Source organism: Carcharodon carcharias, chromosome 33 (assembly GCF_017639515.1).
Source record: "Carcharodon carcharias isolate sCarCar2 chromosome 33, sCarCar2.pri, whole genome shotgun sequence".
Classification (NCBI taxonomy): Eukaryota; Metazoa; Chordata; class Chondrichthyes; order Lamniformes; family Lamnidae; genus Carcharodon; species Carcharodon carcharias.
In genome coordinates, this window is record NC_054499.1 from 12,434,676 (window position 1) to 12,569,642 (window position 134,967).

General features: G+C 46.2%; 2 protein-coding genes across 3 annotated transcripts; both read right to left on the reverse strand.

Moving 5' to 3' along the window:
- Positions 1-429: 429 nt before the first annotated feature.
- On the reverse strand, positions 430-77,961 carry LOC121272246 (chloride channel protein ClC-Kb-like). Its single transcript, XM_041178775.1, has 23 exons — positions 77,736-77,961; positions 73,488-73,616; positions 52,605-52,733; positions 49,172-49,311; positions 47,218-47,295; positions 45,608-45,686; positions 39,091-39,216; positions 36,499-36,583; positions 35,741-35,842; positions 32,739-32,823; positions 27,702-27,881; positions 23,626-23,695; positions 22,518-22,628; positions 19,229-19,442; positions 17,305-17,438; positions 14,415-14,551; positions 13,549-13,582; positions 11,182-11,246; positions 10,643-10,711; positions 9,379-9,417; positions 6,630-6,734; positions 2,527-2,613; positions 430-549 (listed from the first exon to the last, which is right to left on the reverse strand). The coding sequence occupies exons 1-23, from the start codon at positions 77,959-77,961 to the stop codon at positions 430-432; spliced, it is 2,544 nt and encodes an 847-aa protein (XP_041034709.1).
- Positions 77,962-92,965: 15,004 nt separating this feature from the next.
- Positions 92,966-94,597, reverse strand: pop7 (POP7 homolog, ribonuclease P/MRP subunit). 2 transcript variants are annotated; one of them, XM_041178958.1, is made up of 2 exons: positions 94,478-94,597; positions 92,966-93,443 (listed from the first exon to the last, which is right to left on the reverse strand). In XM_041178958.1, the coding sequence occupies exons 1-2, from the start codon at positions 94,590-94,592 to the stop codon at positions 93,025-93,027; spliced, it is 534 nt and encodes a 177-aa protein (XP_041034892.1). In that variant the 5' UTR covers positions 94,593-94,597; the 3' UTR covers positions 92,966-93,024. The 2 variants fall into 2 exon arrangements, with proteins under 2 accessions (XP_041034892.1, XP_041034893.1); XM_041178959.1 differs by lacking the exon at positions 94,478-94,597 and adding an exon at positions 94,235-94,438.
- Positions 94,598-134,967: the final 40,370 nt, after the last annotated feature.

Consider the following 134,967-nt stretch of genomic DNA (forward strand, 5'->3'; position numbering starts at 1 on the left):
GTGCTACAACAACAACTTGCATCTCCCTAGCATCTCTAACAGAGAGAAAAAACCACTTGCAGGCACTTAACATTCAGACTCGGAGGGCTCAAGGCACTGCTGTCAGGTGTGGAGTGAAGGGAAGGGAGGGTACTCCAAAGGCCAGAGATGGAGGAATGGAGAGTTCAGGGGGAGAGGGTTTGGGGGAGGGTGAAATTGTCCAACTGGAAGAGAAGAGACAGAAGGCAAACGGTTTGGATCAAGAGCACAGGAGAATGAAGCTATCCAAAGCTGAGCTGCAGATCCATTACAACATGGTTGTCTCGGGCTTTTTGACGGTTGCTCCGGTCAATGAGAGGGTGCAGTGATGCTCCAGCAGTGTACAGACAAAGGCTCGGCTGTGAGGGAGATTCCAGTAACCGATAATATCCGAATTCCTCCCCCCTCCCCTCAGTTGTCCTTGGCACCGTCGTTCTGGATCAGAGTGATGTTCTGAGGCAGGTCCTCCTCCTTTGCCGGACTCCCTCGGGTGGAGGTTCCCTTCACACAATTCTCAACCGCTGCCTTCAGCTGCAGAGGAAATAGAAGGCAGTCAGAGCAAGTAGTAGCGCTGCCAGAGGCAGGGCTTAAGAGCTTATAATGGTGGCTGGGTGAAACGTGAACAAGTTTGGGCTGTATTTGGAGAAAGGCTATTCAATTGATAATGGAAAAACACTCTGGTATAGTAATGGTGGCGACAGATCTGTCACTGTATAAAACTAGGTACTGTACTGGTGGGGACGGGTCTGTCACTGTATAACACTGGGGTACAGTACTGGTGGGGACAGGTCTGTCACTGTATAACACTGGGGTACAGTACTGGTGGGGACAGGTCTGTCACTGTATAACACTGGGGTACAGTACTGGTGGGGACGGGTCTGTCAGTGTATAACACTGGGATACAGTACTGGTGGGGACAGGTCTGTCACTGTATAACACTGGGGTACAGTACTGGTGGGGACAGGTCTGTCACTGTATAACACTGGGGTACAGTACTGGTGGGGACAGGTCTGTCACTGTATAACACAGGGGTACAGTACTGGTGGGGACAGGTCTGTCACTGTATAACACTGGGGTACAGTACTGGTGGGGACAGGTCTGTCACTGTATAACACTGGGGTACAGTACTGGTGGGGACAGGCCTGTCACTATATACCACTGGGGTACAGTACTGGTGGGGACAGGTCTGTCACTGTATTACACTGGGGTACAGTACTGGTGGGTATGGATCTGTCAGTGGAGTGACAGTATTTTAAACTGATGTACTCAAATGTAGACAAATTACACATCACACAGCAGACAGGGTGATTTAGTTCAGTGGATTTGTTAACTATGACGTATAGGGACATGGAGAGAAAGTCATTCAAAGGCCATTTGACTTTTCACACCTCCTGTACTTTGGCGTCATAGTCTGGTACTATTAGGCTAAAGTAGCTTCCAGGACTGACATTGATTGTTTGATCTGCTGGTCAGGTACAGGATGTGGTGATCCCAGACAGTGTGGCAGAGATGCCTAAATGCATCTCCCCGCAGGTGGGTCCCTGCCCGCAGTGTGCTGGCAGAGGGCAACAGCATAGTCCGGGGAGTGGTCACTTTCGTGGCATATAAGTTAAACTGGCCGCAACGTCACAGTTACATCCAGCTCCAGCTTTGGTTCCCTTGAAAATTTTTGTGTGAGTTTTCATCCTAATCAAGACCCCTGCGCTCCCCTCGCCAACATCCCCCCTCCCCCCACCCCAATCCCCCACCCCCCCTCCCCCCACCAAACTCCCACGAGCTCTTAAGCATACATTCACTGAACTGGTGTAAATACAGAGTAAAGCTCTCTCTAATCTGCTCAGTAGAATTGACTTAGTCCCAACCCTAAAATGCTAAGCATTGTCCACATTAGATATTCCTTTAGTGGTCTTTCTTCATCGTTTCAGGCTCCACTCAGGAACAATTCTGACTTCGCACCTTTACACTCAGCAGGGATTTGACTAAAAGGACAGCATTCTATGTGATTGCAGGTCTCTGTTGTAGCTCAGTGGCCTGCACATACACCCTTGAGTCAGAAGCCTGTGGGTTTGAGTCCCACTCCACAGCCTTGAGTACAAAACTCAGGCTGACTCTCCCAGTGCCAGTACTGAGGGGAGTGCTGCACCGTCGGAGGTGCCGTCTTTCAGACGAGATGTTAAATCGTCCCCGTCTGCCCTGTCAGGTGGTCGTAAGAAGACCCATGGCCGCTATTTCAAAGAAGAGCAAGGGGGTGGCCACCTGTTTATTTCTCAGCCAGCATCGGTCATGGATGATCAGGTCTGTGGGATCTTGCTGTGCGCAAATTGCCTGCCGAGTTTCCTACATTGCAGCAGTGACCGCTTCAGAAGTACTTCACTAGCTGTAAAGTGCTTTGTGTTAGGCGCTAGATAAACGCAGAGTCCTCCGCTTTCTTTAACCTGTACGGTTTGAAGCAGCACCTCTGGCAAAGTCACTGGCCGATGCAGGGCGCAAACTGCAGCATTCCCATACCTCTTTCAGAGCAACTACACCAACAAGTCTTCCTGTGGAGGTCACGTAGGCAATCCGCAGTCCAAGGAGATTGAAGAGGTCGTAGCACTGTAATTAAAGAAGTGCTTTTATTTTTATTTATTTTTAAGAAGAGTGGGGCTTATTCAGACTCTGGTCGTGGCATGAATTGAGACTTGGCTGGCTGCCCCTGGGACTATTCCAATGCTCTCCTGGCCCATCTCCCACCTTCCACCCGACATCAGCTTCAATTCATCCAAACCTCTGCTGCCAGGTCCTAACTCCCGTTCACCCATCACCCCTTCCCTGAATGACATTGGCTCCTGGTCTGGCAACACCTCAATTTTAAAATTCTCATCCTTGTTTTCAAATCCCTCCATGTTCCTCCCTCCGTAACCAACTCCAACCCCAAAACCCTCTGCAATCTCTGCGCCAGCCTCCTGAGCATCCCCTGATACCCATCACTCCACCATTGGCGGCCGTGCCTTCAGCTGCTCTTAGCTCTGGAATTCCCTCTCTAAGCCTCTCTGCCTCTCCCTCTCCTCCTTTAAGATGCTCCTTAAAGCCAAAGTCTTTTGGCCATCTGTCCCAGCATCTCTCCGTGGCTGGGTGTCTGATTTTTGCCTGTTAACGCTCGTGAGGCGCCCTGAGGATGTTCTTACTGCATTAAAGGCGCTATATAAATGCAAGCTGTTGTCCCCGTAGGTTAATGTGTGATGTATCCTGACAGCCGCACACCCATCACCTTCTTCCACTAATCGCAGTGACGTTCTGTCCTCGACTGAAAAAGACTCGTACATGGGCTCAACTGTAAGCAGCTATGTTGAGGACCTCCCCAACAGAGAGGGCAGTACAACTAAATGTTCAGATCTGACAATATACGATAGGTGAGAGAGCATTGGTCAGCCAATGCACATGAGTTTGGGCAAGCTACCTACGAATAGCTGCTGCATCACTGGAGATGCTGTTCCCCTTTTTAATTAAAATGATAAGGAGGTACCAAGGTTGACCCAGTCTCAGGAAATGAAAAGCACCAAAGAAAGAGTGGGGCCCCCCTTCTTACTAAAACAAAACAGAAACAAAGGAAATATATCATTCAATCAATATGATTTTCCCTAGCTACTGAATCTCTGAGATGCACCATAAGACCAGAAGACGTAGGAGCAGAAGTAGGCCATTCGGCCCATCAGGTCTGCTCCACCATTCAATGAGATCATGGCTGATCTGATAATCAGCTCGACCTCTCTCTGATAAATCCTCAACTTCCTGCTTTTTCTTTTTTTTTATTCGTCCACGGGATGTGGGCTTCGCTGGCTGGGCCAGCATTTATTGCCCGTCCCTTGTTGCCCTTGAGAAGATGGTGGTGAGCTGCCTTCTTGAACCGCTGCAGTCCATAACCCTTGATTCCCTCACTGATTAAAACCCACATGTCGTGGATCAAGTGCACCAACGGGCATGATCAGAGCAAGGAAGAGAGACGGGCAGCCAGAACTACCTGCTTCACCACGTGGGGGCCCACTTTGACCAGGCCTGAGAACAGACTCACAAGGGAGTCCATCCGATTTAACCACCCATGTGCAACCTCCCCATTCCCCCTCACCTCCACACCGAGCGGCTACAGATCAGGAGCTGAAGTGCAACTGAAGTGGAGCCAAACACTGAGGACCAGCCCCCTTCTAAACAGTAGCCGCAACCTCTCACACCGCTCAATGTAAAACACAAACACGTTTAGGGTGCACAAAAGGCACAGGCAGGCCAGGAACCCATGAAGTGATTTAAAAGCCTATTTGATGGTTTGCGATCAGTCTCCCAGACTCCTGGCCATTTGTGGAGGAGCTGACAGCCCACAGGACCACGTCTAGTTGGCACACTCAGATGTTTTGGCCAATGGTGGTTTGATCCTGGGGATACGAGGGTTGTCTTAGGAGTTGAAATGGAGGAGAGAGTGGGTTTGGAAGATGCTGTCTAAGGAGCCTTGGTGAGTTCCTGCAGTGCATCTTGTAGATGGTACACACACTGCTGCTACTGTGGGTCGGTGGTGGAGGGAGTGAATGTTTGTGGATGGGGTGCCAATCAAGCGGGCTGCTTTGTCCTGGACGGTGTCGAGCTGCTTGAATGTTGTGGGAGCTGCACTCATCCAGACAAGTGGAATTTGTTCCATCACACTCCTGACTTGTGCTTTGTAGATGGTGGACAAGCTTTGGGGAGTCAAGAGGTCAGTTACTTCTCACAGGATTCCTAGCCTCTGACCTGCTCTTGTAGCCACAGTATTTATATGGCTAGTCCAGTTCAGTTTCTGGTCAATGGTAACCCCCAGGATGTTGATAATGGGGGAATTCAGTGATGGTAATACCATTGAATGTCAAGGAGCGATGGTTATATTCTCTCTTGTTGGAGATGGTCATTGACTGGCACTTGTGTGGCATGAATGTTACTTGCCATTTGTCAGCCCAAGCCTGGATATTGTCCAGGTCTTGCTGCATTTGGATATGGGCTGCTCCAGTATTTGAGGAGTTGCGAATGCTGCTGAACATTGTGCAATCATCAGTGAACATCCCCACTTCTGATGGAAGGAAGGTCATTGATGAAGCAGCTGGAGATGGCTGGGCTGAGGACACTACCCTGAGGAACTCCCGCAGTGATGTCCTGCAGCTGAGATATCTGACCTCCAACGACCACAACCATCTTCCTTTCTGCTAGATATGACTCCAACCAGTGCAGAGTTTTCCCCCCGATTCCCATTGACTCCAGTTTTACTAGGGCTCCTTGATGCCACACTCAGTCAAACGCTGCCTTGATGTCAAGGGCAATCACTCTTACCTCACCTCGGGAGTTCAGCTCTTTTGTCCATGTTTGAACCCAAGGCTGTAATGAGGTCAGGAGCTGAGTGGTCCTGGCAAAACCCAAACTGGGTGTCAGTGAGCAAGTTATCACTAAGCAAGTGCCGCTTGATAGCACTGTTGATAAGGCCTTCCATTACTTTACTGATGATGGAGAGTAGACTGATGGGGTGGCAATTAGCCAGGTTGGACTTGTCCTGCTTTTTGTGTACAGGACATACCATACAATTTTCCACATAACCGGGTAGATGCCAGTGTTGTAGCTGTATTGGAACAGCTTGGCTAGGGGTGCAGCAAGTTCTGGAACACAAGTCTTCAGTACTATTGCCGGAATATTGTCAGGGCCCATAGCCTTTGCAGTATCCAGTGCCTTCAGCCATTTCTTGACATCACGTGGAGTGAATCGAATTGGCTGAAGACTGGCATCTGTGATGCCAGAGGAGGCCGAGATGAATCATTCACTAGGCACATCTGGCTGAAGATTGTAGCAAATGCTTCAGCCTTATCTTTTGCATGGATGGGCTGGGCTCCTCCATCATTGAGGATGGGGACATTTGTGGAGCCTCCTCCTCCAGAAGGAGGACATTTAAGAGTCAACCACATTGCTGTGGGTCTGGAGTCACATGTAGGCCAGACCAGGTAAGGACAGCAGATTTCCTTCCCTAAAGGACATTAGTGAACCAGATGGGTTTTTACAGCAACTGGCAATGGTTTCATGGACATCATTATACTTTCAATTCCAGATTTTTTATTGAATTCAAATTTCACCACCTGCTGTGGTGACATTTGAATCCAGGTGCCCAGAGCATCACCCTGGGTATCTGGAGTACTAGTCCAGTGATAATACCACTACACCACCTCCGTTGAATGTTTTAAGTTATTACATATAACGATATCGGACGCGGAAGGAAAGGGCAGCTTGGCTAGCAGTGAAAATTCATCCAGTGGGGAATCTGTTCATTTCCCAATTGGCAGTGGGAAGGCTGTGCACTCAGGATGGATGTGTTGGGTGACCAATGGTAGGAGAGTGGGGGGGGGGTGGGGCAGTTGGGCATGGGTGGGTCACATGACGATACCTCCGGGAACGTGGCTAACTGGAGTTGGCATCCCGATATTCAATACGAGCTGAGAATCTAAGCTGGGACTGCGTTGACTCAGTTCCACTTTTTGCAGTGATCCCGCTCACTCAGCCAGGCAGGGAACCATAACGTCGGATGAGCAGTAGACAGTTCAATGCCTCTATTAGGACAAGGCCAAAAGCTTTACCTCATACAGTGTTTCCTTTTCCACTAGTCTGAATGGGGCTGGGTCAATCACACACTCATCCAGGTTAAGCACCTGCTGAAGCTGAGCATACTCCCAATCCTCAACCTGCAGTAAGAAAAATAAAGAAATAAATAAATCCTTTGTCTGGAGTCTCCAATCTGCACTGAAGGGACAGGGTGATTATGCCTCACTGCACCAGCTGGAGCAATTTTCAAAAAACATTATTTGTGTGAATTTTAGACTCATCAGTGTCAATGCTGAAGGTTGGAACCGTTCCTATTTTACACAACCCGCAGTTTAGATGCAGTTTAGAGTAAAGGCACCACTACACTGTCCCCATCAAACACTCCCAGGACAGGTACAGCACAGGGTAAGATACAGAGTAAAGGCACCACTACACTGTCCCCATCAAACACTCCCAGGACAGGTACAGCACGGGGTTAGATACAGAGTAAAGCTCCCTCCACACTGTCCCCATCAAACACTCCCAGGACAGGTACAGCACGGGGTTAGATACAGAGTAAAACTCCCTCTACACTGTCCCCATCACACACTCCCAGGACAGGTACAGCACGGGGTTAGATACAGAGTAAAGCTCCCTCCACACTGTCCCCATCAAACACTCTCAGGACAGGTACAGCACGGGGTTAGATACAGAGTAAAGCTCCCTCTACACTGTCCCCATCAAACACTCCCAGGACAGGTACAGCACGGGGTTAGATGCAGAGTAAAGCTCCCTCTACACTGTCCCCATCAAACACTCCCAGGACAGGTACAGCACGGGGTTAGATACAGAGTAAAGCTCCCTCTACACTGTCCCCATCAAACACTCCCAGGACAGATACAGCACGGGGTTAGATACAGAGTAAAACTCCCTCTACACTGTCCCCATCAAACACTCCCAGGACAGGTACAGCACGGGGTTAGATACAGAGTAAAGCTCCCTCTACACTGTCCCCATCACACACTCCCAGGACAGGTACAGCACGGGGTTAGATACAGAGTAAAGCTCCCTCCACACTGTCCCCATCAAACACTCCCAGGACAGGTACAGCATGGGGTTAGTACAGCACGAGGTTAGATACAGAGTAAAGATCCCTCTACACTGTCCCCCATCAAACACTCCCAGGACAGGTACAGCACGGGGTTAGTACAGCACAGGGTTAGATACAGAGTAAAGATCCCTCCACACTGTCCCCATCAAACACTCCCAGGACAGGTACAGCACGGGGTTAGATACAGAGTAAAGCTCCCTCTACACTGTCTCCATCAAACACTTCCAGGACATGTACAGCATTGGGTTAATGTTAAAACTGAGATTGATAGATTTTTGTTGAGTAAGGGGGTTAAGGCTTATGGAACCAAGGTGGGTAAAAGAATCTAAGATACCGACCAACTATGATCTAATTGAATAGCGGAATGAGCTTGAAGGGCTGAATGGCCTCCTCCTGTTCCTGTGACACAGCTGAGGTGGGATATTGGATTGGGCAGATCATCAATGCAGGCTCCAAGGCCATGAGAAGGTCTTCCCACCCAGCTGTCATTAACTTTACCAACTCCTCACGGGTAGGGCAGAGATGGATGAGCCTGCTGTCTTCTCAAGGGTAAGACAATGTGTAGTGTTAACGTCAATGGACTAGTAATCCAGAGGCCCAGACTAATGCTTTGGAGACATGGGTTCAAATCCCACCACAGCAGCTGGTAGAATTTAAATTCAATCAATAAATCTGGAATATAAAGCTAGTCTCAGTAATGGTGACCATGACAACTACCATCGATGTTGTAAAAATGCATCTGTTTCACTAATGCCCTTTAGGGAAAGGAAATCTGCCATCCTCACCTGGTCTGGCCTACATGTGACTCCAGACCCACAGCAATGTGGTGGACTCTAAGCGCCCTCTAATATGGCTGAGCAAGTCATTCAGTTCAAGGGTAATTAGGGATGGGCAACACCCATATCCCATGAAAAAATAAAACCAAGTTGTGCGTTGTTAGTTTCCAGTGATGTACTTGGGAGTCCCTCAGCTTTAGCTCTCATTCACCTATGCATAATTTCTCTTTAGTTTAGCTGAATAAAGAGTGTCCTATTATGGACAGTGTCTGCTACATGCTATGCAAACAGAATCTCTCCCAATTCACAGTATTTGGTGACTGGTAACACACACTGACAGAATTCCACATGGAGCAGAGGCCTGGGTCTAATTCTACGTCCTGTTGTTGCAGGATGCTAAGGTGCTGACATTGGTTCAGTGCCTCTCTGTACGACTTCTGGTGACTTCTGTTGAGTGTCAGCCTTGTCTTGGTCACTCTGTGTCCTCTGGAGGTCGTGGGTTCAAATCTAATCCCTGGGCTTGAGCACACACATCCTGACTGCCATTCCACTGCTGGACTGGGGGAGTGCTGCATTGTTGGAACCACCCCCTTTCCAGGAGTCCTTGAACTGTGGCCCTGCCGGTCTGGTCGTGTGGACATAAAGGATCCATTTGGCTCAACTGGAAGAAGAGCAGGACAGTTCGCCCACTGTCTCGGCCAATATTCCTCCCTCAACCAACACCACCCAAAGGACAAATTAGCTGGTCATTTATCGCATTCAATCTTTGTGAGATCTTGCTATATCTGTCAATAGCTGTCAAATTAGCCCCAACGACAAAAAAATGAATAGGCTGTGAAGTGCTTTGGGATGTTCTGAAGACATGAAAGGTACATAAAAGCTAGTTCTTTCTTTACAACTGATAAGAAACACCATTACCTCCCACGTGGTCATCATGTCGAAGACTTCCTCTCCATCCTGGAACAGAAGTCAAATCAAGAGTGTTTATTGGGACAATGAGTACCTTTTATTCGTTGAATGTGAGGTTTAGGACGATGTGCAGCATTCCTCACCTCTGCTTTGCTTGATTTGGTCAGACACATTGATGGAACCAAAACAGAATCCCCTATTTTCCCTATGGCCAACTGGTCACCCTGGGAACCTCCTTAGATTTTTAAAAAAATTCTTTCATGGGACGTGGGGTTCACTGGCTGGGCCAGCATTTATTGCCCATGCCTAATTGCCCTCGAGAAGGTGGTGGTGAACCACCTCCTTGAACCGCTGCAGTCCATGTGGTGTAGGTACACCCACAGTGCTGTTAGAGAGGTTGTTCCAGGATTTTGACCTAGCAACAGTGATGGAACGGCCGATGTAGTTCCAAGTCAGCATGGTATATGACTTGGAGAGGAATTTGCAGATGGTGGTGTTCCCATGTGTCTGCTGCCCTTGAACTTCTGGTGGTACAGGTTGCAGATTTGGAAGGTGCTGTTGAAGGAGCCTTGTCGAGTTCCTGCAATGCATCTTGTAGCTGGTACACACTGCTGACACTGTGTGTCGGTGGTGGAGGGAGTGAATATTTGTTGATGGGGTGCCAATCAAGCGGGCTGCTTTGTCCTGGGATGTTGTCAGGCTTTTTAAGTGTTGTGAGAGCTGCATTCATCCAGGCAAGTGGGGAGTATTCCATCATACTCCTGACTTGTGCCTTGTAAATGATGGACAGGCTCTGGGAAGTCAGGAGGTGAGTTACTCACCGCAGGATTCCCAGCCTCTGACCTGCTCTTGTGGCCTACAGTATTTATATGGCTGGTCCAGTTCAGTTTCTGGTCACTGGTAACCCTCAGGATGTTCACAGAGGGGGAGTCAGTGATGGTAATGCCAGGTAATGCCAATGAATGTCAAGATGGTTAGATTCTCTCTTCTTGGAGATGGTCATTGCCCGGCACTTGTGTGATGGTCATGGTGGCACATCTTTACTAAACCCTTGTGCCATGCCCCAACCCTGTCAAACTCCACTGGCTCCAGCCAAGGTATCAACGGGCAGTGCAAAAATTCTCTACCAGCCCCCCTCTGTCCGTAACTCAATGGGCGGTGCTCCTCCCCAACCTCCCAGAAAATGAAATGTCCCATCAGACGGAAATTAAAACTCCTTCTTTCCTGAACTGCAGTCGGAACGTCAAGTTTAAGTAACATCGGCCGTCATTACCAGGGTGTAACAACGAAATCGCTTCTGCTTGTTTGATTTTGATGGGCGACTTTCTTGAACCACCTTGGCCTGTCAAGGAGAAAAGACACCACATGAGAAAGTTTTTTCTCTTCCTCCTCTCCTTTGTAGTTTTTGCACTTTGTTCCTTTTCACCTCTTATAAAATGTCCCAACTCAGAGGGATAGTGGGCAAGCTAGTTACATCTCTCGGCAACATCAAGGTGTAACCAGCCTCCTCAGAGTGGGAGCACCTCAGGGGAGGAGGGTGGTGGCGACTCGTCCTCCAGGTTCCTTCCTCGTCTCCCTCAGAGGCTGTCCCATCCTTATAACCCAATCGAGCCTGGATAGCCAATCAGCAGAAGGTCTGCATTCGACTTTACTGAGGGGCCACCAGCTCTCAGGGGCAAGGGCAAGGCAATAACAGCCACAGAAAGTCGCTCCCCTAGCAACCTAGACTGTCCATTGAGAAGGTTTAGCGGGAATGAGTTAGTGATAAAGTGCACCCTTTCATTAACACAGGAGAAGTACCTGGCGCCCTACCTCTTCATTTTCAATATAGATGTTGTCTTCTCTGTGGAACTGTTGGGTTTCAGGAGGGCGGGAGTCTGAAATAAAATCCCAAGAACAAGAGGTGAGAAGGTTTTGCAATCATTTCGTACTGTGTTTCAGTTCTGGTCTCCAAGGCACAAGGGGAGCATTCAAGCCCCAAAGGCAGTCCCCAGAATGATATTTGGGCAACAGGGGTTAAGTTATGAGGACAGGTTGCACAGCCTAGGCATGTATTCCCTCCAGGGTAGAAGATTAATGAGTGATCTAATTGAGGTGTTAAAGGATGATTAAAGGATTTTACAGGGTAGGGAGAGAGAGAAATTATTTCCTCCTTTTGAGAAAGTACAGAGCAAGGGGGCAGAACTTAAAATTCAAGCCAGGCCGTTCAGGGGTGATGTCTCTTCACACAAAGTGGGGGTGGGAATCTTGAATTCTCTCCCCCAAGCATGTAGATACTGGGGGTCAATTGAAATGGTTATTTCAAGCAAAGTAGGAAAGTGGAGTTAAAATACAGATCAGCCATGAGCTAATTGCATGGCAGAACAGGCTTGAGGGGTTGAATGGCTTCCTCCTGACCCTGTGTTTCTATTACAAAGTTCTGGGAACAGGGGCAATTGTGACCAGTTTCTACAGCGGAACAGGCAACGATGAAGAACTTGCTAAGTGGGATGTGACGTGCCCAGGTTAGTGTCCTATAGACTTGGCTCTACATTACCTGGACCATGAATCTAGTGTTGTGATCTGTGAGGAGGAGAGTGTAGAATTTCAAAAGGTTACAGAAAGTGGGTGGAGTGGAGCAGCAAGTGGCAGATGAAATTTAATGCCGAGAAATGTGAAGTGATTCATTTTGGTAGGAAGAAAGGGTACAATTCTAAAGGGGGTGCAGGAGCAGAGGGACCTGGATGTACATGTGCATAAGTCATTGAAGGTGGAAGGACAGGTTGAAAGGGCAGTTAATAAAGCATACAGCATCCTGGGTTTTACTAATAGGGGTATAGAATAGAAGAGCAAGAAGGTTATGTTAAACTTGTATAAAACACTGGTTTCTCCTCAACTGGAGTATTGCATCCAGTTCTGGGCACCACGCTTTAGGAAGGATGTGAAGGATGTTAGAGAGAGTGCAGAAAAAATTCACAAGAACGGTTCCAGGGATGAGGAACTTTAGTAACATGGATAGACTGGAGAAGTTGCTGACCTAGCCAGCAATGCCCACATCCCATGAACAAATAAAACGGTTTACTAGACTAATACCAGGAATGATGGGTTGTCTTAGAAAGGCTGGACAGGCTAGGCTTGTGTCCACTGGAACTTATAAAACTAAGAGATGACTTAATTGAAACATATAAGATCCTGAGGGGTCTTGACAAGGTGGATGTGGAGAGGATGTTTCCTCTTGTGGGCGAATCAAGAGTTGGGGGTCACAGTTTAAAAATAAGAGGTCGCTCATATAAGACAGAGTTGAGGAAAAGTTTTTTCTCTCAGAGAGTTGAGAGTCTTTGGAACTCTCTTCCTCAAAAGGCGGTCAAAGCAGAGTCTTTGAATATTTTTAAGGCAGAGCTAGATAGATTCTTTATTAACAAGGGGGTGAAAGGTTATCGGGAGTAGGCAGGAATGTGGAGTTGAGGTTACATTCAGATCAGCTGTGATCTTATTGAATGGTGGAGCAGGCTTGATGGGCCGAGTGGCCTACCCCTGCTCTTAATTCGTAAAAAAAAAATGTGCACACATTTGCACACAGATATATTCATTTTATTCATTCATGGGATGTAGCTATCATTGGCAAGGCCAGCATTTGTTGCCCATTCCTAATTGCCCTTGCGAAGGTGGTGATGAGCTGCCTTCTTGAATACAATTGAGTGGGTTCTAGGCCATTTTAGTCAGCAAACATATTGTTGTGGGTTTAGTAAGCAGGTAGGAATGTCAGATTTCTTTCCCTAAAGGGCATTAGTGAACCAGATGGGTCTTTACATTCACCCTGTAGTCTCATGGTCATCATTACTGGCAGCTTTTTAAAAAAATTCCAGATTTATTAACTAACTGAATTTAAATTCTCCCAATGCACTGGTGGGGGTTTGAACTCATGACTCTCACCTATTAGGTTCAGGCCTCCGGATTACTAGTCTAGTAACCACTATACTACCCTGTAAATGTAGGCAGTCACATACACAAATACAGACAGACCTATACACACAGGCACAAAAGCATGCACAGAACCTAAAATAAAAACTGCTTATACATACAGATGCAGATACAAAATTACTTGTCCGCACAAGTTCGCGGACACAACTGCACATGCACGCACACAGAATGGGTTCACGGGTACGCATGTCCACACAAACACAGATGTATGTTACTCACCGTCAGAACCAATTCTATCGGAACATGAGTTATTCTGAATTAAAGAAAACATTAGCATAAACGTGAGTTGCTTTAGATATAGCTCTGTGACCGACACAAATACTCTTCTGAAACCCACAGGTATATTTTGATATATTTTAAACGAGACTTGTGAAATGTCCAGCTGCTTATGAACAATAAAATAAATTTGGCGTTTCACCTTCTTTAACTCAGAATTTGTTTTGCCTCACAAGTTTATTTATTTTTTTAGCCAAACCCACGAAGCCACCCCCACTCCCCCCACCTCCCCAACCAACAAAATATTTTTATAGTTAGTCGCTATTGTGGTAGCATTAGGATAGGCAATGAGTGCCTTTGTCTTCTGATAGCCCAATCATCACATCAAGTTTACCGTTGCCCATGTGCTCCAAGCACTGCCAAGAGTTGGTGTAATGATGGGAGCTGGGGCCTGGGATTATCTCTACTCCACTCCAGTAAACACCAATGCTCTAACTTGATTGGGTGTTCCTGAATGGGGAACTCATCAACACACCCCCACATATTTTGGTGGTGGTGGTGGTGGTGGTGGTGGAGGGGTGGGGGGCCCTTAATGTTATTCCTGCCATTATCTTCCCTCTGGGCTTAGATAAGTGAGTTGAATCCCTGTTGAAAGGGCATACACTCTCTGTAACAATCCAACCGGAACATTACCCTGTGCAGATCCCTCAATACTTTGACTCGGAGACTCTTTCGACACAATGGTGAGTCCATGAATGGAGTGGCATTTCTGAGACAATGGCCATTCTTGTTTCCCCTTTCATTTTGGAAAGAAAAGCAAGACTCTCTCCATCCCTCCCCCCACCCCCTCCCAAGCCTCCATTATTCACCTCATGATCTGATAAAGCCTCTGCGGGTTGCCTCGATTGTTCCAGAATGTACCGCAGCCTCCTCTCTGGGCTCAGTTGCTCTGCGAGGAGTTTGGCGAGATTTTTACGTTTGATGGATCCCAGCAGAACCTTGGACTCTATAAGGCCAAAGAAAGTTTTACATGATGTCCGTGACAATCTTTTATTAATTGTAATTCCATCCCCGCCCTAGTGATATTTTTTAAGGATTTGCTTGGGGTTTTATGGTTACATTCCCATCCTTTCTGCTTGTCAAGGAACTATCATAAATTTCCTAATATTATTGTGGGATATTTTAAAGCAGGCTTATGTATGTGTGTGTATAATTCTATGTGTGGGGTTAATTTAATTAAACTAAAGATGGTTAGACTGCAAGATTTAAATTATCAGAGAAGTGAGGTGTAAAACAGGCATTTGAAATGGAGATGAGTAAAGCTAGGATGAGGCCAGCAGATACAATGTGAATGAAATTTGCGTCTTTTAGATAAGTAGAGGAGTGTTTGATTTTCAAAGGGACAAGGAAAATGTTTGCAACTGGCAAGATTAATAAGGCATTGATTTTTCCCAAAAGTGCTGGCCATAATGAGAACCTGAAAGGTTTTTATATTCTGTGAAAAGTAACTTCTAAAGACAAGTGGAAACAATGGGATTGAAAGGCGACTATGTGAAACAGACTTGGGAAAAAAGCTTCTAGCCACCCTGCAGAAGTTTGCTGTTTCAGTAACCAAAGTTGTGTTGAAAGCCTTTGAAAGTCCATTGACCAGTGGGTGTTTGTGCTAAAATTGCTGGATGATTTTATAAATTTGGAATCTATTTGGACTGTTGCCTTAAAGAGGGTGTGTACTTAGGATTCTAGTTAAGTAGAAATTTTGGGAACTGTTATAACTGTGTCACTGTAATCTTGTGTCTGTTTGTTTGTTCTTCTTTTGTTAATAAATGTCTTAATTTAACCTTTAAAATCTCTAAAGTTGGTAGCGGACTCATTACTTTTGACTTTAATGCACCAGCCTTCTCGTAATAAATACAAATTGCAAAATTGTTGTGATAGTGTGGCCAAGTTTCCTTTGTGGATTTGGTTATCTTGGCATATACCACCTGCCATTATTAAAACACATTCTTGAAGATGTCAGCCTCAGCTGGAGTGGTGTTCTGCAAACATGGATGCTTTTTGATGTCTCACCCTCACTGGGAAAAGGTTAAGTTAACCGATTGATTACTGTTGAAGTGTGAGGCAGTTGAACAGTTCCCTTGTAATTTAAAGCTGCCTTAGGGGTAGCTACCATCACATAGGATTACATAAATAGGCTATATGACACATTCAGCTCATCTCATCTATTCTGGTATTTATGCTCCACATGAGCCTCCTCTGACCCCTCTTCATCTCACCCTTTCACCATATCCTTCTATTCCTCTCTAACTCATGTATTTATCCAGCTTCCTCTTAACTGCATCCATACCATATTTACCTCAACCACACCCTGTGGTAGCGAATTCCACGTTCTTACCATTCCCTGGATAAAGAAGTTTCTCCTGAATTCCCTATTGGATTTCTTGGAGACTATCTTATATTGATGGCCTTTAGTTATACTCTCCCCCATAAGAGGAAACATTCTCTTTGTGTCCACTCGGTCAAAACCTTTCATCATTTTAAAGACTCCCTCAGCCTTCCTAAATGTGACATCTTGACTGGCTTCAACAAGACTAAATAGACCCTAAGGGGCTTCAGTGTGCTGTATTTCTAAAGATTAATTTGTGGGATGTGGGCATCGTATTTATTGCCCATCCCTAATTGCCCATGGAGAAGGAGGTGGTGAGCCACCTTCTTGAACCGCTACAGTCCCTGTGGTGTAAGTACACCCACAGTGCTGTTAGGGAGGGAGTTCCAGGATTTTGACCCAGCGACAATGAAGCAATGGTGATATATTTCCAAGGCAAGATGGTGAGTAGCTTGGAGGGGAATTTCCAGGTGGTGATATTCCCATTTATCTGCTGCCCTTGTCCTTCTAGATGGTAGTGGTTGTGGGTTTGGAAGGTGCTGCCTAAGGGGTCTTGGTGAGTTGCTGCAGTGCATCTTGTAGATGATACACGCTGCTGCCACTGTGCGTCGGTGCTGGAGGGGGTGAATGTTTGTGGACGGGGTGCCAGTGACGTGACACTATTAGATTAGTGTATCCACTTTATATTGAATTAGTATGTGAGTATGTTTACCTAACACTTTGGGTCAAGTAAAATTACTACATCCCATCTTCAAACATGCCTGGGCCGTACCATTGAGCTCTGTTCATTGTCCTTTCTACATGAGTAGCCATGCCTATCAGGCAAGGCCTTCACTGTCCCACCTTCTGGATATATTTCACAGCCAGCACCATTCATGCTTCCAATGTCCTTCCCCGCACCCAGCTTATCTGACACAAGAACAGAAGAAATAGGAGCAGGAGTAGACCACTCGGCCCATCGAGCCTGCTCCAGTTTTCAAAACGATCGTGGCTAATCTTCAATTCCACTTCCCTGCCCATTCCCCATATGCATTAATTCTCTGAGGGACCAAAAATCATGTCTATCCCAGCCTTAAATGACACCATACCCAGCTAGGATTAGGAGGAAGCCCTTCAAGGCCCTTTAATCTGATTATTACTGATCTGTATTTTAACTCTATTTACCTACCTTGGTTCCAAAACCATTAATAACCTTGCCTAACCTAAATCTATAACCACATTTTTGAAATTTTCTGACTGTCATTGAGACCACAATATTCAGACGCTGACTTTATCACAACGGACTCTGTCAACTGTGACAGAATCTGTTTGATATGTATATGAAGTCATTGTACAAAGAATACCTTGTCTTTACAGACAGAATTATACAGAGGTACCTGTTGAGTCAACCAGGGGAAACTGTTTCAGCTCTGTGTTCTTCAGTAGGTTTCGGATGTCTTTATATTTCAAATCCTTTGCCAGATACTTCAGGTCGGTCACCATAAAGTCCTCCGCATAGATATCATGGGCGCTGGAATTAGAAGCCTGGCAATCAGCAGGGAATCCTGTCATCCACAAACTGTGACCTGACTTGTGATCTCTTTCTTTTGTCAGCTCTGCTCCCGAAGAACTGGCTTTCACGATGTTACAGTTCTACCCTTCGCTACATCGGCCAAGTGGTCATTTACCAACTCAGATCAGCAGGGTTCAGCTATTTGACTGTAAGGTGTATCACAACCAAATCTGAGAATGTCTTCTTTGATCATCTACAGGCAGGTGTAGACACTGCACATGCGCGTACATGCACACGCATATATGCACACACATATTTGTGTACTTGCCTTTAGAGGCACAGGCTCAGGTGAAGAATATTCCTTCACACTCCTGCCTTGTGCCTTCTTGGTGGTTCAGATACTTTAGGGGTCAGTTCTAGATAGTGTTTATGTGGCTGGCACAGTCGGGTTTCTGACCAACAACTATTTCCCCAGGATGTTGATTGTGGCAATTTGGTGATGGCGATGCTATGGGAAGTCATGGTGAGGTGGTGGTTAGACATTCTCTTGTTGGAGATGGTCATTGCCTGGCACTTGGGTAGTGCAATTGTTACATGTCACTTATCAGCTCAAGGCTGAATGGTGTCCACGTCTTGTGGATGGGCTCATGGACTTCATCATCTGAAAAATCTAGGGTTATTCTCCATGGAGCAAAGCAAGTTGCAGGGAGATTTGATAGAGGTGTACGAGATGATGACAGGTTTAGAAAAGATAGACAAAGAAAAGCTGTTCCCATTACCTGATGATACAAGGTCTTGGGGGATACGGATTTAAGATTTCGGGCAAAAGCTGCCAGGGGAATGTGAGGAAGAACATTTTTATCCAGTGAGTGATGATGACCTGGAACTCGCTGCCCACAAGGGTGGTGGAAAGCAGACACAACGGATGATTTCAAAAATAAATTGGATGGGCACTTGCAGGGCTCTGAGGATAGAGTAGGGGGTCGGCAATGGGACTGAGTGCGTTGCTCTACAGAGACAACACGGACTCGATAGGCCAAATGGCCTCCTTCTGTGCCATAATGACTCTATGAATTGTGAATGGTGCTGAACATCGTGCAATTATCAGTGAACATCCCCATTTCTGACAACAATGGTGGAGGGAAGGTCACTGAGGAAGTAGCTGAGGATGGCACCGGCCTCGGACACCACCCTGAGGAACTCCTGCAGTGATGACCTGAGCTGATTCACCTCCAAGCAGTCACCATCATCTCCCTTTTTGCCAGCTATGACTCCAGCCAGTAGCGAGATCCCTAGGAACACGTGCGCCACACCCCCCCATGACCCAACCCGACTGCCCCTGAGAGACCTGCATTTACACAGTGTCTTTCAAAACCTCAGGAAGTCCAAAACTGTGTTACAGCCAAGGAAGTATTTTTGAAGCGTCTAGTCGCTGTTATAATGTAGCAAAGATGGCAGCCAACAGCAAACTCCCACAATCAGAAATGTGATAATGAGCAGATCATGTGTTTAAGTGATGCTAAGTGAAGCATAAATATTTGTTTTCTTGGTTGAGAAGCTGGAGGTAACTGTCCAGCTCATCTTCCAAAACAGCCATGTTCATCTGAGGGTCTCAATTTAATGTTTAACCCACAAGGTGGCACCTCTGACAGAGCAATGTTAGAGTGTCAGCCTAGATTATGCACTCAAGTGGGGCTTGAACCCTTCAAGAGTCTGACTCAGAGGTGAGAGTGCTGCCCACGGAGCCCCCAGCTCAGCCTGACGAACACTCAAAAGCATGGACCCAGTACATTCATTCTTTCCCTTACCCACTTTTCCCCACTGTCAGCTTAGGCAGGTAGGGCAGCTTCTTCACAATGACGATCCCATCGAAGAAGGACGGCTGGGATCGTTGGCTGATCACGTTGGCAACCAACACAGCAATGAGGACTGGCAGGATGTGGGACATTTGCCCCGTCAGCTCGAAAACCAGCACTGCAGTGGAGATGGTGTGGGTGACTGCCCCAGAATAGGCTGCAGCCCCTATGGAGAGAGAGAGAGAATACAAGCATGGTAAGGGAGGGGCTCGGTCGAGACTGGAAACTGGACCTGTGGTAACCCACGAGTCCCTCTGTTCACGTGTTCTTTAATGAACTGTGGAACAATTATCCCACTTGAGTATTGCTGAAAACAGAGACATGTTGTTGAATCTTTTCATCTTTCACTCATCAGGGCAGATGCAAGAATGCCAAATTTCAAAGAGACCAAAAATTTAAACTTCATGAGAAGAGGGTGATGATTGGTTGGCAAGCTGATTGATTAGTCGAGATGTTGCCATGGAGAAAGCACCAGGGAACTATTGTTCCCCCATGTTTTTGTTTAATTCAAAAAAGGTGCAATGCCTATACATGTTCCTTTTGTCTGCAGAGGACAGGTCCCTGTATATCAACATATGTAACTTCTAGCAAGTGTAAGTGAGTCACTTTGTGAACCCAACTAATTATTTACAACATTTAATATACTTTGATAGGAGTTTTAACACTGCTACGCTGCTGAAAGTCAAAGGGGAGGGGCAGAAATGAGGCTGTGAAAGTGGGGGTTCACAGAACTGTGGACATGGTAAAAGGTTTTAAAGGGTTTTGCGGCTGTCAGAGATTAAAGGCAATCAGATCTTGAAAATTCTGGCTCTGAAGGAATAGTTGGAAGGACATTGGGAATCTGGCAAACAGATTTTTTTCCATTTTTGGTTCAGGGACTTTGACCTGATGGGATAGATGTTCAAATTTTCACCTGGTGGTGTGTTGGCCCATGTGCTTTTAGGAACATTCCTACATTTTATGTTCAGGTGGTGGCCCTTTATGAACTAGGTTTCTCTAGAAGATGATTTCTTGTAAAAAAAAGCAGCTTGCTTTCAGTAATTGAGCATGTGACCAAGCTGCCTGGGAGGTAAACAATAATAATGCAAAAGGGTCAACAAAAAATTAATTATAGGAGGAGTAGATTCCTAGGTGTGGTTCTGTTTCAACATGTTTAGTTTTAATTTATTATGAGCTGGATTCAGGGAACACCTCTTTCCAGCAGAATTTGGTTGAAATTCTGTTTGCTGGCTAAAAGGGTTTAAAACCCTTGATAACTGAAGGACTCTACTAACAGTGAGTTGGATTTCTGGTATAGCCAAGCTGAGAAGTGATAGAGAGAGAGAGTTCTGGATACAAGGCTCCAAAATTAAAGAAAATTAGAACCAAGAGAACTCTGACCTGAGGTGGCTATGCTTAAGATGCTAGCAATGCTTGTGTTGAACTGGGAGTCTACAACCATTGGATGATTGCAGAAGATTCAAAGGAACAACCTTGCTGAAAGAAAGAGAAGCAGTCAAGAAATCTCAGCCCTTATATGAATCTTTGAAACAGTACTCAGACCAAGTGGTTAATCTTCCAATTTCTGCTAAGTATTTGACTTGAGTTTTGGGGGATATGAGTCAAATGGGTGTAAAGGGAAATTTGAGTTTAAGAAGTTCGGTTTAGAATATAAGTAAATGTATTCATTGTACTTTTCATATCTTCAACACAACTGACCATGTAAGATAGAGTATAGTTGTAAGTATCCATGTAAGATTATTTTGTTTTAAACAGTGAATTAAACACCAGGGTTTTTGGATTCCCAAAACAAAGTTACTGGTCACGACCAAGATCATAATGGTGTGGATAGGTCACAAGTTATGGACATTTAATTTCATTCACTTCACTGCAGAAGATAATCAAGATGGTTTCTATAATGGGTGTCCAATGTACAAAGCCAGTTTAACTGCTGATGGCAAACTGAAGACCTACCGTAATATGTGAGCTGCTGACATAGTGGTAATGTCACTTAAGTAGTAACCCAGAGGCCCAGGCTAGTGTTCTGGGTATACAGGTTAAAATGCCATCTGCTGGAATTTGAATTCGATCAATAAATCTGGAATATAAAACTAGTCTCAATAGTGATGACCATGACAACTATCATTGATTGTCATAAAACCCCATCTAGTTCACTCACGTCCTTTAGGGTAGGAAATCTGCCATCCTTACCTGGTCTGACCTACGTATGACTCTCGACCCACAGCAAAGCAATGTTTCATATAAGGGCTGAGATTTCTTAACTGCCCTCTGAATTGGCCCAGCAAGCCACTCAGTTCAGTTCAAGGGCCTTGCCATCAATGCCCATATCCCATCCGAAAGAATTAAAAATAGTCTTGGGGGCTGCAGCAAGAGGGATTGGGAAAGAGGGTCATAATCATGCCATGGTATCTTCTATGTCTGCCTGAGAGGGGCTTCTGGTTAACACCCTACCTGAAAGACAGCACCTCCTTCAGTACAGCAATGGAAGAGTCAGCCATAATTATGTGCTTGAGGATCCACAACCCTGTGTCCCACAGTGACTGTACTAGCCGTCAGCTATCTAACACTTTTGGGAAGCCGAATGATGTGGAATTTTTTTCCCCATCTTGACACAGTAGAGGAGAAGTTTTGAGGTGAGGTCCTGTCTGTGTGGGCCTCAAAACAGTGGCAACAACCTTATATACAGATAAAACACTATTAAGCTAATAAAAGTTCCGACTGGGGGATGGTCAAATAAAATCTGACACCAAGCTACATAAGGAGATATTAGAATAGGCCACCAAACATTTGATCAAAAGAGTAGATTTTAAGGACCATCTGAAAGAAGAGAGAGGGATAGAGAGGCAGAGGGGTGTAGGGAGGCTGGGGGAGGTTAAAAAGATAGAGGGTGGGGTGGGTGGGGGTGGGGGGGTGGGCGGGGGTGGGGAGGGTCATGGAGGGATTGAAAAATGAGGATGAGAATTTTAAAAGGGAGGCATTGCTTGACCAGGAGCCGAGGTAGGTCAGTGAGCAGAGGGGTGAATGGGACTTGGTGCGAGTTAGGGTACAGATGGTGGAGTTTTGGATGAGCTCATATTTATGGAGAAGGAGGAAGAGTGTCAGTATCATTGATACTCATGACCTCCCTTCCCCTTCTTGAATTATTCATCATTTGTGACATCAGCCCAAGGTCACCGAAGTAGGTTATAGCTCCTCCTACTGCTTGGCAGAGGAAAATACATAATAAAATGTGCCCAGTCACCTGCCAATGCATATCCAGAAGGAGTAATTTTGATGTGAATTCCCTCCGAAATGATTCCTTCTGGAAAGATCTTGGCCATTATCTCTCCATACAGCCGTCCGAGTCCAGCACCTGTGCAAAGAGTTTTTGAAACTTTGCTGCTTAAATGAAAATCTGAGCCATTCAAACACTCCGAGGGCAGCTAAAGCACGGGGTTAGATTTAGAGAAAAGCTCCCTCTACACTGTCCCCATCAAACACTCCCAGGACAGGTACAGCACAGGGTTAAATACAGAGTAAAGCTCCCTCTACACTGTCCCCATCAAACAATCCCGGGACAGATACAGCACAGGGTTAAATACAGAGTAAACCTCCCTCTACACTGTCCCCATCAAACACTCCCAGGACAGGTACAGCACGGGGTTAGATACAGAGTAAAGCTCCCTCTACTATGTCCCCATCAAACACTCCCAGGACAGGTACAGCACAGGGTTAAATACAGAATAAAGCTCCCTCTACACTGTCCCCATCAAACACTCCCAGGGCAACTATCGCACGGGGTTAGATACAGAGTAAAGCTCCCTCTACACTGTCCCCATCAAACAATCCCAGGACAGATACAGCACAGGGTTAAATACAGAGTAAAGCTCCCTCTACACTGTTCCCATCAAACACTCCCAGGACAGGTACAGCACGGGGTTAGATACAGAGTAAAGCTCCCTCTACACTGTCCCCATCAAACACTCCCAGGACAACTACAGCACGGGGTTAGATACAGAGTAAAGCTCCCTCTACACTGTCCCCATCAAACACTCCCAGGGCAAGTACAGCATAGTGTTAGATACAGAATTAAGCTTTTTCTATATCTTCAGAAAGCAATCAGAAAATTTACTTTAGGAATCTTGATATCTCTAAATTCTATAATTGCACAAAATTCTGACCAGTGGTTTTAGCCCGTTCTAGCATTGTGATTTCAGATTGACACGAGGGTATTGTGTGCTAAATCCTGTAACTAATTTACTGTGATCTGGGTTAACTGTTTGAGCTGGGCTAAACTACCACATCTAGTTGAACCTGCTAGAGCCTGCTTATTGTTCGCATGGGGGAAAGCGTATTGAAATCATGCTTACCATAAACAAAAACAGGCAGAAAGTAACCTGCAGGAACGACCATCGTCGTGGCCAACAGCAGCATGAAGAACTAAAGGTAAAAAGAGACAAGAACAATCAGGACACAAAGCTTCGCTTTCCCCAGGAGGTGTCAGCCCTGGCTCTCTCAGCTCTGAGTCAGAAAACTGTGGGCTCAAGACCCACTCCAGATACTTGCATACATACTTTTGGCTGACTTGCCTGCTGAGGTAGTGCTTCATTGTCAGAGGTGCTGTTTCTTTTGGGTGAATCGGTAGACCTGCCCTCTCAGGTGGATGTAAAAGAACCAATGGAAAGCTGGGAAGTTCTGCCCAGCATCCTGGCTAAGATTTATCCCTTGATCATTGGTAACTCGTCTGGATTTCCTACTCATTTAGACTCATAGAGCCGGGTTTTCACGGAGCCCAGTCGGAGACCTTTAAAAATGACGGGCAGGACCTAGATTTGTAAGTCCTGCCCCCATTTCTGACAGATCTAATTTTTGCCAGCAGGGGCAAAGAGGCGGGGCATGAATCACACAGGTGGGAAATCCGAACTCAACAGGGCCATTTGAAATCAGTGCTGTGTTCAAACAGAGCCCATTTAACTCTTCCAAGGCCTTTAACCTCAGTGAGGGAGTCACGAATTTATGGAGTAGATGTAAACACTTGTGAAGGGCAGATAAGATCTGCTTAAGTGTCATGGCCTCAAGTGTCTTTAAATCCCCAGAGCTTTAAACATAAAAAAGTCGAAGCCATCAGTTAGAGTAAAAAAAAAACCCTGTGCTTGATTGACAGGTTATCTGGTGTAGGTTAGAAAAAAGACATTACAATCCAAAGGATTGTTACTACAGCTTAAGTCATGCTGAATGCTTGGCTGAGTTTCAAAAGCAAAAAACCCCACTTAAGTCAGTGGTACTGGTCGGGTGGTGGGGGGATGGGTGCTGAGTCCATATTTTGGTAAACGGATTATTAAATAATTAGCTGCATTTGATGTGTTTACTGAATTGAAATTTGTTTTTATAATTGATTGAGGGGATTTAAAATCTTTAACTGGGTTTCATGAATGGGAGTTTTGTTTAGTATCAAGTGTTCATACGTGAGACTTATCTTAGATTGTCAGAAGTTTAATGTTTTTTACCACTCCACGTGGCTCTTGAGGTCTTTCCATCGTGGATATTGAGTGAGTGGCTATGGAAGTGACATTGGGGGTATGAGGTGGCACAGAAGTATGAGATAGCATGGACGTGGCATGGAGGGGCATGAGTTGGCATGCAGGAACATGAGGGGCGGATGAGGGTGAGAGGCTGTGGGGCGTGAGGGCTAGAGGGCCTTACAGATTCTAAAACAACTGGGACAAAGTCCCAGAGAACCGAGACAGGCCTTCTAACCAGCCTGCCTCAGCACTCATCTGCCTCCACACCCCCACACCCCCCAGCCCCCGTGGCTGTCTATGACCTGCTTCCGTGGTCGGCAGCCCCAACTCAATCTCGCCCCTGCCACCTAGAGCGAAAATTGGGTGTAACGGAACACTTTAAACTGAGGTGGGTCTGATGAGTTGGGAATTTTCCCAACTCAAGCTACCTACCACAGTAGTGAAAATCCATCCATCTAGTCCTTACAGCACAGGAGGAGGCCAATCAGCCCAATGCTGGCCCTTTGTCGAGCAATCCAATCAGTCCCATTCCCCTGTTCTATCCACATAGCCCTGTAAGTTCATTTCCCTCAAGTGCCCATCCAATTTCCCTTGACATCGTTCATCGTCTCCAATTCCACTATCCTTGTGGGTAGTAAGTTCCGGATATTACCACTTGCTGCATAAACATCTTCTTCCCCACATATTCCCTGTATCTCTTGCCCAAAACTTTAAATCTATGTCCCTCTTGTCTTTGTCCCATCAACTAATGGGAACAATTTTTCCTTGTCTACCTTATCTAATCATGTCATAATCTTGTACACCTCGATCAGACCTCCCTTCAATCTCCTTTGCTCCAAGGAGAACAACCCCAGTTTCTCCAACCTAACCTTGTAGCTGAAATCCCTCATCCCTGGAGCCATTCTGGTAAATCTCCTCTGCACCCTCTCAAGGACTCACACCCTTCCTAAAGTGCGGTGACCAGAACTGGACACAGTACTCTAGTTGTGGCCTAACAAGAGCTTTCTAAGGTAGCATGTAATGCACAAAATATTCTTCTGCTGCCGAAGGGGTCAGAGTTTAATTGCTGTTTGGTGACTTCAACTTCTATGTTTCAGCAAGGTTTGCAAAAATGACCATCCCGACTCAGACGATGAGCAAGGTTGCAGGCAGCTTTAAAAGAGAAACCTATTCTAAACTAAAAACAAAATCTGGCGAATGCTGGAAATCTGAAATAAAAACAGGAATTTCTGAATGTACTTAGCAGTTCTGGTAACATCTGTGGAGAGAGAGAAACAGTGTTAACATTTTGAGTCAAATATGACACTTTTTTTCAGAATCCCTGAAGAAAAAGGTTCTGAAGAAGAGTCATATCCAACGCGAAATGTTAACTCTGGTTATTTCGGCACAGAAGCTGCCAGACCCGCTGAGGTCTATTCTAAACCCTCGCAAGTCACTAGTTGGGCCTCAGCTGGAGTACTGCGTTCAATACAGTTTAGAAAGGAGCTCAAGGCCTTGGAGAGGGTGAAGGGGAGATTTGCGAGATTGGTACCAGAGCTGAGAGACTTCAGTTAATGTGGAGAGTTTGGAGAAGCTGGGATTGTTCTCCTTAGAGCAGGGAAGGTTAAGGAGCAATTTAATAGAACTGTTTAGAATAACGTGGGCTGTGACAGAGTAGACATGGAGAAACTGTTTCTAGTGGCAGGAAGGTCACTAAATAGAGGACACAGGTTCAAAATAATTGCCAAAAAGGCAATGTGGTGTGGTGGGGAGGATGAGGACAACTTTTTTTAATACAGTGAGTTGTTGTGACCTGGAATCTGCTGTCTGAAAGGGCGGTGGAAGCAGATTCAATAGGAACTTTCAAAAGAGAATTGGAAAAATACTTGAAGGGGAAAAAACCCTGCAGGGCTAATGGGGGAAGAGCAGGGGCAGTGGGACTAATTAGATTGATCTATCAAAAAGCTGGCACAGGCATGATGGGCTGAATAGCCTCCTTCTCTGATGTGACTTTCTATGACTATAACCTAGATGCAGGAGACAGAGTGTTTCATCAGAATTAGGGTCAAAGCCATGGCTGTGCTTGTCATAGAATGCTTAAACCAACATAGAACCTATTTATACTTTGAAGGCTTCTGAGAAAAAAATATTTGTGTCAAGCTCCCCTTAGGCTTAATGCCAATTCCCCGCCCGATCACTGTGGGAGCACCTTCACCACAAGGGCAGCTAGCGATTCAACAAGAATGCCAACTATCTCCATCTTAGGGCAACCAGGGTTTGGCAAAGAATAACAGCCTTGCCAGAATCACACATATCCTTGGAGCATTGCGTGCAGTTTTGGTCTCCATATTTAAGAAAGGATATGATTGCCTTGAAGGCAGTAAAGTGAAGGTTCATTAGATTGGTTCCTGGGGTGAGAGGGTAGTCCTATGATGAGAGGCTGAGTAAATTGGTTCTATATTCTCTTGAGTTTAGAAGAATTAGAGGCGATCTCATTGAAACATACAAGATTCTGAAGGGGTTTGATAGGGTGGACACTAAGAGGTTGTTTCCCCCTGGCTAGGGAATCTAGAACATGGGGACAAAGTCTAAGGATAAGGGGGTGATCATTTAGGACTAAGGTGCAGAGAATTTTCTTCACTAAAATGGTTGTGAACCGTTAGAATTTTCTACCCCAGAGGGTTGTGGATGCTCCATCGCTGAATACATTTAAGTTTTGGGTAGGTGGATTTTTGGTCTGTAGGGGAATCAAGGGGTATGGGGAGCGGGATTTGAGGTAGCAGATCAGCCATGATCATATTGAATGGCAGAGCAGGCTTGATGGGCTGAATGATCTACTGTTCCTATTTCTAATGTTCTCAATACAGAAAGGTTCCTTAGCTCCTCACTCAGCTTCAATGGTCCTTCTTTCCGACCTGCATTTTTCTTAAACTAGAAGTGATTACCTTCAGTATTATAAAGAAAGTCAACATTTCCAAAGACGAAAGTCTCATATGGGTCCACTGAAGCCAGTTAGCATTGTAGGTTGGGGCAGGGGGCTGTCTGGTCTTGTTCTCCAGCATCTGTTCGTCGGAGCCCCAGGTACGGTTATCAAAGAATGTTTCCAGGTGTTCCTTCATGGAGAGCTGTGACAAAAGGATTTGTGCTTAAAACAGAGATGACTTCAGCCATACCCACATTTCAACAGAATCTACCTGTCTCTATAATATAATAGAGATCCTACAACAAGCATACTCCCAATCAACTTTTCCCCGTTGTAAATTCCTACATCCACTCTTACAATGGAAAGTGCCTATGTAAACTTGTCACACTGTAATTACACCTCCCCACCCAACCCAATTGGGGGAGCTGCAGCACCACTACTGGCCCAATGGTTTAAGTAAGCATCACAAGTTCATCAAGGCAGTTCCCATTGTAAATGAGGACATAAACATTTATAAAGGGAATACAGAGAAGACAGAATGTCTGATGATAGAATGGGGACTGAATTACGTATGCAGGCCCTGGTCCACTGCCCCATAACTCCTCTCCATCCGGAGACTGGGGCATTTCCTCGGACTGTCTCTCCCTCCACCGAAACTTTGCTAGAAGGCAATTCCAGCAAATTAACGACAGCCCATAGGAGCAGTTCCAAGGAAATTTCAATCTTTAACTTCCCACGTACATTGTTATAGAAGATCTATGAGTCTGCGTTAAAGTTTGGATTGAGATAATCCCACTGCAAGTGTCAAAAATATATATAATTTAAAAAATTAATTTAACAAAGCAAGAAACACTGTAACAACTTGCTGAGCTCAATTGCAGGTGTGCCCACATGAGTTTTCTGCACTCCAGATTAACTGTGAGAAATCGCTTGGAAGATGAGTTAGTGCTTCAGAGCGAGGGAGAACCCCTATGAAAATTCTACTACAAGGTATTACTGCTATTTTGTCTCTTTTTCCATTAAATGATTGAGGAAAATCTTTTCAGTTTTTTTGTTTCCTAAATAGGCTCTTTGGCTCGGATTTTCACAGAGTCATAGAGACTCCGCGCCTTATCCAAAATAGCACAGGGAATCTGGATCCAGATGTCCCTCCCCCGTTTCCAACAGATGCTACTTTCGGCTTTGGGGAAAGGGAGAGGGATGTGATTCACACATTGGATTGGCCTGAATCCAGCAAGATCCAGCAAGGTCATTTGAACTCAGTGTGGAGTTCAAATAGACCATATTTTCGCTGCAGCGAGGTCCATTTCCTGCACAGTGTGACTTACAATTTTTAAGAGTAGGCATTATAATGCTCATAACAGGCAGGTCAGGTCTGTGGATCTGACAAGAAGTAAAGTCACTCAAATTTCCTGTCCTTTAAATTTTGAAAAAAAACACAGCCTGCTGTTTTCTCCAGGTCTCTGGGTTGGAAAAAAAATCAATGCTTGCAGGTTCAACAGTTTGTTGACATAACCCTAAGGGCTACCATTATAATATTATTACTGCTTGACTGCTTCCAAAACCAATCATGATCACAGTGGAGGGTGGGTGGGTGTGGGGGTGGGGGGGTAGGGGGGTGGGTAAGGGATTAGCTGTCTTTGATGTGGGGCCATTGATACAAATGTTTGTTCTTATAAGGGATTAAATATTTAAGGGGATTTAAATGTACTGAATGGGCTTTTATCAATGAGAGTGTTGCTTTTTATATAGTAAAGTCTGTAATAGATACTTAGAACTTTATTTTTTTTCCTCTCAGCATCCTGAGGTCTGCCCATGATAGATACTGGGCAAGTTGGCATGGAGGGTATAACAGCAAAAGGCTGTGAGTGGGCGTATGAATTAGCATTAAGTTGGCATGCGGTGATAAGGAGCCATGGGAATGAGTGGGAGTCATGTGTTGGCATGAGTTGGCTCAAAGTTGGCTAAGGGTCATGGGGATGAGTGGGGGTATAGGTTGGTATGGAGGTTATGGGGGCCATTGAGAGTGGTTAGAGGGCATGGGTTCACATAGAGGATTTGAGGTGTCATTGGGGGTGGATGTGTGCATGGGTTGGCATGGATGGGGCCTGGGCAGTGAGCGGGGGAGCAAGGGGATGTGAGGGATGAGGGATAATGGGCCTAATGTTTAACAACACAACAGGGACGAAGTCCCAGAGAAGCGAGGCGGGCACTTTGGCCAGCCCGCTTTGGCTGCCTCTGAATGTTTCCGGGGTCAGCACGCTGGACTCCAGCACGCACCAGAGCCCCTGAAATGAAAGTCCAGTCAGTCGGGGCACTGTTCCCCAAGATGGGTGGAGCGAGCCGGAAAATTTCCTGACCTGCGCGCCTGTTTCAGGAGTGAAAATCAGAAACTTAATTTACAACAAGGACCCAGTAAGCTCACTCAATCCCTCGGTTGGTGACTGACAACACATAGTTACAGGAAATTGCTCAGCTGGAACATTAGGTGGCTCTGTACTTGGCGGTTATGTTCCTCTGTTTGCTAATGTTACTGGAAAAATGGGAAAAAACTGAAAACATTTTTTTAAAAATTGGCATCGCCACCATACTCCTCACAGTCCATCTTGTTGTAAGTGAGGAAGAGTCTGGCCTAGAAATTAGTCTGCACTCCTTTTTGGCACTGTGTTACCTGGGATTGACAGCCCAAGGAGGTTGTACCATAGGACCCCTTCTGACTGCCCTGCCCCAATCAAACTGCCTTTCCCCTTCCTCATCTTTTAGTTAGAGTCATAGAGTTATTTGTGGCACAGAAGAAGGCCACTTGGTCCATCGAGTCCATGCTGGCTCTATGCAGAGCAATCCAGTCAGTCTCATTGTCCCGCTGGAATCCCATAGTCCTGCGGGTTTATTTTTTTTAAGTACCTATACAATTTCCTTCTGAAATAATTGAGTGTTTCCACTTCCACCACCCTCGTGGGCAGTGACTTCAGGTCATTACCATTGGCTGCATAAAACATTTCCTCCTCACATTCCCCCGGCATCTACAAGGCACAAGTCAGGAGTGTGATGGAATACTCCCACTTGCCTGGATGAGTGCAGCTCCCACAACATTCAAGAAGCTCGACTCCATCCAGGACATAGCAACCCGCTTGATTGACACCACATCCACAAACATTCACTCCCTCCACCACCGACACACAGTAGCAGCAGTGTGTACCATCTACAAGATGCACTGCAGGAATTCACCAAGGCTCCTTCGACAGCACCGTCCAAACCCACGACCACTACCATCTGGAAGGACAAGGGCATCAGACACATGGGAACACCACCACCTGGAAGTTCCCCTCCAAGCCACTCACTGAACTGACTTGGAAATATATTGCTGTTCCTTCACTGTCGCTGGGTCAAAATCTTGGAACTCCCTTCCTAACAGCACTGAGGGTGTACTGAGTGGATCAAAAAGGCAGCTTGTCACCATCTTCTCAAGGGCAATTAGGGATGGGCAATAAATGCTGGCCCAGCCAGCGAAGCTACATCCCGTGAATGAAACAAGTTTTCCTTGTCTACCTTATCAAAGCCTGTCATTATCTTGCACACTTCTATCAAATTTGCCCCAATCTCCTTTGCTCTGAGAGAACATCCCCAGCTTTTCCAATATAACTTTGTAACCAAAATCCCCCCTCTCTGGATGCAGTCTGGGAGAATTTCTTCTGTATCTTCTCCAGGACCCTCATATCCTTCCTAAGGTGTTGCAACCAGAACTGGATGCAATATTCCAGTTGGAGCCTAACCAGAGCTTTATAAAGGTTCATCCCTGCTGTTGTAGTCAATGCCTCTACTTATGAAGTCCAAGTTCTCATATGCTCTGCTAACTATTTTCTCAGTATGTCCTTCCACCTTCAAAGATCGATGCACTCGCACCCCAAGGTTCATTTGTTTCTGCACAACACTTCTTAGAGCTGTGCCATTAAGGCTACATTGCCTCTCACCAGCCCTTCTGCCAAAATCCATAAATTCATCACCTCACACTTCTCTGTATTAAATTACATATGCCATTGCCTGCCTATTATGCTAGCCTATCTATGTCATGTTTCAGGCAATTTGCATTATCCTCACAGTTTGCCACTTCTCCTTGGTATCATCGACAAATTTTACTGCAGGGTGACCAAAACTGGAACCTGATCTTTCGAAAACAAAGCAAGCTAGGAAAAGTGGTGGGGTAGCTCTGTTAATTAAGGATGTCATTAGTATAGTTCCTTAGACAGCACCTTCCAAACCCACAACCATGACCATCTGGAAGGGCAAGGGCAGCAGACATATGAGAACACCACCATCTGGTTCAATACTCATGGTGCTAATAAACAAAACCATTCAAAGAATACGAAAACTGCACACATTTTCTTCCAAATGCTTCTGTGACTCATCTCCTGGGTTGTTCAAGGAGATTAATATTTAATTCTCGAAGACAGCAGAGCAAACAGAGAAGTCTGACAGTCCCTTTTTTATATTCTATGATGGGAATGCTGGCAAGGCCAGCATTTGTCACCCATCCCTATTGCCCTTGAACTGAGTGGCTTGCTCGGCCATGTCAGAGGGGCAGTTAAGAGTCAACCACATTGTTCTGGGTCTGGAGTCACGTGTAGGCCAGACCAGGTGAGGAAGGCAGATTTCCTTCCCTAAAGGACATTAGTGAACCAGATGGGGTTTTTAATATAAACCAATGATAGCTCCATGGCCACCAATACCGAGACTGGCTTTCAATTCCAGATTTGATTAATTGAATTTGAATTCCACAAACTGCTGTGGTGGGATCTGAACCCATACCCCTAGAGCATTAACCAGCATCATTGAATTACTAGTCCAGTGATATTATCACTACACCATCACCTCCCTACACCTCCCCCAAATCCTGTGTGTGACTGGCCTGTACCGAGAGGAGCGAGGATTGATGGAAAATTGGTCCTGGGGCAGACTTGGGGATAAACCTGCATGACGTTATGGCATCTGGATTCAAACTTGGTTAATGTTTCTATCTGACACTAGGTTCTGATATTACATTCTTATATTCATTACTCACCCTTGAACCGATGTACTGGCCCACTCCATGAGGAAAGGTTACACTTGCCAGTACAAGAGCCACGAATCCGGCAAACAGAATCTTACTGCAGAAATAAAAATACTGTTTTTTCACTTAAGACATTAAGCATTTCACATTCATCTGGGTAAGCGGATGAGGGTGTAGCTGTAAAGTCTCATCCAAAAGGTGACACCTCCACAAGAACATAAAACATAGGAGTAGGAGTCAACCATTCAACCCTCCGAACCTGCTCCACCATTCAGTAAGATCATGGCTGATCTTCTACCTCAACTTCACTTTCTTGTCTCATTCCCATATCCTGAGAATCACCTTCATGTCCAAAAATCTATTGATCTATGTCTTGAATAAACTCATCAGCCGAGGATCCACAGCTCTCAGGAGTATGGAATTCCAAAAATTCGCAATCCTCTGAGTGGGCCACACTTTAGGGAGGGTGTGAAGGTTCTTGAGAGGGTGCGGAGGAGATTTACCAGAATGGTTCCAGGGATGAGGGATTTTAGCTATGAGGTTGGGTTGGAGAAGCCGGGGCTGTTCCCCTTGGAGCAAAGGAGGTTGAGAGGTGATTTGATCGAGGTGTACAAGGATTTAACAGGTTTGGATAAGGTAGACAAAGAAAAGCTGTTCCCATTAGCTGATGGTACAAGGAATGGAGAACACACATTTAAGGTTTTAGACGGGAGATATAGGGAGGGATGTGAGGAAGAATCTTTGTGTGCAACAAGTGGTGATGACCTGGAACTTGCTGCTTACGAGGGTGGTGGAAGTGGAGACAATGAATGATTCCAAAAAGAAATTGGATGGACGCTTGAGGGAAATAAACTTGCAAGAATTCATCTGCTTCTCTACTGTTTAATCAAGCCTACCTGTGTCCTCAGGGTGAGATTGTCTGCTTAATACCAAGCTACGCTGAATGATTTTTTAATCATAATTTTAATTATAATTTTTCATTTCTTTATTTTTATTTATTTTTAAAAATATTTTTCCTCCACCCCATCACCCCCACACGCCCCCAACCCCCACCCCCAGAAGGCCACCTGTCACTTGTTTCTATGTTGTACATTCACAGAGCACTGACCCTTCTTCTGCTATTAACACATTCTGCTATCTTACCTTTATGCCACTATCAGCACCTTCTTTAGTCTTTAACACCACCATTAACACTCCCTTTGTCCTGTGTCCATGACATCTTTGTCAATCTCTCCTTAGCTCCCACCTATCCCTGACCTTCCATTTGGTCCACCTGCTCCATCCCTTCTTAAACAGTATAAAATCCATCACATTTCTACTTCTCTTTAGCTCTGAAGAGTCATATAGACTCGCAACATTAACTCTGTTTCTCTCTCCACAGATGCTGCCAGACCTGCTGAGTTTTTCCAGCATTTACTATTTTTATTATGCTGAATTACTGATCATTTTTATGCCACAATGACCTGAATCAAGACTGTCACAAACCCATCTTACGTAGGAGCCTCGTAGCTGACTAATAGCCAAGTTGTCTGGGCTGGATTCAAACTTAACTCCCCAAAGGGCAGAGACAAGACAAGGCAACAATAAATGCACTGGATGATGTTGAGTTTGATTCCAAAAGACTGCTGATTGTAGAAGGAGAGAAGGTGAAGAGAAAACACGATTTGAACAGAGAAAGCGTAATGACAATGTTGCCTGCGTCTCAGTGATTCCCACTCTTATCTCTTGATTTAGGAGGTTGTGACTGCAAACCCCACTCCAGATATTTGGGCACATAATCCAGGTGTTTCCCAATACTTCAGCATGACTGAGCTGTTCAGAGAGTTGTGAGAAAGTGGAATTGGCAACTGCAGGGAGTTACTGAGGTGAATGGTCTAGATGTATCTAAGGGAAAACTAGATAAATGCACGAAGGAGAATACAAGAACACAAGAAAGGCATAGGAGCTCATACTGACACGGTGAGAGGAAGTAAGATGGGAGAAGGCTCCAGCATAGATGATTTGGACCAAAGGGCCTGTTTCTATGCTGTTAATGCTAAGATATTTGGCACTTCCGGAATATTCCATTGGCTGTGAAGCACTTTGAGATGTCCCAAGGTTGTGAAAGGCACTCTGTTATCAAATGCAAGCTTTGTCTAAATATTATCTAAAGGGTGAGAGGTTGCAGAGCTCTGAGACGCAGAGGGATCTGGGTGTCCTAGTGCATGAATTGCAAAAGGCTAGTATGCAGGTACAGCAGGTAATTAGGAAAGCTTATAGAGTGTTATCATTTACTATGAGGGGAATTGAATATACAAGTAAGGAGGTTATGCTTCAGTTATACAGAGCACTAGTGAGACCACATCTGGAGTACTGTGTACAGTATTGGTCACCTTACTTAGGGATGGATGTAAATATATTGGAAACAGTTCAGAGAAGGTTTACCAGACAATTACCTGGAATGGGTGGGTTGCCTTATGAGGAAAGGTTGGACAGACTAGGCTTGTTCCGCTGGAGTTTAGAAGAGCAAGAGGCAACTTGTTGAAGCATATAAATTCCTTAGGGATCTTGACAGAGTGGATGTGGAGAGGATGGTTCCTTGGGCCACTGTTTAAAAATAAGGGGGTCGTCCATTTAGGACAGAGATGAGGAGAATTTTTTTTCTCTCAGAGGGTCGTGAGTCTTTGGAACTCTCTTTCACGAAAGGTGGTGGAAGCAGAGTCTTTGTGTATTTTTAAGGTAGAGGTAGATAGATTCTTGATAAGCAAGGAGGTGAAAGGTTATCAGGGGTAGGCAGGAACGTGGAGTTGAGGTTACAGTCAGGTCAGCCATGATCTTATTGAATGGCAGAGCAAGCTCAAAGGGCTGAATGGCCTACTCCTGCTCTGAATTCCTATGTTTGTATGTCTCCTTGGTTTCAGCACAGCGAGAGGGTGCAAGGGGAGGCAAAGGGGTGGCAGAATTGCCCACAAGGAATGATGCCATCTGGCTTTGGCACTGTGTAAATGACCTTGTCCTTTCCCTGGAATACATACTTATCCGCCATGAATTTGGAAATCTTTTTGTGGTTGGTCATAAATATTGTGAGGTTCCGGTGGCAAAACAGGTAAACGCAGCACAGACATCCACAGATGACCCTGGGAAAAGGTTGAGAAAAACAGATTATTCACGGGGGCATGGGAATTTTAGTTTTGTTTTATTTATACCAATTTTCGTGCCAAATTCCTCCCTCCATAATAGAAAGATGTCAACCCTGTTTGCAGGGACAATGCATCCCCAGGGTTTACTCATGTGACCTCAGCCATTCTTGTCAGCTGGCTGTTTAACTGTGGGGGTCATCAGAGTTGAGCCCAATCTTATCGTCACCCGACTTCCACTCCACCTTGGAGGTTTCTGTGTTCAAGCCCCACTCCAGCGATTTTGATGTGTAATCTACACTTGTGCTCCCATTGCCAGCGTTGAGGGAATGTTGCACTGTCAGAGACGCCGTCTTTCAGATGAGGCTCAAGGGCCCCAACTGCCCTCTCAGGTGGGTGTAAAGGATCCCGTAGCGCTATTCGATGAAGACCAGGGAGTTCTCCCTGATGCCTGATCCCTCAACTAACAGTAAAAAAGCAGAAAAGTTGGTTATTGCTGTTAGTGGAATCTTGTTGTGCACAAATTGGCTGCCATACTTCCTCACGTTACACTTTCATTGGCTCCAAAGCGCTTTGGGTGTCCTGCGGTTGTGAAAATTGCTATATAAGTGCAAGTCCTTCCTTTCCTTAGAAAGAATTAATTTTTTTTGACTTACCCAAGAATGGCAAAGGAAAGGAACTCTGGCAGGTCAAAGGGGAACTCCACCCTCCAGTTGGTAGTGAAGAGCACAGCCACCGTTTCTGAGGGAGCAATAATGAAGAGTCACCAAATGGTCCACTGTATTCAAAGGTCTGAATTTTTCAAGAGTCCCTGCCAATTCCGAGTGCCCCACAGACATTTCACGCTCCAATGAGCGTCAGTTGGCTGCAGGCGGGACCTTCCCCCCTCACTTGGGAGGAAGTCCCACCTTAGAGAGCTGTCGGCCAATCTGTGGACTGAAGAGGAAGCGCATGAAGCTGCCTCAGCCTCGGTCCCGGGACTGGGGGACAAGTTAAGTTTAAGGGTTCCGAGGGCGGGGAGGCCTGGGGGTACGCAAAGGGAGCAATTGGGGTGTCAGGGGAGAGGCCGGGAGGCAGGGAGGGGAGGGTGGAGGGAGATCCAGCAGCCACTGGACCTTAAGAAGGGGGGGGTGAGGGTGCCTGCAGTGAGAAGGGAGTTTCTGATGGAGGCCCCCCCAGCCCCCACCATCCCCCTCCTCCCGCCCGAGATATAAGCCCGTTCATTTCCGGGTTTCCCCCATGCCAGGTAAATCCTTCCGCTAGCCTACAAATTGAGACTGGGTGGAAAATAGCCCTTAATTGGCCAATAATTGGCCACTTAAAGGCCTCATTTGGGGCAAGAGTGGGCATCCTGTCTGAGGCTTTGCCCACCCAGCGTAAAATTGCAGCGAGGCCGGTTAGGCAGAACCCAGAGGGAATCCCATTCTTTCAATTTCACACCCTTCCACTGCCTAAAAATCTCTGGTGGAGGAGTGTGAAATTCAGGAGTGTATTTCCTTGGAATTTGATTTCTACAGTCACAGGGGGCACTAGTGCCACTATAGAAATAACAAGGTCCCTGCTGTTTTCTGGAGGCTAGAAATTCCTTTTGTGTGAGTTGTAGCTAGTCAGGCTTCAGTCAGTGAAAAAAATTATAAGGTAGCCAGGATGTTATAGATATTTTCCTTCATGTCTTCAGGGCATGACAGTGCGGTGTAGGTAAACCCACAGTGCTGTTGGTGAGGGAGTTCCAGGATTTTGACTCAGCGACAGTGAAGGAATGGCAATATAGTTCCAAGTCAGGATGGCATGTGGCTTGGAAGGGAACTCGCAGGTAGTGGTGTTTCCATTTTGCCCTTGGTGTGCCAGCTCAGCGGGGGCGGGTTGGGGCTGCTGGGAAGCTGACTGCCATCCACAATTGGCACTGCTCCGCGATTTCACGCCAGCGGGCCAATTAAAGCCACCCAACCTGATATGCGAGCAGCAGTGCCGAGCTCTGCCTGTGTGAGGCGGGGTGGTGGGGGGTGAGGAGGGCGAGCAAGCCAAGTATGAACTTCATGCATGCACGCAAGTGAGCGCTGCATAATCTCCCTAAGGCATGGAGCTGCCTCAGGGAGATGAAGAGCTATGAAAGAAATTTTTAAAAATAAATATGCAATAAAACATGTCACCTCAGCAACTCTGTCATATGAGCAGGGACATGTTATTAATTAATTAAGTTTTAAAACTTTTATTTTTATTTGCTTTTGGAAGTCTCATCCCGCCTATGGATAAGGTTTCCTAAAAAATATAAAGGCTGCTTGGCCTTTTCGCCATCAGTTAGGTTGGACGGGCAGTGAAAAATTTAAGTTAATTGATCACCTAATGGCCTTAATAGGCCTTTTAATTGCCGGCGGGCGCTGCCGGCTCTGGCTTGTGCCCACCAACCAAACTATTGCGCGATTGTGTGTTGGCATACTTGGCCGACATCAATGCACGTCATTTCAAGCTCGAGCGGGTCGGGTGCGCGCCCACCTGCCATGTGAAAATTTCTGCCCCATATGTCTGCTGCCCTTGTTCTTCTAGGTACTAGAGGTCACAGGCTTAGAAGGTGCTGTCGAAGGACCCTTGGTGAGTTGCTGCAGTGCACCGCTGTTCCTTCACTGTCGTGGGGTCAAAATCCTGGAACGGCCTGGTGTGCCTACACCACATGGACTGCAGCGGCTCAGGAAGGAGGCTCACCACTTTCTCAAGAGCAGTAAATGGTGACCTTGCCAGCAACACATGCATCCTCATGAGTGAGGGGAATGAAAGACAGATTTTGACCTTTCCTGTAACTGGGTCAGCAGGGGGAAAATGGCAGTTAAGTAGTGGATTTGTGTAAAACAACCAACACAACTGGATACTTCCTTAGCATTGTTCATGGTGAATAAAGGGAGCAGTGTGTAGGGTGGTCTTCAGGTGGCGTATGGTGTGTGTCTGAGAAGGAGAACTTAAAAAGCCTTCAGGAATTATTTAATCTCCTGTCAACGCAGAAGGAAACAAGTTTAAATTTTCCCATTTTGTTTTGTTTATTCATTATTTAACGATCTGAGATGGAGAAGACAAGGTTATTTGCCTCGTTGGGGTAAGAGGCCCTTGCGATAAAACCTCCAGGAATACGTCCAAGGGTTGGCAACCCTCTAGGCCCGAGTCTGAACCTGGGACCTTCCTGAGCCACCACAGCCCAGTAACGAGGCGCAATCTTTCTCGCTTTGTAATAGAAGCATTCAGTAACCTCAGAGCAGTACCGTGTTCATTATTCACCACAGCCAGCACCCGGAACATCAGAGCTGCACACGTCGCGGCAAAGAACCCTCGCCAATAATTCCTCACGGCAAAGTGTGTGGCTGTTGTCTCCACGCTAAACAGGACGCCTGGGGGTGGGGGGGAGAAAAGCAATAAGATGGGTCCAGCATTGGAGCAGCTATGAATAATTCAACAGATAACCAAGTGCCCACAGTGGCAAGACTAGGTTTTCCTCTTATAGAATAATTATAGACTGGTACAGCACAGATGTAGGCCACTTGGCCTGTCGTGTCATGCTGGGTCTTAGGAAGCACTATCCAATTAGTCCCGCTCCTCCCTGCTCTTCCTCCACAGTCCTTTAATTTTTTTTTGCTTTTCTTCAATTATTATCCAATTCCCCTTTTTGAAACTTCCTAATGAATCTGCTTCTACCGCCTTTTCAGGTAGCGCCTTCTGGATTACAACAACTCACTGAATTTAAAAGGAAAATCCTTTTTGCTCCACTGGCTCTTTCGCCAATCACCTTAACCCTTGTGCCCTCTACTTACCCACCTTTCTGCCACTGGAAACTTCTTTCCTCTTATTTAGTCTATCAAACTCCTTCATGATTTTAAATCTCCTTCTCTGCTCTGAGGAGAACAATCCCAGATTCCGAGATTCTCAATCCCAGATTGTTCTCCTCAATCCAATTCTTCAATCTCTCCAGATCAACTGAGGCCCCTCATCCCTGGCACCATTATGGTAAATCTCCTCCCTGCCTTCCCCAAAGCGTTGACATCCTTCCTAAAGTGCAGGGCCCAGAATTGGACACAATATTCCATCTGAGGCCTAACCAGTGATTTGTAAAAGTTTAACAAACCTCCCTGTTTCTATACCCTATCCCGCTATTAATAAAACCAAGGTTTACATATGTTTTTATTATGGTCTTCTCAAATCATCCTACCAGCTTCGAAGGTCCATGTACATACAAATCCCCCCGCTCTCCGGGTTCCTGCACCCCTTTTAAAATTGTACAATTTAGTTTATAGTCACCTCTCCTCAATCAATCCTCCTATCAAAATATATCGCTTCACCATTCCCCGCATTGAATTCATCTGCCCATTTCACGAGTCTCTTACTGTCCTCCTCCTTGTTTACTACATTTCCGAGTTTTGGGCCATCTTTAAACTTTGAAATGATCTCCCCTATGCCCAAGTTCAGTCATTAATATATATTGGAAAGAGCAGTGGTCCTCTACCAACACCTGGGAATACCACTGTGTACTTCCCTCTAGTCAGAGAAACAAATGTTCACCATTCCCCACTGCTTTCTGGGCGGAATCATCCCAGGTTTGCACTAAGTGGGGTGGTGGGCGGTTAAAAAGATGTTTTGGCCGCCAGCCGCGATGGCGGGTTTTGACTCCGTATTGTCCCAAACCTGCCTCTTTACTTATGCACTCCCGGGAAACACGCCATTTCCCATGGCGGGTGGGATCTCATTCACCCGCCACACCATCACCCTGCTGCTGCATCACGCCAGGCGCTATATTTAAAGTCTAGCCGCCAGCACACATCTCAGTGCTTCTAGACCACCACTGCTGCACAGAAGACATGGCCCTGAAAGTGAAGAAGACTACAGCCCCCAGGTTCAGCAATGGGTCCCTCGAGCGCCTTTTGGATGCCGTGGAGGCCCACAAGGTTGTCCTCTACCCCCGCTCTGGCCGCAGGATGGGCAGCAACAGCACTAACCCGGCTTGGGAGGTGGTGGCAGCCTTGGTCAGCGCCAACGCTCTGCAAAAAAGGACAGTCACCCTGTGCCACAAGAGGATGAATGATCTCCGTTCCACCAGGGTAAGTCACTCTTCTCATCACTCTCAACTCACACACTCACAAACCCACCTCACGTCCACAGGGCCCTCACTCACTGTCGGTTTACAGGACATCACCATTCACTCTCTCACACTCACCGTCATTGTCCTCATCCCGTCCATGGGACCACTCAACACCTACACAGGCCAGGCATACTTATCATCTGGCCTGGCAGGCATCCTGCTTACACTCTCTCCTTCTGTATTCATGCAGGACTAGCTGGCACACAACTAGGGCGAGACCGGCGATGGAATGCCCTAAATCAAGGTCCTCATGGACATTGAAAACAGAGCTATCCAGCTGGCTGGCGAGGATCTGGACTGTTCCTGTGCTGACGGTGAGGTCGGCGCTGCTCTAGCAAGTGACAGTCCAGCAGTGCAACATCCATCAGACTGTGAGTGATGTGTCCTGTTTCACAGGACATGCACTAATTATCTCCCCTTGCTTCCGCAGGCACATCCAGGAAACTGCCAACAGAGTCCATGACCCTGGGTCTCCAATCAAGCCCTGAAGAAACCCCTGAAGAGGAATCTGGAGGCACCCACTCTGAAGTCCTGTCACAGCGCTCACCCACACCCTCCACCAGCAAAGGGACACACACCTGGGTGGGACATGGCTTTAGAATAGCCCCAGGATCACAATCTGGTGATCACATCACACCATCTGATCCACAGCAGGTAGAGGCAGGGACTTCCCAGGTTTCTGGCACTCGGAGGACTCCTGGAGGCCAGAACATTCCTGAGTCTGAGTCACTCAAAGAGCCTCTGGACTCGGTCATAGCTCAGTTGCTGGAGCTGCAAAGGCTAGCTGGGGAACATCGGGAAGAGATGTCCGCTGCACTGTTCATATTGCAAGGCACGATGGAGGAGTCTGTCCGCCTTCAGTCTGAGGTGATAGCGCCAGCATGCCAATGCAACAAGGTCAACACTGGTAGGATGGCAGCCGCCATAGAGACCTTGGTCCAGGACTTCGCTCCTGCACTGCTGCACAGGCTCAACTCCACCATTGATGCCATAGCTGGCCTCCAACAGTGTAAACGTGAGAGAGGTGCGGGGTAGCTCAATCTCACTCCAGCTACCCCTGCTCCTCAAGGAGTCAGCCAGGGCCCCCTGGGCACCCATTGGGAGGAGGATCAGCAGGTCCACATCCCAGGTCCATCCATCCAGGTGACTCCGAGAGTGTTTGGCCCATCCAACTCCCCTCTTCCTGTGACTCAGCAGCTCCAGCCTGTGACGGCTCGCTGTGGGCAGGAGCCTCAGTCGCTCATTCTTCCTGAGGGTGCTGCTCCTCCCTCTGTGCAGCCAGGGGCCTCAGTCACCCTCTCCTCAGTCTTCTTTGTGCTCTGTAGACCATCAGTCATACAGCTAGTTCACCAGGCTCCATGATCCTGATGTACACCCCCTGCAGAATGGAAAAGGGAGACACATAGTTAGCATGGGTGTACCAGGAACCTGCCCTGCCTTAAGTGTGATGGCCCCTTAACGCTTCCCGGAGAGTGCTGGCCATCACTTGGATGGCCAGAGATTAGTGCGCTACAAGGCTGCCCTGTTAGCTTAAACCATGGGGGAGACTAGTCCAAACTGGGATGCTGACATTGTAAGGGGCTGTGAGCGCCTCCACCTGAGACTGCTCCATAGCTAGCTTTAGCAAGGGGATTGTACAACATGGGCAGTCGTCCAATTGTTCTGCAGTCCACTAAAATGCTCAGGAAATTGCAATCTGTGCCGACAAGCGGGGAATTGGAGCATTTGGTGGCACTTTGATGCCTCTGCGTTGCTTGAGTGGGCAGATAAGCTAGGAGCCTGACCCCAATCATATCAACGGCGGCACCTGAGCTGTCTCAGTTGCAGAGGAAAGGTTACTTTATACCGGTTTCCCATGTGGCCACTTCTCTCGCCTACCCTACCCCCCGCACCCTGAATGCTTGTGCGCTATATTCAATGGCAAGGCTGCCCTTGCCCCCACCCCCTGCCACCAGTCACCTCAAAGGCAGGGCTGCCCTTGACCCTGATCCCCGACGCCCCTGAAGCTTAAAGTCCAGGCAACACTGGCGAGCACTGCACAACGTAACTGTGTACTCACCTCCAAGTTCCCCTCAAAGTGCAGCCGCCAAGTGAACGTCTTTTATGTGCTGTTGTGAAACTTTGTCGGCGTGCTTTCCCGCTGACATGGACGGATGATCCAGCGGTTGAGGGGGGACATGATTCCGACGGGTTGGTCTGATAATGATATGCTGATGTATGATAATGAGGCTCCTGATGTCTGATGGCAGGAAGTGCAGTCCACCATCAGCGGGCTGAATGGACAATCGCGAACTGGTTTCCCACTGTCATAAAACCGATCGCACCATATTGTCCACTCGTGATACTGATCACGCCCAACGCCAGCGGGCACGGAAAATTCCACCCTCTGTCTTTTAGCCAATTTTGTGTCAATCATTTTAATCTTATGCACTTTAATATTGCTTACAAGTCTATTACATGGTACTTTTTCAAACACCTTTTGAATGTTCATATACACACCATTAACTGCATGACCCTCATCAACCCTTTCCTTTACCTCATCAACATTTATTATGATCACTATTCCCCAAATGCTCCCCAACTGCTACATGCTCCACATGCCCCATTTCATAGCCCAGAACTAGATCCGGAAATATAAGCAGAAAATGGCGGTTAAACTCAGCAGGTCTGGCAGCATCTGTGGAGAGAGAAACAGTTAATGTTTCGAGTTCATTATGACCCTTCTTCAAAACTAGAACTAGATCCAGCACCGATTCCCTCCTTGTAGGTTGGGAAACACATTGATCAAGAAAGTTCTTTTGTACGTACTCAAGAATTGCTCCTCCTCTTTGCCCTTTACACTGTTACTATCACAGAATACACTAGGACTTCAGTCCTCGATTATGACTACTCTTGCCTCATTCTGTAATTTGTCTGCAAATTTGCTCCTTGCTCCTACCCACTATTTACTGGCCTATAGTATACACCTATTAGAGTAATAGATCCTCTATTGTTTTTTAATTCTAAATAAACATATTCTGTGTTTTGAACTCTCAACTTCTGATCCCTTTCCAGTAAAATGATGGTTCATTTAATCCATACTGTCACCACTTTCCACACCACACCCCCCCCACCCACTCTTTTTTTTATCTTCCCTATTATTTCCTGAATACCTGAAACCAGGAAAATTAAGGCCCAGTCGTGGCAGGACTCACCGCGGGAGATTCGGTGGCCCAGCCATTGACCTTCAGCAGGACCTGGCGATCCCGGCAGTGGGTGGGATATCCCGGCAGTGGGTTCCTCATATCGCTTTTGCTTCTTTTGCCAATAACCTTAAATCTGTGTCCTCTCATTCTTGATCCTTCCACCAATGGGAACAGTTTCTCCCCCTCGACTTTGTCCAGACTCCTCATGGTTTTGAACGCCTTAATCAAATCCCCTCTCAACCTTCTCTTCAAGGAAAAAAAGACCCAAATTCTCCAATCTTACTTCATAACTGAAGTTCCTCATCCCTGGAACCGTTCTCGTAAACCTCTTCTGCAGTCTCTCCAATGCCTTCGCATCCTTCCTGAAATGTGGCACATGGAACTGTACTGAGGTCTAACTAGTGTCTTATACAAGTTCAACATAATCCCCTTGCACTTGTACTCCATGCCCCGATTAATAAAGCCTAGTTTGCTGTATGCTTTATTAACCGTGCTCTCATCCTGTCCTGCCACCTTTAATGATTTATGCACACATGCATCCAGGTCCCTCTGCTCCTGCACACACTTTGGAGTTTTATTGTCTCTCTATGATCTTCACACCAAAATATATCACCCTACATTTCTTTGCATTGAACTCCATCTGCCACCTTTCTGCCCATTCCACTAACTTGTCTATGTCCTTTTGAAGTTCTACACTGTCCTCCTCACAGTTCACAATGCTTTCAAGTTTCGTATCGTCCGCAAATTTTGAAATTGTTCCCTGTGTACCAAGGGTTAGATCATTAATGTGTATCAGGAAAAGCAAGGGTCCCAATACCAACCCCTGGGGAACTCCACTACAAACCTTCCTCCAGCCCGAAAAACATTAACCGCTACTCTCTGTTTCCTGTCACTGAGCCAATTTTGTATCCGTGTTGCTACTGTCCCTTTTATTCCATGAATGGCCTCCAGTTTCACTCTTCTCCACAGTGGGATCATCCTCTCCCGATCCACTCCATCAAAACCTTTCATCATTTTAAAGACTGATACTTTGTCACCCATCAAGCCTTAGCTTTTGAAAAGAAAAGATACCCAGTCTGTTCACCCTCTCCTGACAGGTGTAACCTTGCACTCTGGTATCATTCTTGTAAATCCCTTTATCGCCCCCTATTCCATGCCTCGATATCCTTTTTATATTATGGCAACCAGAGCTCCAAGCGTGGTCCAAAGCAAGGTTTGATACAAGCTTAGCATAATGTTTTTAATTCTATCCCTGTATTGCCTGGTTTGCTTTTCATGACCTGTGTCATGACTGGTAGCAATTTGAGTATTCGTTCTCCCAGATCCCTTTTCTGCTGTATCCCATTTAAACTCTCATTTTTCAAACATTAAGAGACCTCCTTACTCTTTATTTTTTTCTTTAAGGAGCAGATTCTTCAAAACTTGTTGGGAGGGAAAGGAGGAAGCGAGACAGAAGGCCCTTACCTCCGACAGGTGCCACAAAGCAACAGGCAACACCCACCGCCGCACCAGCGATCAGCATTTCATACTTGCGCCCTTTATTCTGCATGGAGGACAAGAAGAAAACTCATGGGCCACTGCACAGCCTAGAAACTGGAGGAGGCCATTCAGCCCCTTGAGCCTGTACTGCCTTTTGAGGCCGGGACTGCTCTGCCAGCTAACTTCACCCGCCTTTGCCCCATACCCCTCAATACCTTCGGTTAGCCAAAATCTAACAATCTCAGATTTTAAATTGGCAACTGACCCAGCATGATGCGCCATTTGTGGGAGAGAGAGTTCCAAACTTCTCCCACCCTTTGTGTGTGGAAGTGTTTCCTAATTTCACTCCTGAATAGTCTGTCTCTAACTTTCAGATTCTGCCCCCTAGTCCCAGTCCCTCCAACTGGCGGACATTGTTACTCTCTATCGACCCTACCTGTTCCTCTTAATATCCTGAAAACTTAAATCAAATCACCCCCTTAACCTTCTAAATTCCAGGGAAGACAACCCTAGTTTGTGTGATCTCTCCTTGTAATTTAACCCTTGGTGTCCAGGTATCCATTCTGGTAAATCTACACTGCACTCCTTCCAAGCTCAGTATATCCTTCCTGGGGTCTGGTGCCCAGAACTGCTCACAGTAACTCCCAGTGTGGTCTAACCAGGGCTTTGACTTCTACACCCTTGTATTCTTGTGCTCCAGATAAAAAGGCCAAATGTTTTGGTTATTTCCTGTACCTGTTCATGACGTTTTAATGATCTATGTACCTAGACCGCCACTGTTTCTAGCTTTTCCATTTTAGGGGATGGGCTCACATTTGCCTGCATTTAATAATAGACATACATACGAACATATGAATTAGGAGCAGGAATAGGCCATTCAGCCTCTCGAGCCTGCTCCACCATTCAATGAGATCATGGCTGATCTGGTTGTCACCTCTCCACATTCCCACCTACCCCGGATAACCTTTCACCCCCTTGCTTACCAAGAATCTATCTAGCTCTGCCGTAAAAATATTCAAAGACTCTGCTTCCACCGCCCTTTGAGGAAGGGAGTTCCAAAGACTCACAGCCCTCAGAGAAAAAATTTCTCCTCATCTCTGTCCTAAATGGGCAACCCCTTATTTTTAAATAACAAGACATCATGAGAGACACTTAACAGCGGTCAGAGGGCAAAACCAGCCAGTGGATAATGAAATGGCTGTTTGAGGGATGTTTGTCAGGTAGGATATCAGGAAATTTCCCTACTTTTCTTTGACTAGCGTCACGGGATCTTTAGATCTATCTGAGCAGATAGATGGGACAATGGTTTAACATGTTGGATGAAAGTTTTGGTGAAGCACTCTTTCAGCGCGCTGGGAGTATCCAGCCGGATTATGTGCTCACATCTCTGGACCCATTGGAGTCCAGCACAATGGGGTCAATGGGAAATCTCTTGGGATTTTTTGGAATGGGATTGAATTGAGAGTAGGTTGGACCATTGGGATTCCAAACTTCTTATGTGACGGAGGAAAGGTTTATTCAAGTGCAAGAGTCTGTGCCTTGAATTGGCTATGTCTGAACCTGCTGCAGGGCTAATATTGCTCAGTACAATTTACCTCTTTGGTGCCTGCGAATTTGACCATAACTTTTCCTAGCAGAGTGGCGAGGATGGTTGCCATGTGAACGAAGGGACCCTGCAAACATGAAGAAGAAGCCATTAAGAGCAACATCAGCACCCCTGAATTATAAAGGCAGCTTCAGCACAGTGAGAATGGCAGATGTCAGGTGAGGAGGTGGGTGGAGGCGCTGGAGGTGTGGACAGTAAAGAAACACCATTAATGAGTTTACTTCTCTGCCAATGACCCTTTCCTGCTCTGTCCTCCTTGTTCTGTGCTGCATCATTCTATGCACAAAAGCAACAGCTTTCACAGGATGTGGGTGCTGCTGGCAAGGTCAGCATTTGTTGCCCATCCCTAATTGCCCTTAAGCTGAGTGACCTGCTCTGCCATTTCAGAGGGTCAACCACATTGCTGTGGGTCTGGAGTCACATGTGTGCCAGACCAGGTAAGGGCGGCAGATTTCCTTCCCTAAAAGGGACAATAATGAACCAGATGGTTTTTTTTTTACAGAAATCAACAAAAGTTTCATGATCACTATTACTGAGATTAGCTTTCAATTCTAGATTTATTGACTGATTTTAAATTCCACCAGCTGCAGTGTTGGTATTTGAACCCATGTCCCCAGAGCATTAGCCTTGGTCTCTGGATTAGTAGCCCAGTGACATTACTACTACACCACCATCTCTCTTGTTTTAGTATAGTAATAACATCCTAAAGTGCTTCACAGGGGTGATCATTGAACAGAATTTAAAACCAAACCACATAAGGAGATAGAAATGAACGCTGGTGTATGTCTCTCACCTAATGCCTTCTCCCCATAAACCCTGCACACACTTCCTTCACAGGTAACAGTCTAATTCCCTTTTGAATCCCTTGATTGATCCTGCCTCCACCACACTCTCATGCAGTACATTCAGGACCTTAACCACTCACTGTCTCTCCTCATGCTTCCATTGCTTATTTTGCCAATCACCTTAAATCTGTGCCCTCTCGTTCTTGATCCTTTCGCCAAGGGAGGAAGAATTCCTCCCTTTCTACCCGGTCCAGACCCCTCATGATTTTGAATACCTCTATCAAATCTCATCTCATTTATTTCTTTTCTTTTTGTATTTTTGTTATTTTACTTAAAATTGATTGTAAAAATTGCCTTAGTTCAGCCTTCGACTATGATGGGGATTAACTTTAGTAAACCATTAATTGAACCAATAATACATTAGGACAGATGACCAAAAGCTTGGACAAACAGGTGGATTTTTTTTTAGCAAATTGAACCCACGATCTCTCAGATTCACCATGCCACCTCTAATTAGTCACCACTTGAGATGCAAGACTGACTTTACAAATGCCCACTGCTGGCATGGGATCAAGTGGGCTGCTTTGTCCTGGATGGTGTTGAGCATCTTGAGTATTGTGGGAGCTGCACCCATCCAGGCAAGTGGGGAGAATTCCATCACATTCCTGACGTGCCTTGTAGATGGTGGACTGGCTTTGGGGAGTCGAAAGATGAGTTACTCACTGCAGGATTCCTAGCCTCTGACCTGTTCGTGTAGCCACAGTATTTATATGGCTGGTCCAGTTCAGTTTCTGGTCAATAACAATCAATGGATGAAGGGCAGGGAATACAAACCAATATAGTGATCTCAGTAAGGTAGTGGAAACCCCACAACACAACAGACCACTCCCTCCACTCACTGGAAGGATAGTCTGGACTTCATTGTTAATTCGATCCCGAGCCTATTAGTGAAGTATTAAATGATGTAATACTTTTCATGACAATGGGTTCATTTACAGAATACAGAATTACATATGTCTGCTTCCTACCTACTACCCACCTCCCATGCCTCAGCAGTCTCTCTTTATAGGTGCTCTAGGTACTTAATTGAATAATGCCCTTCACCAGTAAATCTTAACACTATAATTAACACGCAATTAACATTTGGTGCCCGCTTACCACTTTTCCCAAGAAAATAGTACTTCCAGCTGCCAGAGTGCAAATGACACCAATGAGTTTCGCTACAAAGGTCCTGAAGGTGAAGAACTCATCCAGCACCACACCTCGCAAGGTAACCTTCAACTCAGGAATACCGGACCCTGGCACAGGAACAGGAGACAGTGAACCAAAAACAGATTCCAGTATTGCAGAAAGAAGCAACATTGATGCTGTGTACACAAAACAATCTGTTAACTTGATAAGTATCTAATTGTGGTGGCGGGGGGAGGTGGGTGGTGGGGAGAAAAATACATTCTCACATGTAGACAAATTGCATCCTTCTTTTTGGTTTGCCGTTAAGCTTGCTTTTTTTGCTGAGATACTAGACTACAGATGATATTAAGAGCTATTACCTCAAAGACCCATTACAACAGTTCATTGGGCAATATCCACTATGATACTGAAGTACATAGACTTATCGGGAAAGGTTGAAGAGGCTGTGGCTTCTTTACTCTAAAAAAGATTGGGATGCGCTGATAAAGATCTTTAAGATTATGAAGGTTTTTGATATGGTAGATGTGGGGGAATTGTTCCCACTTGTGTTGGGGGGGCAGTGGGAGTCAAAAATCTGTGGTCATAAATATAGGATAGTCACTAATCAATCCAATCGTGAATTCAGGAGAAACGTCTTTACCCAGAGAGTGGTGAGAATGTAGAACTCACTACCACAGGGAGTGGTTGAAGGGAATAGTATAGATGTATTTAAGGGGAAGCTGGATAAACACATGAGGGAGAAGGGAATAGAAGGTTACAATGACAGATTTAGACGAGGAAAGATGGGAGGAGGCTTGATTGGAGCAGAAACACCAGCACGAGCTGGTTGGGGCGATTTTGTTTCATTCTTTCACAGGATGTGGGTTTCACTGGCAAGGCCAGCATTTATTGCCCACCCCTGATGGCCCTTGAGAAGGTGGTGGTCTTCTTGAACCGCTGCAGTCCATGTGATGTAGGTACATCCACAGTACTGTTAGGGGGTGGAGTACCAGGATTTTGACCCAGTGACAGTGAAGGAACGGTGATATATTTCCCAAGTCAGGATGGTGACTTGGAGCGGAACTTCTAGGTGGTGGTGTTCCCATACGTCTGCTGCCCTTGTCCTTCTATGTGGTAGGAGTTGTGGTTTTGAAAGGAGCTGTTGAAGGAGCTTTGGTGAATTACTGCAGTGCATCTTATAGATGGTATACACTGCTATCACTGTGCATCAGTGGTGGAGAGAGTAGATGTTGAAGATAGTGGCAGGGGGTGCCAATCAAGTGGGCTGAAGTTTCAAAAACAAAACAAAAATAACTGGAAAAACTCAGCTGGTTTGACAGCATCTGTGGAGAGGAACACAGTTGTCGTTTCAAGTCTGTATGACTCTTCATCAGAACTAAGGAAATAGAGAAATGAGGTGAAATATAAGCTGGTAGAGGGGTGTGGGACAGGTAGAGCTGGGTAGAGGGCCAGTGATAGGTGGAGGCAAAGAAGAGATTGCCAAAGATGTCATAGACAAAAGGACAAAGGGGTGTTGACGGTGGTGATACTATCTAAGGAATGTGCTAATGGGGACATTAAGGGTAGCAAGCAGGACAAACAAGTGGCAGATGGCCCTAGTGGGTGTGGGGTGGGGGGAAATTTCTCCTGAATTAACGTTTGGATTGATTAATGACTATCCTATATTTATGACCATTTTGTCCTGGATGGTGTCAAGCTTCTTGAGTGTTCTTGGAGCTGCACTCATCCAGGCAATTGGAGAGTATTTCATTGCACTCCTGACTTGTGCCTTGTAGGTTGTGGACAAGCTTTGGGGAGTCAGGAGGTGAGTTACTCGTAAAGATCTTGAGATAGAAACAGTTATATATTCAGCCAGAGACACTTAGAAGTTGAACTGCGTGGGCTGTTCAACGTGGATCTTTCATTATCTCTTCCTAGCTTCAAGTGGACAAAGCGCACAATGCAATTTTCAATGCACTACACTACTCGGCCCCGAATATCCAGCCTCTGACCTGCTCTTGTACCCACAGTATTTATATGGCTAGTCCAGATCAGTTTCTGGTCAATGGCAATCCCCAGGATGTTGATAGAGGCGGGGATTCAGTGATAGTAATGCCATTGAACATCAAGGGTTAGATGGTTAGCTTCTCTCTTGCTGGTATTGGTCATTGCCTGGCACATGTGTGGCAAAAATGTTCCTTGCCACCTATCAGCCCAAGCCTGAATGTTGTACAGGTCTTCCTGCATATCGGCACAGACTGCTTCAGTATCTGAGGAGTTGCAAATGGTGCTGAACACTGAGCAACCGTCAGCGAACATCCCCACTTTTGACCTTATGATGGAAGGAAGGAAGGACATTGACGAAGCTGCTGAAGATGATCATGTCTGCTAGAAAAGATTGGAGAACAGTGGCCAATGAAGACAATTGGCCAAGAATATCTAAAATGAGATGCAGGATGTAAGATCCATAATGTAGAATATACAGGACACTGAAATCTGTTTGTGGTACCTCAAGCAAATAGCCATCCTTCTCCACATGACCTATTCTTAGATATTGGTTGAGGAATAAATGGTTGTCCAGGACACAGGGGAGAGCTAGAAGTGTCAGCCATGGTTCAGTGGGTAGTATTCTCGCCTTTGGGTTCAAGTCCCACTCCAGAGCTTGAGTGTCTTGGGCTAACATTTGCAAGTGTCGTCTTATGGATGAGACATTAAACCAGAGCCCATTAAACCAGGGCCCCACCCACCCTGCTTGGTGGATGTAAAAGATCTCCTGTTTTGAAGAAGGGCAAGGGGGCTATTCCCAGTGTTCTGGCCAATACTTATCCCTCAGTCAACATCGCAAAAACAGATTGGTTAGTCATAATCATATTGCTGTTTATGGGAGCTTGCTGTGTGCAAATTAGCATTGTGTTGAACACTTCAAAATATACTTCACTGGCTGTAAAGTGCTTTTGGATGTCCGATGGTCATGAGAAGCGCTATATAAATGTAAGCCTTTCTTTTCTCTGTGGGATCCTATATGCCAGCCACAGGGCCAATGGGACCTTGGTTTAATGTCTCATCCAAAAGACAGCACCCCCTCAGTACTGCACTGGCCGCATCAGCCTAGATTTGGTACTCCCGTCTCTGGGGTGGGGCTTGAACCCATGACCATTTGATTCAGTGGTGAGAGTTTGCGGAGCAATGGCTGCGAACATTGAACAGTCCTCTTCCAGAACATTCACCTCCACACTGGCCCACTGGCGGGTCTGCCCCAGCTATCGAACCTTTTGAATAATTAAAATCCCTTGACAAGAAGAAAGCAATTTGTTAAATTCCCACCAGAACCCCCGTGACCCTGAGATTGCATTGGGACATTGATGACAATCCCGTGGCCACTTGATGGACAGGGCCACAGACGGCAGTGGAGATTGTGTACCTGCAGCCTGCGGTGAGATGTACTTGGCCACTCCAGCCGACACCATGGTGAGGATGACATGATAGAGGACCCACGAGAAGTACTGCAGGTATCGGTAATTTTCCAGCATGTCGTAGGCCCACAGATTGGCTGGCGCAGAGGAAAAGAGAAGGAAGAGTGAAAATCAATGACTTATTTTACCAGAGGCGACATCTGCTTATAGGTACAGGCTTCCCCAACCTTCCCGCTGCATGTCTATCAGGCCAGAATCTTTGCCTCATCCACCCTTGAATCCTCGTCCTTTCACTTTCAACTTTGCTATGTTTAAGCGTGGGCAAAAAATTTGGCAGATGGAATATGAAGTGGGAAAAAGTGAGGTTGTCCACTTTGGCAGGAAAAGTAGAAAAGCAGAATATTATTTAAATGGAGAGAGGCTGCAGAATGCTGCGGTACAGAGGGACCTGGATGACCTTGTACAAAAAGTTAGCATCCCGGTACAGCATGTGATTAGGAAGACAAATGGAACGTTGGCCTTTATTGCAAGGGGGATGGAATATAAAAGTAGGGAGGCTGCGCTTGCTGCCAACGCTGTGTGTGCACTGTTGTATGCTGATGACAGACCGACGTTAGTGGCTGCCATCTTTATAGGGGGCAATGTGCAGCAGGGCGTGTGCATGGCCGCCATCTTTATAGGGGGCAATGTGCAGCAGGGTGCATACATGGTCATGACTGGCAACAGTAAAAGACAATGTTGTGAATTTCTATCCTGGATGATAGTGTGCAGTAGTATGAGTGTTATACTATATTGCCTCATCTAATACTGACAGCTACTTACAATCCATTTACAATACTGGGATAGTGAGATAGAGTTTAGGAACATGACAGCAGTAAAATACCCCACATGGAAAGGATTTTAGTTTCCCATCTGCAAATCCTTCCCTCCCATTTCTGCCACTCCAGGTTGCAGGCTCAAGCAATGACTTCACTGGATTTCTGCGCATATGCAGACCAGTGTGCATGCGTAGATGGGCATTGGCAAGCATCTTGCATGGCCATATTGCGTTGTCAGCAGACACACTGAAGTAGGGAAGTCTTGCTACAACTGCTACAGGACATTGGTGAGACTTCACCTGAAGTACTGTGTACAGTTTTGGTCTCCTTACTTAAGGAGAGACATACTTGCGTTGAAGGCAGTTCAGGGAAGGTTTACTAGGCTGATCCCAGGGATGAAGGGGTTTGTTTTATGAGAAAAGGTTGGGCCTATACTAATTGGAGTTTAGAAGAATGAGAGGTGATATTATTGAAACAGAAAAGATTCTGACGGGGATTGACAGGGTGGATGCTGAGAGGATGTTTCCTTCGTTGGTAAAATCAGGGGAGTGGGGGCAATAAAATTCACCCTCCTGTCTCTCCAGCTTTCCAGCTAACTCTTTGTTGCCTACTTCAGAGGTGCATTTCACGAAAACACTTAATTATTTATCTGTTCTCCGACCCTCCAAAAAGAGAACCTATTTACCCAATTTGTACTATGATTAATTGATCTCTTGCCTTTGCTGAGCACACTAGTCACTAAAGTTATATATTAATCATAAAACAAAAACAGAATTACCTGGAAAAACTCAGCAGGTCTGGCAGCATCGGCGGAGAAGAAAAGAGTTGACGTTTCGAGTCCTCATGACCCTTCGACAGAACTTATATATTAATCATTCCTGATCAATCTTTCCCAATTTTCCTCCTTGAATAGGGGTTAAAGGAAGACTTGCGTTTGCTAGGCCACTGTATGCATTAGCCTAGATTTTAAACTCAAGCCTCTGGGATGGGACTTGAACCCGCAACCCTCTGACTCAGAGGCAGAAGTGCTACCCACTGAGCCACAGTTGTCACTTGAGGATGACAGCCAGAACAAAAGAGAAGCCATTCCCTGCTCATAGGGATCTCACTATCCTGTCATCTTTCTTCCTGAGTTCTCTACCCAAAGGCAGGTCTGACTCACAAAGCCACAATCTCCACTGTGAGGCAGGTCCCAAATCCACTCTAGCCAGAATGGAGATTGAACCACATGCTGTTAACATCAGCCATCCTCCACTAAGAGTGTGAGTCATTATGGCACTTTCACATGCTGTGTTGGAAGGATTCACAAGTTGATAGCTATTTTGGTTATTTTATGAACACAAGTTTCATTAGCAATCAAATCCTGGACTGGGACTTGAACCCAGAGCTTCTAGCTCAGAGGCAGAGACGCTACCCACTGCACCACAAGACCTTCCTCTGTTACACTTAGAAACTTTTAGATGTTACAATTAGTGCTACAGAAATGCAAATTCTTTCAGTCTTTTTTCTAATTTATAGAGTTGAGCAGGTTAAGGGGTGGTCTGAAGGAGGTGTTTAAAATAATGGAATACAGAGGGGGTCAACTCTATGGCAGGTGGTCTGTAAATGTTAATGTCTGCCCAGGGTCCCCCTGCAACCTCTGACCAACTCCCAGTGCTCCCCTCTCCCCACAACCTTCCAAAATACAGCATAATCTGCCCAAAGATCATATCGTGGCAAAAATAAAACATGTTTTTAGTCATCTGCAGCGACAGAGGTAATAGCATCAATGTAAGTCAACAATGGTAGAAAACATAGACAGGCTAATAGTCTAGTCATCTTGAGACTCCCTGGGGATCCCCTCACCAGGGATTTGGGAATTCCTGGGACCTTTGTCTGGGAGCTCACATCCAACAAGGGAATGAAGTAACCAAGAGATTGGGAATTATCTTAAAAATGGAACCACAATGATGAAAAACCAATCCGAGAAAACTGTATCATGTTCTAAGATTATCTTTTTGAGGTGATCTGTAGGAGGAAGGGCCATTGAAAGGACTTTGGTAGTGTAAAGGGGAGAACATTTAGAAATGTGATCAGGTTCCTTCATTTGCAAATTAGAATTTGTTGACTTTTTTTCTGGTTGGTTACTTTTCAAAGAGTGTGATATTCAAAGGATCGAAGAATGGTTATAGCTCATTGTGTTTGTGCTGGCTCTTTTGCAAGAGGAAGTCAGCTAGTCCGGCTCCCCCACCATTCCCCTGTAACTCTGCAAGTCTTTTGCTCTTAGATGCTTATCCAGTTCTCAATTTTGATCCACCTCCACTACACTCTCAGGCAGCGACCTTCTCTTCTCTCAGGAGAACAGCCACAGTTTCTTCAGTCTATCCACATAACTGAAGACATTCAACACTGGAACCATTCTCATAAATCCTTTCTGCACCTACTCTGAAGCCTGCACAAACTTCCTAAAGTGTGGTTTCCAGAATTGGATACAATACTCTAGTTGAGTCCGAATCAGTGTTTTATAATGATTTATCTTAACTTCCTTACTTTTGTACTATATGCCTCTATTTATAAAGCCCAAGAGCCTGTATGCTTTATTAACTGCTTTCCCTACCTTGTAGAAAAGTTGATGGTTAACAATTAGTTTTAGTTTCATTCTGTATACTGGTCAAGCAATCAAAGTATATTAATGAATTAACCTAATATTATATTCTGCTTAATTGAAATAAATGCAGGACACTTTGCCATGTGATTGGTCTTTTGTTTGCAATTGTATCCTTAGTTAAAGTGAAATATAGCACATGGCCCTAGGCTGGTGTAAAGTTACACGTTTATGGTTTAATTACAGAGCAAGTGCTGTGAAGTCAGTCAAGGTTGACTGGATCTGAGTATGGAACTCCCTAGCAATTCACAGTATCACAGAATCTTTACAGTGCAGAAGGAGGCCATTCAGCCCGTCGAGTCTGCACTGGCTCTCTGAAAGAGCAATCCACCTAGTCCCACTCCTCTACCTTATCCCCTTAACCTTGCACATTCTCTCTTTTCAGGTAACAATCCAATTCCTTTTTGAATACCTCAAGCGAACCTGCCTCCACCACCCTCTCAGGAAGTTTGTTCCAGACTCTAACCACCCGCTGGATGAAAATGTTTTTTTACCTCACGTCACATTTACACCTTTTGCCAATTATTTTGAATCTGAGCCCTCTAGTTCTTGATGCTGTCTTGAGTGGGAACAGTTTCTCACTATTTATCCTGTCCACACCCCTCAGGATTTTGAATACCTCTCAGCCTTCTTTTCTCCAAGGAAAACAATCCCAACCTCTCCAAACTATCCTTATAGCTACAGATCTTCATCCCATGAATCATCCCTGTGGACCTCCCCCGCACTCCCTCCAATGCCTTCACAAACCTCCTCAAATATGGCGTCCAGAACTTAACGCAGCAGTCCAGATGAGGCCCAACCAGTGTCCTATACATAACCTTCTTACTCTTGTACTCTAATCAACACTTATTAGTTCGTATTCCCCTACTGTGTAAAGGAAACAGCTTCAGCCCTATGTCCTAAGAACTAATTAGTTTAATCTTTTAACTTGTAGGGCTTAAAAAGAAGCAGTCACTATCCTTCAAAATATATGACAGGTTCTGTAAGATTGAGGATCCAGTTCTGTAACCAGTTCTTGGAGCGAATATAGTTCTTTGACTCTTACTACTTATAAAATTTATCAATTGAATGTATCGTGCTGTATTTTATAAGTGTATTGTGCTACCTCAGCTTTAACACAATGATTGTCTTTCTACATTAATTTTGTAGACACTCTGCATTGATTTTATGTAAGAATTAACTTTGAAATTTCTGTATTAGTTTAAGGTGGTGTGCCCCTTTGTATTCTTTTAATTTTTTTTTTGTTCGTTAATGGGATGCGGGTGTCACTGGCTAGGCCAGGTATTTATTGCCCATCCCTAATTTACCTTATTCAGAGGGCATTTTTTTAAAGAGTGAACCACATTGCTGTGGATCTGAAGTCACATGTGGGCCAGACCAGGTAAGGATGGCAGATTTCCTTCCCTAAAGGGGTCATTAGTGAACCAGATGGGTTTTTAGAACAATTGGCAATGGTTTTGTCAGACGTTTAATTCCAGATTTCTATTAAATTCAGGTTTCACCATCTGCTGTGGTGGGATTTGAATCCTGGCCCCCAGAGCATTACCCTGGGTCTCTAGAATACTAGTCCACTATAACTAGTACGGGCAACCACTGCAAAGACGTACAATAGCAAGCAGTTTCCTTAACCAAGACATATCGACGGGCACCTGCCTTAATGGGAACTCAACAGGATACCTATACACTAATAGGCATTTGGGATGATGAGCCCAAAATGTAATCATTAGAGCTTGATCATACACTCTCATATCTCAAATAAACGGACAAAGAAAATATCTTAAGGCATCACATTATCTCAGTAGAAAACCATAAAATTTAATGAAATAAATAATGAGAGGGATGGTCCCACAAGTAATTGACACATTCATGGGCCAGTCAGGAGATAACAGGAAATGACATCAGTAGATGACCATCACCCCCCCCTTAAGAAACCAATCATAAACTGATAATGCATCACCTAAGTCAATCAGGGACTGATCAAGCGCTGCCCAAACCAATCAGAGTTCAGGAACACCACTGATAATTAACCCTGGGCTGTGTCCTAGCAAGGGCTGATAAGCATCAGGTTTCAGCTGTCAGGCATGCTGAGTTTGAAACAAAAGACGAGAGATTGTTTTCCAGCTGAAAGCAGAGGATCCACAGAAGTGAGAGAGAGAGAGAGAAAGAGAGAGAGAGAGAAGACTGCGTTGCCTTGTGCCCTAGGCTGAATCAGGAAGCAAGAACTGCATTAAGCCAGTAAAATCGCTGCCTAACTTTGTTAAGCATCACCTTTTGTTGCTTAATAAACATTTTAAAAAATTCATTCACAGGACGTGGGCATCGCTGGCTGGGCCAGCATTTATTGCCCATCCCTAGTTGCCCTTGAGAAGGCGGTGGTGAGCTGCCTTCTTGAACCGCTTCAGTCCACGTGGTGTAGGTACATCCACAGTGTTAAATTTCCTAAATTATGTCACTAGATTGTCTCCTATTGCCTGAATGGTTAAAGTTTCAAGAGAACAAATTCATATTAAGTGAGTGTAGATTTGGAGTTTAAACACCCCAAAAAACATCTAACCTGCCCTGCCTCCTTCAATAATTTGTGCACGTATGTCCCCAGGTCTCTCAGTTCCTGTACCACCTCCCACTTCAGAATATTGCCCCCTCCTCTTTCTTCATACTAAAATGCTCTTCTCTGCATTAAACTTCATCTGCTGTGTGATTCATCTCTGAGCCTCGTCAACACGTTTGAAAAGCTTGGCTCTTCACCAGAGGCAAAACCTTTCATTATATCCCAAATGGTACAGCTCAAAAAGTTGTCTAGCATTTGGATCATGGCTGTTGAGGCTACCTGCTAACTTGACTGCCCCTTGAAGGCCATTGTTCTGAGTCAGTGGATGCAGGTAATCCACTACCAGAGGCGTCTTTGCAGGATCCTCCAAATCCAGTGGCAGGGAAGGTGGTCCAACAGCAGCGTCCTCTCCCAAGTCAACTCACCCAGCGTTGAGGCACTAATCACGGAAAACCCCGCTGGATGGGACATGTCGTCCATATGCCTGACACCAGACTCCCGAAGCAACTGCTCTACTCGGAACTCAGTCACGGCAGGAGGCTCCCAGGAGGACAGCAGAAATGCTTTAGGGATGTCCTCAAAGCATCCCTGAAGAGGTCAAATATCCTCGCTGGAGTTATGGGAGACTCTGGCTTGTTTCCGACCAAAATGGAGAAGGTTTATTCAGGAAGGCCCCGAGCACACTGAGAGACTTCATCGGGAATGTGCAGAGGTGAAGTCGAGGCGTCAGTGGGAGAAAACAGAAACCTCCAGACACTTCATCTACCTCACTCACCCTTCAAGCCTCACCTGCCCCGCATGTGGAAGAGTCTGCGGATTGCACATTGGACTTATCAGCCATCTCAGAACCCATCGAACCAGAGAATAACAAGCCCTCCTCGATCCCAAGGAGCTGCCTAAGGAGGAGAATGGATTGTAAACTGCTGAGCTCGATTGCAGTTTGATTTGTTAAGAATTGTACATTTTAGGCTCCTGGTCATTGACTGGTTTTTGTTTTCTATTACCTTTAAAGACTGTTCTGTATATGGCTTTCTGTAGTATGACGCCTGAAATTTAATCTCCTTTGTAAGATGTCTGGAGTGAGACGTCCAGAGTCTAACAAACACACAGGATGAAAGGCTCGTATTCATTGATTAATGGATATTCATTCTGTGTATAACCAATTTTGACAGACAGAAGTGAGCGCTGGATGATCAGTGAAGCAATGCAGAGATGAACGGAGGCTGCAGATTTGTGGTTTTTGAGGAGGATAATAAGATGTCTTGGACAAGTCACACTACCAATGAAGAGGTGCTAGTAAAATCTGAGGCCTGAAGAACTGTGCTGACCAAGATCAGGAAGAGACAGTTGGAATTTCTTGGGAATGTAATAAGGAATCATGATTGAGAAAATCTGGCGCTGATGGGAAAGGTCGATGGTAAAAGTGATTGAGGTAGATAAAGAACGATCTTTCTAAAGAGCTTCAAAAACTGGATGAATGTACCACCAAGGGAGATGATCCATGCCTCCAGAGCACAATTAACATGGAGGTCCATAGTCGCCAATGCCCTCTCAGGGCATGGTACCTGAACAGAGAGAGTATAAACGGACAATTCACTTTTCCCTTACTATACTTGTGCCAAAAAGCACCTGTGAATCTATCCTGTACAGCTTGTTACTTCTCTTCCCTACCTTTGTTGCCACAACATTTTTGGTGAACTTTAGTTTTGTAATGGGAAGGTTTACAAAATATCAAATGGCCTGACCGCTGCACTGGCATCTAGGAGTGTCCAAGCCTTTTATTTTCACAATCTATATCACAGGACACCCATTACATTAGAGTGCAAGGTCTCACCAATTCTCAGATCCCTCAAGCCACTTACTATCAGGCCATGAGGCAATAACACTAAAGCAAGTCCTTCCAAACCACCAGGCCAAAGCAGGAGATAGAAATTTAATTGTAAGTCAAATTGTGTGGCCTGGTCCTCATGGATGGCACTCGAGATACTTTTTATAACATAACACTCTCTAATACAACCAACACCCTCAACATAACACTCTCCAATACAACCAACACCCTCAGCATAACACTCTCCAATACAACCAACACCCTCAACATAACACTCTCCAATACAACCAACACCCTCAACATAACACTCTCCAATACAACCAACACCCTCAACATAACACTCTCCAATACAACCAACACCCTCAACATAACACTCTCCAATACAACCAACACCCTCAACATAATACTCTCCAATACAACCAACACCTAGGGCAGACTTGTTCAGTCCTGTAGGCAGCAGGTATCATGGTGGACATTATGGCGAGAGGGCCAAAAATCTGATTCACGTTGTCATAAAACCAGTTTGCGGTCATCCGCTCCACCTGTCAATGGCAGGCCGCATTCCACACCGCTGCACATCAAGAACCTAATTTCACTACTTTAGCATCTCATTATACTCGCTGGATCAACTCCCCACGTCAAACTTACCACTCACGTCGGAGTGACTTCAGAATAGCGCGCTTCACGACTGCCTTTAACAGGCATGCACCTGACGACCTGAACTTCGAGGGGAACTCGGAGGCGAATGCACACAACCTTGCACAGCGCTTGCGAGAGTCGCCCATAGGACATCAAGGAAGAGGTGCCGCGCATTCGGTGGCGGGGGGAGCACGTAGGCAAGTCGTTTTTTCCCAGCTGGCTTTCAGTGCAGTGCCGGTGCAAAGGCTCCAATGCGGGTGAGGCCAGGGTGGGGGAGGTGCAGGGGTAAGGCAGAACAGACTGAATGAAGTGTACAAGCACATTCTCGGGGCTAGGGGGAGGAGTGTTGAGGGAACCTGCCATGCACTTGGAAAAGCTTGTCAAAAATGAGCATTCTTCCGCAGCTTGCTGCGCGCTACACAACCTGGTGCTGCAATGGCGGGAGGGCCTGGTTGAGGAGGAGCTGGAAGTGCTGCGTGTCTCCTCCGATGAGGAGGACGTTGAAGGGGATGACGGTGATGAAGTTCTTGAAGGTGAGGTTGCAGGCAATGAGGCCATTGCACTGGCCAGATGAGGCAGGCCTACTCGGGAGGCCCTCATAGCCACAAGATTCGTGGAGGATGATGACGAGATGTAGTGAGGACAGTCCTGACATCCTCATCTTGCATCTGTGAACGTTTGACTCCTGTGTGGCTGATGGCAGTGCACTTTTTTTACCCGGAGGGTGGTGAGGGTCTGGAATGCGTTGCCTGGGAGGGTGGTGGAGACAGGTTGCTCAGTGCTCAGGCTCATGTCAGGGAGACACAGCGGAGGCCCGAACAGTCACCAGATTCCAGGAGGATGATGAAAACGTGCAGTGAGGATACTCCATAGATCCTCACACAGCCTCTGTGAATATCTGACTCCTGTCTGACTGAGGGCAGCTCGCTTGTGCTCTGTGATCAGAGTCATATCATGTAGATGCAGCCGTGAAATTTTAACTGCACCTGATCCTTGGTGAGGCCACCGCTGGAGTACTGTGTGCAGCTCTGGTCGCCACATTATAGGAAGGATGTGATTGCACTGGAGGGGGTGCATAGGAGATTCACCAGGATGTTGTCTGGGATGAAACATTTAAGTTATGAAGAGAGGTTGGATAGACTTGGGTTGGTTTTGTTGGAGCAGAAAAGACTGAGGGGCGACCTGATCGAGGTGTACAAGATTATGAGGGACATGGACAGGATGGATAGGGAGCAGCTGTTCCCCTTAGTTGAAGGGTCAGTCACAAGGGGACATAAGTTTAAGGTGAGGGGCAGCAGGTTTAGGGAGGGATGTGAGGAAAATCTTTTTTTACCCGGAGGGTGGTGAGGGTCTGGAATGCGTTGCCTGGGAGGGTGGTGGAGGCAGGTTGCCTCACATCCTTTAAAAAGTACCTGGATGAGCACTTGGTACATCATAACATTCAAGGCTATGGGCCAAGTGATGGTAAATGGGATTAGGTAGGTAGGTCAGGTGTTTCTCATGTCTCGGTGCAGACTTGATGGGCCGAAGGGCCTCTTCTGCACTGTGTGATTCTGTGATCCTTTGTCTGCCTTCAGCACCTGAGCCCTTCAGGAGCACAGCCCCAACTCAAAGGTGCTTACAGCACACAGAGAGAATCACGGGACTCTGAGACGCCTACCTACAACTTTTTGGCAGCAATGACAAGCACCATCGAGGTGCAGGCATCAGTAATGTGCCCAGTGAGTGTGAAGCCGACCATTCCGGGACACTGCACAGGGAAGAAGCCCTGGACTGAGACACTTGCCTTTATCTTGTGCAGGAACCAAGGTTTCACATCTGAGTGACATGAACACTCCTCATCGGAACAAGGAGCCATAGGCATGGAGACATTCTTGGGAGTTTACTTACAAGAGTGAACAATGTGTACAAGTGATTAACACCAGTGCCCAGGCTGTGCAACTACATCTTCTTAACTTTACTAACCCTGGCGCTGTGTCTTGGTGCTCCCTGACCTCCACAGTGGAGGTGGAGGCAGCCTGCTGACTGTGACACCCTGTCTGTGATGTCCTCACTGGGTGTCCTGTGGAGGAATGAGATCTGTAGAGCTCCACCTGCTTTGGGTGTCTTGCTGTGGGCCAGCTGCACCCTCCTTGGCCTGTGGAGCTGGAACTGCGGGCTGACAGGAAAGGGGATTTGGATTCCCGGAGTCACCGAGGCGGAAGGCCCCGGGGTATTGTGCTGCTGGTCCTCCTCCCTATGGATGCCTGGCAGCCCCTGGCTAACTCCTTGAGGAGAAAGGGAAGCTAGAGTCAGATCGAGCTGCTCCACACCCCCTCTCACATTGACACTGTTGGAGGCCCAACTATAGCGTCAGCGATGGAGTTCAGCCCACGCAGCAGTGCAAGATTGATGTCCTGGTCCAAGGTCTCCATGGTGACCACCATCCTGCTGGCGTTGACCTTGGTGCATTGGCATACTGACGCTATCGCTTCAGACTGAAGGTGAATGGACTCCTCCATTGTCCCTTGCGATCTGAGGAGTGAACCAAACATCCCTTCCTGATGTTCCTGTGATTGTCTTTGCAGCTCCACCAACCAGTTGAGGACCGAGTCCAGAGGCTGATCATCTGGCCAAGATGTCCCGGCCTCCACCTGCTGCAGATTGTGTGGTGTGCTCACCAGATTGTGATCCCGAGGCTACTCTACATCTATGTGCCACCGAGGTGTGTGTTGCTGTGCTGGTGGAGTGTGAGGGTGAGCATCATGATGGGTCTTCAATGGTGCTGCCCTCAGCGTCCTCATCTGAGGTGTCTCGGCACTGGGATCGGGGTCACAATTGCCTAAGGGTGATGTGTCAGATGTGCCTAGGACAGAAAGTGGAGATTATTAGTGCTTGGCTGTCGCATTGAACACAGAACAGTGGACTCAGAGAAGCGTTAAGAGAGGGATTATGTGGTGCAGGATACTCACAAGGGTGTTTGCTGCCGACCTAACCATCACTGCAGGAACAGTTGAATACCTCTCCGGCCAGCTCCAACATTCGACTTCCAAACAGAGTGAGGACCTTGATGTTGGGCACTCCACCCACCCACACCCCACTGCCCTCGCCACCCAGCGCCCCCCTGCAACCCCCACCCAGACTGGGACCTCTCTCAGTGATTGTGCATAAGGACGGGTGGAGAGAGAGTGAGCAAGGCACGTGCCAGGCCCGATGAGAAGTATGCCAGGTGTGGGAGCATGCAGTGTGTAGCCATGGATGTGATGCGATGAGGAGAGTTGGAGATGTGAGGGTGTGTGTGAGAGAGTGATGTTCCTTAAGGTGGCAGTGAGTGAGATACCAGTGAATGTGTGATGGGCTTAAGTATTGCTGAAAAAAGAGACATGTCTAAGTTTTTCATCTTGCACTCATCAGGAAACTCACAAGAATACCAACATAAATGGGAAAACAACAATTTATAGCCAAGATCCTCAACCTAACACTTTCTGATACAACCAACACCGTAAAATAACATTCTCTGGTATAACTAAAATTCTGAACATAACACTCTCTGAAATAAGCAACACCCTTAACATAACACTCTCAATATAACCGACACTCCAAACTAAACACTCTCTGATACAGCCAACAGCCTTAAAATAACACTCTCCAATATAACCAACAATCTTAACTTAACACACATCCGATATAACCAACCCCTCAACATGATAATCTCTGATATAACGAAAACCCTTAACATAACACAATCCAATATAACCAACACCCTTAAAGTAACGCCCTTTTACATAAGCAACACTCTCAGCATAGCACTCTCCGATATAACCAACAGCATTAACATACCACTCTCCGATATACCCAACACCTTCAACATAACACTCTCCAATCTAACCAACACCCTGAACATAACACTCTCCAATATAACCAACACCTGTAACATTACACTCTCTGATATAACCAACACCCTTAAAATAACACCATCTGATGTAACCAACAATCTTAACTTAACACGCATCCGATATAACCAACCCCTCAACATGATAATCTCTGATATAACGAAAACCCTTAACATAACACTCTTTGATATAAGGAACCCCCTCAACATAACATGCTTTGATATAACCAATGTCCTTTACATAATTAACTCTGATAGAACCAATACCCTTAACATACCACTCTCCAATATAACCAGCACCCTTAACATAACACCCTCTAATGTAACCAACACACTTAACATATCACTCTCCAAAAAACCAACACCCTTACCATAACACCCTCTAATATAACCAACACCCTTAACATAACACTCTCCAATATAATCAACACCCTTAACATAACACCCTCTAATGTAACCAACACTGTTAACATAACACTCTCCAATATAAACAACACCCTTAACATAACATCCTCTAATGTAACCAACACACTTAACATATCACTCTTCAATATAACCAACACCCTTAACATAACACCCTCTAATGTAACCAACACACTTAACATATCACTCTCTGATATAAACAACCTCCGTAACAAAACAATCTCTGATATAACCACACTATTAACATACCACTCACTGATATAACCAACATCCTTAAGATAAGACTCTCTGATATAACCAATACCCTTAACATAACACTCTCCGATATAAACATGTGTAATGTAACACTTTCTCACATTACCAGGTCCCTTAACATAACACCCTCTGATATAACCAACACACCTACATAACACTGTCCGATATAAAGAACACACTTAACATAACATTCTCTGACATAACTAGCACCCTTAACATAACACTCTCCGATAGAACCAACATGCGTTAGGTAACACCCTCCAATATAACCAACACCTTTAACCTAACACTCTCTGATATAATCAACACCCTTAGTGTAACACACTCTGATACAACCAACACCTTTGACATAACGCAATCCGATATAAACAACACCCTTAACCTAACTCTCTAATATATGACACTCTCTTATGTAACCAACACCCTTAACATAAGGCTCTAAGGTATAACCAACACATCTAACATAACACACTCCGATATAACCAACACCCTTAACATAACACTCTCTGATATAACCAGCACCTTTAACATAACACTCTCTGATACAACCAACACCCTTAACGCAACACTCTTCAATATGACCAATACCCTTAACATAATACTCTTGGTCATAACCAACACACATAACATAACACTACCCGATATAACAAACATCCTTAAGGTAACACACTCTGATAAAACCAACAGCCTTAACAAAGCACTCTCTGATATAACCAACATCGTTGACATAACAGTCTCTGATATTGCCAACACCCTTATCAGAACAGTCTCTGATATAACCAACATCCTTGACATAACACTCTCTGGTGTAGCCAACATCATTAATATACCACTCTCCAATATAACCAATACCCTTAACATAACACTCTCTGATATAATGAACACTCTTAACATAGCACTCTTGATAAACCAACAGCCTTTACCTGACATTCTCTGATATAACCAACACCTTCAGCATAACACTTTCCATTATAACCAACTCCCATAAGATAACACTCTCCGATATATCAAAAATCCTGAATAGAACACTTTCTGATATAACCAGTGCCCTTAACCTAACAGTCTCTGCTATAACCAACATGCTTAACATAACACTCACTGATATAACTAACATACTTAATATAACACTCTCCAATATAAACAACACCTTAATGTAACACTCTCTGATAAAGCCAACACCCTTAACCTAACACTCTCTGATATAAGCAACACCCTTAACGTAACACTCTAAGATATAACCTACGCCATCAACATCACACTCTCTGATATAACCAACACCCTTAACATAACCCTTTCTGACATACCCAAACACCCTTAACGTAATAAGCTCTGATATAACTAACACCCTTAACATAACACTCTCTGATATAACCAACACACATAACATAACACTCTGTGATATAACCAACGGCCTTAACATAACAGTTTCCGATATAACCAACACCCTAAATAAAACAATCTCTGATATAACCAACACCTTTAACGTAACATTCTCTGATATAACCAACACCCTTAACATAACGCTGTCTAATATAACCAACATCATTAACATAACTCTCTTAGTTATATCCAATACCCTTGATATAACAATCTCTGATAGAAATAACATCCTTGACAGAACATGTGACACTCTCTGATAAAACCAACATCCTAACATAACACTCTATGATACAACCAACACCCTCAACACCACATTCTCCAATATAACCAACACCCTTAACCTAACGCTCTTTGATATAACAAATGCAAGTAACATAACACTCTGCAATGTAACCAACACCCTAACATAACACTCTATGATACAACCAACACCCTCAACACCACATTCTCCAATATAACCAACACCCTTAACCTAACACTCTTTGATATAACAAATGCAAGTAACATAACACTCTGCAATGTAACCAACATCCTTACGATAACACTCTTTGATATACCCAACATTCTTAATATAACAGTCTCTGATATAACAAACACACCAAACATAACACTCTCTGATATAACTAACACTCTTCACGTAACAGTCGCTGATATAACGAGCACCCTTAACATAAAACTCTCTGATATTACCAACACTCTTGACATAACGCTCTCTGATTTAATCAACACACCTAACTTAACACTCTCCGATATAACCAACATCCTTAACATAACACTCTCTGATATAGCCAACACCCTTAATATAATAGTCTCTGATCTGACCAATATCCTTAACATAACACTCTATCTTGTATAACCAACACCCTTAATGGAACACCCTCTGATAGAACCAACACCCTTAACATACAACTCTCCAATATAACCAATAACATTCACGTAATGCTCTCTGATATAACGAACGTCCCTAACATAACATTCTCTGATATTACCAACACCCTTGACATAATGCTCTCCAATATAACCAACACACTTAACTTAACACTCTCCAATATAACCAACATCCTTAACATAACACTCTCTGATATAGCCAACACCCTTAATATAATAGTCTCTGATCTAACCAATATCCTTAACATAACACTCTCTCTTGTATAACCAACACCCTTAATGCAACACCCTCTGATATAACCAACACCCTTAACATACAACTCTCCAATATAACCAATAACCTTCACGTAATGCTCTCTGATATAACGAACATCCCTAACATAACATTCTCTAATATTACCAACACCCTTGACATAATGCTCTCCAATATAACCAACACACTTAACTTAACACTCTCTGATATAACCAACATCATTAAAATAACATTCTCCTACATTCAATCCCTTCAGCATAACACCCTTATATTGTCACTTTCACTCTTCTACCGCATCCCTGAAGACATTCGCCTATGAAAATGGTCCTTCAATCGAGGTATAGACAACATGTCCCTCATTCCTTGCTTCTTTAAAAATCCAACATTTTATGATAACTCATTTCCAGAGCTTTCCTGTAGTGCCCAATGTCATACCAACTTTAAGGCCATGGACAGGAATATAAATGGGCTGCACGATCACCCAAGCAACTGAAAGTCTAGGACACAAAATCCCTAAAGCCTGTATTAATTAATAGGTGGGGGGTAAGGTTTTCAGAGAAATTGAATGGTATTTCATAGATGGTAAACTAAATTACCAGAATATTACAGCACACCCACAATAATACTCCTTTAAAACATTGCAAGTCATCAGTTGTGGTTCGGTGGGTAGCATTCTCACCTCCGAGTCTGAAGGTTGTGCGTTCAAGTCCCACTCCAGGACTTGAACACAAAAAAATTCTAGGCTGATTCTTGCAGTGCTGTACTGATGGAGGCTTGCACTGGTGCTGTAAGTTGGATAAGATGTTAAACTGGGGCTGCTTGTGCCCTTTCCATTAGACCTGGAAAACCCCACAGCTCTACTTTGAAGAAGAGCAAGGGAGATCCCCTCAGTTCCTAACCAAGGCCTGAAAGATTCTGATTAATGGAGTTCAGCGAGAGCAGGTTGATATCCTCCACCATCTTGGGTCACTCATCACGGAAGGTGCCGAGTCTGCCTAAGAAATTTGGGCTGGACTTAACAAGGGTCATGGTGTTGTGAATTCACTAAAAGGAGTAGCCACAGCATCTTGATTACAATGAAAATTTGCCTCCCTAAAGTCCTTGTTTGGCCGGTGACAATGCATGGCTATGAAAGCTGGACCATCAGTAAGAGTGACAAGGCTCGAATAAGGGCATTCGAAATGAAGGGACTCGGATGGATATTGTGAGCATCACGGACGACCAAATGAGTGAGTGCTAGAGAAAGCTGGCATTGAGGGGAACTTGTCTGAGGCACTGATATCAGGGAGGCCGACATATTTTGGACACGTGATGCGAGCAGGAGGGGAATGTTTGGAAAAAAAAGAGGTAACGCAAGGCCAAACACCTGGAAAAGGATTAAAGATGGCATGGATGGATAATATCGGAACGAGGACTGGCCTCTCTATGAGACAAGCCGTGAGGGCAGCAGAGAATAGAATTCAGTGAAGATTGTTCATTGTACGGCCAACCCTCGAAACAAGGAAGGATAAAAGACAAGACCTAACCAAAATTTATCCATCAACCAACAGCTGAAACAAATCATCTGGTCGTTATCATTGCTGCTTGTGGGAGTTCAATATGAGCAATGTTCAGAGTTCTGGTATGATAGCTAAGTGGTTATGGTACTGGGCTTGTAACCCCAAGATCAAGAGTTCAAATCTCACAATGGCAAACTATGAAACAATGTAACTTCATCTGAATAGGAACAGATGGAAACGTGTTTGTACTTGAAAGAGTTACACCTGAGTGAGAGTTCTGGTATGATAGCCAAGTGGTTATGGTACTGGGTTTGTAATCCTAAGATCATAAGCAATGTTCAGCTTGGCCTAAATAGCCAAGTGGTTACGGTACTGGGCTTGTAACCCCAAGATCAAGAGTTCAAATCTCACCATGACAAACTATGAAGCAATGTTCAATTGTGCTTCTTATATTACACTAGCTTTGAACTTCAAAAGTACTCCACTGGCTCTGAAATATCTGGGGAAATGCTGAGCTTGTAAGTGGTGGTCTGGGAACATAAGAAACAGAGTTTAGCCTCTTGAATTATACTGCTATTCAATCAGATCATGGCCTATCTGCAACCTAACTCCACAGACCCATGCCTGCCCTGTTAATTGGATTCAAGCTGATTGGTGAAGCTGAAACCAAGACACAGAACTTTTCTTCATTGAGAGATTTTATTGACTTGCTCGCTCTCACAGCTGTCCTCCCACTCAAACCAATGCTCAAAGACAATTAATATCCATCACGGTTTCTCTTAACCTTAACAATGTAATTGACATTAATAAACCTTAACTATGTAATTGATATTAACAAACCTTAACTTATGTAATTGACATTAACAAACCTTAATAATGCAATTAACAAGACATTAACATCTCCCATATACCTTACTACCTTTGGCTAATAAAAATCTATCAAGCTCAGATTTAAAATTAATCTAGAAACAATTGCCATTTGAAGAAGTTCTCCCACTCTTTGTGTGTAGAAGTGTTTCCTAATGATGCTCTTGAAAGGTCTGGCTCTAATTTTTAGACTCTGCCACATAGTCCTAGACTCCCCAATCAGGGGAAATAGATTCTCTCTGACTACCCTACCAGTTTCCCTGAATATCTTGAAAACTTCAGTCAGATCAACACTAAACTTATAAATTTCAGGGAATTCAATCCTAGTTTGTGTAACCCCACTTTGTAATTTAAATCTCTGAGTCCAGATATCATTCTGGTAAATCTACACTGTACTCCCTCCAAGGTCAATATATCCTGTCTAAGCTGCATGAGTTAAAATACTTGCTTTTAGTTTCCTTAGAAATACTGACATCACCCTTCAGATTGAGTCCTACTGAAACCCCTTCTTCACAAGACAGGGGAACCCTCTTTTCTGGACCAACTGTGCCATTGCCTCCAAAACCCATTCTGCTACGTTCCATCAGCGGAGACAACGGCCCTTCACTGGCTGCTGGTGTCCGATAATCCACTTTCTGCAGCCTTGTCAATCTTCCACTGGGTGGAGCGGGAGGGCAGTTGCTGGCACATCATGCCAGACAAGATGACCTTGTGTTATGGGTCATGTTTGCTCTGCTGGACCTGGGTACGAACTGGCAGTGGACCTGGCAGCTTTGGGGCCAGGGCTTCCTATCGATCCCCAATAGGTCCATCAGCAACTCTAAAGAGTAAGAAGCAGTCAACATTCTCCACTGGAAAAATGAATCAATTTTTTCTCTTCATGTGTGTTTGTGGATTTGATGTTTATTTCTTGCACTTGCAGTTATTCTTTACGGATCAAATTATCTGTTTTGCTCATTGCTGTTATAGTTGCATACACCTGTGATGCTGCAAGATCCATCTAGGTATCTCATTAAATGTCTGTGAACATTTCCTGTCCGCTAAACCATCTGGCGTTTTTATATCAACTTTTTCCTCATTTTAAATTCTTATGTCAGCGTTTGTGATGTGAATTTTCTATGTAAACTTGTCACGCTGCAATTACACCTTCCGACCACTGGTGATGTTGTGTGGTGCCTCAGAGTTTTGCATCTCCCAGCTCCTCAGCCAGTATTGGAAAGAATTTCTTATGCTCCAACTAGGCCTGACCCAGTTTGATTTGGAATTCACTGCCTGGAAGTGCGGTGGAGGCAGGTTCGATTGACGCGTTTAAGGGGGCATTGGATGATTATGTAAATAGAGACAATGTGCATAGTTACGGGGAAAAGACAGGAGATTGGCACTAAGTTACTCAGAGAGCCAGTGCAGACATGATGGGCCAAATGGCCTCCTTCTGCACTGTAACAATTCTGTGATTCTAAGTTTTACTATTCAACCATAATATCTATAATATAAGTTACTATCAAATGTAAGTGTTGAATAAATAGAAGGGAAGTTTGTATGTTTTAAAAAGATGGATCCAATTAATCTCCACATTGTGACTCAGTTTCACCTGAAGATTGCTCTTGATCTTGACTCTCTGTATCTAATACCTCAAGAAATCTACCAGAAGTGTAGGAATCCAGGGGCCTAATAATAATTATTAATATTTCTAATCAGCTAGAATATTGTAGCCACTTCCAGTTACCATACTTTAGGGAGGAAGTCCATTCTTTGGAGAAGGTGCAGAACGGTACCAAGGATGAGAGTGTTCAGTTGTGTGGAGAGACTGGAGAAGCTGAGATTGTTTGCCTTAGAATGGAGAAGGCTAAGGGGAGATTAATGAGGGGCGCTCAAAATCATGAGGGTTTTTGATAGACTAAGTAAGGAGAAACCACTTCCATTTGCGGGAGGGTCAGTAACCCAGAAGGGCACAGTTTTAAAATAATTGGCAAATAATTAGAATCACAGAATCACACAGTGCAGAAGAGATCCTTCAGCCCATGGAGTCTGCACCAACAAGTGAGAAACACCTGAATTACCTACCTAATCACATTTGCCAGCACTTGGTCCATAGCCTTGAATGTTATGACATGCCAAGTGCTCATCCAGGTACTTTTTAAAGGATGTGAGGCAACCCGCCTCCACCACCCTCCCAGGCAGCGCATTCCAGACCCTCACCACCCTCTGGGTAAAAAAGTTTTTCCTCACATCCCCACTAAACTTCCTGCCCCTCACCTTGAACTTGTGTCCCCTTGTGACCAACCCTTCAACTAAGGGGAACAGCTGCTCCCTATCCACCCTGTCCATGCCCCTCATAATCTTGAACACCTTGATCAGGTCACCCTTCAGCCTTCTCTGCTCCAATGAAAACAACCCAAGTCTATCCAACCTCTCTTCATAACTTAAATGTTTCATCCCAGGCAACATCCTGGTGAATCTCCTCTGCACCCCCTCCAGTGCAATCACATCCTTCCTATAATGTGGCGACCAGAACTGCACACAGTACTCCAGCTGTGGCCTCACCAAGGTTCTATACAACTCCAACATGACCTCCCTACTTTTGTAATCTATGCCTCAATTGATAAAGGCAAGTGTCCCATATGAGATGAGGGGAACTTTTTAACGCAGCGAGCTGTTTTGATCTGGAACGCACTGCCAGAAAGGGAAGTGGAAGCAGATTCAAAAGTAACTTTCAAAAGGGGAATTGGTTAAATACTTAAAAAGTGTTGAGATAGAGCATAGGAGTGGGACTGATTGGATAGCTCTTTCAAAGAGCCAGCACAGGCAAGATGGGCTGAATAGTCTCCTTCTGTGCCGTATGATTCTACGTCAGCATAACATTAATTTGTCCTCTTAAGCCATTCATTTTCAGGCTTGTACTTCCTAGCTCTAGCGTTACGACAGAAAGCAAAATGATGAGTTCCATTTTTATCATCCAGCAGAAAATCATCCGTTACCTCTTTGAAACTTGGAAGTGATGACATCCAAGCTGAAACTGATGGTCGCCATGAACATGCCCAACAGAAAGAGGAAGATCCAATCCTCTCCGAATTTCAGGATCTGATTCCGCACAGACAGCACGAAGGCTGTAATTAAACAGGATATATCAGCACCAGGCAGAGCACCCAGACCTTTATCAAGCTGTGGGTCTCTGTCAATTCAAATAGACCTATTCAACAAATGAGTTTAATCTATCCCGCTTGGATCATTCATTGATTCAAACCATGATATAAGTCTTCAGATTGGTGACCAGTAATCAGAATACAGTTGAAGTGCAAAATAGCCAAAATCCCTCGCATCGTAACAAACCCCAAACTGAGACTTGGTTTAATGAATTTTGAAGCTTATCAACTGATTCCATTTGTGCAGGATCATAAAGAGCAGCACACAGGGAGATTATTTTTGGGATTGATAAAGGGCGAGAATGGGGCAGTGGGATTAGTTTAGGATTGATACAGAGCTATGGGGACAGGGCAGGGCTGTGGGATTAGTTTGGGATTGATACAGGGCTGTATGGAGAGAGTGGAGTAGTGGGATTAGTTTGGGATTGATACAAAGCAATGGGGAGAGATTGGGGCAGTGAGGATAGTTTACAATTGATACAGGGCTATGGGGAGAGAGTGGGGCAGCGGGATAACTATGGGATTGATACAGGGCTATGAGGTGAGGGGGGCAGTGGGATTAGTTTGAAATTGATAGAGAGCTATAGGGAGAGAGTTGGGCAGTGGGATTAGTTTACGATTGATACTGGGTTATGACATGTGAGGGGGGGCTAGTGAGATTAGTTTGGGATTGATACAGGGCTATGGAGAGTCAGTGGGGCGCTGGGATTAGTTTGGGATTAATACAAGGCTATGGGTCGAGAGCAGGGCAGTGGAGTTAGTTTGGGACTGATACAGGGCTATGAGGAAAGAGAGGGCAGTGGGATTAGTTTGGGATTGATACAGGGCTATAGGGAGAGAGTTGGGCAGTGGGATTAATTTGCGATTGGTACTGGGTTATGACGTGTAAGGAGGTGGTGCGATTCATTTGGGATTGATACAGGACTATGGTGAGTGAGGGGGGGCAGTGGGATTAGTTTGGGATTAATACAGTGCTATGGAGAGTCAGTGGGGCGGTGGGATTATTTTGGGATTAATACAGGGTTATGGGTGAGAGTGGGGCAGTGGGATTAGGTCGGGATTGATAAAGGGCTATGGGGAGAGATTGGAACAGTGGGATTAGTTTGGGGTTGAAACAGGGCTATGTGGAGAGAGTGGGGCAGTGGGATTAGTTTGGGATTGATACAGGGCTATGGGTAGAGAGTTGAGTAGTGGGATTAGTTTGGAATTGATACAGGGCAGCGGGGAGAGAGTGGGGCAGTGTGACTAGTTTGGGATTGATACAGGGCTATGGGAAGAGAGTGGGGCAGTGTGTGAATCTGGGATTGATAATGAGCTATGGGGAGAGAGTGGGGCACTGGATTTGGTTTGGGATCGATACAGGGCAATGGGGAGAGAGTGGGGCAGTGGGATTAGTTTGGGATTGATACAGGGCTATGGGGAGAGAGTGGGGCAGTGGGATTAGTTTGGGATTGATACAGGGCTATGGGAAGAGAGCAGGGCAGTGGGTTTAGTTTGGGATTGATACAGGGCTATGGAGAGAGAGCGGGGCAGTGGGATTAATTTGGGATTGAAACATGGCTACGGGTAGAGAGTTGGGCAGTGGAATTAGTTTGGGAACACCTTTGGTCTGTCCACAAGCATGATCCAGACCTCTCTGTCGCTTGCCATTTCAACACACCACTCTGCTCTCAAACCCACATCTCCATCCTTGGCCTGCTGCAATGTTCCAGTGAAGCTCAACGCAAACTGGAGGAATAGCACCTCATCTTCCGAATGGGCACTTTACAGCCTTCCGGACTCAATACTGAGTTCAACAACTTCAGATCATGAACTCTCTCCTCCATCCCCAGCCCCTTTCCGATTTCCCCTTTTTCTAATAATTTATAATTTTAAAAGAAATATTTTTATTTTCCCATCTATTTTTAAATTTATTTCGATTTATTGTTTTATCTCCACCTTTTAGCCCATTTCGATCCCTTCCCCCCACCCCACACCCACTAGGGCTATCTGCCACTTGCTCGTTCTGCTTGCTACCCTTAATGTCCCCATTAGCACATTCCTTAGATAATATCACCATCGTCAACACCCCTTTGTCCTTTTGTCTATGACATCTTTGGCAATCTCTTCTTTGCCTCCACCTATCACTGGCCCTCTATCCAGCTCTACCTGTCCCACACCCCTATACCAGCTTATATTTCACCTCATTTCTCTATTTCCTTAGTTCTGATGAATAGTCATACAGACTTGAAACGTCAACTGTGTTCCTCTCCACAGATGCTGTCAGACCTGCTGAGTTTTTCCAGCTATTTTTGTTTTTGTTTCAGATTTCCAGCGTCCACAGTATTTTGTTTTTATACTGGATTAGTTTGCAATTGGTACTGGGTTATGATGTGTGAGGGAGGTCGTGGGATTAGTTTGGGATTGATACAGGGCTATGGGGAGAGAGTGGGGCAGTGGGATTAGTTTGGGATTGATACAGGACTATGGAGAGTCAGTGGGGCAGTGGGATTAGTTTGGGATTGATACAGTGCTATGGGAAGAGAGTGGGGCAGTTGATTTGGTTTGGGATTGATACAGGGTTATGGGAAGAGATTGGGGTATTGGGTGAATTTGGAATTGATACAGAGCTATGGGGAGAGCTATGGGGCAGAGGATTAATTTGGGATTGGTACAAGGGTATAGAGGAAGAGTGGGACAGTTGGGTTAATTTGGGATTGGTTCAGGGCTTTGGGTAGGGAGTGGGGCAGAGGGATTAGTTTGGGGTTCGATATAGGGTTATGGCGAATGAGGGGGTAGTGGGATTAGTTTCGGATTGATACAATGCTATGGAGAGTCAGTGGGGCGGTGGGACTAATTTTGGATTGATACAAGGCTATGGGGTGAGACCAAGGCATTGGGGTTAGTTTGGGATTGATACAGGGCAGTGAGGTGAGAGTAGGGCAGTGGGATTGTTTGGGATTCATACAGGGCGAGAGTAGGACAGTGTGATTAGGTTGGGATTGATAAAGGGCTATGGGGAGAGAGCAAGGCAGTGGGGTTTGTTTGGGATTGATACAGGGCTATGGGGAGAGAGTGGGGCAGTGGGATTTGTTCGGGATTGATACAGGGCTGTGGGAAGAGAGTGGGGTAGTGAGATTAGTTTGAGATTGATGCAGGGCTATGGGCAGAGAGCGGGGCGGTGGGATTAGTTTAGGATTGATACAGGGTGAAAGTGGGGTAGTGGGTTTAGCTTGGGATTGATACAGGGCTATGGGGAGAGTGTGGGGCAGATACAGGGTTTGGTTTGGGATAGATACAGGGTTATGGGAAGAGAGTGGGATAGTGGGTTTAGTTTGGGATTGTTACAGGGCTGTGGGAAGAGAGTGGGGCAGCGGGTGAATTTGGGATTGATATAGGGCTATGGGGAGAGTGTGGGGCAGAGGGATTAGTTTGGGGATGGATACAGGGCTATGGAGAGTCAGTGGGGCGGTGGGATTAGTTTGGAATTGATACAGGGCTATGGAGAGTCGGCAGGGCGGTGGGATTAGTTTGGAATTGATACAGGGCTATTAGGTAAGAGTAGGATAGAGGGATTGTTTGGGATTCATACAGGGCGAGAGTGGGACAGTGGGATTAGGTTAGGATTGATAAAGGGCTATGGGGAGAGAGAGTGCCAGTGGGTTTAGTTTGGGATTAATGCAGGGCTATGGGGAGAGAGTGGGGCATTGGGATTAATTTGAGATTGATACAGGGCAGTGGGATTAGTTTGGGATTGAAACAGGGCTATGGGGGGAGAGCAGGGCAGTGGGATAAATTTGGAATTGATACAGGGCAGTGGGGAGAAAGCGGGGCAGTGGGATTAGTTTGGGGATTGATACAGGGCGGTGGGGAGAGAGCAGGGCAGTTAGATTAGTTTGAGATTGATACAAGGCTATGGGGAGAGTGGGGCAGTGGGATTAATTTGGGATTGATACAGGGCAGTGGAGAGAGAGCAGGGCGGTGGGATTAGTTCTGGACGTAGCAACCATCGAACACAGACACAATGTGCTGCATGGCCCCCTTCTGTGCTGTGGCATTCAAAACCTTTAACCCGATCGATAGGTCAGAAAGCATTTCACTCACGTTTCAAGATCTTGAACATTCTCTGCACCCTCTTCCTGGCAGCACTTTGCCCTTCAGCAGCTGCAAAGTAGCGCTTGTACGGGTCATGACCCTCCTCGGCCCCCTCCTGCTCCAGCCTTCTGCCTTCCCTCTCTGTCTCACTGGCCGCGGGTGGGTTGCCAGGCACCTCGGCCTCCTCTCTCGTCTCATCCTTGTCCAAATCGTTCTTCTCCGAATAGGGAGGCATCTCCAACCTGGAGCCAACGGACTACGCCCGTCTCCGTGACTGGCCAGGGGCCTGGATTCCACTCGTTGTTTTTGCAGCCAGAGGGTGAACTGCTAGTTATTAGTTAATCCCTTTTTATATCACCCGGCCTCGGTAATCAAACTCTAGATCAAACCAGCCTGGCCCATCCATTCTGACCTCCTTGTCTTGATTGGTTATTGTCTTGTTGTTGCAAGGACTGTGTGTGTTTTTTTTTTACATATCAGTAGAGCTACCCTGATTACAAAATGCCCGAACAAAGTTGCAGCGAGTCCGGAGTCACTGCTGATAAAGTGACTCAGGGTGAAGTTAAATATGTGCTTGAGCTATTTTGTTTTTTAATTTTGCCTGGGTTTAAAAAGGGCTCTCCACCGTGCTAATCCTATCCAACAGCAGCTGCTAATGCAATGGGGATGGAGACAGAGCTGGCGCTAATCAGGGCTGGTGACGTGGCAGTCGTCAAACCTCACCACCGCCCCCCCCCCCCCCCCCCCCCCCCCCCCCCCCCCCAATAAACCCACCCCACAGTGCCCAGTGACAGGAGCCTGGCTTGAAAGTTTTTATTCTCCCATTGCCTTGCAAAGTGTCGTCACCATCCCCACACACCAACCCGCCCCTCTACGTCACCTCTCCCCCCTACCCCCTCCACCACTCTGCCAGCATGAAGGAGCTCACGAGGGGCATCCCAAAGCACCAAGCGGTCAATGGATGACTTGTTGAGGTCCTGCAGGCCGGCAATCTGTGCGCAGCTCAAAGAGCGGTGTGATAATCAGGAGATCGCCCGGTTTTTTAGGGATGTCGTTTGAGGGACAAATGCTGGCCCAGGAACCCAAGGAAAACTCTCCTCCCCTTCTGTGAAGAAAACCTTTTACATCCATCTTCGAGAGTTTACCGTCTGGTCCGAAAGACGGCACCTCCGACAGGGCAGAGCTCCCTCGGGACTGCCAGCCTGGGTTATTTGCTCGTGCCTCTGCAGTTGGACTTGAACCCACGACTATTGAAAGTTAAGAGATGAGAGCCCTCAGCACAGAGCTGAGGCTGACAAAACATGATATAATCTCCCACCACTGTAATACCACAGAGGATCTATTTAAAAAGTGCACTGGATCCTCTCTAATTTCCATCCTGAGTCACTCCTTGGTAACAGTTTCACAAGTTTTGGCTGTTTGCTCCGACTTGAGTTTCTCCCTTGACTTTGACCTCTTGACTTGACACTCTACAGCCTTCTGTATTCAACACTGAGTTCAACACATTTACATTTTATCCTCTGCCTCCATTTTGTTTTATGTTTTTTTTTGCTGGTTCGTATTTTCTCATTTCCTTAGTTATTCCTTCATTTTGGATTTGGACGGCTGCTATCTTGCCATTCATGCCTCATCTGGACACATCTTTGGTTTCTTTACCCATTCCCACTCTCTCTGGCTTTTCAACCAGAAAAGCTTTTGTCACTGAATCTCTCCTGTCCTTTACCCTGACATCCCCCCCCTCACTTAATTGCTCAAAACATATTACATTCCTATCTTTCCTCAATTCTGATGAAGGGTCATCGACCCTAAACTTTAACTCTGTTTGTCTCTCTGTGGATGCTGCCTGATCTGCTCAGTATTTCCAGCATTTTTTGATTTAATTCCTAATTCAGTCTTGCAGTCACACACACACACACAAATGAACAAAAACACATGCATAATTTTCAGAAACACGTACCAGCAAGTGTGCACCCGCGCGCGTGCACACACACATACTCACACATCCACACACTCTCACATATACCCACACACCCCCACACTCACATACACCCACACAAACTCACACACACCTACTCACACACACCCACACACACTCACACACCTCCTCACACATTCACATACACTAACACACCCACTCACACACACCCATACACACATCCACATTTGCACACACACACTAACACACACCCACACCCACTTGCACATACCCACACCCACTCACACTCGCAAACCCACACCCACTCATACCTACACACATTCACACACACATCCACATATATTAACACACAAACACACCCCTACACATTCACACACATATGCACTTACACAAACACATACACCGCATACATTCACACACTTTCCATTCACCATATTGGTGATCTTGATCAGGAGCCCTGCCCCTGCCTGATTTGCTTCACCCCTGTCTTGAACCAGCCCAATGTGTCTCAGTATCCTTCTAACCATGAGGGGGAGGGGGAGTCATGGCAAAGGTCTCTGTCCTTAACACTGTGAAACAACTTAGGAGCCAGTGGATTTTGTGGAGAGAGGTTTTGACAGGGGTGCATTGTGTACCAAGAAAGAACTTCTTAATTCTGAATTTATTGCAGCTAAGAAAATTGAAAACAGGATTAAGGCCCTTTAGAGTTTGAGTAAATGAATTCCAGTAATTTAACCTTTGAAATCCTGGCCATACTGTGGCTGCAGAGTAACCTTTTTTGCTTTAAGTACTGGGATAGCTGCTCCTCTCCCCTCCTGCTCAGTGTGATGGTGTTAACCCATTCCTGGGGCATGAGTGCCATTTGCCACCTCGCCCAAGCAGGCGCTACTCAGTCAAAGCCTCGGCAGTTGACTGCCGGGGCCATGCAATGTCCGACTGTGGGAGAAGCGAAGGGGAGAGGGTTACTTTTCTGGTCCACACAACTCAACCATTGGCTTGATAAAATCAATAAGCCATTAGAATGATGAAGAGTAAACTTCAGGGTGTGAGGGAGGGGAGGGGGTCAGTCAACAACAGCTTGCAATTATATAGAACCTTTATTGTTGTAAAACATCCCAAGGCGCTTAAAAGTAGTGTCCTTCAACAAAATTTGACATAGGGAGACATTAGGACCGGCGACCAAAAGCTTAGTCAAACAGGTAGGTTTTAAGGAACATCTTAAAGGAGGAGAAAGAGAGAGAGAGAGAGAGAGAGGGGTTTAGGGAGGGAAATCCAGAGCTCAGAGCCCCAGGGAGCTGAAGGCACAGCCGCCAATGGTGGAGTGGTTAAAATCGGGGATTCTTCAAAACGATGAAGCTGAGATGATTTAAGCTAGAAGAGAAGAAAAAGACAATTGCTAAATGATGAGATTGGAAAAGATGGCAGCTATAGCGGCACAGAAGGAGGCCATTCAGCCCATCATGCCAGTGCTGGCCCCTTCAAAGAGCTACCCAATTTGTTCCATTCTCCCCACAGCCCTGTAAATTCACCCTTTTTTTCAAATTCTCTTCTGAGGAAGTGCTATTCCGTCAGCTGCCACCGCTTTTTCAGCCGGCGCCCTCCAGAGGGTAACGAGGCACATGAAATCTGGCAAAGTTGGCTGCTTTGTCCTGAGCTCAGAACTGTCATCTCGCCCGCCTGCAGGAAGCAGCACTGAGCCAAGTCACCCCAGGCTGAGCCAAGTTCGATCTGGTTTTCTCTGGGGAAGGAACTTTCAATGAGATAGACGTTGAATCACACAGAACCTTAAACATCAGTGCTCATTTGCACAGGTAGATCTGGCTTTATTTTTCTTGCCTTAGCTCCATATCTCTTGATATCCTAAAACCCAACAAAAATTTATCAAGCAATTTAATGAAATTCCCAAGGCGCTTCACAGGAACATTATAAATCAAGATATGACAACGCAACACTTAAGGAGGTATTAGATCAGATGATCAAAAGCTTGGTCAAAGGGGCAGGTTTGAAGAAGTGTCTTAAAGGAGCACAAAGAGGCAGAGAGCCTTAGGGGGAGGCCTCCAGAGCTTGGGGCCCAGGCAGCGTGAAGGCACGGCCGCCAATGGTGGAGTGATTAAAATTGGGGATTCACAAGAGGCCAGAACGAGAGGAGTGCAAATACATCGGAGGGTTGTGGGGCCAGAGGAGATTACAGAGATAGGAAGGGACGAGGCCACAGAGGGATTTGAGAATGAGGATGAGAGTTTTAAAATCAAGAGGTGGCTTGACTGGGAGACGGCATTGGTCAGCGAGGAGAGGGGTGATAGGGGAACAGGGCTTACTAAGGATTAAGACACGGGCAGCAGAGTTTTGGATGACCTCAAGTTTACGAGGGTAAAACGTGGGAGGTCAGCCAGGAGTGCGTTGGAATAGTCGAGGTAAGAAAGGTGAGGATGAGAGTTTCAACAGGGGCAATGTCGGGCGATGTTAGGCAAGTGGAAACGGTCTTAGTGATGGCACAGAATCGTTCTGAGTCTTGAAATCTCCATTTGACTTCTTGTATTCATATCCTTTTGCAGGAGAAAATTGCTGATTTCCACTATCCTTTGTGTGATTTCCATCTTGGCTCGCATTTTAAAATTATGTCTCCCTTCATACTCGATTCTCCACACCAGAGGAAACATTTCTCCAGTATCCACCCTATTAAATCCTTTCATCAGATCACCCCGTAACCTTACAATCTCTCGGGAATGCACATCCAATTAATGCAACCTGTCCTCCTTGTTTAACCCTGTCATGTAGGGAACTCTGTAATGAGACAAATCAAAGTAGGCCTTGATCTTTCATTCACGGCTCTTTGTTCCAGTTGCCGTGGTAACAGCAAAGGCCATTCCATAAACAGGAATTGCAATTCTCCTGGCTCGAGGCCTACACCTCCTCCCCATGCCTGGAATAACACGGAGCGCTTAACGAGTTAAATAGACAATTTTCCATCAGGTCATTCCGATGAATGCCAGAGGAGCTGCTTAAACTCTTTCAGGGAGGCTAAGGTCCTGTGTTCAGAGCGAAATGTTTTGCAATACATTCATTTAGTGGACGCCAATGCAAGAGATTAAAATTTTAATTTCTTTCCGTTGCATTTTCGCTGCCTCACTCCTGAGTGCTGGCTCTCACCTGCCTGTTGCTAGCATGTTTCTTAGGTGAGTCCAGGTAGAGAGTGTTGACTGGCTGTCCTACCATGAGGGGCAACACAGTCGACTCCCCTCCCCTCCCCCAAAATACAGCCTTCACTAAATTACTTAATCGCTAAAACAGAATACAGGTATCACTCAAAAAAAGAGACACGCTGTCAAAGCTTTTCAACTTGCACTCATTAGGAAAGATTCATACAAACAAACGAAACAGGAGCAGGAGTAGGCCATTCAGCCCCTCAAGCCTGCTTCACCATTCAGTAAGATCATGGCTGATCTGTTTGTGTTTCAAATTCCACATTCCCATCTACCCCTGATAACCTTTGATTCCCTTGCCTAACAAGGATCTATCCACCTCTGCCTTCAAAATATTCAATGACCCCGTCTCCACTGCCTCCGGAGGCAGAGACTTCCAAAGTCGCACAACCCTCTGAGAGAAAAAAATTTCTCCTCCTCTCTGTCCTAAAAGGGTGACCCCTAATTTTAAAACAGTGCCCCCTTGTTCTAGACTCACCCACAAAAGGAAACATCCTTTCAACGTCCACCTTGTCAAGACCGTTCAGGGTCTTGCATATTTCAATCAAATCACCCCTCACTCTTCTAAACTCCAATGGAAACAAGCCCAGTCTGTCCAGCCTTTCCTCATAAAACAACCTGCTCATTCCAGGTGTCAATCTAGTAAACCGTTAAACTGCCTCCAATGCATTTACATCCTTCCTTAAATAAGACGACCAAAACTGCACACAGTATTTGAAGTGCGGCCTCACTAATGCCCTGTATAACTGTAGCAAAACATCCTTACTTTTATGTTCAATTCCTCTTGTAATAAGGAATAGCATTCCATTAGCCTTCTTATTTACATGCTGTACCTGCATACTAACTTCTTGTGACTCATGCACTGGGATGTTATGCTTACTGTTAAAGTCCCGTTAAATATAAAAAAGAAATAGTGACTACAAGGATGGTAGAAGGCTAAATAGATGAACTTTGGTCTTTGTTTCATCCAGCATTTCCAATGAGAGTTGACCAAGTGAGCATTGGCCCCATAGAAAGTGAGTCTGGGGAATGCAGGGAGTGTAGCTGAGGAAGTGCAAACCTGGGAGTTTGGTGAGTGGGGGAGTTTGGTGAAACGGGAGGAGGTGTTTGTTTACTTTTGCTTTTCTACCTTTCTCACCCTGTAGAATTGGTTCTTACTCTACTACAGGGAAAGGAGCTAGCTGTTTGGTGAGTATCTGGTAAGTGGTCCTAAGATTTAAAATAGTAACAAATTGATGGTAAAGCAACATATAATAAGTGAATAACATAATTAAGTAATTAATTAAAACACATTAAGGATGGCAGGACAGGTAATGTGTCAAGGCTGCAGCTCCTGGATGCCAGTGTGATCCAGGACAAACACATCTGCAGTAAATATTTACATTTGAGGAGCTTTGGCTCAGTCACTGAGCTGGAAGCTGAGCTGCAGACACTGCGACACAGTTACTGTGTACCAGGAGGCCTTAGGGTAGGCTCTTTTGATTTGGCCACTGGTCAGGGACAGGGGGCTGTGATGAGTAAGGCAGGTAAAGAGACCCAGAAGGCAAGAGTGCAAGAGTGTCAGCCTCTGAAATTGTCCAATAGGTATGAGGTTCTCTCAGGTTGTTCGGGTGAGAGCAGGGGCTGCAGGGTGGATGAACTAACTGACCATGGCACTGTGGTACAGGGAGCCATTCAAGTCAGGGGAGTAAAACAGAATGTAGTGGTAGTAGGGGACAGCATAGGGGGGTTGACACTATTCTCTGCAGCAAAGAGCGAGAGTCCAGACAGCTGTGTTGCCTGCCTGGTGCCAGGGTTCAGGACATCTGCTCAGGACTGGAGAGGAACTTGCAGTGGGAGGGGGATCCAGTTGTCATAGTCCATGTAGGTAGAACTAGGAGACAGGTTCTGCATAGAGAGTATGAGAAGCTAAGCAGTAAATTAAAAAGCAGAACCTCAGAGGTAATAATCTCTGAATTATTACCTGAGTTGCATGCAAATTGGCAGAGGGTACAAAGGCTCAGAGATTGGCGTGAGAGGAGTGGGTGCCAGTTTGTGGGGCACTGGCACCAGTACTGGGCAAAGTGGGGGCTGTACCATTGGGACAGTCTACACCTGAACTGTGTTGGGACCGGTGTTCTTATGAACCACATAATTAGGGAAGTAGAGAGGATTTTAAACTAAATAGTGGGGGCAAGAGATTAAATATGGAAAGATGTGGTATATCAAAAAGCAGAGACAAGGTAAGAAAGGAAAATAGTAACATGGGAAATGAAGGTCAGAGAATGGCAGGAAGGGGCAGAGAGAAAACCTAAAAAATGCACCAACAATCAAGACTGTATATTACAAATTTAACAAAGACAAAACTAAAGGCTTTGTATCTGAATGCGTGGAGCATTCATAACAAAATGATAACGCACATTGAAGTAAATAAATATGATCTGATAGCCATTATGGAGACATGGCGGCAGGATGACAAGGATTGGGTCCTGTATTTTGAGGGGCATATGATCTTCAACAATAGGAAGCTACGTAAAGGTGGAGGGGTAGCACTGTTGATCAAGGATGGCAACAATCAAAGATGGTGCAATAGTTAGAGATGACCTTGGTTCAGGAGATCAGGATGTAGAATCGGTTTGGGTGAGATGAGGAATAGTAAGGAAAAATGTCAGTAGTGGGAGTGGTCCCGAACAGTAACCACAATGTAGGACAAAGTATACAAGAAGAAATATTGATGCTTGTGATAAAGGGGCAGTGAAAATCATGGGTGACTTTAATCTACATATAAACTGGAAAAATCAGATTGTCAGTAGTAGCCTGGATGAAAAGTTCATAGAATGCTTTCGAGATAGTTTCTTAGAGCAATACTTTCTGGAACCAACCAGAGAGCAGGTTATTTTAGACTTGCTTTGTGTCATATGGGAGGATTAATTAATGGCCTCAGATTGAAGGTACCTTTAGGTAGCAGTGGCCACAATATGATTGAATTTTACCACCAGTTTGAAAGGGAGAACAGTGGGTCTAAGACTAGTATTTTAAACTTAAATAAGGGCAACTCTCTGGGCATGAAAGCTGAGCTAGCTGAAGTGAATTGGGATATTAGGCAAGGGGATAGATCAACAGAGAAGCAGTGACAAACATTTAAGGGGATATTTCAGAATATGCAGAATAAGCATATTCCTACTATAAAGAAAAATTCTAAAGGGAGGACCCACAATCCGTGATTAATTAAAGAAGTTAGGGAAAGCACCAAACTTAAGGAAAAAGCATTTAACTGCTCAAGGCTGAGTGGCAGATCAAATGATTGGTTAGAATATAAAGAACAGCAGAGAATGACTTAAAGCTTAATCAGGAGAAAGAAATTAGAGTATGAGAGAAAGCTAGCTATAAATGTAAGAGAATGGGGAGTTAATAGTAGATAATAAGCAAATAATGGATAAATGAACAAATAACAGACAAAAAAACATTCCAGTAATAGCTGTAAATCAGGAGGTGGAACCTGGTCAAATTACAATCACAAGGGAAGTGAGCAAACTGGTGGAGCTGCGGGCTGACAAGTCTCTGGGTCCTGGTGGACTTCATCCCAGGGTCTTGAAAGAGATGGCTAATGAGGTAGTAGGTGCGTTGATGTTAAATTTCCAAAATTCCCTAGATTTTGCAAAGGTTCCATCAGACTGGGAAGTAGTAAATATAACCCCTCTATTCAAGGGAGGGAGGGAGGCAGAAAACAGGAAGCTCTAAGTCCGTTAGCTTGACATCTGTCATGGGGAAGGTATTAGAGTCAATCATTAAAAAGGTTATAGCTCGGCACTTGGCAAAACTCAAGGTAATCAGGAAGAGTCAGTATGGTTTTGTGAAAGGGAAATCATGTTTAATCAATTTACAACAGTTATTTGAAGGAGTAACACGCGCAGTGGATAAAGGGCAGCCTGTAGACGTACTGTACTTGGATTTCCAGAAGGCATATGATTAAGTGCCTTATCAAAGATTATTGTGGAAAATAAAAGCTCTTGGTGTAGGGGGTAACATATTAGCACGGATAGAAAATTGGCTGGCTGGCAGAAAACAGAGTATTCATAAATAGGTCTTTATCTGATTGAAAGGATGTGATGAGTGGAGTCCCACAGGGGTCTGACTGGGGTCCCAACTTCTTACAGTTTACATTAATGGCTTAGATGAGGGGAATGAAGGCATGGTAGCTAAACTTGCAGACGATACAAAGATAGGTAGGAAAGTATGTTGTGAAGAAGACATAAGGAGGTTGCAGACGGATATGGATGAGTTGAGTGAGTGGGCAATAATCTGGCAGATGAGAGTATAATGTGGGAAAATGTGAAGTTGTTCATTTTGGCAGGAAGAATAAAAAAGCATAGTATTACTTAAATGGAGAACAGCTACAGAATTCTGAGGTGCAGAAGGATTTAGGTGTTCTAGTGCACGAGTCACAAAAAGTTAGTATGCAGGTACAACAAGAAGTTTATCCCAAGGGGAATTGAATACACAAGTAGGGAGGTTATGGCTTCAGTTATACAGGGCATTGGTGAGACCATAGTACCGTGTAGAGTATTGGTCTCATTTAAGGAAGGACATAAACATGTTGGAAGCAGTTCAGAGGTTTACTAACTCCTGGAATGAGTGGGTTGTCTTATGAAGAAAGGCTGGACAGTCTAGGCTTGTGTCTGTTCAAGTTAGAAGAGTAAGAGGCGACTTGACTGAATCATATAAGGGTCTTGAGAGGGTGGACGTGGAGAGGATCTTTCCCCTTATGGGAGAATCTAGAACTAGGGGTCACTGTTCAAAAATAAGGGGTTGCCTATTTCGGACGGAGATGAGGAGAAGTTTTTTCTCTCAGAGGGTGGTAAGTCTTTGGAACTCTGTTCCTCAGAAGGTGGTGGAAGCAGAGTCTTTAAATATTTTTAAGGCAGAGGTAGATAGATTCTTGATAAGCAAGGGGGTAAAAGGTTATCTGGGAATGTGGAATTGAGGTTACAATCAGGTCAGCTATGATCTTATTGAATGGCAGAGCAGGCTTGAGGGGCCAAATGGCCTACTCCTGCTCCTAGTTTGTATGTTCGTATGTAATGTCCACGCAATCTTTACCATCCACTTGAGAGCGCAGACGGTCTCATTTTAAAATCTAGTCCAAGAAGGAGACAAGAAATAGCAGCAGCAGTAAATTATATAGCCTGTGGAGCCTGCTCCTCCATTCAATACAATCCTGGCTGATCTTGGGCTTCAACTCCACTTTCCCGCCCGCTTCCCATATCACCTGGCTCCGAGACCAAAAATCTGTCTATCCCAGCTTCAAATATATTCAACAATGGAGCACCCACAACCCTCTGGGTAAAGTTGGTACACCCGACAGTGCAGCACTCCCTCAGGATTAGTAGTCTCAGCCTGGATTTACTCTCCAGTCTCTGGCGTTACCCCCCCGGGTCATGGCTGACACCTCTCCCACTTACCTCTGACAGGTAATGAAGGAAAGAACGTGTCATTAAAAAGTAAGTTTCAGCTGAGTCTATTGGACTCTTTCATACTTCCCACCCTAACTCTGCTTGTCAATCTCTCCAAGGTTCCTTCGACAGTACCTTCCAAACCCGCGACTTCTACCACCTAGAAGGACAAGGGCAGTAGATACATGGGAACACCGCCGCCCCCCCCCCCCCGGAAGTTCCCCTCCAATTCACTCACCATCCTGACTTGGAACTATATCGCCGTTCCTTCACCGTCACTGGGTCAAAATCCTGGAACTCCCTCCCTAACTGTGGCGTACCTACACCATACGGACAACAGCGGTTCAAGATGGCGGCTCACCACCACCTTCTCAATGATAATTGGGGATGGACAATAAACGTTGGTCATGCCAGCAATGCTCACATCCCAGAAATGAATAAACAAAAAATCTCAACTGCACTGTCTGATCAGAGGCCTCGTGATGGTGATATCTCAGTGTAATGTGGCAATGAGACAATTAAGGCACTCACTTGCCCACCTCTTAAGATTGCCAACACTTCAGTATTGTTCTGAATTCTCCAGGGATTGAAGATTAGTTCCAAACTGGAAAAATACATACAAAGTGACATACATTCATACAAATGCACCCATATTCTGCAAACAAAAGAAATATGTTCAAGCCTTGCGCTTTTTTTAAATCACCCAGGAGCCTATTGTTGCTTTTTCCATGGCAACACCTCAGCCAATCAGAGTTGACTTGCCAACCAATCAGCACCCTTTTCTCCTGTAGTATAAATTGTTCTGATAGTTTGAAATTTGGCATTCTAGCATTTGTCCTGATGAGTGCATGATGAAAAGCCTCGGCAACATCGCTGAATCCCCCTCTGTCAACATCACAGATTGTTACCATTGACCAGAAACTAAACTGGACTAACCATATAAATACTGTGCCTACAAGAGCAGCTTAGAGGCTAGGGATCCTGCAGCGAGTAACTCCTGACTCCACAAAGTCTGTCCACCATCTACAAGGCACAAGTCAGGAGTGTGATGGAATACTCTCCACTTGCCTGGATGAGTGAAGCTCCCACAACACTCAAGAAGCTCAACATTATCCAGGACAAAGCTTGATTGGCACCCCAATCATATTCACTCCCTCCATCGCTGACATACAGTGGTAGCATGTGTACCATCTACAAGATGCACTGCAGGAAGTCACCATGTCTCCTTAGGCTGCTCCTTCCAAACCCACAACTGCTTCTATCAAGAAGGACAAGGGCAGCAGACACATGGGAACACCACCACCTGTAAGTTCCCCTCCAAGCCACTCACCATCCTGACTTGGAAATATATCGCCATTCCTTCACTGTCGCTGGGTCAAAATCCTAGAACTCTCTCCCTAACAGCACTGTGGGTGTACCTACACCACACGGACTGCAGTGGTTCAAGGTGGCAGTAATTCACCACCTTCTCAAGGGCAATTAGGGATGGACAATAAATGCTGGCCTAGCCAGCAACGCCTACATTCCATGAATGAATATAAAACGTCTCTCTTCAGCAGAAATAAACAATGTTTGATTTTTCTACTCGGTTATAAAACCATTAGAGGTGGGGGCAGAAAAGGCCATCTTGCTGACAATCCAAGAATCATTCAGTCAGGTCATACAGTGTTCACTTTCTAAGAGAAAGATTGCCATGAGGACAATCATGTCAGGCAGGAGTGTGGAAGGGAAGTGGGACAGCTGGGGGTGGGAGCGCCACTTCTATGAATACATCCAACCAGTGTTGGCAACCTAACTGTGCCTCCGATGCCTGAGTCCTGAGCGACACTGCGATTACAGATTAAACAGAACTCTGGATCAAGGCTGTGCCAAGCAGTCAGGGTTGGTACTGGGACTTGCTCAGCTTCTCCTGATGTATTGCATGCCAAGTCCCACAGTCCCAATGCCTGTTCAATAACTGTTATTCGCAATCACTGTGTACAGTACACACTGCCTCACGTGAACTTGTCAAAGAGGATAAACTTTCAAATGTTGGTTTACCTCAGCACTGAATTTAAGGGCAAAATCCTTTGGGTGCTGCAAATCTGAAATAACTCAAAGGTCACAAACCTAAACCGTCAACCTGGTTTCTCTCCTCACAGATGTTGCCAGGCTTACTGAGTGTTTCCAGCATTTTCTGTTTTTATTATGGAATTTAAGAATTTTGGGGCTGCAAATATGAAATAAGTGTGAGGCATTCTCCCAAACTCCTATTAGACAGAGGACAAAAACCTGGGCCGATTCAGCACCAATTAACAATCACACAGAGGATAACATCACACAGGAGTTCATGGTGCGACTCTCTAGAGTTGGAGCTCAAATACATGTGACAGGGACAGTGTAGAGGGAGCTTTACTCTGTATCTAACCCCGTGCTGTACCTGCCCCGGGAGTGTTTGATGGGGACAGTGTAGAGGGAGCTTTACTCTGTATCTGACCCCGTGCTGCACCTGCCCTGGGAGTGTTTAATGGGGACGGTGTAGAGGGAGCTTTACTCTGTATCTAACCCCGTGCTCTACCTGCCCTGGGAGTGTTTGGTGTAGGAGGGAGCTTTACTCTGTATCTAACCCCGTGCTGTAGCTGTCCTGGGAGTGTTTGATGGGGACAGTGAAGGCGGAGGAGTTTTCAAGGATTCCCTTGGGATTTGTGTGTATTCGGAGGGGCTCCTCAGGAGCATGCTAAGGGTGCCCCTGGCAGCAATGGGGAGGAGGGCAGTGAGGGGGTTAGGGTTCCGGTTGGGGGCAGTCAGCCGGTGTGTCCAGGGATATGCCATCGATTCAGGGAAAGTGAGGGGTGGGGGTTGGGTGTTGGGGGGGTGTGGGTGGGAAGGCATGCAACTGAATAGTGGCAAGTTAATGATCCTCAGAAGGTCCAAAGTCCTAATCTCCCCCACCGAGCATATATGAGTTGTGTTGTAGGGAATCTGTAACTACGACAAAATAAGTAATCACACGCTTCCCACTTTTCTCCTAACATATTCCTCGGTCTGTAATTCTGCATCTCAACTGGAAGTCACATAATGCCACCCAATGCTGGTGTGGATTGTGACTGGGATACGATAGCGAGAGCACATCATCTTCAGACGGGTGGGGGAGCCGGGGGGCGGGGGTTAGTTTACCCTTTTTACATCAACTACAATTATTGAAAAGACACAGTACAACTATAACAGCAGAGTTCCAAGCTTGGGTTGTATTCATCGCAGTAAAGAGAGACTTGCATTTATATGGTACCTTTCACAGCAACAGGCCATTCCAAAGCGCTTTACAGCCAATGAAGTTTTTTAAAAAATCTAGTCACTGTTGCAATGTAGGAAACGCGGCAGCCAATTCTGCACACAGCAAGCTCCCACAAACAGCAATGTGATGACTGGATAATCTGTTTTAGCGATGTTAGCTGGGTGGTAATTAACAACCCAGGATACCAGGGAGAACTGCCCTGCTCCTCTTCAAGTAGCGTCCCTGGGATCTTTTATGTCGACCCGAAAGGTTTAACCCCTCGGCTGCCAACAATGTCAACAATGCAGCACTCCCTCAGTAGCGCAGTGGAGTGCCAGTCTCGTTCTGGAACAGGGCTTGAACACAACCTTCAGACTCGAAAGTGATGGTCCAACCTTAAGCCAACACAGAAACTAAGGTGAGCTGCTGGTGGACACAGGAAAGGCTCTATTCAGCAGTGGCAGAATCTGAGAGTTGAGAAGATGGTGGGAGAGGCGCCTAACAAAGTAGGAGACATCAGCAGCTATGTTCAGACAATCAAATAAATAACAGATTTAACTAAATCCTTGGAGGTTGAAAACACGGTTAACAAAGCCCTCATAAGAAATAGGAGGAGTATACCATTCAACCCCTCAAGCCTGCCCTGCCATTCAATAAGATCATGGCTGATCTGCCCCAGGCCTTAAATTCCTCTTTCGTGGCAGTTCCTCATAGCCCTCAACTCCCCGATATTTCAAAAATCTATCGACCTCCTCTTTAAATACTTTCAGTGATCGAGCCTCCACAACTCTCTGGGGTAGAGAATTCCAGACATTCACTGCCCTCTGAGAGAAGAAATTCCTTTGCATCTCAGTTTTAAATGAGTGTCTCCTTATTCTGTAACTACGTGCCCTAGATTCCCCTACTAGTGGAAACATCTTCTCAACATCTACCCTGTCAAGCCCCCCTCAGAATCTTGCACATTTCAATAAGATTACTCCTCATTCTTCTAAACTCTAACGAATAAATGCTTAACCTGTTTAGCCATTCTTGATAAGTCGGTGTACCTACACCACATGATCTGCAGTGGTTCAAGAAGGCAGTTCTCTACCACCTTCTCAAGGGCAAGTAGGGATGGGAAATAAATGCTGGCCCAGCCAGTGAAGCCCACACCCCATGAATGAATTGAAAAAAAAAAGGCCCTTCATCCCAGGAATCGAGCATAACATTCTTCCCTAGTGAGATTCTAGTCTTGATATGCCCTTTACAGCGTACATAACAATTCAGACAGGAGCACAGCACATTGACCGAGTTAATTTTACTCTAAAAAATAAATATTTTACCCGAAAATGTTGCAAAAAAAAAACAGTTCAGTCCATTTCTCAGCATCCAGGAAATGCAGCGATGGTTTTGAATGGATAAATGAGATCCAAGAGTCATTCAGAAATACATTTAATGTCCCTCAGTTGAAAACGTATGTAGCCACTGCCACCCTCTACTTGGGGAGGGTGTGAAAGACCTTGATGTGAATGGCGGAGTTGTTCCTGGTGCGAGTCAAGGGTTCGCCCTCGTCCAGCTCTGGCTCCAGGTCGTCCACCAGCTCGACAGTGGAAGTGTTGGCCGCGATCTGCAGCGCCCCAAAGCTGCCGCCCTGGAGTTGCAGGGCGATGTTGATGGCTCGGTTGATAGCCAGCCCCAGGCCATGGATGCAGATCTCACTGAAGCAGCCGCTGTCCAGCATCTTCTGGCACCTGGCCAGCTGTGCCCTGAAGTCCGTCTTCATGTTGACATAGATGTCGTTCTTGCGCTTTGGCAGTTTGTGTGGCAGCCTCTTGCGCAAGGTGTACTCCACCTGGTCCATGTCCAACACACCCTCCGACACCGGCGCCAAGGGCTGATTTTCAGCCATGTTCACTGGAAGCACACAAAACAAAAATAAGGGGACAAGTCATACCGTATGGGGGAGGTCGGAGAGCTTTATACATACTCTGCAAAGCTCGGGGGTGGGGGGGGAATTCAAGAATACAGTGTGAGATGCTGGGGCAGAATTAAAAATATTGTGGGTGAAGGTGCCAAGAGATTTGGTCCACTCATCCCAATCTGGACAGCTGGGCAGGGAAAGCGGGTAAGGAAGGGGATAGAAGTCAGCCAAGGAATTCTCCTGACGCTGCACTTTCCAGGGAGGATGACAAAGACGTCAGGATGAGGACTCAAGTGGTTAGAGGCAAACTTGCCCAAGGTGTCTTCCATGGGGAACGGTCGGTTCACTACAGCAGAATTGTGATGCCTTGCAAGGTCGAACAGCCTATGCTCACAATCATTCAGACATGAGCTGCCTTCCATGATCAAGCAGCTGTGGCTTGCCACTCTGGACCTGTGAAGCCTTGCATGGCCAAACAGCCAAAGCTCACCGCCCAGACCGGTGATGCCCTGAGTACCTGAACAGCTACCCAGGCTAGTGATGCCTTCCAGGACCCAGCCAGTGTTCACCACCATTGAATTGCAATGCCTCACACAGCACAACAGCTAGGCCTCCCCATCACATACGATGCCTTGCACAGCCAAACAGCCGGTGCTCAACATCTTGAATTGTGATGCTTTGTATACTGAACAAACAGCGACCAAAGACTCATGATATCTTCCAGGCCCAAACAGTCAATGTTTACCACCACAGACTCATAATGCCTTGCACAGTCGGTACTCACCACCCAGAATGGTGATGCCTTGTAGGGATGAGCAGCCTGGGCTCATCACCCTGGAATTGCAATGCTTTGCACAGCCAAACAGCCAGTGCTCATCACCTGGGAATGGTGATGCCTCCCAGGGCCGAAGAGCCGGTGCTCACCGCCCCGGAATGGTGACGCCTTCCAAGGCCGAAGAGCCCGTGCTCACTATCGGAAATCGGAAGACAACAAAGAGACCGAACAGAGTTGGAGTGATGCACAAACCAGGGCTTGGAGTTCGCTCCCGTTTCCGATGCTGCCCCGAGCCTTGGGCCTGCTGCTCCCAAACTGACATGCGCCTTGACCTCAACAAGATGGTGGTAGCCCAGCCCGCCTCCATATCAATGCGTGCCGCATAAGTCAACGAGTGTCAGGGATGCGATAAGAGACTACTGCGCCTCCACTGCCTCGGACCTCCCACATTCACACCACCAGCAGGGCGCGCTGCAGATTGCTTTACAACAACAACTGCTTGTGTCTCTAATCACAGAATCGCAGAGTCACACAGAGCAGAAGAGGCATTTCGGCCAATCAAGTCTGCACTGACAATTGAGAAACACCTGACCTACCTACCTAATCCCATTTACCAGCACTTGGCCCATAGCCTTGAATGTTATGACGTGCCAAGTGCTCATCCAAATGCTTTTTAAAGGATCTGAGGCAACCCGCCCCCACAACCCTCCCAGGCAGCGCATTCCAGACCCTCACCATCCTCTGGGTAAAAAAGTTTTCCCTCACATCCCCCCTAAACCTCCTGCCCCTCACCTTGAACTTATGTCCCCTCGTGACTGACCCTTCAACTAAGGAGAACAGCTGTTTCCTATCCACTCTGTCCATGTCCCTCATGTAGATGAATGTGGTTGTTGGACTAAAATCATCTCAGCCCCAGGACATCACTACAGGAATTCCTCAAGGCAGTATCCTCGGCCAAATGAACTTCAGTTCATCATTCGCTCATTAGACAGTTGGGAGTGGGGCTGTTTGTCGATGATGACTGTTCTCAGTTCCATTTGTAATTTCGCACAATGAAACAATCCATGCCCACAGACAGCAAGACCTGGGTAACAGCCAGGAAAGTGGAATGGAATACTCACCACTTGTGTGCTTGGGCGCAGCTGAAACACTTAGAAGCCTGACACCATCCTGGATAATACTGCACTACGGAAACACTGCTGACCAAGGTGGAGGTCACAGGATCAGAAGGCACTTCTGAGCAGCTTCACCACACGGACTGCAGGGGTCTACCATCCTCTTCTCAAAGATAACTAGGGATGAGAAATAAAATGCCCCAAGACACCACAGAAGCATTATGAAATAAAATGTGGCACAAGGTGACTGGTGTATTATTTATTAGGGTCTCACAGCCTTTCTGCTACCTGCTTTTCATATTTTCCAATAAATCTACTCTTGGCAAGGACGAGGGTTTCCTTGGTCAGTTTCTGCCTGTTTCCACCTCCATTGTATTGTCACACACTCCGCTCACTGCCATGAAAAGTCTTATTCTAAGTCTTTGTACCCCTGGTCTCAAATTCTTAATACGCTCCTTGCCAACCTCTTCCATATCCTGCATAAACATGGGTTCATCCAGAAACCTTGTCTCCCTGAAACCTATTACATGCCAAATTCCCCCCAACTTATTATGTTGGTCTTTGCTAACTCTCATTTGCTTTCCCCTTTCCCAATGGACTGACTTCAAAAGCCCTTGCGCTCACTTATAAATTTGACTGTGATCTGACCCCACCTGACCTTTGCAGGCTCTTCTAGTCCATATCACCAGTTTACTTACTCCAGATTGGGACTAATTTGTTCTTTCAAAGAGCTGGCACAGGAATGATGGGCCGAATGGTCTCATATGTTGTATGATTGGATGAAATGTCTGTACGACATCAAAACTATAAATTAATTTTCTGCATATCAAAAGGAACGATAGGGCTTGGGCATAAAAAAATCTAGATGACACTCCGGTGCAGTACTGAGGGAGTGCTGCACTGTTGGAGGTTCCACCTTTCAGATGTGATGCTAAATCGAGGTCCCATCTGCCTGCTCGGGTGGATGTAAAGGATCCGATGGCACGATTTGGAAGAAGAACAGGGGAGTTTGCCCCAGTGCAAAAGCAAAATGCTACAGATGCTGAAAATCTGAAATAATAAACTGAAATGTTAATATTGTTTTCTCTAAAGATGGTGCCAAAACCTGCTGAGTATTTCCAGCATTTTCTGATTTTATCTGAGTTATCTCTGCTGTCCTGGCCAATATTTATTGCTGATTTATCGGCTTCTCCCATTTGACTTGGGGTCTCCACCATGCTGGTTGATCACCCTTCTCCATTCCCTCCTCTCAGTCACCCAATACTCTTCCAATTCTGCTGCGTTAATTCTCTCCCCACTACATCTTTCCACCTGGTCTTTGGCCTTCCTCTTCTCCTTCTTCCTGACAGTCCCATCTCCATCACTCGCCTCACCACATTTCTTCTCTCTCTCTCTCTCTCTCCCTTCCCGCCACAGATGACCATACCATTTCAATCTCTACTTTCTTTGATGCTCCCACAATCTTCACCAACAACACCCTTCCGCCAACGTGCTGGTTCCTGATTATACCCTTTCTGGTCACTCCGCACATCCATCTCAGCATCTGTGTCTCATTAGTATCCAGTTCTTGTTCCTCTCTCCTTGATGTTGCCCGAGTTTCTGCACTATATAACAAGGCCGGTCTCTCAACTGTCCTATAGATTCTTCCTTTCGGTGTCAGCAATACTTTTCTATTACACAACACTCCACTACACTTCTTTCAATTGCTCCAACCAGAGCTAATCCTTTGTTTAATTTCTGTTCCCATGTTTCCATCTTCTGCCGCTGCTGATCCCAGGTACTTGAAACATAGAAATATAGAAACTAGGAGCAGGAGTAGGTCATTCGGCCCTTCAAGCCTGCTCCACCATTCATCATGATCATGGCTGATCATCCAACTCAATAGCCTACTCCCGCTTTTTCCTCATATCCTTTGAACTCTTTCGCCCCAAGAACTATATCTAACTCCTTCTTGAAAACATACACTTTCTACTATTCTACTACTTTCTGTGGTAACGAATTCCACAGGCTCACCACTCTCTGGGTGAAGAAATTTCTCCTTATCTCAGTCCTAAATGGTCTACCCCATATCCTCAGACTGTGACCCCTGGTTCTGGACTCCCCCACCATCGAGAACATCCTTCCTGCATCTAGCCTGTCTAGTCCTGTTAGAATTTTACAGGTTTCTATGAGATCACCCCTCATTCTTCTGAACTCCAGCAAATATAATCCTAACCGACTCAATCTCTCCTCATATGTCAGTTCTGCTATCCCAGGAATCAGTCTGGTAAACCTTTGCTGCACTCCCTCTATAGCAAGAACATCCTTCCTCAGTTAAGGAGACCAAAACTACACACAATATTCCAGGTATCGTCTCACCAAGGCCCTGTATAATTGCAGCAAGACATCCCTGCTCCTGTACTCGAATCCTCTGGCTATGAAGGCCAACATACCATTTGCCTTCTTTACCACCTGCTGCACCAGCATGCTTACCTTCAGTGACTGGTGTATGAGGACACACAGGTCTCATTGCACATTCCCCTCTCTCAATTTATAGCCATTCAAATAATAATCTGCCTTCCTGTTTTTGCTACCAAAGTGGATAACCTCACATTTATCCACATTATACTGCATCTGCCATGCATTTGCCCACTCACTCAGCTTGTCCAAATCACACTGAAGCATCTCTGCATCCTCCTCACAGCTCACCTTACCACCCAGCTTTGTGTCATCTGCAAATTTGGAGATATTACATTTAGTTCTCTCATCTAAATCATTAATATATATTGTGAATAGCTGGGGTCCCAGTACAGACCCCTGCGGTACCCCACTATTCACTGCCTGCCATTTGGAAAAAGACCCGTTTATTCCTGGAAAAATTCAGCAGGTCTGGCAGCATCTGCGGAGAGGAACACAGTTAATGTTTCGAGTCCATATGACTCTTCAACAGAATTTTTATTTTTGTTTTGGATTTCCAGCATCCACAGTTTTTTGCTTTTATCTTACCCGTTTATTCCTACTCTTTGTTTCCTATCTGCCAAACAGTTTTCTATCCATCTCAATAAACTACTCCTAATCCTATGCGTTTTAATTTTACACACTAATCTCTTATGTGGGACTTTGTCGAAAGCCTTCTAAAAGTCCAAATAAACCACATCCACTGGCTCCCCCTCATCAACTCTACTAGTTACATCCTCAAAAAATTCCAGTAGATTTGTCAAACATGATTTCCCTTTCGTAAATCCATGCTGACTCTGTCCGATTCTGCCGCTGTTTTCCAAGCGCTTAGCTATTAAATCTTTTATAAAACTACTCCCTTTCTCCAAAATCTTCACCCAGAATCTTTATGCCTTCACTCTGATCTTCTTCCCTAGGCTCAAACTGACTGTCCATAAATTGTGTCTTTCGTCTACTGATCTTCATCCCCCTGTCTTCCAGTGCTTTTCTCCAATTCTCCAGATACTCAGGTAGAGGTTAAAAAATCTCAGGCTAATCTCGGAGGAAGTGCAGGGATGTTCAACCAGTTGCCCGGCCATCATTTATCCTTAATTCAAAAGAAACAGATTTAACATATGAATTAGGAGCAGGAGTGGGCCAGTCAGCCCCTCGAGCTTGCTCTGCCAATATGGCTGATCTGATTGTGGCCTCAACTCTACATTCCCACCAACTCCAATACCCTTAGACCTCCTTGTTAGTCAAGAACCTATCAAAATCTGCCTTAAAAATATTCAATGACCCTGCCTCCACCACTCTATGAGGGGGGAAAGTTCCAAGGACTCATGATCCTGCGAGAGAGAGAGAGAGAGGGAGAGAGAGAGAGAGAGAGAGAGAGAGAGAGAAAGTTCTCCTCACCTTAAATGGGAGATCTCTTTTTGTCTAACTGTGTCCCCTAGTTCTTGTTTCTCCCACAAGTGGAAACATCCTTTCAGCATCCACACTGTCAAGTCCGCTCAGGATCTTATATGTTTTAATAAGGTCACCTCTCATTCTTCTACTCTCCAATGGATACAGGCCCAACCTGTCCAGCCTTTCCTCATAAGATAACCGTCTCCAAGTTTGGTCACTTGCCTTGTGGGATCTTACTATGTGCAGATTGGCAGATGTATTTGCCTCAAGACAGTAGTCTAAAACAACACTTTGGCTGCAAAGTGCTTAAGGATGTCCTAACATTATGAAAGGCATTATATAATTGATTGCTCTTTCTTTACACCTATGATCTCCAGTTACTATATGGCTGTGAAACATGGGCAACTTACAGCTTCCAGGTAAAGAAGCTCAACAATTTCCATCTTTGCTGTTCGCTGCACGTTATTGGTATATCCTAACAGCAGAATATCATGAATGCAGCAGTCCTCTTAAAGGTAGAGCTCCCAAGTGTGTCGGCATTAATCAAACAGAGGCGGCTTCTTGGGTCACAGGTGGATCAGGCATGTGTGTGGGGTGGAAGACAGCCACATAGCCAAGGGCCTTCTGTCTGGTGAGGTAGCCAGAGCCAAACTTCCAGTCGAGGTTCCTGTTGATTCATGTGCCCCTGTCATGCATGAGCTCACTTGAAGGTACTCTCCCCTCCCTTCCCAGTGAACCTGAGCCAGAGAGAAAAAAAACTGAGAACGCATGTGTGATGGGGCCTCGGAGGAAGTCTGGAGATGTGCTGGAATTCATGGGGACCCTGAGAAGTTGTATAGAGCCTTGGTGAGGCCACAGCTGGAGTACAGTGCGCAGTTCTGGTCGCCACATTAAAAGAAGGATGTGATTGCACTGGAGGGGGTGCAGAGCGCGATCCCAATTGCTCATCCCGGGACCCCTTCAGGGGCTGCGATCCAATATTTGGGAACTCCTGTTTTACGTCCACCTAAGAGGTCAAGTGGGACCTCAGTTTAAAGTCGCGTGCAAAAGGCTGCACCTCTGACAACGCAGCATTCCCTCAGTGCTGCACTGGGTTTTTTTGCGTTCAAGCCCTTGAACGTGGAACCTTGGAGCCTAGCAGCAAGAATGCTCCCAACTGAGGCATGGCCTCTTTCTGCACCGTAACTATTGAAAGGATGGGACAGGGTGGATGACGGAGAGGCGTCAGGAGCCACCTTCTGAGGGGATAGCCCTTGTCACCCAGCAGCCATCCATCCAGCCGGGCTGGAGCACTGAAGAGCCCCGGCACCTGGGAGTGTCTGAGGATGTAGGCGTTGTGGGAGCTGCCTGGGTACCTTGCACAGACTTGCAGGATCAGCATCCTGTGGTCACACACTATCTGCACGTTCATGGAGTGGAAGCCCTTCCTGTTGACGAAGGCACCGGGCTCAACTGCCGGTGCCTTGCTGGCCACACATATGCAGCCTATAGCACCCTGGATGCGGGGGAAGCCAGCAATGGCCACGAAGCCTCTGGCTCGCTGTGTCTGGCTTGCCTGTCCCAACGGTAGAGGAGAAAGGTCAATGCACACCTGAACAGAGCGTCTGTAACCTGCTTGACACAAGTGTGGACAGCTGATTGGGAGATGCCGCAAAGATCACTCACTGATGCCTGGAATGATCCAGAGGCATAGAAGTTGAGGGCAGCTGTGACCTTCAGAGCTACTGGCATGGGGTGTCCACCCACTCAGTTAGCAGAGATCTCAGGTCCTATCATCTGACAGATATAGTTGACTGTCTCCCTTGAGAGAGGGGGGCCTCCTTCGGCACTGCACCCCAGACATACTGAGGTAGCTGCTTCGCCGCCTGTATACCCTGACAGCAGGATAGTGATATCTTCTGCAGCCCCTCCCTTGGACTACCTCTTGGCCCTGCGCTCCTTTTGCCTGCGCCTGTCCTCCCAAAGATGGCTCCCCTGGAGGCTGAATGTGCACTGCTGGCCTCCTACTCCTTCTAGCCCTCCCTTCCTCCTCAGAGGAGCTGCCTCCAGTGGACAGTTCAGCTCCCATTCCCAGGCTAAGGCAAGGCTTCCTGAAACCATGCAGGTCCGGAAAAGATTCCTCACTGCAGAGTGCTGACCTAAAGATTAAGAGTCCAGAAAAAGCAGCTGGTATGCGTTTTGAAGTACTGCAGATCACACAGGCAAGTGTGTGATCATAAATAAACACTTGACAGTGCACACTCGCGACCCCAGTGAGCCCTCTTATCCCACCTGTGGATGAGGTTTATACAAATGTGTCCTACCCACCTGCCCGTTGCGCCTGTGCGCCGACCTGAAGATTGAACGGGCGCTGAAAAATTGGCATCGATTGGCGCCTCAAGGGCCTTAAGTGGCCCGTTAATTAATAGCGAGCGTGCGTTGGACATCATCGCGTGCCCGCCCAGCGAAATATTATAGCGCATGGTGATGTCGGGACGCTCGCCCAATGTCACCACGTGTCATTTCACGCATGGATGTGCGGGGCCCATCCCCACATGCCAAAGGGAAAATTCTGCCCTATATTTCACAGATTCTGAAAAATAAAAGTCAACTTCCTCTGAAGAAATCAAAAAAGGTATTGGCATAAATTCACGTCCAGCGAGTCCCAGTCCAACTTCAGGTGCTTTTGTCTGGCAGAATTCCGGGCCATAGTCCTAAGAACTTGGTTGAGGCTGTTGAAGATGCAGCCAAGTATTCTTGTGTTCTGGAAATTAGTCCACTTTGTAGGAGAAAAAACAGGGTTCTTTCTGGAGACCAGTCTTGGAGAGAGATGGTGGTCACAGGCAGGCTGCTATCGCGTGGAGTCCTGCTTCTCCTCAGCGGTTAAAACAGAGACTGAAGATGAAATTTGAAAGCTGTATGGTTAAAGCAATTTAAACAGCTCAGGACTTGGTCATGTGAAAGGGTGGTTTCAGGTGGAGCTATTCAGTTAACGTGGCCCCCTTGGTAAAACCCATTGTGCTTTGAGCAGATAACTTTAGAGTCATTAGCACCACATTGGAGATAACGAGTCACAAATAGCTCTATCTCTATTTTTCCTTGGTTCTGATGAAGAGTCATACGGACTCGAAACGTTAACTGTATTCCTCTCCGTGGATGCTATCAGACCTGCTGAGTTTTTCCAGGTATTTTTGTTTTTGTTTCGTATTTCCAGCATCCGCAATTTTTTGCTTCTGCCTTTGTCCATGCTGCCCTGGCCTGAATGTTTATACGAGTCACATTCCAGGAGGATGATGAGTCAACCTTTTGTCTAATGGAACAGCTCAGAATCTTCCAGAACTACCAGCATGTGACCAGCGGCAGCCATCTTATCAGCCCAGCAATCATCCATTTTGAAAAACAGAATTTAAACAATTGAATATGGAAGAGAAACAGACTTTTTCTTCATGTCTTGTTGGCATCGTAATTTAGTAAGCTTTTTTTTCTACACTTTCGCTTTACAAAATCATCAATTACGTCATCGTAAGTAATATCTTGTAAAGAGGCACTTCCAATTGCCAATATTGCCGAACTTGTCAAACGCTCCTGACTCATCGTATTTCGTGAGTCATTTTTAACTCGTTTCAATGCAGAAAAAGAACGCTCACCAGAAGCATTTGTGACAGGTGTTGTTAAAAATATTTTCAGAATGGTTTCTACATTTGGAAAGGATGACTGCAAACCATCACATACAAGTCTGTACAAATCAATCAGTGATCCCGAAGCACAGACCTCATCACTTTCGATAAAATGAATTAAATGTTTCACTTCATCTTCAAAAAGATATGTGTCTAGGTCCTCCCGGTAGAATTCACGTAATTTCTTACTGCAGTGGCTTTTAGCATTTCAGTCCACGCTTCTGTCAAAAAAAACGCGCAAAATAAATCAACAGTTTTCTTCAGAGATTCGCCTCTACTCTGCAATTGCACTATTATTGTGTCACAAATAACATTGACGGTTTCAACGCTGATCTTCACTTTCCCGTTTAAATTGATTTCATTGTCTCCAGTTTCATTGAAATATAACTTCCTGCTTTTTTTTATTTACGCTTCTCATCAGGTATATCAGAGGAACCTCTATTTTCTGTTAACGTTAGTGCCTCTGCTTCCACCGAGCTATAATCATTTCAAACTCCCATGACAAAACTTTTCACTGAGGCTAACAACTGTGCAGCATTCAATAAATTGGCATCAGCCTTTTGCAGTTATTTCCTGACGACATTCATTCTTGAAAGCAAACAGTTCCACAAAAGAGCGAAGGCAGCAATATCGTACTTTTCAAACTTTTCTGCTGGAGATTTTGCTTCAGTTTTCTCAATTTTTCTGATAAGTCTAATAAGGTTTTCCTTATATCATCATGGCTCATTTTCAAAGCCAAAACAGCATCTGCTCCAGCAGACCACCTGGTGTCACAAATTCTTTTGACTGTCAAATGTTTTTCATTTGCCTGCTCCAAGAGTGATTGTAGCATACTCCTGCGATGCATGGAAACCGAAAAAAATAAAGGCATACACGTTTTGAACCAAGTCAAAAAAATACATTGCACCTACACAAGATTTGACTGAAGAGCTGCAGATTAAATTGAAGTCATGGCTGGGACATGGCATGAGTAAAGCAGAGAGGCTTGCATTGTTCAATCTTGCCTGTTGACCTGAATATTTTCCTGCCATATTTGTGAGATTATGAAAGCTCTGCCCACAAAAATTTTTGATGCCCAAACCTGGATTTACAATGATTTCCAAAACAGTTGTCTCCAGACATTCAGGAGTGTGGGATTTAAGCCGGACAAAACAAAGAAATGGCTCTACAACTTCACCATCACTGGTCACATATTTTAAAATGAATGTTAATTGGTCTACGTGACTCACATCTGGTCAACTATTATGGAATAGCACTTGGCATCCTTTACTTCATCAGTGAATCAGTTTCTGAGCCATTCTGTCATTATAGTGGTGCATTCATTGTAGGTTTGTTGTGTTCTTTTTATTTATTCATGGGATGTGGGTGTCGCTGACTGGGCCAGCATTTTTTGCCCATCCCTAATTGCCCTTGAGAAGGTGGTGGTGAGCTGGCTTTTTGAACCACTGCAGTCCATGCGGTGTAGGTACACCCAGAGTGCTGTTAGGGAGGGAGTTCCAGGATTTTGACCCAGTCACAGTGAAGGAACGGCGATATATTCCTAAGTCAGGATGGTGAGTGGCTTGGAGGGGAACTTCCAGGTTGAAGTGTTTCCATTTATCTGCTGCCCTTGTCCTTCTAGATGGTAGTGGTCATGGGTTTGGAAGGTGCTGCCTAAGGAGCCTTGGTGAGTTCCTGCAGTGCATCTTGTAGATGGTACACACTGCTGCTACTATGCGTCAGTGGTGGAGGGAGTGGATGTTTGTGGATGTGGTGCCAATCAAGCGGGGCTGCTTTGTCCTGAACGGTGTTGAGCTTCTTGAGTGTTGTGGAAGCAGCATTCATCCAGACAAATGGGGAGTATTCCATCACACTCCTGACTTGCAGATGGTGGACAGGCTTTGGGGAGTCAAGAGATGAGTTACTCACAGCAGGATTCCTAGCCTCTGGCCTGCTCTTGTAGCCACAGTATTTATATGGGTAGTCCAGCTCAGTTTCGGGGGTCAATGGCAACTCCCGGAATGTTGATAGTGGGGGATTCAGTGATGGTGATGCCATTGAACATCAGGGGATGATGGTTAGATTCTCTCTTGTTGGAGATGGTCATTGCCTGGCACTTGTGTGGCACAAATGTTTTGTTGCCACTTGTCAGCCCAAGCCTGGGTATTGTCCAGGTCTTGCTGCATTTGGACATGGACTGCTTCAATAAAAAGCTGGTCTTCCCTGGGCCACAATACCAATAATTTTTCAAATGCTCTTTGAGAAAATCGTCAAATTCACTCAGACGTTCAAGGCAGGCGAAAAAAACTAGTTTCGATTTGACAATGATGACTCATCACGTCCTCTTAGAGGTTGTCCCAAAGAGGACAACAGTTTGACCGTGGCAACAACCCATCACAGTGCTTTCTTCCAACAAGGAGAGTCCTTTTCAAACTGAGCCAATAACGCAGAAGCAAATCTTCCACATAATTTACACCTCTGAATGAAGTTACACATAGTATTAATATGAGCTTTGGAAGTTTCCTGATCAGCAACATCTCTTCCAATGTTTCTCCAATTAGAGTGCCTGTCGACGATTGTTTGCTTTCCTTTACTAGGGTCAGGGAATAATTTGTAAACATAACAGTAGGAAAAAAAAACAACCGATTTTGAATTTCTGTCATCCCATTTTTCTTCATCCTCAGAGAACGGGATTCATGAAGACCTAAGAATTGCTTTCAGCCTCCAACCTCATACTATTTTCTCAAATTTTACATGTTACCTACGCTTTTTGGTTTATTTAGTAAAAAATATTCTATCATATCCAATGAAACAGGTTTTGGCCAGAATGCAATGTCTTCAGGGTAGGTTTCTTCCCTTACTTTGACAAAATGACAAATGTTTGGTAGTTTCTTTGTCACTTCAGATTTTACTGGTTCAACTTTTGCAGTCATTGTGGTATCTGCACAACTCAGCTAGTGGTCAGGTAATTCAGATCTTTCCTCGCCTGTACTTTTTGATGAACGTCTACTATTCAATACTTCAAGCTTTTTAAAATAAAATGACAAACTGTCTTTTTGCTTAGCTTCATCTTCTTTCCCCATCTTCATTTTTTTTTGCATCTTTGACTGCCAGACTCATAGTGTCGCTTCATTATTGCTAAAAAGCTGACCTTGATTTTAGGCAGATTATAAATGTCTGGCAGATCAGGGTTTCAAACAGTCAACATTGCGTTGTTATCAGCCTCTGCAAAAACAGGATTTATCTTTTAACTATGAAGCTGTGATTCTGAACCTGGATTTCTTACAACACTCTCTCTCTCTCTCTCCACACACCCCCCCTCAACACTCTCTCTCCCCCATCCCCCTCACACACACTCTCTACCCACCCCTCCCTCCTCACACATTCTCCCTCCCATCACCACACTCACACTCTCTCTCTTTCACCTCATCTGGGGTCTGCTCTGTCTTGCCTGAGGTCCATCCACTGCCTTGCTTGGGGTCTGCTGCTGCACGTGGCATCCACTGCACCCTGCTGCCTCACCTGGGGTCTATAGACTCACCTGGTATCCGCTGCTCCTTGCTGCCTCACCTGGGATCCACTGCTCCCTGCTGCCTCACCTGGGATCCACTGCTCCCTGCTGCCTCACCTGGGATCCATTGCTCCCTGCTGCCTCGCCTGGGATCTGCTGCGCTGCCTCACCTGGGATGTGCTGCCTCACCTGGGATCCACTGCTCCCTCTGCCTCACCTAGTATCCACTGCTCCTTGCTGCCTCACCTGTGATCCACTGCTCCCTGCTGCCTCACCTGTGATCCACTGCTCCCTGCTGCCTCGCCTGGGGTCTATAGACTCATCTGGGATCCACTGCTCCCTGCTGCCTCACCTGGGGTCTATAGACTCACCTGGTATCCACTGCTCCTTGCTGCCTCAACTGGGATCCACTGCTCCCTGCTGCCTCACCTGGGATCCACTGCACCCTGCTGCCTCACCTGGGGTCTATAGACTCACGTGGCATCCACTGCATCCTGCTGCCTCACCTGGGGTCCATAGGCTCACCTGGGATCCACTGCTCCCTGCTGCCTCACCTGGGATCCACTGATCCCTACTGCCTCACCTGGGATCCACTGCTCCCTGCTGCCTCACCTGGGATCCACAGCTTCCTGCTGCCTCACCTGGGATCCACTGCTCCCTGCTGCCTCACCTGGGATCCACTGCTCCCTGCTGCCTCACCTGAGATCCACTGCTCCCTGCTGCCTTGCCTGGGGTCTATAGACTCACCTGGGATCCACTGCTCCCTGCTGCCTCACCTGGGATCCACGGCTTCCTGCTGCCTCACCTGGGATCCACTGCATCCTGCTGCCTCACCTGGGGTCTATAGCCTCACCTGGGATCCACTGCTCCCTGCTGCCTCGCTTGGGATCTGCAGCGCTGCCTCACCTGGGATGCGCTGCCTCACCTGGGATCTACTACTCCCTCTGCCTCACCTGGGATCTACTGCTCCCTGCTGCCTCACCTGGGATTTACTGCTTCCTGCTGCCTCACCTGGGATCCACTGCTCCCTCATCTGGGATCCACTGCTCCCAGCTGCCTCCCCTGGGGTCTGCTGCCTTGCCTGGGATGCGCTACTTCGCCTGGGGCTCACTTATCCTATTTGAACTTTCCTTCTTCAAAGTGTACCTTCCCACTCTTTGCTGCTCATCCAATCGCAGGCTGGGTGAGCCTATTGGCAGCTACTGCACGGAAAAGCCAGCCTGTGATTGGATGAGCAGCCTTACCACATTTTCCGACATTCAGTCAGTTGCTTAAATGTCCAACCGTTTGGAAGACTTGCATAAAAGTCTGCCTGAAGGTTCTGGAGCGGTTCTCCGGTGGGCTCCGGCACGATCCTGCATTTTGGAACCCCCCCCCACAACAACTGTCATTTGGGGGCCTTGTGCCATGGCATGATGTGTTTTGTTGCCAATCTGCCCCTGCTTAAAGGCATCACACGAAGGCCCTAAACCTCGACTATCGCACTTGGGAGTCACTAACTGGTGAAAGAGGGAAATGGCGACACTCCCTGTGGGCCTGCGTACCCACCCCGACAGCAGCGGTTTAGTAACGGGCGCCAACGCCAAAAACAACAACCCACAATGTCGCTAATGCTCTCAAAAACATTCTAGCTCTGCACCCATTTTAAAGGTGCTATACAAATGCAGGATTTAGTTGTGGAAGGCCATAAGAGAACTGGCCAAGCACTGGGTTCATTACGAAAGGGATAGACTTCAAAAGCACAGAGGTTATGTTAAACTTGTATAGAACCTATAGGCCACACTTTTAGTGTACTGCACACAATTCTGGTCTCCATAGGGACACTGCGAAAGATGCAGAAAAGTTGACATGGGAGCAGAGTGGTTATACCTATCATGAAAGACTGAGGAAGCTGGGGCTCTTTTCTCTAGAAAGGAGATGGCTGCGGGGTGACCTGATAGAGGTCTTTAAAATGAAGGGTTTGACAGGCTGGGCATAAAGAAGACGTTGTCACTTGTGGGCGGGAACAGAACTTGGGGCCATAAATAAAAGATAGTCACTAATAAATCCAATCGACAATTCAGGAGAAACTGCTTTACCCAGAGAGTAGGGAGAATGTGGAACAAAGACAGAAAATGCTGGAAAAACTCAGCAGGTCTAACAGCATCTGTGAGAGAGGAACAGAGTTGACGTTTCGAGTCTGTATGACTCTTCTTCTGTATGACTCTGAGAATGTGGAACTCGCTACCACAGGGAGTGGTTGAGGTGAATAATACAGATACATTAAGGGGAAAGGTAAAAGCAAAATACTGCAGATGCTGGAAATCTGAAACGGAAACAGAAAATGCTGGAAAAACCCAGCAGGTCAGCAGCCTCTGTGGAGAGAAAAAAAAACCAGACTTAACGTTTTGAGTCCCTATGACTCTTCTTCAGAACTTAAGAGAAGTAAAAATGTGGAGGTGGAGCAAGGGAAGCTGGATAGAAGGCCAGTGATCAGTGGAGGCAAAGGAGAGGTTGCCAGAGACGTCATGGCCAAAAGGACAAAGGGGTGTTAATGGTAGTGGTACTGGCTAAAGGAGGTGCTGATGGTGACGTTAAGGTCAGAAAGCAGAATGAGATAATAGCAGAGTTGTGTGTTATATTAAGGGGAAGCTGGATAAACACATGAGGGAGAAAGGAATAGAAGGATATGGGGATAGGGTGAGATGAAAAGGGGGGTGGGAGGAGGTTCATGTGGAGCATGAACCCTGGCAAAGATCAATTGTACTGTAAATGCCATGAAAAATAGTCACACATAAATAGCATCCACTTGCATCCACTACCATTGGTGTCCATTAGGGTGCACTGAAGATTCAAAATAGAGCCAAACAGTGAAGCTCCCATTGCTTTCACAGTTACAATTTCTGCCTTGTAATCAAACCTCGAGCAGTAAGTCATACAACATGCATGAGAAGCCCTGTCGGTCACGGATGTAAATACTCTCATCTCTAGAGATGATTCATGTCTGGCCGACTGTCTGCATCATAGAGTTGGGGTAATTCATAAGCATAAGTTACAAGGGCAAAAACAGGCCATTTGGCCCATCTGTTCCATGTTGATGCTTAGCCTCCGTGTGTGCGAACGGTTCTAAATGCATTTACCCACCCCCCATATTCAACTCTTTGCCTCTACCTACTCGTCCAATTTAATCTCGGCTCTTGAGTAGAGGGGAAGGATATTGGTCAGGATGCCGGGGTCTCAGTGGGATTGGGGTGGGGTGGCAGTGGAGGGGGTCGTTGCTACAACGGTTTCTGTCTCAAACACTAAGGCTGGGAGTGAATTTCCCTACCTTGTGTGTGAAGGAGTTTTCCCATCTTTACACTTCATCCACCGCCCTTTGTTCTTGATGCCTCACCCAACTCGAAATACCCTATTTCTATCCACCCTGTCCCATTCTGTCAAACCTTCAGCCATTTTGTTTCTCCTTTATTCTTCTACAGGATGTGGGTGTTGCTGGCAAGGCCAGCATTTGCTTCCCATCCCAAATTGCCCATGAACTGCCCGCATGGGCCCCAGCTATGCCTGTCTCTTTATGGGGTATGTGGAACATTCTTTGTTCCAGTCCTACTCCGGCCCCCTCCCACAACTCTTTCTCTGGTACATCGATGATTACTTCGGTCCTGCTTCATGCTCTTGTCGGGACCTGGAAAAATTAATTAATTTTGCTTCCAGTCTCCACCCCTCCATCATTTTCACATGGTCCATCTCTGACACTTCCCTTCCCTTCCTTGACCTCTCTGCCTCAATTTCTGGTGATACACTGTCCACCAATATCCATTACAAGCCTACCAACTCCCACAGCTACCTCGACTACAGCTCCTCACACCCTGCTTCTTGTAAGGACTCCATCCCATTCTCTCAGTTCCTTCGCCTCCGTCGCATCTGTTCTGATGATGCTACCTTCAAAAACAGTTCCTCTGACATGTCCTCCTTCTTCTTTAACCGAAGTTCCACGGTAGTTGATAGGGCCCTTAACCGTGTCCGGCCCATCTCCCACGCATCCGCCCTCACGCCTTCTCCTCCCTCCCAGAAACATGATAGGGTCCCCCTTGTCCTCACTTATCACCCCACCAGCCTCCGCATTCAAAGGATCATCCTCCACCATTTCCGCCAACTCCAGCATGATGCCACCACCAAACACATCTTCCCTTCACCACCAGCCCCCCTGCCCACCCCCCACAGCCCCCCCCCCCCCCGCCCCACGCCCCCTGAACCCCCCGCGGCATTTCGTAGGGATTGTTCCCTCTGTGACACCCTGGTCCACTCCTCCATCACCCCCTACTCCTCAACCCCCTCCGACGGCACCTCCCCATTCAAACACAAGATATGCAACACCTGCCCCTTCACTTCCTCTCTCATCACCGTCCAAGGGCCCAAACACTCCTTTCAAGTGAAGCAGCATTTCACTTGCATTTCCTTCTTAGTCTACTGCATTCGTTGCTCCCAATGCAGTTTCCTCTACATTGGAGAGACCAAACACAGACTGGGTGGCTGCTTTGCAGAACACCTTCAGCAAGCATCACCCAGACCTCCCTGTTGCTTGCCATTTTAACACTCCATCCTGCTCTCTTGCCCACATGTCTGTCCTTGGCTTGCTGCATTGTTCCAGTGAAGTTCAACACAAACTGGAGGAACAGCACCTCATCTTCCGACTAGGCACTTTACAGCCTTCCGGACTGAATATTGAGCTCAACAATTTTAGATCTTAAACTCCCTCCTCCAACCCCACCCGCTTTCTGTTTCTTCCCCCCTCCTTTTTGTTTTTTCCAATAATTTATAGAGATTTTTCTTTTCCCAACTATTTCCATTATTTTAAATGTATTCCACCGATCATTTATCTATACCTTTTATGTCCTTGTAGTCTTATTTCACTCCACCCCCACTAGAGCTATCTGTACCTTGCTTGTCCTGCTATCCATTCTTAATTAGCACATTCTTTTAGATAATATCACCACCTTCAACACTTCTTTGTTCTTTTGTCTGTGACATCTTTTGGTTATCTCCTCCTATCACTGCTTGCTTGTCCCAACAACCAACCCCTCCCCCTTAAACCAGCTTATATTTCACCCCTCTCCAATTTTTACTTAGTTCTGTTGAAGGGTCATGAGGACTCGAAACGTCAACTGTACTCTTCTCCGCCGATGCTGCCAGACCTGCTGAAGTTTTCCAGGTATTTTTTATTTTTTGTTTTGGATTTCCAGCATCCACAGTTTTTTGTTTTTATGCCCTTGAACTGACTGGGCTCGCTCGGCCATTTCAGAGGGCAATTAAGAGTCAACCACCTTTCTGTGGGTCTAGGATTTCGCTTGCAAAACTTCCTGTGACAAAGGTTCGATCTTTGTGTTCAATTTTTGTTTATCCCGAGTCACAGTACATTCCTCCTCCTTCAGGTACCAGGCCCTAATGGGCGACCATAGACTTTCCAGTGGATTGGTCCACGACTATGCTTGGCAAAGTACTGCAGTGGTTTGCCGTTGCCTTCTGCAGTACGGCTGACCAGGAAACTCTCCCGTTCCCTGTCATCAGGCGTATAGAAAGGATTTACAGGCTGGTAATTAACCTGCAGCCCTTCCATGGCCATCAAGTCCTGAAGTGGGACTTTAAACCCAGTTCCTCCAGCCCAGAGGTAGGGACAGTACCACTGCACCACAAGACCTCCTACAAGAAATGCAAGTCTTCCTTTTCTTTTGCGTTTTATTATGTAACGAGTTCCGATCAGATTAACTTTTTAAAATTTGTTCATCGGATGTGGGCGTCGCTGGTAAGGCCAACATTTGCCCCTGAACTGAGTGGGCTCGCTCGGCCATTTCGGAGGGGCAGTTAAGAGTCAACCACATTGCTGTGGGTCTGGAGTCACATGTAGGCCAGACCGGGTAAGGACGGCAAATTTCCTTCCCTAAAGGGACATTAGTGAACCAGATGGGGTTTTTACAACAACAGTCACCATTCCTGAGGCTAGCTTTATATTGCAGGTTTTATTAATTGAATTCAAATCCCCAGAGAATTAGCCTGGGCCTTTAGATTATTAGACTAATGATATTAACACTACACCACCGTCTCCTCAATACAATGCTACCCCACTTCACCCATGCCTCATACAGGGTGCAAAGAAAGGACTCCTCAACTGGCATTCCTGCCTCTAGGCCCCAAGTTCAAATCCCACGATTTGCACGGAGTGTGGTCGCAGGTGTGAAAGAGAAGTTTCACCTGCCAGCCACAATGGTAGGTTTCCATCCCCTTCCCGCATCATAAATTACATAGTCACGGGAAACACACTGGATCACTGGCGAGTGGCCTCTGATTGGCCCACCATGTCGTTAGCTCGCCGCTTCCTCACTCCGGGCACCATATTTAAAATACAGCCAAGAACAAGAGGTCGGCCATCCAGTGCAGAAAAACAGATGAATAATCTCATCCGTGCTGCCTGCACAAGTCAACCATTTCCTCCATCCCAACTCACACATTTACAAGCCCATCACACATTCACTGGCACCTCACTCACCGCCAGCTCAAAGGGACATCACCACTCACTCTCTCTCTCACATACACACACCTTCACATCTCCATCTAGCCTCATCTCCTCTGGGGACTGCCTCCTCACCCCATCCATGGCTCCGCTCAGCACACACGCACACCTGCCATCCTTCTCATTTGGCCTGGCACTTGCCTTGCTCACACTCTCTCCATCTGTCTTTATGCAGGACAAGATCACGCACAATCAATGGGAGAGGTCCCAGACCCAGGGTGGAGTGCGGGATGCCAAGGTCCTCACTCTGTTTGGGAGTTGAGTGTTGGAGCTGGCCGGAGAGGTATTCGACTGTTCCTGCAGTGACGGTTAGGTCGGCAGTGAACACCCATGTGAGGATCCTGTACCACACGATCCCCCTCTCAACACCACACTGAGCCTACCGCTCTGTGTTCAACACGACTGCCAAGCACTAATAATCTCCACTTTCTGTCCTAGGCACATGTGACACGTTGCCCTTAGGCAATTGTGACCCCGATCCCAGCACTGAGACACCTCGGATGAGGACGCTGATGGCAGCACCTTTGAAGACCCATCATGACACTCACCCTCACCCTCCACCAGCACAGCAACATACACCTCGGTGGCACCTAGATGTAGAGTAGCCTCGGGATCACAATCTGGTGAGCACACCACACAATCTGTTCTACAGCAGGTGGAGGCCGGGATATCCTTGGCCAGATGATCAGCCTCTGGACTCGGTCCTCAATCAGTTGGTGGAGCTGCAAAGACAATCACAGGAACATCAGGAAGGGATGTCTGGTTCACTCCTCAGATCGCAAGGGACAATGGAGGAGTCCGTCCACTTTCAGTCCAAGGTGATAGCGCCTGCATGTCAACGCACCAAGGCAAACACCAGCAGGATGGCGGCCAACATGGAGACCTTGGTCCAGGATATCGGTCCTGCACTGCTGCGAGGGCTGAACTCCATCGCTGATGCCATGGTTGGCCTCTGGCAGAGCCAAGGCAAGAGGGGAGTGGGGCAGCTCGATCTCACTCCAGCCAGGGGCAATGACAAGCCACATCTCGGTGCAGGCATCACTAATGTGCCCAACGAGTGTGAAGCCAGACAATCACTTTGGTCTGAAGGTTACACACTGGGCAGGGAGGAGGCCCTGGACTGAGACACCTGCCTTTATCTTGTGCAGGAACCAAGGTTTCACATCTGAGTGACACAAACACTGCTCATCAGAACAAGGAGCCATAGGTAAGGAGACATTCTTGGGATTTTACTTACAATAGTGAACATTATGTACAAGTGATTAACACCTGTGCCCAGGCTGTGCAACCACATCTTCTTATTTTTACTAATCCTGCCACTACATCTTGGTTTTCTCCCGACATCCACTGCACTGCCAGCCTACTATACCCTGTTTGTGATGGCTTTGGCGGATGACCTCTGGAGGGCCAAGACCTGGAGGTCCCTGGCCTGCTTTGGGTGTTCTGATGTGGGCCAGCTGCACCCTCCTTAGCCTGTGAAGCTGGAGCTGTGGTGGTCACAGGAAGAGAGGATTTGGATCGGTTGGACATTCCTGGAGTCACCTAGGTGATTGGTCCCCGGGTGTCGAGCTACTGGTCCTCCTCCCTGTGGATGCCGGAAGGTCCCTGGATATGCACAGTCTTCGGCGGACACTCGTTCTCAGTCATCTGCAGGAACGACAAGCACTGTCTATAGACCCTGGGCCTGGCGAAGGGCCTTAGAGCGATGTCTCCCTGAGGATCTTCAGCCTGAAGGCCCCTTGAGGTGTGCAGGAGAGTGCTGGCCATCACTTGGAGGGCCAGTGTGTAGTGCGCTTCATGGCTGTCCAAAATGCCACCCACCTCCGCCCCACTCCACTTGACCGATTGGCGGCAGCTTTGGCCACTGGACTGCATGCTGTGCTCTCAGCATTCTCCTAAGACCAACAGAGGACAACTAAAAAAGAAATAAGGTAGGAGAAGATTAAATATGAGGGTAAACTAGCCAGTAATATAAAAACATTGCAAGAGTTTTTTTTAGATATATAAAAGGTAAGAGAGAGGCAAAAGTGGACATTGGGCAGCTGGAAAATGACGCTGGAGAAGTCGTAGTGGGGAACAAAGAAATGGCGGAGGAACTGAATAGGTACTTTGTGTCAGTCTTCACGGTGGAAGACACAAGTAACATCCCCAAAGTTCAAGAGAGTCAGGGGCCAGAGGTGAGTATGGCGGCCATTTCCAAGGAGAAGGTGCTAGGAAAACTGAAAGGTCTGAAGATGGATAAATCACCTGGACCAGATGGATTACACTCCAGAGTTCTGAAGGAGATAGCTGAAGAGATAGTGGAGGCGTTAGTGGTGATCTTTCAGGAATCACTGGAGTCAGGGAGGGTCCCAGAGGACTGGAAAATCGATAGTGTAACCCCCTGTTTAAGAAGGGAGTGAGGCCAAAGACGGGAAATTACAGGCCGATTAGCCTGACCTCAGTCATTGGTAAGATTTTAGAGTCCATTATTAAGGATGAGATTTCAGAATACTTGGAAGTGCATTGTAAAATAGGGCAAAGTCAGCATGGTTTCATCAAGAGGAGGTCATGCCTGACAAATTTGTTGGAATTCTTTGAGGAGGTAATGAGTAGGTTAGACAAAGGAGAGCCAATAGATGTTATCTACTTGGACTTCCAGAAAGCCTTTGACAAGGTGCCGCACAGGAGGCTGCTCAGTAAGATAAGAGCCCATGGTGTTAAAGGCAAGGTACTACCATGGATAGAAGATTGGCTGTCTGGCAGGAGGCAGAGAGCGGGGATAAGGGGGTCCTTCTCAGGATGGCAGCTGGTGACTAGTGGAGCGCCGCAGGGGTCAGTGTTGGGACCACAACTTTTCACTTTATACATTAATGATCTAGATGAAGGAACTGAGGGCATCCTGGCTAAGTTTGCAGATGATACAAAGATAGGTGGAGGGACAGGTAGTATTGAGGAGGCGGGGAGGCTGCAGAAGGATTTGGACAGGTTAGGAGAATAGGCAAAGAAGTGGCAGATGGAATACAACGTGGGGACGTGTGAGGTCATGCACTTTGGTAGGAAGAATAGAGGCATAGACTATTTTCTAAATGGGGAGAGAATTCAGAAATCTGGAGTGCAAAGGGACTTGGGAGTCCTAGTCCAGGATTCTCTTAAGGTTAACTTGCAGGTTGAGTCGGTAGTTAGGAAGGCAAATGCAATGTTGGCATTTATTTCAAGAGGACTAGAATATAAAAGCAGGGATGTGCTGCTGAGGCTTTGTAAGGCTCTGGTCAGACCACAGTTAGAATATTGTGAGCAATTTTGGGCCCTATATCTCAGGAAGGATGTTCTGGCCCTGGAGAGGGTCCAGAGGAGGTTCACAAGAACGATCCCAGGAATGAAAGGCTTAACATATGAGGAACGTTTGAGGACTCTGGGTCTATACTCGATGGAGTTTAGAAGGATGAGGGGAGATCTGATTGAAACTTACAGAATACTGAAAGGCCTGGATAGAGTGGACATGGGGAAGATGTTTCCATTAGTAGGAGAGACTAGGATCCGAGGGCACAGCCTCAGAGTAAAGGGAAGACCTTTTAGAACAGAGATGAGGAGAAACTTCTTTAGCCAGAGAGTGATGAATCTATGGAATTCATTGCCACAGAAGGCTGTGGAGGCCAGGTCATTGAGTGTATTTAAGACCGAGATAGATAGGTTTTTGATTGGTAAAGGGATCAAAGGTTATGGGGAGAAGGCGGGAGAATGGGGTTGAGAAACTTATCAGCCATGATTGAATGGCGGAGCAGACTCAATGGGCCGAATGGCCTAATTTCTGCTCCTATGTCTTATGGTCTAACCCGCGCTGCATGGCTGCCCTGTTAGCTTGAACCATGGGGGAGACTGGTCCAAACCTTAATAAAGACATTGCAAGGCACTGTGACCACCTCCACTAATGACTGCTCCAGGGCCAGCTTCAGCAAGGAGACTGTACAACTTGCCCAGTCAGCCAATTGCTCTGCTGCTCCCTAAAAAGCACATTTATTTGCAGTCTGTGCCCGAGGGGTGAACGGTTCTGGAGCATTTGGTGACACCTTCATGGTTTTGCGTTGCTTGAGTGGGCAGAAAAGCTTCAGAGGCTCAACTCCAAACATGTCAATGGAGCTGCAGCTGGACAGTCTCAGCTGCGGAAGAATGCTCACTTTTGACAAGCTGTTCCAAGCGTACGGTCGCTTCCCTCACACCCCCTCCCTCCAACCACCCCCCGACTTGTGTACTTCCTCCAGTCTGTGCTGCCTTGCCCCCACCCCACTCCCGCCCCAGCCTCACGAGCACTGGAGACCTTGCCCCGGGGAAAAAGCGATTTGCCTGTGCCCACCCCAACCCGCCCCCGAATGAACGACGCCTCTTCCTTGACGTCCTACGGGCGATGCTCGCGAGCGCTAGGTTGTGTGCACTCAGCTCCAAGTTCCCCTCAAAGTTCAGCTCGCCAGGTGCGCGCCTTTTAAAGGCACCCCGTCCTGTAGTCACGCTGATTCGGGCGGTAAACCTGATGTGGGGGAATGATTCCGGTGAGCGTGGTTTATAATGAGATGCTAAAGTATTGAAATTAGGTTGCCCACATGTGCCGGCGGGGAATGCAGCCAGCTATTGACGGGTGGAGCTGACAATCACTAACTGGTTTCACGACGGTGTGAAACCGATTGTCCCCCCCAACCATCGCTGCCAACGGGACTGGACAATTCCACGCCAGGACTTGGGTACAGCCCTGAAGGAATGCTTCATTGTCAGAGGTGCTGCCTTTTGCCCAAGATGGTAAACCAAGGCCCTGCCTGGCCTCTTAGGTAAATGTAAAAACCCCAAGCCATGGGTTTTGACCCCCAGCGGGGTCACGGCTGGGATTAGCTCCCAAGCCGCATCACAGACATGTGCCTGTTTTCGTTTCTGGCGCTGGTTCACCGGGAGGAGAGAGTATCTTCAAGTGACCCCGCGCACGGCAAGTTCACATTAATCAATGACAACCCTGATTGGAAGATCCATGAGTGGGGGAGGGACATCATTTACAATTGGAGGGTTGTGGTGAGGGTATGGGTCTAGGAAGGAGCCCCAATGCAGAAAGTTCCAGAATCCCTCATTAGCACGATGCTGCTCTAATCTGGAGCTTAACAGCTCGGCCCGGTGAGTATATAAATAACATTTTCACAAAATAGTTCGAAAACATATTTTCATATTCACATTATATGTTTTTCTATAATAGGCAAACAACAATAATTAAATGTTGAATGTTATTATCTTGCTGTTTGGCTTTTGTTGGTGTCTGGGGTCACGCCAATTTTGAAGTTTCAGAATGGGGTCACATTAGGAAGAAGTTTGGGAACCACTGATGTAAAAGATTGCATGGCACTATTTCTAAGAAGAGCATGGGAGTTAGGAACATAGGGGCAGGAGTAGGCCATTCAGCCCCTCAAGCCTGCTCTACCATTCAACTAGATCATGGCTGATCTTCTACTTCACCACCATCCCCATACCCCTTGATGTCATTGGTATCTAGAAATCTATTGACCGCGCTTTAACATACTCAATGACTGAGCCTCCACAGCCTTCTGGGGTAGAGAATCCCTAATATTCCCCACCATCTGAGTGAAGAAATTCCTCTTCATCTCGGTCCTAAATGGCCTACTCTTATTCTGATACTGTGTCCCCTGGTTCTGGATCCCCACCCCCACCCCCCAACCAAGGAAATAGGTCCAATTTCTCTTATCGTTCCTTCTTCCTGAGACCCAGGGGTAGGGTGGAATTTTAAGTCACAGTGATTGTGTAAAAGATTCAATGTGGGATCGGCCACCATGGTACACCCTATTGCTAGTATCAGTTATGGTGGCCATGTAACCATAGGATTATCATTAAAAACCCATTGGATTCACTACTATCTCTGAGGGAAAGGGAATCTGCTGTCTTTACTTGGTCTGGCCAATACTCAACTCAAGGCCCAAATACTGTCCACTGTGAGTCCAGCGAGCCATTCACAGACCTGAAACAATAACTCCATTTTTCTCTCCCCAGATGCTGCCTAGCCTGCTGAAGTGTTTCTAGCATTTTCTGTTCTTATTTCCGATTTCCAGCATCTGCAGTATTTTGCTTGTGTAGCAAGCTACTCAGTGTGTTAGAGAGGCTGCCTCACCGCCACTTTCTCAAGGAGAATTAGGGATGGGTAATAAATGCCTGGCCTTAGCAACCACACCCACATCCCATGAATGAACAAACAAAATGATTGACCCCCCTCTGAGATAAGCAAAGCTGAAAAATATTTTCATTTTTTTATGCGATATTTCTTCCCCTTAATAACTGACTTGTGCAGAATACTTCAGTACCCTCTGCTCTCCGATAACCTGCCACAGTGGTGATTCTTCCCTTGTAGCTAGCCATTAAGTACCAGTGTGCATCCAGTACTGGTCACCACGCTTTTGTAAGGATGTGAGGGTCCTTGAGAGGAGATTTACCAGAATGGTTCCAGGGATGAGGGAATTTAGCTATGAGGTTGGATTGGAGAAGCTGGGCTTGTTCTCCTTGGAGCGAATGAGATTGATGGGAGATTTGATAGAGATGGAGAAGATTAAAACAAGCTTAGATAAGGTAGACAAAGAGAAGCTGTTCCCATTAGCTGATGGTACAAGGACTGATGGTGGGGGGGGGCTCAGAGATTTAAGGTTTTAGACAGGAGTTTCGGGGGGGATGTGAGGAAGAACTTTTTTATGCAGTGTGTGGTAATGAGCTGGAACTCGCTGCCTACGAGGGTGGTGGAGGCAGGGACAATGAATAATTTCAAAAGGAACTTGGATGGGGACTTGAGGGAAATAAACTTGCTGGGCTATGGGGATAGAGTGGGGGGAATGGGACTGATTGGACTGCTCCAAAAAGAGCCAGCATGGACTTGATAGGCTGAATGGCCTTCTGCCGTGCTGTAATGACTCTATGTCTTACTTCCCCAATCCACATCCATCCTCAGATATCTTCCCATGAGGGATCATCAGATAGTGATGAGTAGAGAGGGTTAGAGTTGTATTTTTTTTGCCCTCTCTCGTGCAGGAGCACCGAGGCCTATTGTAGACTCTGAGCTGCTACACTGGCTCAGATCAGCTAACTGAACTGAATCCTTTCGTTTGGATGGCTCAGTGCCATGCTATGTACTGCACTCAATCACGAAGTGAAACATGGGCAGCACCGTCCAAATCCGCAACCCCCACCGCCCGGAGGGACAATGGCAGCTGGCGAATGGTCAACCAGCTGGCTACACCACCAGCCCCCCTCCCCGCTGGGGTAGGCTTACACATGAAGAAAGGGCAGACGGGCGGGGTCCACCGGAGGGGCATTGGGCCAGAGGAGCTGACACCCACACACACAGGGCAGCATCGTCGGGGGACGTTAGGGAGAAAGGTTGGGGGAAGAAAAGAAATGAATCCCGACCCTCCTCGCTCCCTCCCTGTTCTGCATTCCCCCACCACCACCCTCAAGCCAGAGTGTAAACAACTCAGAGTGGCTGAAACTAGATCTGCAAGTGGAACAGACTGTTTGTCCTAACAATAGAAGGGCTGACTCTGGAGCAATGTGGAGAATTCTCTGCCCCTGGCATAAAGGTTTCCACTGCTGCTAGTGGTCAGTGTGCAACCCCTGGCAGAGTCTGCGTTGCAAGATTCTGTTGTGGTCACTGGCTTTCAACTGGAGCTGGTGCTGAAAGGAAGGCTTCAACGGAGATAAGGACTTTTAAACAAAGGAAAACAAAGCAAGTTGAATCCACGTCAGTGTGGATAGGGAAAGTATTTTATCAACGTAATCATTTAGTGACATACCAGTTAGTGTGTCTGTCTATTAAACAGCTGAGACCCTGACTCATTGGAATTCTCTGCTTGGGTGACAATAATGTTCGGGTCAGGATGTGCTCGACTGCAGCCCAGTATGACACTGAGCTAAACCACTGCACTCTGGAGCCTTGGATCTCTAAGCTTCTCTAAGCTTCTCACTAAGCTTCGATACAAGGAGATGCTTAGAGATGGTTACAAACCTTATCACCTGCTCCAGTAGCTGCACAACTCTGTAACAATCTTCAGTCTCCCTATCACATGTTAGTCCTTTTTTTTACTCTGTGACACTCTCCAGCCTCTGTGTTATTCTGTGTCACACACCATTCTCTTTGTTACTCTGTGACACACTTCAGCATCTGCATTACTTCAGTCTAACCCTCACCGCCCGGAGAGACAAGGGCAGATGGAGAATGGGGCCTACAAGGACGACTGAAGCAGTCCATGTCCATATGCAGCAAGACCTGGACAACATCCAGGCTTGGGCTGGTAAGTGCTAAGTAACACTTACACCACACAAGTGCCAGGCAACGACCATTTCCAACAAGAGAGAGTCTAACCATCGCCCCTTGACGTTCAATGGCATTACCATCACTGAATCCCCCACTATCAACATCCTGGAGGATTTCATTGACCAGAAACTGAACTGGACCAGCCATATAAATACTGTGGCTACAAGAGCAGGCCAGAGGCTGGGAATTCTGTGGCGAGTAACTCACCTCCTGACTCCCCAAAGCCTGTCCACCATCTACAAGGCACAAGTTAGGAGTCTGATGGAATACTCCCCACTTGCCTGGATGAGTGCAGCTCCCACAACACTCACAAAGCTCGACACCATCCAGGATGAAACAGCCCGCTTGATTGGCACCCCATCCACAAACATTCACTCCCTCCACAACTGACGTTCAGTGGCAGCAGTGTGTACCAACTACAAGACGCACAGCAGGAATTCACCAAGGCTCCTTAGACAGCACCTTCCAAACCCGTGATCTCAACCGTCTCAAAGGACAAGGGCAGCAGACACATGGGAACACCACCACTTGCAATTCCTCTCCAAACTACACACCATCCTGACTTGGAACTATGTCAGTTGTTCTTCCACTGTCGCTGGGTCAAAAACCTGGAACTCCCTCCCCAACAGCACTGTGGATGCATCTACACCACATGGACTGCAGCGGTTCAAGAAGGCAGCTCACCACCACCTTTAGCAAGGGCAGTTAGTGATGGGCAACAAACGTTGGTCTAGCCAGCAGCGCCCACATCCCGTGAAAGCATAAAAAGAAGTCTATGATATTCTGTACCACACTTCAGTCTCAGTTACTCTGGAACACACTTCAGTGTCTGCATTACTTTGTAACATGAGCTACAACACTGGCATCTACCCAACAATGTAGAAGATTGTCCAGGTATGTCCTGTCCACAAGACAAGGCACCAATCCAATCCAGCCAATTACCGTCATATCAGTCTACCCTCGATCATGGAAAGTGTCATCAACAGTGCTATCAAACAGCACTTGCTTAGCAATAACCTGCTCGCTGATACTCAGTTTGGGTTCCACCAGGGCCACTCAGCTCCTGACCTCATTATGGCCTTGGTCCAATCATGGACAAAGAGCTGAACTCAAGAGGTGAAATGACAGCAACTGCCCTTGACATCAAGGCAGCATTTGACTGAGTGTGGTATCAAGGAGCCCAAGCAAAACTGAAGCAATTGGGAATCAGGGGGAAAACTCTCCACCAGTTGGGGTCATACCTAGCACAAAGGAAGATAGTTGTGGTTGTTGGAGGCCAATTGTGTCAGTTCCAGGACATCATTGCAGGGGTTCCTAGGTCCAACCATCTTCAGCTGCTTCCCTCCATCATAAGGTCAGAATTGGGGATGTTCACTGCCAAATGCAGCGTTCAGTACCATTTGCAACTCCTCAGATACTGAAGCATTCCTTGTCCAGCAAGGCATGGACAACATTCATGCTTAGGCTGATAAGTGGCAAGTTACATTCGAGTTACATTACACCACTACCTATAAGTTCCCCTCCAAGACACACACCATTTGACTCAGAAATCTATTGCCATTCTTTTATCATTGCTGGGTCAAAACCCTGGAATCCCCTCCCTAATAGCACCATGGGTGCATCCACTCCATGCAGACTTCAAGGCGGCGGCTCCCCGCTCCCTCCTCAAGACCAACTAGGGGTGGGCAATGGGTGCTGACTTTACCAGTGATGCCCATGTCCCATGAATTAAAAAAGTTTGTTTGATAATTGATCATTCTGGTAATGACTGCTGATGCCATTTACACCTCCTCTAGATCCAATTATTGTTTCTTCTCTTGTCCAATTACCACCCCATTTTGCCTTGCACCATCATCCCTTTTGTCATTTAATCTCTCCTGACTTCCACCCTATCACACAACTTCTCTGTTGTTCTTTTCTTCCTTCTTTCTCTGCCTCTGTATTTGCTTAAAATCTGTTACATCTCTAACCTTTGTCAAATGAAACGGCAACGAATGAAATATGTCATGAAATCCATTGATCTGCATGTCCCTGGGTGTTAAATTAGCCGTCTGTGGAGACTGTAACACTTAAAGTACAGGATCTTCTAATGCTTGTTGCATTGGTTCCTGTCAAGTAACAAGAGTGGGACCCTCTGGGAGTGTTTCGATAGCTCTCTAGATCAGTTTAAGGGTCAGCGAGCAGCTTTTTTGAGGCAGTCCAACTTTGGGAGAGTCAGCCAGAAGTGTCACAGATACAGGGGCAGGAATAGGACTCGTGAAATAAGTTAAAAGAAGAGAGCAAAGGAATCAGCTCCAAATTAAAGAAAGAGCTGCAGTTACCAGACTGACTTTGTACTGTGGGCTGCTGGGGCAAAGGTACCCCTTTGGAGCAGTGGTGCTCTGCTTGGCATGGCCATAGGTCTGAAGTGTGCTTGTAAGCTGGTGTTTGAGTGTGCTCTGGAATCCAGGGAGAAAGAACCACGGAAGGTGAGATTGGAACCCTGTGAGATGGGCTATTGTTAAAGCGATCCGAGTGGTAGTGACCTTTGGAGAGAATTCCAAGGTGAGTTCTTCAAATGCGGAGATTGAAATCCCTCATGAGACAGAGTTTCAATTGGATTGTTTGACTTGGTGTTTACTGACGTCTGGGTGGGCTCTTGAGAAATCCATGGGCTCTGTCTTGGTTGCATCTGTCATTTAACTCTGTAGTGTGATGTGTTCGACCATGGTTCATCTGTTAATTCACACGTACTTACCCTGAATGTTAGAGTATAAGACAGATTTGTAAATTGCTTTATCTTTCTGACCTTATAGTAAAGTTTATTTTTGTTAGTTCAAAACCCATGGAATCTTGTGACTTTATTCACTTGGTAAGCATCTTAAATCTCAAAGTTTATCTTTATTCCTTCATGGGATGCGGGCATTTCTGGCTAGGCAAGCATTTATTGCCCATCCCTAATTGCCCTTGTTCATAGGGCATTTAAGAGCCAACCGCATGGCTGTGGGTCTGAAGTCACATGTAAGCCAGACCAGGTAAGGACAGCAGGTTTCCTTCCCTAAAGGAAATCAGTGAACCAGATGGGTTTTTACAACAATCAACAATGGTTCTATGGTCATCATTAGACTTTTAATTCCAGATTTTTATTGAGTCATGGCAGGATTCAAACCCAGATCCCCAGGGCATTACACTGGGTCTCTGGATCACTAGTCCAGCAACGCCTCTGCCTCCCCTCTACTATAAACAAAATATTATTGGTCCCTAACCGGAGCTCCGTCCCCATCCCACGTCCCGGAGTCTGGCCAAGGATCAGAACAAACATTAACTCTGTTTATCTCTCCACAGATGCTGCCTGACTTAGAGTCATAAAGGCTTACAGCACAGAAAAAGGCCCTTCAACCCATCGAGTCTGCACCAGTCAAACAAGTACCTAACTATTCTAATCCCATTTTCCAGCAGTTTCATATGCACCCGCTTCATCAGATCATGACATCCAAGGCATCCCAACTTATCTTTTCTCTTTACAAATGCTGACTGACTAGAAGAGGAAACTTTGGGAATTGATTTACACAATATTGGCAAAAATGTTGATTTATAGAATCTGGATTTACACAGTTTTAGTGATAGCCTAGATTTACATGGTCTTGATGATAACCTGGATTTATGTTGTCTTGGTGCCGGTATGATTTCACATTACTTTGTGATGGTCTGGAGTCATGAGGTCTAGTGACGGTCTGGATTTACGTGGTTTAGTTGATTGTGTTGATTTATGTTTGTCTTGGTTTATGGATCTGGATCTAGAGCCTGAAGATCAGCTCAGCTCAGAAATGAGCAGGTACTAATGCTGCACATTGCTGCTGAACAATTGGATTATTAGCTCTGATTTTGGTTTCATCCCATCGCTGCTAAACTCCCTCCCAAAAATAGAATTCCTTCAGAGCCCTGTTAAAAAAAAACATATGGTCTAGAAATTCAGGCCCTCAATTGAGACCCTGAATGGGTCCTGAGTTGCACCAGATATTTGGCCTCAGACTTCAGTTAATTGAATCTGGTAAGCTGCAGAAACCTGCTGTGCATCCCCAAGCAGTTTGATGTTGACAAAATTTGGAATTTTGGACCACTGTGTCGCCAGAAGAGGAGAGTGATGTGGGGTTTTGGCAGGTGCGATTGGAAAAGGAGGAATGGTAAAGGGAGCATGAGGGTGAACCAGGACTAGAGATGCATGATCAATTGAGACACAAGGAAGTGATGGATAGCAGAGACCTCTGGTTTTAATGTGCAGTCAAGAGGATCACTCCTGCATCTTCGAGCTCCACAGAAAAGTTTTTTTTAATAAGTTGCTGAGTGTTGGGCGGATGAGCAGAAACTTCCTCCAACTGAACTTTGTCTTTGCTCCCCACTAAGAATTAAGTTCCCCAGCAGCCAACTCCATCCCTTTCCCTGGCAACTATCTGAAGCTGAACCGGACTGTTCACAACCTTGATGTCAACTTTGACTCCGAGATGAGCTTCGGACCACATACTGGCGCCATCGCTAAGAGTGCCTATTACCACCTCCTTAACACTGCCCGCTTCTGCTCCTGCCTGAGCTGATCTGCTGCTGAAACCCTTATCCATACCTTTGTTCCCTCTAAGCTCAACTATTCTAGCCCCACTCCTGGCTGGTCTCACTCATTCTACCCTCTGTTAACTTGAGTTTACCCAAGACTCTGCTGTCCCGAAATCACACCAAGACCTATTCACCCATCACCTCTATGCATGCTGAACTACACTGGCTCCCAATTAAGCGAGATGTCGATTTTAAAAAGCTCATCCTTGTTTCCAAATCCCTCCATGGCCTCGTCCTCTCCCTATCACTGTAACCTCCTCCAGCCCTGCAACATTGCAAGATTTCTGTGCTCCTCTAATTCAGGCCCCTTGCTCATCCCTGATTTTAATCGCTCCATCATTGGTGGCCGCGCCTTCAGCTGCCTGGGCCCTGAGCTGTGGAATTCCCTCCCTAAACCTCTCTGCCTCTCTCTCCTTCCTCAAGGCGCTTCTCAAAACCTATCTCTTTGACCATGTTTTTGACCATCCACCTTAACATTGTCACTTGCGTCAAATTTTCCTTTCGAACTCACCTGTGAAACGCTTTGGGACATTTTAATACATTAAAGATGTTATATTAATACAAGTTACTGTTGACCTTTCCTGTTCTTATTTCAGATTTCCAGCATCCTTAGTTAGTCTGTTCCTTAGTGGTACTAGTTCAGGGAGGAATGTTGGCCAAGACAGCATCTTCGCACAGGTGAGTGGGCAGAATGGACATTGGTTAAAAGCATATGAGCATACGAATTAGGTGCAGGAGTAGGCCACTCGGCCCCTCGAACCTGTTCCGCCATTCAATAAGATCATGGCTGATCTGATTGTAACCTCAACTCCACATTCCTGCCTACTCCTGATATCCTTTCACCCCCTTGCTTATTAAGAATCTATCTATCACTATCTTAAAAATATTCAAAGACTCTGCTTCCACCACCTTTTCAGGAAGAGAGTTCCAAAGACTCACGACCCTCTGAGAGAAAAAATTTTCTTAATCTCTGTCTTAAATGGGTGACCCCTTTCTTTCAAACAGTGACCCCTAGTTCTAGATTCTCCCGCAAGAGGAAACATCTACCCTGTCAAGACCCCTCGGGATCTTGTACGTTTCCTCTATGCATCCTCCAATAGGCAGCACCTTCACTAGTGTAGTACTCCCTCAGTGTCTGTCACTGTCAACCTGGATTGTGCATTTGCAGCTTGGAACCCATGAACCAGGGGAGGTAGAGTTCGATCAGACAACATATTCTCTGCATGGAAATACTTGGCATTTGTCCACTCTGAGCTATAGCTGAGACAAATGCCTGCAGCAAATGGCAGATGTCAACCTGTATCTGTATCTTAGCTTTTTTTTAAACTGATTCATAGAAACATAGGAACAGGAATAGGCCATGCAGCCCATCAAGCATACTCCGCCATTCAAACAGATCATGGCTGATCATCTACCTCAAGGCCATTTCCCCCAACTATCCCCATATCCCTTGATATCATTAGTATCCTGAAATCTATTGATTTCTGCCTTGAACATACTCATGGTTTAAAAATAAGGGGTCGCCCATTTAAGACAGAGATGAGGAGAATTTTTTGTCTCTCAGAGGATAGTGAGTCTTTGGAACTCTCTTCCTTAAAAGGCGGTGGGAGCAGAGTCTTTGAATATTTTTAAGGCCGAGGTAGATAAATTCTTGGTAAATAAGGGGGTGAAAGGATATTGGGGGTAGGCGGGAGGTTACAATCAGATCAGCCATGATCTTACTGAATGGCAGAGCAGGCTCAAGGGGCCAAGTGGCCTACTCCTGCTCTTAATTCATATGTTCATAATGATTGGACTTTCACAGCCCTTTGGGGTAGAGAATTCCAAAGATTCACCATCCTCTGAGTAAAGAAATTCCTCCTCATCTCAGTCTTAAATGGCCTGCCTCTTACTCTGAGATTATGTCCCCTCTGATGAGGTTCTAGCCTCACCAGTCAGGGGGAAACATTTTACCCACATCTACCCTTTCACGCCCTGTATGTTTCAATGAGATCATCTCTCATTCTTCAAATCGCTAGAGAATACAGGCCCAGTTTTCTCAATCTCTCCTCATAAAACAATCCCGCCATCCCAGGGATTAGTCTGGTGAACCTCCATTGCAATCCCTTGATGGAGTGCATCCTTCCTTGGATAAGGAAACCAAAACTGTACACAAAGTCCAGGTGCGGTCTCACCAAGGGTCTATGTGTCCTGCTGTAATTATATGGGGCCTTGGTGAGACCACATCTGGAATATTGTGGTGCAGTTTTGGTCTCCTTATCTGAGGAAGGGTGTTCTTGCTATAGAGGGAATGCAGCAAAGGTTTACAGACTGATTCCTGGAATGGTGGGACTGACATATGAGGAGAGATTGAGTCGGTTAGGATTATATTCGTCAGAGTTCAGAAGAATGACGGAGGATCTCATAGAAACCTATAAAATTCTAACAGGACTAGACAGGGTAGATGCAGGAAGGATGTTCCCGATGGTGGGGGAGTCCAGAACCAGGGGGCACAGCCTGAGGATAAGGGGTAAACCATTTAGGACTGAAACGAGAAGAAATTTCTTTACCCAGAGAGTGGTGAGCCTGTGGAATTTGCTACCACAGAAAGTAGTTGAGACCAAAACATTTTATGTTTTCAAGAAGAAGTTAGATATAGCTCTTGGGTCAAAAGGGGTCAAAGGAAAAAGAGAGAAAGCGGGAGCAGGCTATTGAGTTGGATGATCAGCCATGATCATAATGAATGGCGGAGCAGGCTTGAAGGGCCGAATGGCCTCCTCCTGCTCCTATTTTCCAAGTTTCTATGTTTATACAATTGCAACTGGACATCTTTACTCCTGTAATCAAATCCCCTAGTGATGAAGGCCGACATACTATCTGCCTTTCTAATTGCTTGCTGCACCTTCATGCTGGCTTTTCTGTGACTCATGAACAAGGACATCCAGGTCCTTTTGGACATCGACACTTCCTAATCTCTCACCATTCAAGAAATACTCCTCCTTTCTCTTTTATGACATGCGAGTCTCACTGTTAAGGCCAACATTTATTGCCCATTCTTAATTGCCCTTGAGGAGGTGGTGGTGAGCTGTCTTCTTGAATTCAACTCAGCAGCTTGCTAATTAAGACCCACATTGCTGTGGGTCTGGAGTCACACATAGGCCAGACCAAGTGAGGACAGAAGATTTCCTTCCCCGGAGAGCATTAATGAACCAGATGGGTTTCTGCAGCAATCATTTCTGATAGCAGTGTTTTTTTTTAATTCGAGATTTATTCAAATAACAGAATTTAAATGATCAGCTGCCCTGGCAGGATTTGAACTCACATCTCCAGGGTATTCATCCAGGTCTCTGGATTATCACTGCACACTGTGGCAACTGTTCACTAATGTGTGATGCCCCCATATCAACTTTGATATTCTTTATGTGGCAAAGGAAGGGGCGGGAAAGAATGGAATCGTTTCTCAGACCTGCAGTGCTCTCCCTACAGCAGCTGACAAACTACAATTAACCCAAATCCTCACCCACCCCCACTGCCCCTGCAACCATGAGACTCGACGCACCACGTAATAAAACTAAATATATATTGATTTTAACAAGCTAATTGTTTCTTCCAGGCCTGTGCTGAGGTCACTGATCTCTGCCAGAATGCAGGTGAGCGGGATGGGGGAGTTGGGGTGGCGGGGTCGGGGTTGGGGGGGGGGGGGGGGGGGGGGGGGGGGGTGGGGGGGGGTGCTGTTGGAGTTTTTGCCTCCCCCAGCCTGCTGAGGAGTTAAAAAGATAATCAGTCAGATCCTGACTGGAAACTGTTTTGTGTGAGTGTGTGTACGTAAGCGTGTGAGTGTAAGTCTATCTGTGTGTATGTGGGTGTGTGTGTGTGTGTGTGTGTGTGTCTGCCTGCCTGTGTGTGGGTGTGTGAACGTGTGTGTGAAAGTGTGAGTGTGAGCGTGTGGGTATGCGAGTGTGTCTGTGAGTGTGTGTGTGAGAGAATATGTCTGTGTGTGTGAGTGTGAGCATGTGGGTGTGAGCGTATGAGTGTGAGTACGTGTGTGTATGTGCACGTGTATATGTATGTGTGTGAGTGAGAGAGACCATGTGCATATGTGTGTGTGCTCGTTTGTGTGAGACTGTGTGTGTGTGAGGGTGTGTGCATGAGAGTGTGTGTGTCTGGTGTGTGTGAGACTGTGTGAGTATGAGGGTGTGAGGGGCTGTGTGTGTGTGTGTGCGTGACAGTGTGTGTGTGTGTGTGTGTGTGTGTGTGTGCGTGCATATGTGTGTACATGTGGTTGTGTATGTATGTCTGTATAAGTGTATTTGTGCCTGAGTCTATGTGTGTCTGTGTGAAGAGCATGTGAGAGTGTGAGTGCGAGTGTGTGTGTGTATACGTTTGTGTGAACGTTTGTGTGTGCATGCGAGCGTGTGTCTGTGTAGTGTGTGTGTGTGCAGGCTCGAGGGGCCAAATGGCCTACTTCTCCTCCTATTTCATATGTTCGTATGACATAGGGTGAACTACAGGATTGGGCATGGAGGAATGATGCACTCCCCTGTTAAACAACCCAATAACCCTTGCTCTCACGGCTGACACATTTCAAATGGACAACAGGGCAGTGTGCCAGGGCAGTGCCACTGGCAACAATGATGCTGTATCCCATGACAGGAGGCAGTGTTTTCATGAGAGGAGGAGAGAAAAATAGAAAGGGAGAGGGAAAAACATTCATCACAAATGAAGGAAAAAATTCACACCAAGGCTCCTTAGACAGCACCTTCCAAACTCATGACTACCACCATCTAGAAGGACAAGAGCAGCAGATAAATGGGAACACCACCACCGGGAAGTTCCCTCCAAGTTACTCATCATCCTGATTTGGAAATATATTGGCTGTTCCTTCACTGTCGCTGGGTCAAAATCCTGGAACTCCCTCCCTAACAGCACTGTGGGTGTACCTACACGACATGGACTGCAGCGGCTCAAGAACGCAGCTCACCACCACCTTCTCAAGGGCAACTAGGGATGGGCCATAAACGCTGGCCTAGACAGTGATGCCACATCCCATAAAATAAATTTTAAAAAAAGGGAAGAGTGGGAATGGGGCAAATTGGAAAGCTCTTTCAAAACAGCTGGCATGGTCACGAAGGGCCGAGTGGTTCCTCCTTCAGTTCTATGTAGTCAAGACACAGCTTATAGCAGGACAAACTTTTCACATGTCTGAGTTGTCTTGATCCCCTAGTCACCCATACTCTCGCAGCTAATGTTTACCGCACGATTGCCAGCAAAGTATTCAGTGTCAGTGACACAAGTGTATACAGCATCACAACCTCTTCTATTTACATCCGAGCCTCCCTACGATCTCTCTTTCTCGTCTCTGCCAATTCTATCCTTAACTGATTGGGCAGGTCCTGAGAGCAAGCACACTGGTCGGTCGGTCAGTGTGTGCATGTGGCTCCTCTGGCAGTGAGACATGATCCACAGCACGTAGAGTACTGTCTTTGGCCAGTAGCCCATGTTTCTTCAGAAGAATTCACCAAGGTTTCCTGTCTTGGAGCACTGAGGATGAATAACAAAGGCTGGAGCCCTCGAAAGTTTGCCTGAGAAGACCCTATGAGTGTATTGGCTCTACCAGATGTGTGTGTTCCTCCAGCAATGATTACACTAGATGACCCTGTGTTGAACTGACAGATTGACTTGTTGGAGTTTTTGATGATTCCGAGACAAAGGACTGTCTGGAACGTTTACATCAGTGAATCTGGCGTCTTTCTGGGTGGTTGTAATGGTGGGACAGGCACCGGTCACATAGAGTTTGACCTAATGGTCTGTGATTCAGGCTCTATTCAATATTATTTATAGATGGGCCAGTGTGGCGTCAGGTTATATTTTCAACAGAGGTAATAAAAATACCAATAAATGTGTTTTTGTATTTGACTCTGTTTTCTTTCCCTCTGCGTAGTTCCAAACAACATGCAGCAAGCACACTGAGATCAGCTTTACCCTGATGCACGGTCTCAACTGAAGCTCAGAAGGTTGAAACCCCAATCTGGAGACTCCAGCATCCAGATCATCCAGGTCGATATTGCCATTGCTGAGTGAGCACTGCACTGTTGGAGGCGCTGTCTTTCAGATGAGCTTTCAGGCGGAGGCTGGCTCATTGAATTTATCCAAGGCTGAGTTAGATAGATTTTTGATCGTCAAGGGAGTCAAGTGTTATGGGGGCGGGGGAGGGAGGTGTGGGGAGGGCAGACAGGAAAGTGGAGCTGAGGGCACATTCAGATCAGCCATGATCTTATCGGCTGGCGTAGCACACTTGAAGGGCTGAGTGGCCTATTCCTGCTCCCATGTTCCCATATGACGTTAAACCGAGGCTCCCATCTGCCCTGTCAGGTGGGTGTAAAAAGATCCCACGGCCACTATTTTGAAGAAGAGCAGGGGAGTTCTCCCCAGTGTCCTGGTCAATGTTTATCCTTCAAATGACATCACTACAGGCGATTATCCAGTCATTATGACAATGCTGTCTGTGGGATCTTACTATGCACGTCTCATAGGCTGTGAAGTATTTGGGGGTTTTGAAAAGTGGTCTATAAATGCAAGCGTTTCTTTTCTTCCTCTTCCTGTGGCTTCTCAGAAGGAAGTTTATCGTCCTTCATTATCAGTTCCCGAAGCAAGCGATTCCAGGTGGATTTTCTGTTTCCCTGATGTTCCCCTGAATGGTTACGGGCAGGATGCTGGAGCTTTACCTGTTAAACAAAGTGTATCCCACCAGCCCAGAACACAGTAAGCTTCTCCACCGCTGGTCCAGTTAGGATAATCCATTCCATTTGTGCGTGGCATTGCAGGGATACCTGGAGCTGAGTGGAATAGCATCAGGCTCCCCCAGCTCTCTATCCTCCCCTATTCCGTGTGATAGGTCCATCCTCTCAGGCATTTTAATCCTCTACGCTGGGGAGACCAAATGCAGATTGGGTCACCACTTTGGGGAACGCCTCCCGTTCAGGAGGCAAAAATGACCCTGAGCTTCCAGCCTGTTGTTTTAATTCTCCACTTTGCTCTCGTGCTGACATCTCTGTCCTTGGCCTGCTGCACTGTTCCACTGAAGCTCAACTCTAGCTTGAGAAACAGCCTCTCATTTTACAATTGGGCACGTCACAGCGTTCAGAATCGACACTGAGTTCAACAATTTCAGCCCATAACCTCTAACCCCCAGTTTCTTTCTTTTCCTTTGCATTTTCTCTTATTTTTGTTTTCAGGCAGCAGCACGCCTGCTCCAGGCACATCTTTTGTTTCCTTTTTTAATTTTTCATTCATGGGATGTGGGTGTCGTTGGCTCGGCCAGCATTTATTGCCCATCCCTAACTGACCTTGTTTGGAGGGCATTTTTAAGAGTCAACCGCATTGCTGTGGGTCTGGAGTCGCATGCAGGCCAGACCAGGTAAGGATGGCAGATTTCCTTCCCTAAATCATTACAACTTTTAATTCCAGATTTTTTTTTTATTGAATTCAAATTCCAGCAGCTGCCGTGGTGGGATTTGAACCCAGATCCCCAGAGCATACCCTGGGTCCAGTGACAATACCACTACGCCACCGCCTCCCCATCACCCCTTGCCCCATCACCGCTCTCTTTGGCTCCTGGGGACTAGCTCTTCTGTCATTCAATCACTCCTTTCTTCCATCCTATCACAGTCCTTCCTTTTGTCCTTTTCCCCACCAACCCTTGCTCAAAACCTATTACATATCGACCTTTTCCCGGTTCTGATGAAAGGTTGTTGACCTGAAACGAGGGCTGGAATCTTCCGGTCCCACCTGCAGCGGTTAGCTTGGCGGGTGGTGGGGGGGGGGAATTTAATTTGGCGTGAGGCCAAAATTCAGCTTCCCGACGGCGGGACGAACTTTATGAATTATGTTCCCGGGACTTTAAAGGTGAGTTAAAGGTGGGTCGAGTTTCCGGATAAACAAAGCCGGGAAGCCCTTTCGCATGCATTAGCATGTCATGGGCGACTCATTAAAAGGTCACCTTGCTGGAATTAAGCTCCCCATCCAAATTTAGTTCCCTGCCAGTCCAAAGTTAGAACGTTCACATTTACGACTGTATATAAGTTGCGTGCATCTGCCGAGCTTGACTTATTCCATGACTTTGAGGTGAGTAGGCACTGCTTTGGCCTTCCTGCGGACCGCTCATAAATCTCAGCCTCTTGACACAGCTTGGATGCTGGTAGGCCGAGCTGTGCGAAGGCTGGACACGGGAGGCAGTTTAAAGGTGTTTGTGCTCAGTTCCCAGGGAGCTCTCACGACGCCTACATTCTGACCCATTCCCAGGTGCCACAAATTTTTGGAGGACCTCAGCGATTGCAAGGCTGTCTCCTTGGGGACAAGGGATACCCCAGGAAACCTAGCTGATGATGACAGTTCACTGTCTGCACAGTGCTGCTGAGGAGAGCTACAATGCCTCACATGAATTCACCCGGTCCACGATTGAGCAGATGATAGGCCTCCTAAAGATGAGGTTCAGGTGTTTGGACCTCTCTCCAATACTCGCCACGGTGTTCAGATCATTACTGTCTACTGCTTCTTGCACAACCTTGTGCTACAAAGGGAGGATGTCTTGGCTGATGGAGACATTGGAGGACCGAGATGTCTCCTCTGACGATGAAGGTGATGACAAGGGTCAGGATGTTGTCAAGGAACTTGCAGAGGCCATCACAAGGGTACAGTGCAGCAGACAGGCTGTGACAATCTGATAGCCAACAGATCTCAGGCAGAGTAAGCTGCCGAATCATTTCCATTACTGTTTGGCTTTCTATCCTCTGATGGCTGGCATACTGCAGCTCCTTTTTGGCTACTGACATTATACTCTGCTCTAATGTACCTTGATTGATGGTTGCTGAATTAAATTGCACTACTTAACATCCACCATGCTGGTGGTTTGATCCTTTGCATGCTCCAAACTGTGCTGACATACAGATTCCCGGAGCTAAATGTACGTATTAGAATCAGCAAAGCATGTTGTTCTCCCACAACCTCAGGCACCTATAAGTAGAAATGAGGTTTTTCCCATGTCCTCACAAAGTTCGTTTGGAAGGAATATGAAATCTTACCTTGGCAGAGATGCATTCATGTCACATTGACACCTGCTCCCAATGGTGGGGGGGTGAACAGGGGGGGTTGAGGGATGGGGCAGACCTTGCAGGGAGCTCTTTCAGGCAGAACCAGATTTATGGGTCCACAGGGAGAAGTGTAG

What these genes read in the sequence shown, in the direction of transcription:
- pop7 (XM_041178958.1), bottom strand. Translation starts at nt 94,592, where the DNA reads ATGGAGGCGGGCTGGGCTACCACCATCTTGTTGAGGTCAAGGCGCATG. An exon ending in GGAGCGAACTCCAAGCCCTG is followed by an intron (nt 93,444 to 94,477) that starts GTTTGTGCATCA and finishes GTGTGCTTCCAG; the next exon opens with TGAACATGGCTGAAAATCAG.
- LOC121272246 (XM_041178775.1), bottom strand. Translation starts at nt 77,961, where the DNA reads ATGCCTCCCTATTCGGAGAAGAACGATTTGGACAAGGATGAGACGAGA. An exon ending in CTTTCCTTTGCCATTCTTGG is followed by an intron (nt 35,843 to 36,498) that starts GTAAGTCAAAAA and finishes ACCTTTTCCCAG; the next exon opens with GGTCATCTGTGGATGTCTGT. An exon ending in CTTTCTTTATAATACTGAAG is followed by an intron (nt 23,696 to 27,701) that starts GTAATCACTTCT and finishes TTTTACCTTTAG; the next exon opens with TTCTTCATGCTGCTGTTGGC.